This window comes from Pelophylax lessonae (genome assembly GCF_965119305.1).
Source record: "Pelophylax lessonae genome assembly, chromosome: 1".
Lineage (NCBI taxonomy): Eukaryota > Metazoa > Chordata > Amphibia > Anura > Ranidae > Pelophylax > Pelophylax lessonae.
This window is the reverse complement of record NC_138768.1, coordinates 522,346,719-522,490,897: the sequence shown is the minus strand read 5'-3', so window position 1 is coordinate 522,490,897 and position 144,179 is coordinate 522,346,719.

Sequence of the window (144,179 nt, the reverse complement as noted above, 5' to 3'; positions counted from 1 at the left end):
TCCCAAAATTCAATATCTCAGAAAATTATAATGTTACAGAAGAGCAATAAAAAAAAAAAAAAAAAAAAGGGATTTTTAATACAGAAATGTTGGTTTACTGAAAAGTATGTCCATGTACAGTATAGTATGAACTTAATATTTGCATGAATTACTGCATCAATTTGGTGTGGCATGGAGGCGATCAGCACTTAGGGTTACTACCTCATCCCTTTAAACCAGAACACATATTAATAACACAGGTTCTGCGGCCGCCTAAGGTGGTAATTTAACTCACTTAGTGCCCTTATGTGCATTATAATAGCCTGTGCAATTAATATGTGTCCTGGATTAAAGGTGAGGTGGCAACCCTAGTGGCACTGCTGAGGTGTTATGGAAGCTCAGGTTGCTTTGATAGCGGCCTTCAGCTCATCTGCATTGTTGGGTCTGGTGTCTCTCATCTTCCTCTTGACAACTCTCTACGGGGTTTAGGTCAGGTGAGTTTGCTGACCAATCATTCACAGTGATACCATGATCATTAAACCAGGTATTGGGACTTTTGGTAGCGCTAAGTCCTGCTGGAAAATGAAATCAGCATCTCCATAAAGCTGGTCAGCAGAGGGAAGCATGAATTTCCTGGTAGAGGGCTGCGCTGACTTTGGACTTGATAAAACACAGTGGACCAACACCAGCAGATGACATGGCTCCCCAAATCATCACTGACTGTGGAAACTTCACACGGGACCTCGTGCAACTTGGATTCTGGGCATCTCCACTCTTCCTCCAGACTCTGGGACCGTAATTTCCAAATGAAATGCAAAATTTACTTTCATCCCAAAAGAGGACTTTGGATCCCTGAGCAACAGTCCAGTCTTTTTTCTCCTTAGCCCTGATAAGACGCTTCTGACTTTGTCTCTGGTTCAGGAGTGGCTTTACACAAGGAATGCGACAGTTGTAGCCCATGTCCTGGATATGTCTGTGTATGGTGGCTCTTGAAGCACTGACACCAGCCGTAGTGCACTCCTTGTGAATCCCCCCCAAATTCTTGAATGTCCTTTGCTTCCCAATCCTCTCAAGGCTTTACTTCCACTTAACTTTCCATTAATATGCTTGGATACAGCACTCTGTGAACAGCCAGCCTCTTTAGTAATGACCTTTTGTGACTAAAGTGGGGTACACACTAGTAGAAAATCTGCCGAAAATTCCCGTCCGAGGTAAAATCGTACGATTTTCGGCTAGTGTGTACACAACTTTCAGCAACCGATGCCGACATTTTCAACGAAAAAAAAACGGAGGGACAAACACCAACATTTTTATCGTCTGTCCCCAGACGACCAATTTTCGTTTAATGTGTATGCAGTACGTCCGTGAAAAATCGGATACGAAAGACCGCACATGATCTGAAGTTGCTGACAACCCGGAAGTCTGGGAACAAATGTCCCAAAAAAAAAAAAATCGGATGAGAAATTTTGTGAACATTTATGCACTGTCAACTAAAAACAGTAATGAACGCTGAGCAAGAGAGAGAAAAATTGGAAGATATTTAATCCGATTTCCGTCAAGTGTGTACGGGCCTTTACCCTCCTTGTGGAGGGTGTCAATGACTGTCTTCTGGACAGCTTTCAAGGCAGCAGTCTTCCCCATGATTGTGTAACCTACTGAACCAGACTGAGACCATTTAAAGGTTTAGGAAACCTTTACAGGTGTTTTGAGTTAATTAGCTGATTAGAGTGTGACACCATGGGTATACAATATTGAACTTTTTCACAATAATCAAATTTTCGGAGATACTGAATGTTAGGTTTGCACTAGCTGTAAACCATAACCATCAAAATTAAACGTAAGAAATGCTTGAAATAGATCACTCTGTGTGTAATGAATCTATATATACTGTATATATATATATATATATATATATATATATATATATACACACGTATATAAATTTCACTTTTTAGATTGAATTACTGAAATGATTTAACTTTAACTGTAGATATGGATATATAGCCAATATGTCATAGGTATATTTATTTTAAAAATGTAATTTTTTTTGTTTACCATTTTGACTTAGTTTGTTTTTTTGTTTTGTTTTTTTTTTGTCAAATTTCCTTCAGGTGAGTCCCCGTTCACACTGGGGCGACCTGTGAGGCGACCTGGTCGCCTCACAGGTCGCCGTAGGTCGCCTTCCATAGGGAAGCTGCGGACCCGTTCTAATAGGAGCGACACAAGTCGCTCCGACTTAGAAAAAGGGTCCGGAGCTTCTATGGAGCGACCCGGAGCGACCGTCATAGACTTCAATGTTATGAAGTCCGTGCCCGCTTCTCCGAGGTCGCGGCGCGCTGCTCGCACCGCGACCTCGGAGGTCGCCCCTGGAAGTCGGATCGCCCCAGTGTGAACGGGGCCTTACACTGTTGGAGTCAATTTCCAAGCCTTTGAATAGATTGGTTCTCCATCCTCAGGGTAATATACATTCAATGGTACATCCTTTGAAGACTTCTGGGTTTTTAAACGAGCAAATATTGGTCAAACTAAAGTACTTTGGTGTGGGTATCATTTAAACAAGGACAATGCTTGATCCCCATTGTTTGTTTCTCTGCTGGATATTGTGTGTATTGGCAAATATTGATTTGTTCTGTTTCCTAGATACTCCACCTTGAAGTCTAGGTCAGCTAGGCTTTTCTTGTGGGATGTTATATTGGTGTAATTGTTCTAAAGTGTAACACCTACATTGTCAAATTTAAATTGCAGATCCTTAGTTGTCTTTTTAACTTCTGCAACATAGATATATAATCAGAAAAAAAAAAACATATTAGAAAATGCAGTAGACTTGATGGACCACATGGTATTTTTCTGCTATCACTCTTGTATGCTTTCAAATCTGCAGAGGAGCCCTTGATTTGGGCCTGCCATGGTCCAAATTGGTTTGTCCAGGGTTTACTTATAGTTAACAGCAAACCTCCCTTTATCCCAGCTTTATTTATTCTTTTTACCTTGGTTTTCTGGTAAGAAACAGCTTTGTTTATGCTTGTAAAATCTATGTAGGGGCAGCTGCTGGGAACTTGGCAAGCCCTCAGAACTACATGTTCCAAGAGCCCTTTCTCTACATAAGCTATGCGGGCAGGCTCTCAGAAGTCAAAGCAAAAGCATTGTTTTGCTGGAAGACAAATCAATGTATGAGTAGCGCTGGTAACGCAGATCTCCCTTTACATGTTCAGAGGCTGCCAGACCCAGATACCAGTTTCAGTGCACACCAACACAGGCTCAGTCTAGGAGTGCCTTTTTGAAGATTTATTGCAGTACATGAACACAGGCTGGTAGAGAGATGAGGGTGAAGTATATTCCAAAGCACATGCAGGCATTAAAGGAGAGATTCTCAGGCAAAGTCCTTCAGCATCAGCCTTATCCAGTTTGGCTCCAGAGAATTATTTTTTTTATTTGTCACATACATGTAAAAATCTTAATATTTGGCAATAAAATTACTTAACCCCCCGGAACATTATATATTGTCTGAAAGCAGAGCCCTGTAGAATAAAAAGGTAATAGTTGCACATTTTTTCACATGATATTTGCGCAACTGTTTATTGAATACAAATTTTCAGAAAAAATATAATAAAATGAATTTATGTGCAAAAACACATACAGTGTATATTTATATTATATTCAACCATATAATTTTGGTTGAAATATAAAAGATGAGGTGGCATTGAGTAAATAGATCCCAAACATGCCATGTCTTAAAATTGTGTGCGTCCGCGATGTTGCCAAAAACTATGGTGCCCAAAAATCACTATAGGTGAGACACTTTAAAAGCCTTTACAGCTCATCAGATTAGAGTTTACTAGGAGCCCTTGTGCTATAATTATTGTTCTCACTCTGACATTCGCTGCGATACGTTACACGTGTGGTGTGACCATGGTTTACATATACGTGCACACCCTGGGCTTGCCTTTGCATTCGCACAGGTGTGCGAGGCAATGGCAGTTACCGCAATTTTTTTTTTTAATATATTTTATAATAAAATATTTTACCTATGTAGCACCCTACAGGTAGGTGCTAGGTAAAGGTATAGTGGGCCTTGTCTGCCTAACAGCAGGGCTGTGATGTATTAGTCAGGGTGTCATGGTTTCCAGGTGTGCCTGCTAAAGGGGGAGTCGCCCCACTGGCTCCTGTGAGGGGCTTCTCATAGGGCAGTGGAGGAAACCCAATCAGGGGCACATCCAGGCTTGTAACTACCCCAGAAGGCAGATTGTGCTGCAAAGGATTCTGGGAGTGGGTATAAGTTTGGGGGTGGCACATGACACAAAGTGCCGAGAACCTGTGGAGACAGAGAGGGGTTCGTCTCAGGAAAGCCTACACAGGTTGTGAGTACTGCGGATTGCCCCTAGGGGTCTGCCAGAGTTAGAGGGGATCGCTCTGGAAGAGGTTCTGGGATCCAGTGCCAGCTAGCTGAAAGGGGGTACCTAGGCTGAGGACCCTGAATTTATAGAGGGGGTGCCTAGATAGTGAACCCCGAAGAGTTCAAGGCTAAAGGGGCCCCTACTATTGGACCCTGAATTGTACAGTGTGTGCCAGTTGGAATGTACAGTTTGACAGTATTCTACAATATACTACCTCAAGCCAAAGCAAGGCAGTAGGGAAGTATTCAGTGACTTGTTGCAGTATAACCGTTACGTTGGTTCTACAATTTCACAGTCCTGGATCTTCTGAACTACAAGTCGAGGATTCAGCACTTCTCTTAAGTTACAGAGTGTTCTCAGCGCTAGTGGTTGTTGGCTGGCGTCAAGGAAGCGCCAACAGGCATTTTTCAGAAACGAAGTCCCAAGTGTATATAGTTGAAGCCTAAAGGAGTATCCCACTCATTCCCTTCTCCCATCCCCTTTTATCTACAATAAAACAACAACACAAAGATGTCGGAGTGGTTCATGTCTCAGTCTTCACACCCAGGGCCACAGCACACATGGGCTGGAAAGGTAACCGGTAACAGTGGCAGACCCACATCAGGCCACCTGCTACAGCTATTTTTTTTTTTTTACTTGATTGCTATCACAAGGAGTTAATAAACTCCTATGTGATAGCATTGGGCAGGTGAGAGGTACTCTTTATGGAGACATTAAGGGTCTAATAGACCTTGGTTGGATGTGTCCCCTGGCTGTACTAGCCAGGAAATGGTGGACCTGAAACCAGAAGTGACGTCACTTCTGGTTTCATTTTTTTCATGTGAGATTAAGGCATGGATCTGCCTCCGTCTCGCAGCGATCTGTCTCCCCTAGCCAGTGGTTGTGTTCCTGGGCTTCGGGGGGTGGGGGGAGTTACCTAGCTGCCAGCTCTGTGAAATTGATCGGCAGCTATGGAGCTGCTGCATCACTTTCACTTTCAAGCCAGGAGCCAGCTACACAAAACCCACGCTACTGCAGCCATCAGCTTGTGATCAAAGGTTCATAGGCAGAGCACCGTTCTGTGCGTCTTCCCGATCGGTGGGTGTCAGCGGACATCCTTTGGCCAGCACCCGCTGATCGGCTTCTGCTGTGATAAATTTACAGCAAGGGCTGCACATGCGTGCCCCCCCTACCTGGAAGAGCAGAATCGCATGTAGCGGGGTTAAACATGCCTAAAGACACTGTTTGATATGTGGGAAGGAACTAGGCTCCCTCTAGTGGTAGCTGCATGGAATTTCCCGGGCTGTGACTTCCTTTTCACAAGATGAAGAAACTACATCTCCCAGGCTGCTTAGCAAGATCCAAGGTGCACGGCTGCACCGCACGGCACTATGGGGGAAGTTATTTAAAGGAAGAGAGAAGCGCGCGAAGGGCGCGCCTTTCTGCGCTGGACTCTGAGGAACCAGCGAGCGAGAGTGAAGGACTGACACTGGATATTGGGCCAGAGCCTCTTAGCCTGGAGGGACGACGTGGAACCGTCCCATCTTAAGCACGAGGCACATTCCTGGAGGTCATACTGCTGTTTGCAGAGACGGGAGGTCATCCGCCAGCAAGATGTGTTTGGTCGGACGGAGAACGCGGCTGAACTTCTCTACCAGTTGGACCACTGTTATCAAGAAGAGGGGGAGAAGTTGTCCGAATTCATTAAACGTCTGGATAGGATTATCCACCAGATTCTGTTAAAGAAAGGAATAGACCCCCGGAAAATAGATGAGACTCGTGCACGACAGGTTCTGAAAGGGGCTCAACCTTTAGATCCCATTGCCATACTGTTACGAACTCGTCGAGATGGCGGCATTCTAGAATACCCCGACCTGATTCGAATGGTCAGAGAGGAAGAGGTCATGTTGGACAACAAGAAGAAAAGTCGGCAGTTTGACTCAACTGCCCGGGTTGGAGTGATAAGTGTGGAAGAGGGTGACTCTCAAGTTGAACTCCTAAAGACCCAAGTGTCTCAGTTAATAGAAATGGTGTCCATCCTGACTGGTCAGGTATCCACTCTACCCAAGGGGAGTATATCGGAGAGGCCAGATGAACCTGTTAGTCTCAGCACAGATCCAGAGCCACGGCCTGCAAGATTGTTAACTTGTTTCAACTGCGGGGGAGTTGGGCATGTTAGAAGGGTATGTCCCAGCTCAGGAAAGGTTGCCACGAAAGCTCGCGAGCCAGCGGGAAACTTCAGAGGACACCGGTGAAGGAGTCAACCGGGTGTCCGCCAGTTTTAAGGGACTCCAGGAGTGGTGCAGGATCAGGGAAACCGAGTCAGGGGGTTAGACCCCAATATAACACCCCCAGTTCTAGACTCCGGGTTACTGAGGGAAGGAGAGTCAATGCACACCGGGTTCAGCGGGGGCCCAGATCAAGGAAGAAAAAGGAGAAGAGGGCCAGGGTACAGAGAACTGAATCAGACAACCAGGCTACATCAAGAGAATTCCCAACTAACTTGGTCGGGCCCTCCCCAGTGGTCTCGGTTCAGGTGGAAGGAATTTACACAAGAGCCCTCCTTGACACAGGGGCCCAGGTGACTCTTTTGTATAGAGACTTCTGTGATAAATATCTTACCCATCTACCTTTGCAGAAGTTGGAAGATCTGGAGATATGGGGTATTGGGACCCAAAGTTTTCCCTATGACGGGTATCTGCCAATCAAGTTGACCTTTGATCCATCAGTGGCTGGTGAAGCGGAAACCTTCGACACCTTAGCGGTGGTCTGTCCTCGTCCACCAGGGGCCAACAAAAGCTCTCTCATCGTAGGAACAAACACTGACCTGGTAAGGCGCCTTCTGATACAACTGGTCCAGGGACAAGATGCTCAGGCGCCAAGGATCCATCCCATGCTACGGCAGGCCTACCAACGATTAGTGTTGGAGCAAGAGACCCCCGCAGAAGGAGTTGGACGACTCTGGAAGCTGGATAGAGCAGAAAAGGTCTTACAGCCAGGAGAGGTGGCCTGTTTTAAGGCTTCTGTTAAACTCACATGGCAACAGCCGGGTCCCTTCATTATCTTTGAATCAGGTCAAAAGGAGAGACAGAGAGGGATAGAAGTGATCCCTGAGGTGATCCCTTTGAAGGTGTTACAGGAAAACCGTGGAAGGGTTTTAGTGAGTGTCAGAAACACCTCTATTACACCAGTGAAGGTACCGGCCAGAGTGCTCCTGGGCCAAGTCAACCCGGCTACCCCAGTTGCCCCCATTGATTTCAAAGAAAAGGAACAGGGTGAAGCGGTTATAGAGGAGCTCTGCTCTGGAAGCGCTGCCCTCCCGCCGGAATGGGTGAAGAGGGCCAAGGCACAACTTGCTCGATGGAGGGAAATATTCTCTAAGGACGAGTTTGACGTGGGATGTGCCAGGAGCGCCACTCATAAGATCCGCCTGAGTGAGGACAAGCCTTTCAGGGAGAGAGTCCGGCGAGTCCCCTTAGGTGACTTAGAAGATCTACGTCAACAGCTGGCAGAGCTCAAAAAGATCGGGATTATCCGAGAATCCAGGAGCCCGTATGCTTCCCCAATAGTGGTAGTCCGGAAGAAAAATGGATCTTTGAGGCTTTGTATCGACTACCGAACGCTGAACAGAAGAACCATCCCAGACCAGTATACCACTCCTCGAATCGAAGATGCCCTACAGAGTCTGTCAGGGGCGAAGTGGTTCAGTGTGATGGACTTAAAGAGTGGTTATTATCAGATCCCCATGCACCCTGAAGATCGGGAGAAAACAGCCTTCATCACCCCTGTGGGGTTCTTTGAGTTCAATCGCATGCCTCAGGGGTTGTCCGGGGCCCCTGCTACCTTCCAGAGGCTGATGGAAAGGACCGTTGGAGATATGAACTTGATAGAGGTACTGGTATACTTGGATGATGTTATCGTGTTTGGCAGAACTTTGGAAGAACACGAGGAGAGGTTGGAAAAGGTCTTGAAGAGGCTACATGAAGAAGGTCTGAAACTTTCTCCTGAGAAGTGCCAATTCTATCAGTCCTCGGTCCATTACCTGGGCCATATCGTGTCTGGAGAAGGGGTGGCCACTGACCCGGACAAGCTGGATGCTGTTGCTTCCTGGCCCAGACCCACAAATGTGACCGAACTCCGGTCATTTTTGGGCTTTTGCTCCTATTACAGGAGGTTTGTGGAGGGGTTCGCCCAGATTGCCCGACCCCTAAATGAGCTCCTGAAGAATGAAGAAGATGATGTCCCTGAGTTGGTAAAGCCGGTGAAGTCCACCATGGGCCCCCGGAAGGCTAAGGAATCCATCCAGGATCAGTGGACCCCGGAATGCGAAGGGGCCTTTGTCCAGCTGAAGGAAACCCTAACTACTGCCCCTGTGTTGGCCTATGCGGACCCCACAAAACCATACGAACTGCATGTTGATGCCAGCCGAGATGGGCTGGGGGGGGGTACTTTATCAGGAGCATGAGGGTCATCTGCGACCTGTTGCCTATGTGAGCAGAAGCCTACTGCCTGCTGAAAGGAATTATCCTACTCACAAACTTGAATTCTTGGCCTTGAAGTGGGCAGTGGTTGACAAATTGAAAGACTACCTGTACGGAGCTGAATTCATTGTCAAGACAGATAATAATCCCCTCACCTATCTGTTGACTACGGCCAAGCTGGATGCAACAGGACATCGATGGTTGGCTGCCCTCTCTAGCTTCAATTTTAGCCTGAAGTATCGGCCAGGAATCGGAAATGGGGATGCAGATGCCCTATCCAGAAGGTTGCATGTTCCACAGGAACCTGCGGAAGAATGGACTCATTTGGCTCCAGAAGGGGTGCGTGCCCTATATCAGGGAACTGAATTTCGATCCCGAGGAGGGTCAAGAGCAGAAGAGATTGGGGTTTCGGCTATCGGAGTACCCAAATGCTACTGCCAGGTGACCCAAGTTGAAGGGGAGGGTTTGCCCCGGCTGTCCAAAAGGGACTTGCGGAAGGAGCAGTTGGAAGACCCTTTGGGAAAACTTCTCTTGGAAGCCCTGGAGATCCAGAGCCCTGAGTTGCTTCTAACTGACTCCCCTCAGGGGGCCCGTCTGTTACATAGAGAGTGGACCCGGTTACAGATCAGAGAAGGAGTGGCCTACCGGAGAGGTCCATCTGAAGATCTGGAGGAGAAGTGGCAACTGTTCTTACCAGCTAAATACAGAGAGGGAGTTCTGGCCGCTCTTCATGATAATCATGGCCATCTGGGGCCCGAAAGAACCTTTCAGCTTGTCAGGGACAGGTTCTACTGGCCTTGTATGAGGGCCGAAGTTGAAGGATACTGTCATTCTTGTGTCCGGTGTATACGGAGGAAGACTCTGCCACGTCAAGCAGCCCCAATGGGCCATCTACAAAGTCAGGGACCCATGGAGCTGGTGTGCATTGATTTCCTTTGCTTAGAGCCTGATCTGAGTGGCCAGGGGAATGTCCTTGTGGTAACAGACCATTTTACCAGATATGCTCAAGCATTCCCAACAAGGGATCAGAAGGCCTCAACGGTAGCCAAAGTTCTTGTAGAGAAGTTCTTTGTACATTATGGGTTACCACAACGCCTCCATTCTGATCAGGGAAGGGACTTTGAAAGCAGACTGATCAAGAGACTGTTAGATATGTTAGGCATTCAAAAGACTAGAACCACTCCCTACCATCCACAGGGGGATGCCCAGCCTGAACGATTTAACAGGACTCTTTTGGATATGTTGGGGACTTTGAGCTCAGAGAAGAAACAGCATTGGGGCAAGCACGTAGCTGCCATTGTGCATGCCTACAACAGCACTGTCAGTGATGCTACTGGATATTCCCCTTATCGGCTGATGTTTGGAAGGGAGGCTCGGTTGCCAGTGGATTTGGCCTTTGGCATTTCGCCTGATCATACCTCTTCAGCATCGCATAGAGGATATGTGGACCGACTGCGGAAGAGTCTGAAAGCGGCCTATGACAAGGCTCAGGCCACATCTGATCAACGTGGACTGCGGAATAAAAAAAATTTCGACCTAAAAGTTCGGATCCATGACCTGCAACCAGGGGACAGGGTTTTGTTGAGAAACTTGGGTGTCCCGGGAAAACACAAGTTGGCAGACCGCTGGAAGTCCCAACCTTATGTTATCTGCAAGCAACTGCCAAACCTTCCTGTGTACCAAATTCGGCCTGAAGGAAGTGTGGGTCCATTGAAGGCTTGGCATCGGAACCATTTGCTGCCTCTCTCTGAAGCGGTTCGTATGCCCCCTGTGGAAGACTTGTCAGAGGCCCCTTCGACTTCTCGCCGGTCCAGACCAGTTACCAGATCTCAGACGACGCTCCCAGATGAGGGAGAGGGAAGTTCTCCATCTGAAGATTTGGAAGATGAAGAGGAGGTACCCGACTGGTTGTGGTCATCTCAGTTGCCAGAACCCACACCTGCCTCCCTGTCTTCATCTGACTTGGCTGATAGAGGAGCCCTTCGGGCAGAAGCCCCTGAATTCATACCCTTTTATATGGTTCCAGAAGAAGCAGCTGAGGATGAAGATCCTGAGGAGGAGGTTGCACCCTTCTCTGAAGAAGAACTGACCTCTCTTGAACCATCAGGTTCCTCTGTGTTGGAACATGAGGAGGTGGACATTGAAGAATCCTCAGAAGTGCCTGATCCTAGCACCTCTGAGAGCATGCCTCCACGGGAACAGAGGGAAAGGAGAGTCATTCACCCACCTAAGAGACTGACCTATGATCAATTGGGTGAATGTTCGGAAGAAGCTGTTTTTACCTCCAAAAGATCTCCTGACCAGCCTAGTTCCTCCACTGTAGATTTGGTGGGGGACAACCCTAGCTCACCCCCAGGCACAACTGTACAAGCCACCCAAGTTTTGGGGGGTCTGTGAGAGATCATGAGAACAAAGTATTGAAGTAGAAAACGTTTGCATTTAAGTTTGTACATAAGGATATTGGGTTTGGCCATTATAATAAGCACAGTTTTTGATGTTCACAATTTGGTTTACTTTGTGAGTTAATGTTTGCGCACATTTTGTTGCTCTGACCTCACTATGTTTTTTCTCTTTCTCACCTTTTGATGTTTTTTTTTCAACACAAACTTTAAGATGTAAGTGTTTAAGAAATTGCAAATGCACATGTGCTGTTTAAAGGAGCACTATATAAAAAAGCACTAGAAATCTGGAAAATTTATGCAAAACACCCCAAGATTCAAAGAATGCTGGCCATACACTAGTCGATTTTTAACATTAATATAAAAAATTCAGGTATACCCGATGACTTGAATGTCGTTCAAATGTACTTCGAAAATTTTGTTTGCTTTTAACATTTTTTGGAATGAATGGACTTTCATGAATAAAAACCACATTCACTTTAAAATTTTTTGTTATAATTTTTCTTAAACAAATACATTTGTAACGTAATTCTACTAGTGTATGACCAGCTAAAGAATACACATGCCCTTTGGTTTTAGACAATATTTGCTGATTCTGGAATTTAGCTTCTTGGCTTGTAGTTACAATCTGTTAACTTCGCCGATAAAAGGTGACACTTCAGCTCTACATCCTTTTATTGTTGGCTTTGTTACAACAAAGGCACTGAACCAACTTTGAAAAGCTCCTCAACTAAAAGGGCTTTAAATCTGCCATAAAACCTTTCTAGGTTGGAAAAGTATACTAAGACCAAACTCACACTGCGGTGTGAACTAGGAACTTTCCCTCACCCCAAACCTAAAAGGCAAAATCCAGGCAAGTGAATCTAGGAATGTCATTGTTGGGCACAAAAAACATCATAAAGAAGTTGGTGTGGAGTACAAAGACATTAACGTGGAATGCCACCCTAACATTAAAATCGCTACATCTACAGGCATCCCGATCTAAGACTAACCTATCTAGCCCTGTAAAAAATAAATCAGTATGCATACCTTTGCTGAGGCAACTCTGGTCCAGTCCCACGCTGAGCTATCAGTGGAGACGCTGTGGAGACGGGTGCAGAAGGAGACAGCTGACAACGGAAGCCCCATAGTAAGTCTATGGGTGACGCCACTCCCCATTAATTTTACAGCCGTTGTCGGTTGTGTCCACTGCAGAGCTACCACCGCTGGAGAACGGATCGGATAGGCTTTAAAAAAGGTATGTATACTGATTTCTTCTTTACAGGGCTAAGACTAGGTTAGTCTTAGATTGTGGATGCCTGTGGATGTAGCGATTTTAGTGTTAAGCCCCGTACACACGTACCGATGGTCGGCATACAAATGTTCGTCTTTTCTCCCCGGGATGTCGGTGTCTGTTGAAAAGTGCAAAGACAGCACAAGGACAGCACAAGAACAGCACAAGAATTTTGTCTGCAGACTTCAGCTGACTGCAGAAGTGATGTCATGTAATGGTTAACTTTCCCTGTGTTTTTAATTTTCTGAGCATGCCCAGTCTTGCAAATCTGCGGTCTGTCGGCCGAATTGTGTACTGACAGGCGAACAATCGTCCGTTCTGGTGTCGGCATACAAAAATTTTCATGTTTGCAAGAAAGACTTTTGTCCGCGGATTGTGCGCAGACATCTGTCGGAGGCACCATACTAACACGCATACAATCGGCAGATCCTTCGTCCACCGACGTTTGTATGCCGACGATCGGTACGTGTGTACGGGCCTTTAGGGTGGACTTCCCCTTTAATATTCAGGTCTGAGCAAATACATAGGTCCCCTTTGGGCTGAAAGTAAATACACCACATTTAGCTTGCAATGACTGTGGATCCATGGATTCATTTGTATTTACTTGCGTATATCAAGTAACCTATTTATAGGTTTTATCTCTCCAATTTCCTAGATAAAGAATCCGTTATCCATTATCATAACCTTTTCAAATATATTAAGGATTAGAAAGCGGGAATTGCTATTTCTAATCATGCTTTTTGTTGGTAAGAAACCCTTTTACCCAGTCATCAAGGTCAGAGGACAGTAAACCTTCCTTGGTTCTTCCTACTACCTAGAACACACATTTCTGTTAGTCATAGAAATACAGTCTGGTGCTTATGAAAGTCATGCTGAAACTTGGGATCCAAACCCAAGAAATCTCTTTAAAGTGCATCTGAGCACCACAAACCAAAAATGCTATTTAATTAATTTCTATTATTCAAAGCAATCTCCCCCATCCATCCATGTCTCCATGCTTTATTTTGCTGAGAAATCATTTTGAAAAACACCGCAAGCATTTCTAGTCATGGCCATCTTGAGTAAGGGCAGATGATTCATGTATCATTTACTTCCTGAAATCCATCTGCCCTTAGCTCAGGCATAGGTTGAGCTGAGAACCCTCCCTCCTCTCCTGAAGACTCCTGGGATGTATGACATAATTTGCCAAGGCATGGAAACAAGAAAGTAACTGAAGAAATGTAAAAAAAAAGTTTAAAGCAAGTAAATATGATATACTTTCCTATCGATTTACTAATGCTAGCAGGATAAGGATTAGAACTAGTCCGTGTTGATTGAGGGAATGAAGTTCAACATTAATGTGGATAAGGTAGGCCACGGTGGAATATTGTTCAGGTGCTGAAGTGGAGTGAAATTAAATATAATCTAGCTGTATGTGGCAACTGATTATATTTTGTATGAAAAAATAAAGACTGCATTGATTATATATATATATATATATATATATATATATATATATATATATATATATACACAGTATATTTATTTTTTTTTTTTGCATAATCAAGTTTTATTGTTAAACATACACAACATTACAAACAAGGCATCAAGGTGTCAAGGCTTCACACTGATTTTTTACTGATGAAAATACATGAATTGTAAAACTTCAGAATTGCTTAATTTTTAAACGGTAAGCACATTGGATAGTGAAAGGACAGCAGCTCACTGATGAGGTTATCTCTTCACCCTTTCTGTTAGTCTGCAAGCTACTGTAAATTTGTCAGATTCACACTCTGATTAGCCTTCTGTGCTGCCAATTTCTTATCCCAGTCATAATACTGATGTAAAAGGGATTCCAGGTTGAATTTAAGAACAGACTGTCACCTTGTTCATGCCTGGTAAAGTAACAGTTGCAGTTCCTGGTACTTCTGGAAATGGAGGCACACCTGAGCGCCACCCCTGTCTAGTAGTCAACCTCCTCCTCCTCCGCCTCCTCTCAGAGCAGGGACTGAAAGCATTACATTTCGTAGAGCTCACTGAGAGGAGGCGGGACGGAGCGCGGACTGAATGCAATACATCCCTGAGAACAGCTGGTGCCGGTCTGGCAATAACGCGAGATTTCGTCACTAGGCGATTCGCAAGGTTGCTGGGATACATGACGCCGCTATCCCAGGAGCCCTTGCGAATCGCCGAGTGACGTAATCACCTATAGGCAGCAGGACCTGGAAGTGCGGATGAATAAAGAAGAAAAACGGTATTTCCTTACAAAAAAGAAAAAAAATAGTTTGCATTGGTAAAAACATATTTAAAGGGGATTACATACATCTCAATTTATTAAAATGGGTGGAACTCCGCTTTAAGGTGTACTTTTATGAACGGGTGAATTTTTTTCTCTGTTGGCTTCTCTGCAGTTCTCTGGGGAAAATGATCACCTCTGGCGCCCTTTTTATGAAGCGGAGAACTTCAGTTCTCCCAGGGTGATCAGAGGAGAACGGTTTTCTCGGAGATCTGCGTAGAAGTGAATGGGCGCCTGTAATCTTGTGAGACAAAGAGAGATTACAGTAGTATGAAAATCCCTGGCGCGCTTTAACAAGCAGTGATAAATTATCACTGCTGAGTACACGATCCCCAAATAATAGTCCCCTTACATAAATATATATATACACACTGAATAGACACATGCATACATTATATATATATATATATACACATTAAATATATATCTACATGTATGTGTGTATATATATACACATGTATATATATATATACATAAATATGGCAGGGGGACATGATTACTGTGTTGGGGGGTCTGAACGAGGAGGAAGGAAGCTCCAGGCTGGTGAACCCGGGAGTGTGAATTCTGGCACAGATTGCCAGTGAAGTGCGGGGATCGCAGCTTCATAGCCTGGCTGTTTCTGTGTCAGTCAATGACAGATTCCCGTGTGAAGAGATGATCAGCGAAGAACATGTTCTCCGCTGATCATTTCTGTTTCATAAACTGAGAATGATCGGAAATGAGCTGTGATCAGCAGGATCACTGCTCATCTCCGTTTCATAAAAGGACACCAAAGTGTTGGTGAAAGAAGACAGGGAGACATTCACATTTATAGTGGTGTGGACTTCTCAAGAAGACTTTATTCACATCTGGTTGGAGACATCTGGTGGCTGTTTATAGGAATTACATCCATTTATGTTTTTTGTCAATTTGCTTTGGCTGGTTGATGGACACTTCACTGGTGTATGTTCCTTTGTTGATTTGTTTTGTATTTTACATTTGAGAGCACTGTTATTAATTACTTGCTTCACCATATATAGGCTAATTACCAGGCTCACAACCGGCTGCTCCGGTAATTAAAAAACATTCACAATAAAATTTACATTAATAAAAATAAATAAAAATACAAATGATTTAAATTTACAAATTATTCACAATTTTGTTTATAACATAAAAAAAAGGTTTGAGGCTTTTTTTTACCCATTTGGTCTTGGTGTATGTTCATTTATTGATAGGTTTGTATTTCACATTTGTGAGCAGGGTTATTAATTACTTGCTTCACAATACCAAAAATATACTCCGCTGGCAATAAAGGTATATATCTGCATTTAAAGTGTTTCTAAAAAAAATATAAAAAATATATTTTCTGTGCAGCATCCCCCCCAGCCCTCCCTAATACTTACCTGAGACCTATTGCAATCCAGCAATGTTCACAAGAGCCTCTGCACTCTGGGGACTCTCCCTCCATCACAGTCAGTGAGCCAATGAGAAGAGAAAGAGGTGGGGCCAAGCCACGGCTCTGTGTGTGAACGCAGAGCAGCGGCTGGGTAGCAAGCCTGTTTGGGTGCCCCCATTGCAAGCTGTGTCCTGTGGGGGGCACTTGGCAGGAGGGAGGGGCCAGGAGCGCCAGTGGGGGGACCGAGAATCGAGGCTGCTCTGTGCAAATCCATCAGAATTGGGAAGAAGGGGGATTTAAGTGACTTTAAACATGGTTGTTGTTGACAAATCTGCAGTAACAGTGTGATTCTATCATATCAATATGGACCAAAATCTCTGAGGAACGTTTCCAACATTCCAATTTGTTGAATCTATGACACGAAGAATTAAGGCAGTTCTGAAGGCAAAAGGGGGTCCAACCCGGTATCAGCAAGGTGTACCTAATAAAGTGGCCGGTGATTGTATATGAATTGGTGAAGCACTTGAAAGAGAAAAGGAAACTCTAAACATGTAACTCTGTTTACTACAATTTGGAATAAAACCACAGTACATTAAACTCACACTCCCATTGCTATGTGAATACGCACAAATTACTAGCGTGACCTCATAAGGATGCCAATTCAGACCCTCCCTGCACTGTGTAAACACATTGTGTAGTCAGTCTCAGCTTACAAAAGCATGTCTAACGTATGACGAGATCATTTTGCATATGACAGAATGGACTCCCTTGTTAGACCAGTTTGTACTAACTATAGAATCATTATTTGCGGGGTTGGAATAATGGTAGTGCATTACCTTGGAAGTATTAGAGCTAATCCTTGATTCCCAAAATACCAAGCAAGCGTGAAATCTGTTTCTAAGTTTACACTTAATAATCAATAAAATATTCTGCTGGTGTTATATACAGTATATATATATATATATATATATATATATATATATATATATATATATATTTATTTATACCAAATGCCAAACCAGTGTCTGGAACATTGATGACATTCCAAAATAGCAGCTGGGGGTTGTCACATGTTGCTACAAAGTAACCATGTTGTCAGAGTAAGGCCCTTTTCACACTTGTGCGACTTGTCATGCGATTTGGGACTGCAAAACCGCATGACAAGTCGTTCTCCATTATTTCCAATGAGTACCATTCATATCTGTGCGACTTGAAGTCCCTGCACTACTTTGGCACAATTTTGAAGCATTTTAAGGCCAAAGACATTCAAGCCCAGTCAAACTCGTGTCAAAATCGCGGCAACAAAGTCGCAAAAAAATTGCGGTAAAATTGCGTGACTTTGAAGTCGCACAAGTGTGAAAGGGGCCTTAAGTGTGTACATTATCCTGCATTCCACATATACTGTGATGAAGATCCCCCTTTTTAAACTTGTCTCTTCTTACATAAAGTGTAAATCCAACCAAACCATCTTTTTTTAGTTTTAGATAGAATGCAGAAGTAATAAAACCTTTCCCATATTAATACTTTTCTAGGGGCAACAGTCTCACCAGACAGGAAGGAAAGAAAAATCTCCAAAAGCAACATTACAAAGAAAAAATCAATGTATTAACAGTGTAGTGGAAGGCTAGAACCTAGAAACTTTATCTTGCTGCCTGTGACCCTGTTACAGATTTTCCTTTACTTTCTGTTGTCATCATTACAGGAAGTATGGGTAAATCTCCCGAATGGAGCCCCAGATGGCATTATGGGGTATATAAATGAAACAAACATACATACTCATCTTCAACATCTGTATGACAGATGTCCCACTCCGGCTCTAATGCAGGCCATACATGGGTCGCATTCTGAACAATTTCTTTTAGAAGATTAGAAATTTTGTGCATTTTGTGTCATTGATTTAGAAAACCAAGCCTTCAATTTCACCTCACTTTGTTACAGAACTTAATTTTAGTGGTCAGGAATCTCCTTTTCTTTCCAGATCACAGCTCATGCACAATATTTTTTTAAATTATATTTCTCGCAAGATTCTCCCAGCATTGAATAGGAATTAGTTTGTTCTTCCAAAAATTTCCAACATCTAAAATTCGATGGCCACAGGAAAATCAGCCGTTGCTGCAGCCCACTAATGGTGCAAAATTTGACATTTTCGTAAGAAAATGCTTTTGGAATTCGACCCATGTATGGCCTGCTTAAAGTGTTATTAAAACCAGGACCCTGCATTCACTATATCTGGTCTCCCACAGTACACAGAACATGGAAATGCAATTATTTAAGTAAATATAAATGGATAAATACCTTTTCTCATCAGCAGTATATAGCAGTCTTGTGACTTCTATCAGTTGCTAGTAAAACTTGTCGGCGGAGTTTTCCTACTGCACAGAGCTGTCCTATCAGCATCCAGGACCCCCGACCCTTTGTCTGGACAGTGCTGATTGGCCCTGTGCTGATCACATGCACTCTCCCAAGAAAGAAAAAAACCCTCTCTAACAATACACACCAAACTGAGCATATGCAGCCTGACTCCAAAGCATTTGTACTATCAGGAAATGTTCTGGAATCAGTGGAAGAGGAGGAGGATCTGTGCATATGGGATCAAACAGCCTTTTTACACAATGCAGAGGATTAACACCTTAGGTTCCACAGTGAATATACTAAACAGGCTTTCCTGCATATACAGACTGAATTTAGTGTTTTGGGTTTAGTAACAATTTTAAGGCCACAGACTGAACACATGACCCTTGATTAGTTATCTTTCGGTCTGTTGGCAGGTGCTGCACTCTGCTCTTCTCATCCAACTGGAGTGCTGGGCTAGAGAAAGGGCAGGCACAGCTGGCCCTGGTTCTGAACAGCATGCCAACAGGCGAAGCCAGCTGTTATTCAGACAGATGGGTGGATCCTGACAATATCATGAGGATCCTCTTGAACTAGACGCAGCTCTGCCCTCTGGCTGGCAATAGCCCGCTATCGGCTAACTCTGGGTCACAGGAGTACATTTAGTAAATGTACTCCTGTGACCCAAAAGGAGGGCTTTTTTTCCTCAGAGAATAGGTGCAGGAACTCCCCCTTTCTGAGTCACCTCTTTTCTCTTCCCCTACCAAACTACGAGCACCATTTGTTGGTTCCACCCCCTACCCACCTACCAGTACTTCCCTCTTAGAGATACAGAGCCAAGTATCATTTTGTGGTGCTTAGTACTTTGTATGGAATTTGGTGATAACAATAAAAGTAGAAAAATAGATCCATTGCAGCCAGTAACAATAGATCCCCCCACCAGCAACAATAGATCCCCAACAACAATGGACCACCCACAGACAATATTCTCTCCAGCAACAACAGATCTTCCCACAGTCAGCATCAACAGACTCTCCGGCAACCAGCAACAGGTGCCGAAACTGCCTTCCCACTGAAAAAAAGGGCTGGCCAAAAGAGAAGTATGGCAAAAGAAGGTTTGCCCATACCTCTTTTTAAAGCAGAGCTAATAATCTTTCCTTACTCTAAAATAACATTTTGTCTGAGCACACACTTTCAAGTTAGTAACATTTAAAGCCTTGTTAGGCCTCATTCACATGGGCACTGAGGCCCATACCCTGTGAATAGGCCATTTTTTTTTTAGGCTGGAACTGCCAGGTGCTGCAGGCAACCAATGTAAAGCCTAGTACACACGCAACGATTATCGGTCGACCGATCGTCCGTCTTTTGTCCAGAGTGGTGTTTTGTTGGTTGGAATGTGCCTAGACTGCACACGAATTTTCTCGCCCGACAAAATTCTACTTCAGAAGTGAGGTCATGTGTTGGTTTGCTTTCTTTGTGTTCTTTCTTCTCTGAGCATGCCCAGACTTGCTCATTAGATTTTTCCCTGTCGAAATCTGTACTGACTGCACGAAAATCGGCCGTGTCTTGACGGCGGACAAAAATTTTATAGCCTGCACACCAGATTTTTTTCGGCCGAAAAGTCGGAGTCGGTTGTCGGAAGCATCATACTAACAAGCCGAAAATCGTCAGATCGGTCATCGGACCAAAATTCCCGGCCAATTTTCGACACGTGTGTACGAGGCTTAAGCCTATTGGGATGCAGCAGCTGAACAGACACAGCCACTAGTCCTAAATTGGCAAGTGTATGGGTGTATGGGTGCGTTGTCTAAGGCATAGACAATGTTCTCATAGATCTACATGGGCTGCCTGCATGCAGTACCTGGCAGCTCCTTCCACATTAATAAAATGGCCCATTCATGGTGTGCAGGCCTCAGCATTGGTGTGAATGAGGCCTAATGCTGCCAGTACAAAAATATATTTTTATTTCTGTTTTTATTTTATGTTGGGGTGTTTTAAAAAAAAAAATTTACAGGTACACTTTTTCCTGTGCAAATGGGCAAAAAAACAAATGTTATCTGGCTACGTTCTGTGCTGGCCGTAAAATATAATAGAAATTTCCTATGATATGTTGTGCCTTCTAGTGGCCAAATGAAGTATTTTCCATTTTAAATAAATGAAAAACATTCAACCAGCACAGGCAATAGCCAAATATCATCCGTTTTTGCCCCATTCACGCAGAACAAATGTACATGCAATTTGGGTGAATACTATACAAATTTTTATATAAATAGACTTAGTGTTGCAGTAAAGGTTAAAATACCCACTGCTAACAGTGCACTCCTCCAATAAATGTGCCTTGGGGAGCATAAGTGCTGTTGACTGGAGAACTGTGAAGGGGGAGTTTTGAACCGCAGAAGACTTGGCCTGCTTTTTATATGAGAGAGAGAGTGTTTTTAACCTTGCTGTGAAAAAAAGAGAAAAGGGCATATTTATTACTGTAGATGCAGTCTGATACATTAAAGTTATAAATACCATGGCTTCAGTTGGGATTTAATAAATAGAGCTCTTCAGCACAGATGATATGTGTGGAATGCTGCATAATGTACACACTTTACTTTGACAGCATGGTTGCTTTGTAGCAACATATGACAACCATCAGCTGCCAATTTGGAATGTCATCATTGTCCCAGAGAATGGTTCAACAATTGGCATAACTATACAGTATATATACAGCGAGAAAAATAAGTAATGAATAGGGATGATCGAACTTTTCAAAAGTTCGGTTCGACCAGAACACCCGAACTTCTCGAAAGTTCGGCCCGGATTTCAGAACCCCATTGAAATCAATGGGACCCGAACTTCGGTAATCAAAAAACACCATTTTGAAGCCCTAAAACCCAATAAATGCCCCTAAAAAGTGCCTAGGGTTCTGGGTCATGCCCCAGGGACTATTAATCACACAAAAAAAGTCCTTAAAAATTTTTCATTTTTGATAGAGAGCCAATTATTGAAAAAATTATTGAAAAAAAAATGAGATTGCTTTGGATTTAGTGTATGGGGGGTCTAAAAAGTGTACCTGTGAAGTTTCAGCTCTGTAGCATGTCCAGAACCAGAGAAAAAAAGTTTGTTTGTATTAGAATTGCAATAGAACAGGATAGTGGCTCCGCTATTTTCACACCTTGCCAGTTTAGGAGCAGGCGTTTTTTTGGGCATTTTTTGGGGGTCTTTGGAGGCAGGCATAACATCAGAACTTCTGTGTAGGGGTATATATACACACACACACACACACACACACACACGTATGTATATATACACACATACACATATATAGGTGTGAAAGTAGCAGAAACCTATGCTTGCGCTAATGAAATAATTAACACCCATATGGCTTCTCTGCTATAACACCTATATATGTGTATGTGTATAAATACATATAAGTGTGTGTGTATATATACCCCTATACAGAAGTTCAGATGTTTTGCCTGCCTCCAAAGACCCCCAAAAAATGCCCAAAAAAAACGCGTGCTGCAAAAACACACCTGGGCGTTTTTGTAGCTGGCGTTTTTTTGGGCATTTTTTGGGTGTCTTTGGAGGCAGGCATAACATCTGTACTTCTGTGTAGGGGTATATATATATACACACACACACACACACATGTATGTATATATACACATACACATATATAGGTGTGAAAGTAGCAGAAACCTATGCTTGCGCTAATGAAATAATTAACAGGTACAGTAAAACCTTGGTTTGAGAGTAACTTGGTTTAAGAGCGCTTTGCAAGACAAGCAAAATTTTCAAATAAATTTTGACTTGATATACAAGCGATGTCTTGATATACAAGTAGCCTCAAGTCACAGCTGAGTATAAAAGAGAAGAGAGGCGCCTCTAAGTGTAGCAATATGGTTAAATTTAATGAAGGTACAACATTTAGCAATTCACATGGTTGATGATTGGAACAGGCACATCTAAGGATGCAGGCATCAGGGGTAAAGCTGTCCACATAGGACCATCCTCCGCACCGTCATCTACGTCATCCTTTCCATGCTGCCCCTCGCTTTCAGATCGCTTTACTGCAAGGTGGTCTTCCCGGTCAGGATTACAGACTAGCAGTCGGTGCTGCAGAAGATGATCTATGTGGACAGCTTTACCCCGGATGCCTGCATACTTAGATGTGCCTGTTTTATTCATCAACCATATGAGTTGCTAAATGTTATACCTTCATTAAATGGAACCATACTGCTACCCTGTAGCTCCTGCTGGATTTTGCTTCCAATCCCCTTGTGGAAGCGGCTATTTGTGGATGGACATTGTATGGTTACACAACCTATCGCAATGCTATAATCTTTTTATATGGACTATAAATTGAAGGATTTATAAATAAATGGTTGTGGAACGAATCATCTGAGTTTCCATTATTTCTTATGGGGAAATTCGCTTTGATATAAGAGTGCTTTGGATTACAAGCATGCTTCCGGAACGAATTATGCTCGCAATCCAAGGTTTTACTGTATATGTCTCTGCTCCTATAACACCTATATGTGTGTATCTGTATAAATACATATAAGTGTGTGTGTATATATACCCCTATACAGAATTTCAGATGTTTTGCCTGCCTCCAAAGACCCCCAAAAATGCCCAAAAAAACGCCTGCGCCAAAAAAAATGCCCAGGTGTGTTGTTGCAGGCGTTTTTTTGGGCATTTTTTGGGGGTCTTTGGAGGCAGGCCTAACATCTGAACTTCTGTATAGGGGTATGTATACACACACACACTTATATGTATTTATACACATACACATATATAGGTGTTATAGCAGAGAAGCCATATGGGTGTTAATTATTTAATTAGCGCAAGCATAGGTTTCTGCTACTTTCACACCTATATATGTGTATGTGTATATATACATACATGTGTGTGTGTATATATACCCCTACACAGAAGTACAGATGTTATGCCTGTCTCCAAAGACGCCCAAAAAATGCCCAAAAAAACACCAGCTACAAAAACGCCCAGGTGTGTTTTTGCAGCAGGCGTTTTTTTTGGGCATTTTTTGGGGGTCTTTGGAGGCAGGCAAAACATCTGAAATTCTGTATAGGGGTATATATACAAACACACTTATATGTATTTATACACATATATAGGTGTAATAGCAGAGAAGTCATATGGGTGTTAATTATTTCATTAGCGCAAGCATAGGTTTCTGCTACTTTCACACCTATATATGTGTATGTGTATATATACATACATACATGTGTGTGTGTATATATATACCCCTACACAGAAGTACAGATGTTATGCCTGCCTCCAAAGACGCCCAAAAAATGCCCAAAAAGACGCCAGCTACAAAAACGCCCAGGTGTGTTTTTGCAGCAGGCGTTTTTTTGGGGCATTTTTTGGCTGTCTTTGGAGGCAGGCAAAACATCTGAACTTCTGTATAGGGGTATATATACACACACACTTATATGTATTTATACACATACACATATATAGGTGCTATAGCAGAGAAGCCATATGGGTGTTAATTATTTCATTAGCGTAAGCATAGGTTTCTGCTACTTTCACACCTATATATGTGTATGTGTATATATACATACGTGTGTGTATGTATATATACCCCTACACAGAAGTTCAGATGTCATGCCTGACTCCAAACATGTCCTCAAAAAAGCCCTATAAACGCCTGCAACAAAAAGCAGGGTGACAGGGGAGAAGCCACTATCCGGTTCTATAAGTGTTCTAAGAGAAACAATCTTTTCTCTATAGCGGTCACCCTGACATGGAAGGGTTTTGTCACCCTGCCATAGCAGTCAGAGTCAGTTAACCCTACACTACACTACGGTCCCCTTACACTTAACACTTTCCCTACAGAAACTAGATTATTAAGTCTAACTATAGTGGAAAATAGTACCCTAACTACACTAGATAATTCTTTCCTCACACTAATAATTGCTAAATGACACTTTGAGAGCAGAAGTAACAAAACTGCTTCCACTCTCTTCCACAGCCCTGTATTAAAATGGTAGAGATTTGGCGGGGCTATCTTATATACTGGGGGGCGTATTCACTAATGATTGGCCTCTGGACATCCTAGTCACTCCAATCACATTCCTAGCATTCTCCTGCCCCCTCAATTGGCTTTTACTGATGGTTCTGGTCCAATCACGGGCTTTTAAAGCCCAGTTCCTGTCCCATTGCATTTTGGTCGGTTCTGGTTTGCCGAATTCCGAACTTTTTCAGCAAAAAGTTCGGAATTCGGCGGAACCTCAAACAGTCAATGTTCGGGTCGAACCGATGGTCGTCCCGAACCGTTCGATCATCCCTAGTAATGAACACATCATCATTTTTCTAGGTAAATATATTTCTAAAGGTTCTATTGACATAAAATTTTTTTACCACATGTCAGTAACAACACATTCAATCCATACATACAAAGAAAGCAAAACAAATAAGTTATGTGTAATAAAATGGAATTATACAGGGGAAAAGTATTGAACACGTTAAGAAGGGGAGGTGCAAAAAAGGCAGAGAAAGCCAAGACACCAGCTGAAATCTATCAGTAATTAGAAAGCAATCAGGCTTGCCAGTGCAAATTAATATCAGCTTGTTGAGTCTCAACTGATGGCCTATAAAAATGGGTCTCATTAGCAAGGTGTCATGCAAGAAACATCTCATGATGGATAAAAGCAATAAACTCTCTTAAGACCTTTGAAACCTTATTGTTGCAAAAGTTACTGATGGCATTGGTTACAGAAGGATTTCTAAACTTCTGAATGTTCCAGGAGCCATTATCCAGAAGTGGAAAGAACATAATTTCATCATAAACTGGCCAAGACCAGGTGCTCCTCGATTTTTGACAGAGGAGTGAAAATGATCAGAAGAGTTGCCCAAGAGCCAAGGACCACTCGTGGAGAGCTTCAGAAAGACCTGGAATTAGTAGGTACAATTGTTTCAACTGCCATGGCCTGTATGCACGCTCACCACGCAAGACTCCGTTGCTGAAGAAAAAGCATATTGAAGCTTGTTTAAAGTTTGCTGCACAACATTTAGATAAGCCTGTTAAATACTGGGAGAATATAGTCTGGTCAGATAAAATTGAACTCTTTGGATGCCATAATGCACACCATGTTTGGAGGTCAAATGGCACAGCACATCATCCCAAAAACACCATACCAACAGTCATGTTTGGAGGTGGGAACATTTTGGTGTGGGGCTGTTTTTCAGCATATTGTACTGGCAAACTTCATGTCATTGAAGGAAGGATTAATGGAAAAATGTACCAAGATATTCTTGATAAAAATCTGCTGCCATCTACCACGATGATGAACATGAAACGAGGGTGGACATTTCAGCAAGACAATGATCCAAAACACAAAACCAGGGAAATTCTCAATTGGTTTTAAGGAAAGATAAATGGAAAATTGTATACTCATCTTTCCGTAATTTTCCTTTCCTGGTGCATCTTCATGGTAGCATACACTTGGGTTGTGGCTCCGCCCCCCACAACCTGATAGGACTGGTTAACTATAAATTAAAGACAGACTTGGCTCGCAGCATTCTCTCTAACTCTCACCATTTGGATGGGAATCTGTATGCTGCCATGAAGATGCACCAGGAAAGGAAAATTACGGAAAGGTGAGTAAACAATTTTTCCGTTTTCCTGGCATATCATGGCAGCATACACTTAGGAACTAACTCGCCATACGGGAGGGTGCAAGAAAGATTTTGTAATTGTCAGGAGCGTAAGTATGCATTTTCCAAATGTTACTGTCGTGAGTCGGTTTCACCTAATAAAGTGTAATGAAGGTGTCCTAGGAGGACCATATTGCTCACTTGCAAATAGCCTCAGGAGACACTCAGCACTGCTCTGTCCACAGAGCTGGCACTGCCCTAGTTGAATGTGCTCCTAAGTCCTCCGGAACAGGAGGGTCCTGAGAAGAGTAGGCTCTTTTAATTATCTTAATCTAGGAGATGACTGTACGTGTTGATGCTGACTGACCCTGCCTCAAGCCATGCTGGAACCAAGAACCAGCTTTCCTGAATGAAAAGGTAGCTGCCAAGCAGGTCATCAGAGTTAGATCAACATCCAGGGGATGCGGTTCTCTCACTTAACCAAGAAAGATGGTAACTTGATTTCCTAGTTACAGTGGAAGAAGAAAGCTACCCCATGGATAAAAAGCAGTCTGGGGTTTTAGGACTGTTCGGTCCGGGTGGAACATTAGGTGAGGCTCCTTGAGTACACAGCCTAAAGCTCTGACACCCTTTTCACAGAGGTTGAAGCAACCAGAAATATGGTCTTCAGGGTTAAATCACAGAGTTTAGTCGATTCTGTAGGATAGAAATGAGGCCTTGATAGAGCTGAGGACCATAAGCAAGTCCCACATAGGGAACAATGGTTTACAGGCAGGTCTATAACTTCATGCAAGCATTTTAAGGATTGCATCACTAAGGGGTTAAGGAATCCTTAAACCCCTGTAAGTGCAGACAAGGCTGAACTTTTATCATATTTGAACTTCGGCCCCTGTTCAGTCCCAGTTGTAAGAACTCCAGAACCTTGGCTGGTTTAGGTGATAAAAGACTCCAGGTTTTTGCTTTGAGATCTGCATAATCTACCCAAATTCTCTGTTGAGTAGAATTCATGGAGATCTCTCTGGCTTGATACAAGGTAGCCACTACCTGCACTGAGTAACTTTGACTTGGTAGCCTCCGCCTCTCAACTTCCATGCCATCAAAAGTAGTCTCTTGAAGCTGGATGGCAAAACTGGCCATGAGAGAGCAGATCTGTCATAACTGGCAAAGGCAGTGGAGACTCAGTGCTAAACTGTAGGATAAGGACACTAGAGCCTAAGCCAAAATGGTATAATTGCAATTATTGATACAGGAAGTACCACTGACAGCCTAAGAATTCTACCATTCCACTGCTGTATAGGCACAGTACAACTCTTGTTTCTCTCTTAAAAGGAGTGACTGACAGAAGGACTTTGAACACTACGCTCAGTTCGAGAGCATACTTTGCCTCATAAGCTGAAAATCCCATGATCTTGAGCAGCCTGCTCTTTGAAATGCGTCCCCCAACCTTTCTGGCTGGGGTCTGACATGATAATGTTCCATTCGAAAAACTACAATTGGTTAGTTACAAAGAACCAAGGATACTCAGGCACTGTTCTGCTGGAAGAGACTTCGCTCCCAAATCACCTTTGACTTTCTCTATCAGAGGACAGATCTTTCCTTGTGAAAGTTCTACTGAATTTTTTTCCTGTCGCTATTGCAGACAGTAAGACCTTTGTAAGTGCCCTGGGAGAGGTGTACAAACCGAGGGGGAAGCATTGAAATTGGTAGAGGAATTTAGGATGGATTGGGACAAGTAGGTAGGTGTTTGATAAACCTACAGAGCATCCAGTCTCCCAGATTTAACAATAATAAAATGGATTGGAGGTTCTCTATGTTGCACGACTCCAACTTTCTGTGCTTGTTAGTTTTTTCAAGTTTAGCACTGGACACAGATTACCTGACTTGACATATTAGCTTGGCAGGCAATGACTCTCCACCACAAATGCAGCAACTATTATGGCTGGTAGCCTGTGACGTTTGTAAATAGGAAGCAATGGTAATGAGTGGCGAGATGATGACCTTGATCAACATTGCCTGGATGTCTGCTCTTAGATGGCGACTTGTCTTGACCTTTAGAGGGCTCCCTCCATCTTGAGGTCCTTACAGGGCTGTAGATATTGGCTCTTTTTTTTTCTTAATCTTCACTACTTACCTAATCCCCATACCTTAAAAGCAATGGGTGGTCTGACTGGGCAGCGTTCCCCATAGAAACAGAGCAAAGCAACAGACTGAAATGAAAAACAGCATGACACAGTGATTCCAGAGCAAGCATTGAGAAGGGGATAGGAAGAGCCAAGGTGAAATGCCATAAACAGCACAGTGATCCTAGAGCAACACTAAGAAGGAGAAAGCAGAAGCCAAGGTGAATGCCATAAAAAGCACAGTGATCCCAGAACAACACTGAGAAGGAGATAGGAAAAGCTCAGGTGAATGTCATAAAAAGGGAAAACATACCTGAAAACAATGACCACATAAGCATCCAGCATGCATGAGTAGAGAGCTCCACCATGTGTTGCCCAAAATTGCCATGAAACCATTTAAAACTATCACATTTTGCCATTAGTGATGATATCAGTGCTTGAACATGCTCAGATCGCCATCTTGGAAAAGGGCTAGCCAGGTAACAGGCCACAGGAGCTGCATCACTTCCTGTATTTCATACTCAGAGTATCCTTGCACTGCTGCAGCCATCTTTGAAATGCCAACGCCCACAAAAAAGAGAAAAGAGGTGAAAAGCATATGGAAAGCAAAGGGAAAATGCTGTCACTTACGTCACAGCTTGTTTAAAGGTTTCTTTGACAGGCCTGCTCCGCCAGAATGGGGCTCTAACCATATACTGTAGCTTGTGTAGAGGCTGTACAGAAAAGATTTCCACCCAGGAGAGTCTGAACTATCCCCTCCAGACCACCAGAATGAGGCTCCAACCATAGAGGCTGTACAGGAAGGATTTCCACCCAAGAGAGGCTGAACTATGCCCCCCCAGACCACCAGAATGGGGCTCCAACCATATAGCTCATTTAGAGACTGTACAGGAAGGACATCCACCCAGGAAAGGCTAAACCTGGCTGGGACAACAAATGGTAAGGGATACCTCGCAACTCCAGTCCTGATCAGGTGAGAATAAAAAGGAGAATGCTGCAAGCCAGGTCTGTCTTTGATTTATAGTTAACCGGTCCTATCAGGTTGTAGGGGTGGAGCCACAATCCAATTGTATGCTGCCATGATGGGCCAGGAAATAAAGCTGCTAGAATCGCCCAGCCAAATCACCTGACCTGAATCTAATAGAAAATCTATGGAAAGAACTAAACATCAGAGTTCATAGAAGAGGCCCACGGAACCTTAAAGAGTTGAAGACTGTGGATGAATGGGCCAAAGTCACACTGGAGCAATGCATTCGACTAGTTTCTCCATACAGGAGGCATCTTGAAACTTTCATTACCAATAAAGGTTTTTGTATGAAGTATTAACCACTTAAGCCCCGGAGGATTTGGCTGCTAAAAGACCAGGGGGTATTTTGCGATTCGGCACTGCGTGACTTTAACGGACAATTGCGCGGTCATGCGATGCTGTACCTAAACGAATTTGACGTCCTTTTTTTCCCCCAAACAGAGCTTTCTTTTGGTGGTATTTGATCACCTGTGCGATTTTTTGATCACGCGCTATAAACAAAAAAAGAACGTCAATTTTGCAAAAATAACAATATTTTTCACATTTTTTTTATATGAAATTCCCAAAAAAAAAAAAAAGTAAAAATCAAAACTTTTTAACATGTTCGGCCAATTTGTTTTATGCTACATATGTTTGGTAAAAAAAAAAAAAAAAAAAAATCGCAAAAAGCGTATTTTGATTGGATTACGCAAAAGTTATCGCGTTTACTAACAAAGGGAAAGATTTTTGTCATTTTTGTTGTTTTTTTTTTAACGTGTAATGGCGGCGATCTGCGATTTTTTTTGCGGTACTGCGACATTGCGGCGGACAGATCGGACCCTTGACTGACATTTTTGACACTTTTGGGGTTACCAGAGACATTTCTACAGTAATCAGTGCTATATATATGCACTGTTACTGTAAAATTACACTGGCAGGGAAGGGGTTAACTTTATTTGAGAGGGAGGGGCTGTGTGTGTCCCTAGGGGCGTGATTCTAACTGTGATTGGCTGTGGCTTGAGGTGTAGTTACACTGATCAACAGTTCTACATAGTAGAACAGTATGATCAGTGTCTCTACACAGGGAGAACTGACAGGCAGCTTGTTTACACAAGCTGCCTGCCTTTCTCCCTCTCCCCCGCCGATCACAGAGTGACCGGCGGACATCGGGTCCGCCGGTCACACGCGCGAGGGGGTGCGGGAGCGCGCCGCCGCCGGCGCGCTCTCGCTCCCCAGACCCTCCCAGGCTAGTGACGTACCGCTACGTCACTCTGCCTGTGAGGGGCTGACCGCCGCAGTATATGTACTTGCGGCGGTCAGCAAGCGGTTAAATAAATTTCAGTTAGTGTGTTCCATATTTTTTTCCCTGTGTCATTCCATTTTATTACACATAAATTAATTTTTGAACTTAGTTGTTTAGGTTAATTTGTAAGTTTGTTACCGACATGTGGTGAAAATTGCATGTCAATCGCACCTTTAAAAATATATTTACCTAGAAAAATAGTGACGTGTTCAATACTTATTTTACTCGCTGTATATATACGGTATATATATGGGACATGATAGAAACTGCAGATACACCAAAGTTACAGCCAAACTGCAGTGTGATAGTGTGAAACGGTTCTAAATGTGTGGGGATCTTCACAAAGTAAGTTTACAAACTTCTAGATTGTTCAGATTATTAGGAGATTATTAGGAGTAGGTAGAAATAATTGAAATACAATGTGGAAATGTACATACGTGCAGCACCATTTAGCTAGTGTGCTATTGTACATAGTTTAGTTGTTAGTGTAGGTAAATTGGTTTGGCTGACAGCCAGGCCTGGGTTGAATTGGGGTCAGGGATTATTGACTCTGGGAGGCTGGATGACTCATTCAGACAGCTCTTCTGTTGCTTCCCCCTGTTTTCTGGAACCTCGGAGAAGCTTCCAGATACAGTAGGCAGAGGCTAGGAGGGACTGTTTGGAATATTTACGAGGGCCCCAGCCAATCCCCAGCAGAAAGTGGATTGGAAAGGGGCAGTCCACTTCATAAATAGCCATGAGTCAGGCCAGAAGGGGCAGTCAGGTGGAAGATAGAGTGCTGACTAAGCTGTCGGTGGCCCTTGAGGGCACCCCTTAGTCTGGGGGGGGGGGGGGCTTTGGGCCTGGTGCTCAGGTGCTGGAGGGAGCCCTCTACAACACATGGAGAAATCCTTTCCTGGATGCACATGAGCAAGGAGAGGTCAACAGGAGCAGGTCAGCACAAGATCTCCTAAGAGTCAGCCGGGGGGGCTGGTGAGTTCCAGTCTGGAGGACTGCAGAGAGAGTGTCAGTCTGAAGGACTGTGGGAGAAGTTAATTTGGAGGGCTAGTGAAAGGGCTGCTTCAGCCAGGAGGGCTGGCAGAGCCTGAAGAGGTGGTGCTAGGAGCAGTGACCATAGAGTGGAAGTGCTGGGAAAATGAGAGTTGTGTCATCCTATCTGTTTTCCAGGTATTGGGGCTGTGAGTCCCTGCCTGTAATGGGCCTTTGATGTAAAAAACAGGGTGACAGCTCAGTTCTGCAGGCAAGAGTGTGCTGGAGGAAGAAGAGGAACTATATATAGAGACTGTATATAGAGTATCTCACAAAAGTGACTACACCCCTCACCTATTGTAAATATTTTATTATATCTTTTTATGTGACAACACTGAAGAAATTACACTTTGCTACAATGCAAAGTAATGAGTATACAGCTTGTATAACAGTGTAAATTGTCTGTCCACTCAAAATAACTCAACACAGCCATTAATGTCTGACTGTACACCCCTAAGTGAAAATGTCCAAATTGGGCCCAAAGTGTCAATATTTTATGTGGCCACCATTATTTTCCAGAACAGCCTTAACCCTCTTGGGCATGGGGTTCACCAGAGCTTCAGAGGTTGCCACTGAAGTCCTCTTTCACTCCTCCATGAGAACATCACAAAGCTGGTGGATTTTAGAGACCTAGAGCTCCTCCACCGTCCATCACCTTTACCCTCAGCTTCTTTAGCAAGGCAGTGGTTGTCGTGGAGGTGATTTTTGGTTATCATGTTGGAATACTGGCTTGCGGCCCAGTCATCGAAGGGAGGGGATCATGCTCTACTTCAGAATGTCACAGTACATGTTAGCATTTATGGTCCCCTCAATGAACTGTAGCTCCCTAGTGCCAGCAGCCCTCATGAAGCCCCAAACCATAACACTTCCACCACCATGCTTGATTGTAGGCAAGACACACTTTTTGTACTTCTCACCTGGTTGCCGCCACACACGCTTGACACCATCTGAACCAAATAAGTTTATCTTGGTCTCATCAGACCACAGGAAATGGTTCCAGTAATCCATGTCCTTAGTCTGCTTGTTTTCAGCAAACTGTTTGCGGGCTTTCTTGTGCATCATCTTTAGAAGAGGCTTCCTTCTGGGGTGACAGCCATGCAGACCAATTTGAGGCAGTGTGTGGCATATGGTCTGAGCACTGACATGCTGACCCCTCAACCCTTCAACCTCTGCAGCAATGATGGCAGCACTCATACGTCTATTTCCCAAAGACAACCTCTGGATATGATGCCTTTGGTCCACCATGGCGAGGCATGTTCTGAGTGGAACCTGCCGTGTTAAACCGCTGTATGGTCTTGGCCACCGTGCTGCAGCTCAGTTTCAAGGTCTTGGCAATCTTCTTATAGCCTAGGCCTTCTTTATGTAGAGCAAAAATTCTTTTTTTCAGATCCTTAGAGAGTTCTTTGCCATGAGGTGCCATGTTGAACTTCCAGTGATCAGTATGAGAGAGTGAGAGCGATAACACCAAATTGAACACACCTGCTCCCCATAACACCTGAGACCTTGTAACTCTAATGAGTCACATAACACAGGGGAGGAAAAATGGCTAATTGGGCCCAATTTTGGACATTTTCACTTAGAGGTGTACTCACTTTTCTTGCCAGCAGTTTACACAATAATGGCTGTGTGTTGAGTTATTTTGAGAGGACAGCAAATTTACACTGTTATACAAGCTGTACACTCACTGCTTTACATTGTAGCAAAATGTCATTTCTTCAGTGTTGTCACATGAAACTTTATAAGCCTGGGTTCACACTGGGGCGGCTTCGAAGTCGCCCGACTCTGAAGCCGCCCATGCAGCGCGACTTTAGCGGGGCTTGCATACGACTTCTCTAAAAGAAGTCAATGCAAGTCACCCCCAAAGTAGTGCAGGTTCTTTTTTTAAGTTGGAGCGACTTGAGTTGCTCCGATTAGAACAGTTCCATTGCACTGAATGGAGCGTGACTTGTCAGGCGGCTAAGTTGCCTGACAAGTTGCCCCAGTGTGAACCGGGACTAATAAAATAGTTACAAAAATGTGTACTCACTTTTGCGAGATACTGTAGGACTGTATATAGGAAGAGTTGTCCCTGAAGTTTGTCTGAAGGCAAGTGGGCATCCCATAAACTCCCATCCCTATCCAAGTTTATTACCCTCAATAAAACAAAAGAAACAAAGTCATGGACCATTCTCTGACTCAGGATTGACTGTGAAAATTTGGTGTGCCTGGCTGTGCAGTGTGGGTAATCCCAGTTACTTGTGGCTCCTTAGGGGGTGCGCTACATGGGATTTTACATTTGGACCATAGGTGCGCAATGTAATAAACTACCATTATTCCAGTGCTGAAAACTGTTCTCTCGTTCAATACTTTTATTGAGTTTTTTAAAACAGCCATAAAGCAAGTTACAAAACAAAAACAGAAGTAGAAATACTGTTATTGTTATTTATTATAAATGTTATACTGTATAGTGAAGTTTGCACAAAAGGAAGGAACAAAAGAAAAAGGTAGAATTATTAATATGATATTCTGAGATATTAAGATTTTGAGAAGGTATTCAGAACATGGCTGTGGGGGGGGGGGAAGGGAAAAGGAAGAAGTCAGCAGGGTGTGGGTAGGGTAAAGTGGGTAAAGGAGAGGGAATCGAGAATAGAACTTGTACCACAAAGGTTAATACAAAGTAAATAAAATATAAGTCTTAACTACCAAGCATTCAGAACCTGTTCCTAAAAACCCGGTGATAGGCCATGTTTAATCCAAGGGTCCCAAATGCTTATAAAATTACAAAATTTATCACAATCCATGGCTTCCATTTTTGCATGTAATAATGCATTATTCATCCTATGTTTAACTTCTACAAGATTCAAAGTTGTAGTCTTCCAAGCTTTGGCTATGGTTTGTTTAGCGGCATTAAGAAGCTGAAGGAATAATTTGAATTGTTTTTGTGTCAGGCATGCAGGTTTTAAATTTAAAATGGCAATCACCGGATCTGGAGTAATATCTATTTCAAACATTTTAGATGCTAGAGAGAATATTTCTTTCCAAAAAACTGTAGCAATTGAGCAATTCCACCATATATGAACATGTGTACCTATTTCCGTACAACCTCTAAAACAAAAGGCCGGATAGTTTGGTGTGAACTTGGCGATTCTAGCTGGCACCAAGTACCATCGTGAAAGAACCTTGTATGATGATTCAATTGCGATAATATTTGAAGAAGAAGATTTTGTTACAGACCAGATTTCAGACCATTCTGATTGGTCAAGTGTACGGCCAAGGTCTGTTTCCCACTTCCTGACATAGCTTGGTGTATCTACGTCTGGATTGTTAAGCAATTGAGAACATAGGCTAGAAATTAGACCTCTGGATTGTGGGTTGTTGATACAGATACGCTCAAATTGAGAGAGCTGATTCAGAATGGTACCATTTGCTATAAATGGGGTATAGAAATTTTTAATTTGGAGATATCGAAAAAGTTCTGAATGTGGTAAATGATGTGATTCACAAAGTTCAGGAAAACTTAAGATAGAAGAGCTAGAGACCAGATTAAATAGCCTTGACAGGCCTGACCTAGACCATGCCGAAATGAATTTGGGAATTCCCAAGCCGGATAAAAGGCTGGATTTCTCAGAAAAGATTGTAGTGGATTGTGTGTAGACTGTAAATTATAATTAGTCTTTAGTCTATCCCATAAAGAGAGAGAATGCTTGGTAATTGGATTAGTAATATGTTTTCGATCTTATGGTTGTAACCATAGGAGATTGGAAATTGAGATGGGGTCACATTCGATAGATTCTATCTTAACCCATAAGGGAATTTCAGTAGTGGCATGATACTTAGTTAATTGTGCCAATTGCGCAGCTTTGTAATATTTGGCAAAATTGGGGAGACCCAGTCCACCCCTTGTTTTGGGGAGAATCAATGTGGATTCGGGCAATCTAGGTTTGATTGAACCCCAGGTGAATTTAATTATTTTACGTTGTAAGATTCAAAGAAAATATGCAGGTATATGAATTGGCAGGACCCTAAATAAATATAAAAATTTGGGTAGAATAACCATTTTGATTGCATTTATCTTCCCAAACCACGACAATGGAAGTGATGCCCATTTAGTCAGTAGTTCAGTAACTTTTTTCAATAATGGAGTAAAGTTGGCTGCGCAAAGATCTGCTGAAAACTGTTCTATACTTAGTACAAGCTGGTCTGACACGGAGATCCATTTAGTCATGCACTGAATGATCACGTCACAAGCTGGTCTGACAAGGAGATCCATTTAGTCATGCACTGAATGACCACGTCATAAGCTAGACATTCCTTTGTGACCTGTCTGAGTCTGACTACACAACATGTTTACACAGTGCAGGGAGTGCTATCTATAGTATGTTGGCAAAACACAAATTCTGCACTGCAATTTGCAAACCTGTTGCATTGTGATACTGTGTTTAGTATATTGCATCAGCCACTGATGACAATCTAGTGCAACTGGCTGGAAAGAAGGGCGAAACACCCTTTGCTCTCCTTAGGTCATATAATGACTTACTTCACTAATTATTTAAATAAACCATAAAAGCAGTGTCTATTTTATTGTCATTTGGACTTAATGCTAGTTGAATCATACAGTTTGCGGTAAATACTAATTTATAAATAGCTTTTATCTGTTTTAGGAATGTCCCTAAATTTCTTTATAATTCATGTAAGGAATTTCCCAGCTATCAGTTCCATAGCTGGGAAATTACCTTGTTTCCTGCTAGATTTTGTTTATCCTATTTCCTGCTTTCAAATTTATAGAGTATTTTTAAATTGGGTAGGATTAGAATCTCAGATAGCTTTTTTTTGGGCTGTGTCCTGTTGGGGAGATTTTAATTCACTTCCTGCCCCAGGAACACAACAGGAAGTGAGAAAAAATCTCTCCAAACTGCAGCATTACACCCCCCTTCCCTTAGACAGCTTTTGCCATTTTAGGATTATCTATTACTTTTTGTCCTGATGACAGTGGTCACGAAGATACATAGACCAACCAAGACACAAACAGGAATAAAAATCTGACAGGAGTCAGGTGTGGCTATAAGTACAGTTTAACCATTTCAGCTCCAGGAAAGGTTTTACCCACTTAATGACCAGGCCATTTTTTGCAATATGGAACTGCGTTAATTTAACTGACAATTGCTCAATCGTGTGACGCTGTACCCAAATAAAATCAATGTCCTTTTTTTCCTATGCTTAGAGCTTTCTTTTGGTGGTATTTGATCACCTCTGCGTTTTTTATTTTTTGCGCTATAAACAAAAAAAGGGTGTCAATTTTGAAAAAAAAAAAAAAAACAATATTTTTTACTTCCTGCTATAACACATAACCAATAAAAAACAAAATTAAAAAATCGAATTTTTTCATAAATTTAGGCCAATATGTATTCTGCTACATATTAACAAAAAAATCCCAGTAAGCGTATATTGATTGGTTTGCGTAAAAGTTGTAGCGTCTACAAACTATGGGATATTTTTATGGAATTTTTTTTTTTTTTTTTTCTCCACTAGTAATGGCAGCGATCAGCGACTTAGTCCTGGTTCACACTGGTGCAATGCAGGAAATCCTGCGATTCAGTGCCCGTTCCCACATCGTGATCTACGAATTGCTGCGGTTGTCACTGTAAAGTTAATGACACCCCCAGATTGGTTCACAGATCGCAGTGCAAACTGTAAAATGGTGCAGGAATCTGATTGCATAGGTGAGAAAACCCATGCGATCCGATTCCAGTGCAAACAAAAAAAAGGGTCCTGCACCATTTTGGTGCGAATGCAATGCGATTTCAGCTATACAGTTTGTCACACAGACATTCATGTGATCTGCACAACAATGCGGTGCGACTCACATGTGATGTCTAGCATCGCACTTGTGTGAAACGGCACTTATAGAGGGACTGTGACATTGCGGCAGACAAATCGGACACCTAACTGACACTTTTTTTGGGACCAGTGACATTATTACAGTGATCAGTGCTAAACAATATGCACTGTCACTGTACTAATGACATTGGCAGGGAAGGGGTTAACATCAGGGGCAATCAAAGGGTTAAATGTGTTCCTTGGGAGTGCTTTCTAACTGTGTGGGTGGATTGCTTAGCAGGAACACAAAAGCTCTGTCTTCCTACCTGTCAGAATGGCGATCTGCCTTGTTTACATAGGCAGACCGCTATTCTGTGTCTCTCGGGAACAATCGCAAATGGCCAGTGGACAAAGGCGCCAGACCCGCTGATTGGCTCCCCCTGTAGCCAATCAGTGCACCATTGCGCCTCCAGGAGACCCTGCATTACTGCCGGTTCACACTACCGCGACTTGTCAGGCGACTTGGTCGCCTGACAAGTCGTTCTCCATTCTGTGCTATGGGAACCGTTCTAATAGGAGCGACTCAAGTCGCTCCGACTTAGAAAAAGGTACCTGCACTACTTTTGACCGAAGTCGGAGCGACTTGCATTGACTTATATGTGAATACTATATGTACTATATATTACTACATTAGATTTTTTGAAAATCCAATATAAGTATAAAAAAAAAAAGAAAAACACTTGTGTGGTTTAGCCAATCATTTTCTGCATATTAGATCTTTGTGGTCCATGTAACTGGAACTGTGGTAGGGACATGTCTTTTGCCTATATACTATGGAATAAAAGGTGTCCCTCTTGGGTGATATGCAGTATGGCCTGCAGCTGAATATGCACCCACTTCTGATTATCAGAAAATACGTCATCTCTCTCATCTCTGCTCTCTGCTATGGGGAGCTATTCGGGACTTTTGAACCAGACGGCTAGATGGACTCCCTACGAATATTCTGGACCACACAGAGACATACCTGAGGGTACAGTCAGAGCATGTTTGTATATTTCAGGAAATGTCCTGAGCATATATACAGTTAGAACAACAGAAAAATGTATTTCGCAAAAAGGGGCTTGGCTTCAGTATGACTCACGGTCACATGATACTTTTTGGCATACTACCCAAATTAGAGTGTTCCCATAACAGACTTATATTCTCATATGAAACTATTTCTGCAGAGTCAAACATATCTGAACAAACAAGATGTTACGACTATAAATCAAGGATAGCTACATGAGAAATAGAGAAGAATATACAGCATGAAAAAACACCATTAACCCTTCAGGAGCCAGGGGACTGTTCTGAAAGTACAAAATGTAGGCGGTTGTTTTTATGTACAGGTGTGTCTCCAGAGTGATATCTAGGTATGTTGTGTCCTTCAGTGTTTGGGGAACTAGGATATAAAAGATTTTGGTCACAGTAAGGTATGTAAAAGTGACTTAGGGGGTACAAACAAAAATCCCCATTGGTGGCGAGTGGGTAGATTGGCAGGCCCCAGCACAGCAGAGAAGTGTCTTGCAGGGTGAGTACATATCACTGGCAGCATTTGGTGTGTCCTGTGCACAACATATTAGGGTGCGAAAGCCATCCGATTGAATAAAGGTTAGAGTAAAAAAGTAGTCAGGCCGAAATCGTATTTTCTAAACCAAAAACTTCACCCCTTAAACTCTATTTAGGAATAATTTGAGATACAGTACCTCAAATCTAATCATTTTGCAATATACAGTATATGCTGTCCTCTCTTTTAATGTCAAGGAATCCAGTCTGGAATGTACATAGGGTAGACAAATGGCTGGAGGATAGCCAATTGCTGGAATGAGTACAGCGAGTGACCCCTAAAAGAGTCGGGGCCTATATGAAATTGAGCTAAAACAGAGTATGTTGAAATAAGAGATATCGCTATATACCTTGCAATCTGATTGTATAGTCTACATGCATTCATATTTACATTTGCCTACACTATTGCCCCATGCACACAGGGCATTTGCCCAGCTCTCCTAAACATATTTCCTCCTGGCAGCAGTATTTTTGGCAGAAAGAAATGCTTGATTCATGTAAAAGTACCTGCAAGTGCTTGGGCATGAACTAATTTCATTGGCTAAAATAGTCGTTTATTCTGGCCATTGAAATGAAATAACACTCAAGCACTTGACACGTCTTGCGTTTAGACATGTTTACCTGCGTCAAGCATTTTCAACAAAATGGTGGCTATCTTCACACAGACACCAACTTCCTGTTGTAGAAATATAATGAGATGGGTAAAAGATGGATTAAGCTACTGTTCTGCACCTGTGGAATACTCCTTGGACGCGTTTTCCCCTTTTCAGGGCTTAATTGTAACAGCTGCTCCTGGACACACTGGCAGTGGGGTTTTTATTTTCTGCCTCTAAACGTCCCTACCTCTAAAAGCCTATGTGTGCACAGACACATAGGCTAACATGTTAGGGCTCGTTTACACTTGCTTCAATACATGGCTTCGGACATGCTTTGTTAAAGCTCTCTGAACGCCAGTCAATGCTCCTGTCACAAAAATGGATTTTTGTAAGATCTTACCGTAAAATCCTTTTCTCTTAAGCTCATTGACAGACGTAGTCTTCTTGATTCTCAAGAGCTGGGTTATGTTGTCTCCGCAGGAGTAGGACTAGGCAGAAAGACAAAACGTTCTGGCTCCACCTTAGGGGCAGTCCCTGAGGGTATATCCTCCCTCTCTCTGCTACAGGGAATCAGTTCTGTTCTAAAGCAGTAACAGAGAATTTAACCCAACCCAACTCAATGATAGAGGGGCGGGTACTACGTCTGTCAATGAGCTTAAGAGAAAAGGATTTTACGGTAAGATCTTACAAAAATCCATTTTTCTCTATCGCTCATTGACAGACGTAGTCTTCTTGATTCTCAAGAGCTGGGACATCCAGAAGCAGTGCCACAAATGAGGGGTGGGATTGACAAAAATCAAATCCAATCTAGAAGGCCCAACCAGTGCCAAACTATAAGTTTTAAAGGCTCATTATAAACAAAGAATGAGACTAAAAAGAAAAATTTCCAACGGAAAAAACCCTCGAGGCAGACCACTGGTCTCCTCAAATGGCGGCCTGCAAAACCTTGCGGCCAAACACGGCATCAGATGATGCCATTACATCAACTTTATAATGTTTTGTAAAGGTATGCACCGACGACCAGGTAGCCGCCTTGCACACCTGGACCACTGACGCCTGATGGCGAAAGGCCCATGACGCACTAAGCGCCCGAGTGGAGTGCGCCTTAACAGGGAACGGGGGCTCCCGACCCTTAATAGAATAAGCCTGTACCACCGTTTGTCTGATCCATTTGGAAATGGTCGCGGCAGATGCAGGCAACCCCTTTTTGGGTCCATCCGGGATCACAAAAAGTGAATCCGTCTTGCGAAACGAGTCTGTCGTTTTTAAGTATACCCTGATCGCCCGGACCACATCCAAGGAGTGTAAAGCAAACTCCCGAGGATGACTGGGCTTAGGACACAGGGAAGGTAATACAATTTCTTCATTCAGATGAAATTCTGAAACCACTTTTGGTAGGAAGGATGGATTCGGACGAAGAACCACCTTATCTCTATGAACCACCAGATATGGTGAACGACAAGATAATGCGGCCAGTTCTGACACCCTGCGTGCAGAAGTAATAGCCACCAAGAAGGCCACCTTCTGGGACAACGTAGGTAGAGGAATCTCCCTAATATCTTCAAAGGGAGGTTTCTGAAGAACCGACAATACTAAATTAAGATCCCAGGGTGGTAACGGCGCGCGCACTGGCGGAGCCAGATGTGGCACCCCCTGGATGAAATTCCGCACCAAGGAATGAGTAGCCAAAGGCTTCTGAAAGAAGATAGCTAATGCTGAGACCTGACCCTTGATAGTACTCAAGGCCAGTTTCTGCTCAACCCCTTGTTGCAGAAAAGCTAATATTCGACTAATCGAATAAGACCGTGGACGGAACCCCAGAGGTTCACACCATGCAATGTAGGACTTCCATGTACAATGATAAATCTTTCTGGAAGTCGCTTTCCTTGCTTCAACTAGAGTAGGAATAACTGAAGCTGACAAACCTTTGTCCTTCAGCACCTGGGTCTCAATAGCCAGGCCGTTAAAGCCAGCGATCGTAAAGCAGGATGGAAGATCGGTCCCTGAGACAGTAGGTCCTCCCTGAGAGGAAGTCTCCACGGGACGTCCGCCACCAGTCTGACCACGTCGGCGTACCAAGCTCGACGAGGCCAGTCCGGAGCTACCAGAATTACTGGAATTCCTTCCTCCTCTATCCTGCGAAGAAGTCTTGGCAGTAACGCGAGAGGAGGGAAGGCATACATTAGCTGGTATTGCCCCCACGGGGCGATCAGTGCGTCTGCGGTCTCTGCTAGAGGATCGCGGGAGCGAGCCACGAATCTCTGTACTTTCCTGTTGAATCGTGATGCCAACAGATCCACATCCGGGGTGCCCCACCGTAGGCACAACTGGTGGAAAACGTCTGGATGGAGGGACCATTCCCCCTGATCCAGAGTCTGACGGCTGAGATAATCTGCCTGCCAATTCTCCACCCCCGGAATGAACACCGCAGAGATCGCTGGAACAAATCGTTCTGCCCAGCGAAGAATGCAAGCCACTTCTTTGGCCGCTCGGACACTCTTGGTGCCCCCCTGGTGATTGACATAAGCCACGGCCGTGGCATTGTCCGACTGGATCCGAACCGGGCTGCCCTGGAGCTGCTCGGTCCAGTGAATCAGACAAAGTCTGATCGCTCTCAGTTCCAATACATTTATCGGCAACCTGGATTCTTCCGGGGACCAAAGTCCCTGGACAGATAACTGACCGAGAATTCCTCCCCATCCGGATAGACTGGCATCCATGGTCACTATCATCCAATATATTGGCAGAAATGACTTTCCCTGGCTGAGCATCGGAGACCGAAGCCACCAGACCAGAGACTCTCTGGTCTGTTTGCTCAATCGGATCTGATTGTCCAGGGATTCCGGATTCCGATTCCATCTGAGAAGAATCTCTTGCTGAAGAATTCGGGTATGGGACTGGGCAAATGGGACTGCTTCGAAGGAAGCCACCATCAACCCCAGAACCCTCATGCAAGTCCGAAGGGAAGACCAGCTGTTGGATAGTAACAACTGGACTGCTGATTGAATCTTTCGGAGTTTCCCTACCGGAAGGAAAACTCTTGTCCTGACTGTGTCTAGAATTAGACCCAGATATTCGAGCCTCTGGGTGGGAACCAGAAATGACTTTTGCTGGTTCACCAGCCACCCGAATTCCTGTAAAGAAATCATAGTAATTTCTATGTTTTGTAGCAAGGTCTGAGGAGACTCTGCATGAAGCAGAAGATCGTCTAGGTAACCAAGAATCGATATGCCTCTTTGGCGCAGTAGTGCCAACATTGGGGCCAACACCTTCGTGAAGACCCGAGGAGCCGTGGCGAGACCGAAAGGTAACGCCACAAACTGATAGTGGTTCTCTTCTACGGAAAAGCGTAGAAACCGCTGATGTCCTGCGAAAATGGGAATGTGAAGATATGCGTCCTTGATGTCTATGGACGCTAGGACATCCCCTGGATGCAGGAAGGCTGCTACTGTGCGAATGGACTCCATTCTGAATTTTCTTATGTTGACAAAAGAATTGAGTGCCCCTAAGTCCAGAATTGGACGCACTTTGCCCTCTTTCCTGGGTATTGTAAATAGGTTTGAATAAAACCCCTGAAAACGTTCTGTCCGAGGAACGTGGACTACCACTCCTTGTTGTAGTAAATCCGTGACTGCTCTCCGCAGATCTTCTAAACGATCCGGGGATAGTCGAATATTGGAAGGGAAGAATCGCGCCGGTGGGAGAGATCGAAACTCGATCTTGTACCCTGACCTTATGACTTCGCAAACCCACTTGTCCGGGATTCTGGAAAGCCATGGATCCGGGAACCGGCGAAGACGTCCCCCCACCCCAGTTATGGGTGGGGGCGCACCTTCAGGCTTTGGACGATTTATCTTCAGGTCTGGAGGGGGCGGGCTTTTGCTTGCCCGACCAACGACCCCTGACGCCTCCTGAAGGAGCTTTGGAGGACTTAATTTTTTCACCCGCGGGACGAAAAAACCTCTTGTGAGCAGAAAAAGAAGGCCCTCGTCTTTGACGAGTTCCTTTACCTTTAAAATTTTGCGGTAAAAAGGTGCTCTTTCCACCCGTGAGATCCTTAATGATCTCATCTAAGTTGGCTCCAAATAGACGCTCTCCTAAAAAGGGGATATTAGCCAATGCTTTTTTGGAACCTTGGTCGGCTAACCAACCTTTTAGCCACAGTGTACGCCTGAGAACCACTGCTGAGACTGATGCTCGCGCCAATAATGGAGTGGCGTCTAACGCTGCATCACACACAAACTGTAATCCCTGTATCATTTGTTCCAACAAATCTGATACCGCCTGAGGGACCTCTTCTAAGTCCCGGCGTAACCACTTGGTCCATTCAGTTACAGCCTGCGAAACCAGACCAATAGCTATTATAGGTCTGAAAGCTGATCCAATCAAGGAAAACATGGTGCGAGACATAGCTTCTATCTTGCGATCCACTGGATCTTTAAAAGACGGAGCGTCTTAACTGATTCCCTGTAGCAGAGAGAGGGAGGATATACCCTCAGGGACTGCCCCTAAGGTGGAGCCAGAACGTTTTGTCTTTCTGCCTAGTCCTACTCCTGCGGAGACAACATAACCCAGCTCTTGAGAATCAAGAAGACTACGTCTGTCAATGAGCGATAGAGAAAATAAATTGGTTAGCTAACAGCCCTGTTTTTACATTGTGTTTGCTTTGCTTCAGCTTCGCTTTAAAAATTATTCCCTATGTTGCTTTAATGGTGTGTCAAAGCTTCTTCAAAGCCTCCTTAGAAGTCTATGGCAAAGCTCGCTTGGAGCACCTGCAAGCTTTTGAGAGGCTATAATTCAGCTTTAGCTTCCCTTTGTTTTGGAGAAATTGCAGGTATGAGATATTAACACACACCTACAGGGCACCTGCCATGCTTCAATAAAGCTTCAAAAAAGCACCACCAAAGCATCATCGAAGCATCACCAAAGTACCACAGAAGCATCAAAAACACATCAAAAAACATGTCGAAGTGGTAGGCGCTTTAATATGTGTTGACGTTGAAGCATGTGTAAATGAGCCCTTAAAGGCATAAGAAAGACCCCTTTCACATCTCTCTGCTGATCCGCTCTGAGCAGGTGGATGACAGGTCACAGGACACAGCCCGCTGTTCTCTATGGGGCGGTCGGATGGAAATTGATCGCCTGTCCATTTCCATCACACTGTCATCCAATTCACCAGACGGATGGGGAACAGATCTGCTGACATCCGCTGCTCCGTAGAGAAGAATGGAGGTTCCGATCAGGTCAACCTGAAAAACTGACATGCGAACCCAATCGGAAGGTCTGTGTGAAAGGGTCAAAAAACACCAGAAGCCCTTAAAAGCAGCGTTTTTAACACTCATGAGGCCTAAATACTTTGAGGCCTGTACTATTGTACAATCATAGTTGTTCATAGAACTAAAGGAGATTTGTTACAAAGGCACTATAACATGTACAGTATGTTGGATCTAGAGCAGCAGTAATTGACATATTAAAGAAATTAAACTCTCCTTTCTATAGTTGAACCAATATCATGTTTCAGGTAGATAGTAAGGAAGGGAAACATAGCCTGGAGTTCATTCACAGGTCACTTGCTAAAGCAGTGGCCTCCAAACTGCTTTCATTCACTGAAACCAACAATCGGCAATAATTCCCCCCCCCCCCGTCACACCCAACGAAGGAGCCAAATGTCCCCTAATGATACCAACAATGGGGCACAATTTCTCCCAATGACATACAACAATGGACCCCACAGACACCAAAGATGAGGCACAGTTCCTCCCACTGACACCAAAGATAGGGCAAAATTATTCCCACTGATACCATCGATGAGGCACAATTCTTCCCACTGACACCATCGATAGGGCACAATCCTTCCCACTGACACCAAGGATGGGGCACAATTCTTCCCACTGACACCAACGATGGGGCACAATTCTTCTCATTGACACAAACGATGGGGCATTGTTTTTTCCCACTGACATCTGGACCTTTTCTACTCCCAATAGTCAATGGCCCCCGTAAAGTCTGAAGGACAGCAAACTGGCCCTTTGTTTAGAAAATGTGGAAACCCCTGTGCTAGAGGAATAACTGTAGTCTTGGAAAAAAGTCGTCTCAGATGATATAGTAGCCATACTGCATTGTGGTACCTCAGAAAGCCAGGACTAACTGCACAGAAAAATAAAGAAAGAGCTAGGCATTACCTATGTGATTGCAGACCCCACAAGCACTCCCTAACCAAATAATAACAAAACCACCTGAAATAGAAAAGTTATTTAAATGAAACAACAAAAGACAACCATCTTGGAAAATGTAACCCTTTATTGGGATTAAGTGCCTGTTCACATATGTGCGGCTGCGGAGATCGCATGTAATTCGGAGCGCACTGCTCCTTCATTACATGCAATCTCCTGTGCGTATGTGAATTCAGCCATACACTTTGTAACTGAAAGGAAAACCATACAGATTTCACTTGAAGAGACATCCGTTTCACATCAGTTTACATCAGTTTTAATACACATTGACATCAGTTTTCATGCATGTCAGTTATGTGCCCTGTTCACACCAATGTTGATGTTATGTCAGTTTTCAAAAGGTCACAGGAAGTGACGAAACGCGTCAAGGTTGTGGAACGCACGTCAGCATGCTACGCACCACGTGGAACACAAGCCGGAACACACCGCTCGCTACTCTGCTAGGAGGTGTTTGTAAGCGGTTTCTTTGCCTGCAAACTTGGAGATTGAGTCTTTCTTCGCCCTGATTTTTATGAATATTTGATGAATAAACTTTTAAAACGATAATACACTATCTGGAGCCTTTCTTTTAACCCCATATCCTGAGGATCGAGATCGGGTAAGGAGGAACCTAACCTGTATCCCACCAGGATCATCCACAAAGGGGATCCTCAATTCGGCCTTAACGGCCTCCAAGCGTTGTAGATCCTAGTGCTATACAGCACATAGGACCCAATGATTCTGGTAAGTCCTTTATTTCTACCACAAGCCACAGGAAAAGAGGAATGCACGTCACGAAAGTCACAAACTTTTATTTATTGAGCACGAAGCACTTTGCACCTGATCACCACTTGAAAAGACTTTATTGAATTTTACATTTATTTTATTCACATATATTGACCACCACCGGAAAAGACTTATTTATCTATTTATCAATTTCTTGGAACTTTTTTCATATGTTCAATTGATTTGTATTTTCACTTATACTGTAAAGATACGTTTTCAACATTGTTCACATACATATAAGATAATTTTTTTTTGCGGCAAGCGCTGTATATAGCCTAGGCTATTTTTCTATCATCCATTTAAATCTACAGCTGCTGCCACACAATATAAATTTTTATATTTATATCTCACTAATTACACACATATTTTTATACTTTTATTTTATATTTAATCAAAACCTTTTCCGAGGCGTGGGGAGATACACTAGTATAGTGTTATCTTTTTTCTATGTCGGGTTCACCTAATAAAGTGTAATGAAGGTGTCCTAGGAGGACCATATTGCTGACTTGCAAATAGCCCCAGGAGACACTCGGCACTGCTCTGTCCACAGAGCTGGCACTGCCCTAGTGGAATGTGCTCTTAACCACTTAAGCCCCGGAGGATTTGGCTGCTAAACGACCAGAGGGTATTTTGCGATTCGGCACTGCGTGACTTTAACGGACAATTGCGCGGTCGCGCGACGCTGTACCTAAACGAATTTGGCATCCTTTTTTTCCCACAAACAGAGCTTTCTTTTGGCGGTATTTGATCACCTGTGCGATTTTTTGATCACGCGCTATAAACAAAAAAAGAGCGTAAATTTTGCAAAAATAGCAATATTTTTCCCTTTTTTTTATATGAAATTCCCCCCAAAAAAAATGTAAAAATCAAAATTTTTTTATATTTTCGGCCAATTTGTTTTATGCTACATATGTTTGGTAAAAAAAATCGCAAAAAGCGTATTTTGATTGGTTTGCACAAAAGTTATTGCGTTTACTAACAAAGGGAAAGATTTTTGTCATTTTTGTTGTTTTTTTTTTTTAACGCGTAATGGCGGCGATCTGCGTTTTTTTTTTGCGGTACTGCGACATTGCGGCGGACAGATCGGACCCTTGACTGACATTTGTGACACTTTTGGGGTTACCAGTGACATTTCTACAGTAATCAGTGCTATATATATGCACTGTTACTGTAAAAATACACTGGTAGTGAAGGGGTTAACTTTATTTGAGAGGGAGGGGCTGTGTGTGTCCCTAGGGGAGTGATTCTAACTGTGATTGGCTGTGGCTTCAACTGTATGCAGAGTGATCAATGGATCTACATAGTAGATCCATGTGATCATCTCTCATACAGAGAGGAGAATGACAGGCAGCTTGTTTACACAAGCTGCCTGACTTTCTCCCTCTCCCCCGCCGATCGCAGAGTGGCCGGCGGCGATCGGGTCCGCCGGTCACACGCGCGGGGGGGTCCGTGACCACGCGGGAGCCGGAGCGCGCCTCTGGCGGTGCGCGCTCGCTCCCTAAACCCTCACAGGCGAGCGACGTAGACCTACGTCACTTTGCCTGTGAGGGGCTGACCGCCGCCGTAGATAGTCGTGCGGCGGTCGGCAAGTGGTTAAGTAGTGTTGAGTGAACACGGACTGTATTATTCGTGTTCGTACCGAATAATTGGATTTTTTGTACCCGAACACGGACACGGACACTTTACTGTACGTTCGGGTAAAAATCCGTGTTCGGTCGTTTTATTTCCGGGTTTTGCATGCTTTGGCGCTCTTTTCATGGCGGGCTTTCAACAGCCAATCAACAATCGTTTAACTGGTGTGCCTTAAGCCATCCCAGCCATGCCTGCAAATGTCTCAGTAGCTGTGATTGGCCGTCTGAAGCATGTGACCAAGTCTTTATAAGTTCCAGGCAGCCGCAGCGTCTTCATTCTGCTGCTTAGATCAGGGACAGAGCACACATAAACGTGCTGGCTGCTGATTAGGGAAAGACAGGCAGGAAAAAACCATTAGTGTCCGGATAGAATTGAGGGACAGGTCGGAGTGTTTAGGCAGGGCGAGTTGTAGGCATTTTAGGGATAGAGTCTGCTGAATTATAGGGTCAGTGTCTTCTACAAACTACAATCGATATTGCTGTGTGGGGGGTGGGGTCTGCACTCAATCCTGATCTACGATCTCTTCTCAATCCTGTTAGGGAGAGGCTGCTGCTGAATTTTAGGGTCAGAGTGTTCTACAAACTACAATCGATATTGCTGTGTGGGGTCTGCACTTAGTCCCGATCTACGATCTCTTCTCAATCCTGTTAGGGAGAGGCTGCTGCTGAATTTTAGGGAAACTGTGTTCTACAAACTACAATCGATATTGCTGTGTGGTGTGGGATAGGAGATAGGCAGGTGTCAGTGATCCACATCCATTTTTCTGTGTGTGAGCTGCAGTGAACACAATCTTTTTGGGCTGCAGTGAACACAATCTATTTGGGGTGCAGTGAACAACGTCCTTTTTGGGGTGCAGTGAACAAAATCTTTTTGGGGTGCAGTGAACAAAATCCTTTTTGGGGTGCAGTGAACAAAATCCTTTTTGGGGTGCAGTGAACACAATCTTTTTGGGGTGCAGTGAACAAAATCCTTTGTGGGGTGCAGTGAACACAATCTTTGTGGGGTGCAGTGAACACAATCTTTTTGGGGTGCAGTGAACAACATCCTTTTTGGGGTGCAGTGAACACAATCTTTGTGGGGTGCAGTGAACACAATCTTTTTGGGGTGCAGTGAACAAAATCCTTTTTGGGGTGCAGTGAACACAATCTTTGGGGGGTACAGTGAACACAATCTTTTTGGGGTGCAGTGAACAAAATCCTTTTTGGGGTGCAGTGAACACAATCTTTTTGGGGTGGAGTGAACAAAATCCTTTTTGGGGTGCAGTGAACAACATCCTTTTTGGGGTGCAGTGAACAAAATCCTTTTTGGGGTGCAGTGAACACAATCTTTTTGGGGTGCAGTGAACAAAATCCTTTGTGGGGTGCAGTGAACACAATCTTTGTGGGGTGCAGTGAACAAAATCCTTTTTGGGGTGCAGTGAACAACATCCTTTTTGGGGTGCAGTGAACAAAATCCTTTTTGGGGTGCAGTGAACACAATCTTTTTGGGGTGCAGTGAACAAAATCCTTTGTGGGGTGCAGTGAACACAATCTTTGTGGGGTGCAGTGAACAGAATCTTTGTGGGGTGCAGTGAACACAATCTTTGGGGGGTACAGTGAACACAATCTTTTTGGGGTGCAGTGAACAAAATCCTTTGTGGGGTGCAGTGAACACAATCTTTGGGGGGTACAGTGAACACAATCTTTTTGGGGTGCAGTGAACAAAATCCTTTGTGGGGTGCAGTGAACACAATCTTTGTGGGGTGCAGTGAACAAAATCCTTTTTGGGGTGCAGTGAACATCCTTTTTGGGGTGCAGTGAACACAATCTTTTTGGGGTGCAGTGAACAAAATCCTTTGTGGGGTGCAGTGAACACAATCTTTGTGGGGTACAGTGAACAGAATCTTTGTGGGGTGCAGTGAACACAATCTTTGGGGGGTACAGTGAACACAATCTTTTTGGGGTGCAGTGAACAAAATCCTTTGTGGGGTGCAGTGAACACAATCTTTGGGGGGTACAGTGAACACAATCTTTTTGGGGTGCAGTGAACAAAATCCTTTGTGGGGTGCAGTGAACACAATCTTTGTGGGGTGCAGTGAACACAATCTTTTTGGGGTGCAGTGAACAAAATCCTTTTTGGGGTGCAGTGAACAACATCCTTTTTGGAGTGCAGTGAACACAATCTTTTTGGGGTGCAGTGAACAAAATCCTTTGTGGGGTGCAGTGAACACAATCTTTGTTGGGTACAGGGAACAGAATCTTTGTGGGGTGCAGTGAACACAATCTTTGGGGGGTACAGTGAACACAATCTGTTTGGGGTGCAGTGAACAAAATCCTTTTAGGGTGCAGTGAACACAATCTTTGTGGGGTGCAGTGAACAAAATCCTTTTTGAGGTGCAGTGAACACAATCTTTGTGGGGTGCAGTGAACACAATCTTTGTGGGGTACAGTGAACACAATCTCATACTTCTGAAGATTTGAGGGTGCTGCCTGTTCCATACTCCTCCTCCTACTGCTCAACCATCCTTTTAGGGGTACAAACAATAGTAATTGGGGCCTAGTGTGGTGGTGTACGTGTGAGATACATACACTTTCTTTTTGATCATATTTTCTATTCCGCTATTCAATTAAAACCTTTGGGGATCAATTAAATTGCGTGATAGTCTGTGTCGGTACGTGTGAGATCCACCTTTCCAAGTTTTTGGGGTTCATCTCATACTTCTGAAGATTTGAGGGTGCTGCCTGTTCCATACTCCTCCTCCTACTGCTCAACCATCCTTTTAGGGGTACAAACAATAGTAATTGGGGCCTAGTGTGGTGGTGTACGTGTGAGATACATACACTTTCTTTTTGATCATATTTTCTATTCCGCTATTCAATTAAAACCTTTGGGGATCAATTAAATTGCGTGATAGTCTGTGTCGGTACGTGTGAGATCCACCTTTCCAAGTTTTTGGGGTTCATCTCATACTTCTGAAGATTTGAGGGTGCTGCCTGTTCCATACTCCTCCTCCTACTGCTCAACCATCCTTTTAGGGGTACAAACAATAGTAATTGGGGCCTAGTGTGGTGGTGTACGTGCGAGATACATACACTTTTTTTGATCATATTTCCTATTCCGCTATTCAATAAAAACCTTTGAGGATCAATTGAATTGCGGGATAGTCTGTGTCGGTATGTGTGAGATCCACCTTTCCAAGTTTTTGAGGTTCATCTCATACTTCTGAAGATTTGAGGGTGCTGTCTGTTCCATACTCCTCCTACTCCTCATCCATCCTTTTAGGGGTAGAAACAATAGTAATTGGGGCCTAGTGTGGTTTTGTACGTGCGAGATACATACACTTTTTTGGATCATATTTCCTATTCCGCTATTCAATAAAAACCTTTCTAGGGCAAGATCTTAAATTACAGAAATATGAGGAGACCGTCAAATAAGGGCCGTGGCCTGGGTCGTGGTGCTGCTGGTAGAGCTCCTGTTGCAAGGAGAGGACGTGGTCGATCTGTGCCAGCTACACGCACAAGTGAAACACCTTCCTCAAGTGTGAGTAGGCGACAGAACCTGCATCAGTATTTGGTAGGGCATCATACGCCCCTAGAAGTGATGAGGCCAGAACAAGTGGAGGCGATAGTAGATTGGTTTGCTGCTGACAGTGCCTCCAGTTCCTTCACATTGTCTCCCACCCAGTCTACTGCAGAAAGGTCACAGTTGGCACCTGCAGCCGATGTCCAACCGTCTTTCACCTCACCCCCTTGCAAATCAGGCAAGCAGTCTGAGCCCCAAGCCATACAGCAGTCTCTTCTTCTTTTTGATGACTCTGTCAGCAGGGTTTCCCAGGGCCATCCACCTAGCCCTGCCCCAGAAGTGGAAGAGATTGAGTGCAGCGATGCCCAACCACTTATTTCTCAAGATGAGTACATGCAAGGATCATCGCAGCACGTCTCCGATGATGACAAAACGCAGGTGCCAACTGCTGCGGCGTTCAGCATTGTGGAGACCGACAAGGAGGGCAGGGGTGAAGACTGGGTGGAAGAGGAGGTGGAGGACGATGAGGTCCTCGACCCCACATGGAATGAACGTCATGCAGGTGACCTGAGTAGTTTGGAGGAAGAGGCGGTGGTCGCACAGAGCCACCAGCACAGCAGAAGAGGGAGCAGGGTGCAGAAGCGGAGCGGCCGTGCCCTAGACACTACGCCCGCTACTGCCCAACGCAGCAAGGGAACGAGCGCACCAAAGTCAGCTCAAAGGAGTTCTCTAGCGTGGAAGTTCTTTAGAAAATGTGCTGATGACAGGACACGAGTGGTTTGCACCCTGTGCAATCAGAGCTTGAAGCGAGGCATAAACCTTCTCAACCTGAGCACAACCTGCATGATCAGGCATCTAAGTGCAAAGCACGAGCTGCAGTGGAGTACACACCTTCAAAACCAAGAAACGTCTCTGGCTCATCCTGCTTCCTCTTCTGCTGCAGTCTCGGCCGCTCCAGCCACATCTGTAGTGATACCGGCACCTGCCACCCCGCAAACAGACGATCTGTCAGCAACACCACCACCTGGGTCACCAACAACCATCTCCACAATGTCCCGTGGAAGCGTTCAGCTTTCCATCTCCCAAACACTTGAGAGGAAGAGGAAGTACCCCCCTACCCACCCGCGATCCCTGGCCCTGAATGCCAGCATTTCAAAATTATTGGCCTTTGAAATGCTGTCATTCCGTCTGGTGGAGACGCACAGTTATAAAAACCTTATGTCGGTGGCTTTCCCACAGTACGTCGTGCCCAGCCGCCACTACTTTTCCAGGCAAGCCATCCCTTCCCTGCACAACCAAGTGGGGGAAAAAATCAGGTGTGCACTGCGCAACGCCATCTGTGCCAAGGTCCACCTAACTACCGATACGTGGACCAGTAAGCACGGTCAGGGGCGTTATATCTCCCTAACGGCACACTGGGTAAATGCAGTGGCGGATGGGCCTGAGGCGGATAGCAATTTGGCGCATGTCCTTCCACCACCGAGGATTGCAGGGCGCTTCAGTTTGCCTCCTGTTCCTAACTCCTCCTACTCCGCTTCCTCATCCTCTACTGCCTCCTCATCCAGACAGCGTAACACCTTCACCACCAACTTCAGCACGGCCAGGGGTAAACGACAGCAGGCAGTTTTACAACTTGCCTGTTTGGGGGACAAACCACACACCGCGCAGGAGTTGTGGAGGATCATGGAACAGCAGACAAATGAGTGGTTGCTGCCAGCGAGCCTCAAGCCCGGCCTGGTGGTGTGCGATAACGGGAGAAATCTCATAGCAGCTCTGGGCCTAGCCGGTTTGACGCACATCCCTTGCCTGGCGCATGTGCTGAATTTGGTGGTGCAGAGGTTCCTTAAAAACTACCCCGATATGTCAGAGCTGCTGCAGAAAGTGCTGGCCGTTTGTGCGCACTTTCGGCGTTCTCACCCTGCTGCTGCTCGCCTGGCAGCGCTGCAGCGTAACTTCGGCCTTCCCGCTCACCGCCTCATATGTGACGTGCCCACAAGGTGGAACTCCACCTTGCACATGCTGGAAAGACTGTGCGAGCAGCAGCAGGCCATAGTGGAGTTTCAGCTGCAGAACGCACGCGTGAGTCGCTCTGCGGAACAGCACCACTTCACCACCAATAACTGGGCCTCCATGCGAAACCTGTGTGCCTTGTTGCGCTGTTTTGAGTACTCCACCAACATGGCCAGTGGCAATGACGCCGTTCTCAGCTTAACTATCCCACTTCTATGCCTCCTTGAAAAAACAATTCGGGCGATGATGGAAGAGGATGTGGCACAGGATGAGGAGGAGGAGGAGGATGAAGAGGTAACATTTCCAAGGCTTTCAGGGCAGTCATTCGCAAGGGGCTCCGAGGGTGGGTTCCTGCACACACAAACGCCAGGGACACAATTGTCCAGCAGGGGCACAGTTCTGGAGGATGAGGAGGATGAGGAGGAGGAGGAGCTGGAGGAGGAGATGGAACCATGTTCACAGCAGGGTGGCACCCAGGCCAGCTCATGGCCATCACTGGTGCGTGGCTGGGGGGATACAGAGGACACGGACGATACACCTCCCACAGAGGACAGCCTTTCGTTGCCTCTGGGCAGCCTGGCACACATGAGCGATTACATGCTGCAGTGTCTCCACAACGACCGCCGAGTTGCCCACATTCTAACTTGTGCTGATTACTGGGTGGCCACGCTGCTGGATCCCCGTTACAAGGACAACGTACCGTCCTTAATTCACTCACTGGAGCGCGATCGCAAGATGTGCGAGTACAAGCGCACGCTGGTAGACGCCATGCTGCTGGCATTCCCATCTGACAGCGGGGCCGCAGTGGAAGCACAAGGCAGAGGAGGAGGAGGAGGTCGCCAACGCAACCAGGGCACCGCCAGCACCTCAGAAGGCAGGGTTAGCATGGCCGAAATGTGGAAAAGCTTTGTCAGCACGCCACAACAAACAGCAGCACCAGCAGCTCAGATGGAACGTCTTAGCAGGAGGCAGCATTTTACCAACATGGTGGAGCAGTATGTGTGCACACGCCTACATGTAGTGAATGAGGGGTCTGCCCCCTTCAACTTCTGGGTCTCCAAATTGGGCACATGGCCTGAGCTTGCCCTTTACGCCTTGGAGGTGCTGGCGTGCCCTGCAGCCAGTGTATTATCTGAACGGGTATTTAGCACGGCTGGGGGCGTTATAACAGACAAGCGCAGCCGCCTGTCCAGAGACAATGTGGACAAGCTCACGTTCATTAAAATGAACCAGGCATGGATCCCACGGGACTTTTCCGTACCTTGTGCAGAATAGCAATGGATACCGACCTTACCCACCCATTGTTCCATTTTTGCTCTTTCTCACTCTTTTGGGGTGTACCCTCATTTAAAATTTGTGAAAAGAAGCAGTGTTGGCTACCTCGTCCTCCTCCTCAGGGCCAGATTAACGTAGGGGCTATTGGAGCTGCAGCTCCAGGCCCCTACCTTTTATATAGGCCCCGGGTTGGCCATATTCACTGTTACCGCTCTTCTGTCACTTGTAAACACAGAAGTCTGGCTTCTATGCTCGCTTCCCCAGGCAGCACCCTCAGAACCTCCCCACACAGCGCGAAGGCCGGACAAGGAGGGACAGTTGCCGATGCATGGATGTGTTTATGGGCTTCAGAGACAGCATCCCATGTTGAATTAGGCATGCATGGCTGCACCCTTCCTCCTCTGGGTGCATGGCAAGGCACGACCCTTAAGGCCCTTCAAAATCCTCAGCACCAAGCCCATGATGCTCTTAATCCGGCCCTGGTCCTCCTCCACCGCCGCTTCCACCTACACCACCCATAGGTGTGCGCAGCCTATTGCATTAAGGTGTGCACCCCAAAGTTGAAATACACATGCATGTGTTTGCCAGCAGGGAGAGTAATGTATCGGGGCCATGTACCTGTAGGCAAAGAGAAATAGAGCAGAGCAGGTCCGAGGGAGATCTTTCCCATCTCCTCACTGGCAATGCTATGTGCCCTAGGTGATTAGGGTGTGCCCAGGCACACCCGGCACACCCTGTGCGCATGCCTATGTCACCGCCACATCCACCACCACCTCAACCTCCCTCCTACTCCATATGGGCCTCGTCCTTCAGAGATGAAGAAGAACATTGTTTTATTTTTCTGTTTTTTTTTGTTGTTTTAAGTTATTTCCCTATCCACATTTGTTTGCAGAGCACTTGCCATGCTCTTAATTACGTTTTGCTGCCATTTGCAGCACTCTAGCCCTTTCCTTTGGTGTTTTAGAGCCATTTTAGTGCCTTAAAGTTCGGGTCCCCATTGACTTCAATGGGGTTCGGTGTCCGGGAAAAGTTCGGTAAAAGTCCGGGACACGGACCCGGACTTTTTTTTAAAGTTCGGCCGAACCCGTCGAACACGGACATCTAGGTGTCCGCTCAACCCTACTCTTAAGTCCTCTGGAACAGGATGGTCCTTTAAAGAGTAGGCTCTTTTATTTGTCTTAACAATCTAGGAGTTGACTGTACATGTTGATGCTGGGTGACTGTGCTTTAAGCTCCACTTCAAGCTGCTTGAAATGCGTCCCCCCAACCTTTCTGGCTGGAGTCTGATGTGATAATGTTCCACTCAAAAACAATTGGTCAGTTACATAGAACCAAGGATACTCAGGCACTGTTGTGCTAGAAGAGACTGCAACTGACACTATGATCAAATAATTCAGGTGACTCCTCCATGCATGATGGTGAGGCTACGGAAGGAGTAGCTGTAGACAAGGAGCCTGTGGAACGGCCCACTTTGGCAGCTGCGGTGGAACGCAAACTAGTATGAGCCTGTGTGACAGAGGAGGAGGAGGATGAGGACGGCTTAGTTATCCACTCCACCAACTCTTCTGCATGTTGTGGTTCAATAACACGGCCAGCACCGGAAAAAAAGGACAAGCATTCCCGCCTGCAGAGGATGCACCATGTCCGTGGCCACCACTTTTCACTGTGGACACAGAGGCTGCTTGCCCTCACATAGTGTCCTGTGAGCGTCTGCCTCTCCTTGTTGGCCCTTCGGACATGATAGGGATTTTGGGGTGTTTTTTTTAACTGATTATTATAGAATGTGTGATGGATATATGATGCTTGGGTGCAATCATTTTGTGCTTGGTGCACTATAAATTGTTTTATTATTGTTTTTTTTTTTGGGGGGGGGGGATTTTTATAACTTTTTAGTATAGAGTGTGGAAAGGGAATATGGTGCTTGGGTGCAATAATTTTGTGCTTGGTGCACTATAAACCATTTTATATATTTTTTGTTAATAAGAAAAAATTAATAAAGCCAAAAAAAAGAAAACCCCTGCTGAGGCATAAGGAATAGCGCCTGAGATGCACAAGGGGGTACAGCAATTATGGTCCTAATATTATTGGTGTTGGTTCACCACCAACCAAAAAACACCCATGTCTGGAGCAGAAGGAAGAGCGCCTGAGATGCCCAAGGGGGTACAGCAATTATGCCCCTAATAATATTGGTGCTGGTTCACCACCAACCAAAAAACATCCACGTCTGGAGCAGTAGAACGAGCGCCTGAGATGCACAAGGGGGTACAGCAATTATGCCCCTAATATTATTAGTGCTGGTTCACCACCAAAAAAAAACACCCACTTCTGGAGCTGAAGGAATTAGTGTCTGAGATGCACAATGGGAGCAGCAATTATGCCCTTAATATTATTAGTGCTGCTGAGCAAAAAAAAAAATACAAAATCGCTGCTAACGCAGAAGGACGCACTAGCGCCTGCGACAAAGGAGGGGGAGTGTTAATCAAATAAATATGAGTATAAATTGTATGATGATAGTCCAATAAATATATAAATATGAAAAAAGTGATAAAGATATATATAAAAGTGTTATCAGCAAGTGTCCGCATATATCCAAAAAGTGCTCAAGTGCCAGAAGAGAAGTGCAGAATCATGCCATCAATCCAGTGCTGTGGAATGTGCCAATCCTCCCCCTTTAGATGTTCACTTACCGGACTTAAATGACCCTTAGGCTGTACAGCTGAAAGGGTCAAATAGACTTGTGTCCCAGTAAGGAACCTGATTGGGAATCCTTGGAGATCAGATGTCTAATTCTCAATACCCGGTATGCATATGTGGAGGAAGAAGCTCACAATAGTGTAACTCCTTTTATTGAGATAGATAAAAAATAACACTCACATTTTATGCAGAAAAAAACAGGCTGTTTGTATATAAGAAGCTGTGCTGGTGTCTTTTCCTGGTTACAGTGTGCGCTCGGGAAGTCTCCTTGGTCCCAGCGTGCGTTCCACCATAGCGGAAGTGACGTATGCTTCAATTTGTCCTTCCGGGTCCACCGGACACAACCCATGACTGACCACTGTAACGGCCTGCTTCCGGTACAATGTGACTGCTGTAACCAATCACAGCAGGTCACATGACAGTTGTAAACAATGGTTGGCTTCCTTTCACACTGATCACCGCCACACCCCTTATATGATGACATTGTACTACACTGGTGACAATATGTAATTTAAAAAAAAAAATAATTAATTTCTTAATTTTCCAAAAAATGATGACAAAAAAATGACAAAACTCTTACTAAATACCTTGGACTGTCAACATTCCAAAAAAGTAAGAGTAATTTGGGTGATATCTGTACTGACATTTTTGTGCCTCATAAAAATGAGATGTCAGTACATCAGGACTGATCAATTTTCAGATATGTGGATTTGTGGACTGTATAATATGCATACAGTCTACAAAATATACACTGATTTGGGTTATTTTCACCAAAGAAATGTAGCAGAATACATTTTGACCTAAACTAATGAAGAAAGTTTAAAAAAACAACGAAAAAGGTATTTTGTTTATTTAGCAAAAAATAAAAAACCCAGTGGTGATTAAATACCACCAAAAGAAAGTTCTATGTGTGTGAACAAAATGATATAAATGTAGTTTGGGTACAGTGTTGCATGACCGCGCAATTGTCATTCAAAATGCCACAGTGCTGAAAGTTGGCCTGGGCAGGAAGGGGGTGAATGTGCCCGGTATGGAATTTATTAAAATGTCCCTTATCAGATCATGATTCTGGCTATGGTTGCCACAGGCCAGCTGGGAATTGTGGGAACAGTGCCTACTTGGCAAGGTATAGGGAATGAGTCATGCCTCAGACTGCTGCCAGCTCAATGAGAGGATTTGCTTGGTTTAAGCATGGGCAGCGATTACAATATTCTCTCTATCTGTTAATGCGTATGAGCTTTTCCTCACTGAATATTCCAGACGCCCAAACAGACCTAGATAGCTGGTCCCTTTCTGAATGGTTATGCAAGGGAGAAGTCACAAAGAGAACAGAATGTCTGTCAGGTAAATTAGAACAGAAGGGAAGAGCTGAAATGAAGGACAATGTCTGTGAGAGGAACTATGAATTCCTGTACACAATTGCCCTCCCATTGTGCAGAGAACAGACTGCTGGACTGTTTCAGTTAAATCTGATCCACGCCACTAAAACATCCCGTTATGAATGCTTTCTGGCACATTGTTGTCATTTTCAAGGATAAACAGGATTACAATAAGACCCTGTTTGTCAGGGCACTTAAATGTATTTAACGCTCATCTCGTGTAATACCAGCCCTCAAAAGCGCTGGTTTGTGTCGTTTAGCCTGTTTCGTCACTGGAACTAAACTTTTGCTTCCTTATTGATAAAACAGCTCCAGTCAGACAGGTACATAGACAGTGGAAATATATTGCTGACTTCCTTCTAAGAAAACTACTTCCCTATCTATTAGGGCTTGTTTACACTTCTGATGGCCCTCTGAAGAGCAATCTGTGGTGGTTCACTATTCAGGGGGTATTTGACCGATCGTGACCTCTTTACCCCTTGCTGTAATCCCTAAAAGGCAGCACAAACACGCTACAACTTAGCTGCCTTGCATGAGGTTGCAGGGTGTTTGTGGCGTGGCCTCATTCACTTCAATTAATCGCATTTAAGGGTACTGCCTGTAACAGAACTGCAACCCACACTGTGTTTGTGGGCTTCCGTCAGAATACCGCTTCATCCAGTCTGAACATAGATATCAGATATTACAGCCGCCCTACATACAAAGCTAGCCGGCAACTTAGCTTGTATAAGTTCTAGAACATTTATTGAACAAATTCACATTGGATATATACCTCATCAGGTAAGGTCAGCCTGATTACATTATCATATGCAGATTAAATTGTATACAGAAACATATATAACCTGAACGAATTACCTAGCCATCTGGACAGAAACAATATGTAAATGGGAATGCAGACCCAGACAATGTTAGCATTAACATGTTAATTAAGTCAGCACTGCAACAAGGCTAAAACAAAATACATTACACGTTATCCTAAGTATAAACACAGAACCCACAGTAGATAATAAGTGAGTAAATCAGCATAGTCAATGTGTGGAAGACAGGTGGTTGAGCTGATGATATTAGCATCTACTATGAGTCTGACTGTCTTGGGAAGACATTAACTTGAATCCAAAGTAACTTTACTCCAAGGGCCCCACATATAGTTTCTGTCTTCCATCCCCAGTGACGGTGACCACCATCAAACTGCCTGCTGAAGACATCAGGAGGATAGCTTTTGCTGCGCCACAATGCAAATCATCACAGTATGTATATACCTACGTATGGCTGCCTTTGCGGCTAGAGGGGAAGACTGAGGGCCTGGAATAATGAAGTTCAACTGCCTGGTTTTACCGCCTCCCCAACCGCAAGCATAAACCAGCAATAGCACCTTCCATGTTTCCCTTATGAAAGGTTTCTTTTAAAGCAGATTTCGCAACAATTTTATTTTTCATGTAACACTTAGTTGACTGGCACTCAAGTGCCACATTTGGGACTTGAGCTGAAGACAAGTGAATGTTTGGCCTTTTGGCCTAGTGTACGTTTGGGGTAAACTAGCTCCCTTCCCTCCACCCTCCTTCTCTAGACTAGGGGTCCTTTCTAAACAAAGGGCTAGTTTACTGTCCTTCAGACATTACGGGGGACTGTGGCCATTGGGGCTAGAAATTGTACTGGCTTCAGTGGGAGTAAACAGTGCATCTTTGGCATTAGGGGGAGGAATACTGCACCATCGATGGTGTCAGTAGGAGGAATAATGCCCCATTGTTGGTGTCAGTGGGAGGAATAGTGCCCCATCATTGGTCCTGATGGGAGAAATAGTGCCCCGTTGTTGATGTCAGTAACAGGAACTATGCCAATTTGTTGGTGTCAGTGGGAGAAATAGTGTATTGCATCAATAGCAGGGAAAGTGCCCCAAGGGCCGGATAAAAGAAAGCAAAGGGCCTCATCTGGCCCCCGGCCCACAGTTTGGAGACCACTGCTCCAGACAAAACCAGTGTTGCCATGACCATTCCTGTACAGACAATCTCCAAGAGACTCCAATGATGGGACTTCCCAAGTACCTCTTGGATCGTTTTTTACTCCATTAGGCTGTGGGTCAGGTCATTCCACAACTTAGTGGAGTAAAAATGGAGCACAAGTTTGGAGTTTGGGTGGAGGTGAGTTTGGGGGATGCTCATCTCTAGTCTTCTTTTTTTTAACACCTTTCCACCAAGCCTATAGCAAAATGATGACCGGGTGATGGTTTAATTGTTCTGACTGGACTCCATATGACATCCTTCAAAACAAGCTGCTCATGCACACCCCTGGGGGCATGGTGTGTCGCTCAGACACACTGCATCTATGATCACGGAAAAGAGCCTATGACGTAGGCTCTTTACCATGTGATCAGCTGTGTCCAATCACAGCTGATCACAGTGTAAATAGGAACTGCCGGTGATTGGCATTTCTCTACTCACGCTGACAGCACATGAGTAGAGGAGAGCCAATGAGCTGCTTTCCTGACGGGGAGATCTCCACTAATAATCAGTGAATTTAATATTAGTGCAGTCATATCAGTGATGCCTGCCAGTGCCGACCAGTGATGCCCACATGTGCCCAACAGTGATGCCCACCAGTGCCCATCAGTGATACCAATCAGTGCTCATCAGTGCTGCCGTTCAGTGCCCATCAGTGATGCCTGTCAGTGCCTCCTCATCAGTGCTACTGATTAGTGCACATCAGTGCCGCCTATAAGTACCCATCAGTGCCAATAAAGGCTGCCCATCAGTGCCTCCTCATCAGTGTCCATCAGTGACACCTCATCAGTGCTGCCTTAACAGTGCCAATCAGTGCGGCCTATCAGTGTCCATCAGTGCAACCTCATCAGCGCACATCAGTGAAAGAGATAAATAAAAATTACTTTATTACAAAATTTTGTAACAAAAACAAAGAAAAACCTATTTTTTTTTTTCAAAATTTCCGGTCTTTTTTTTATTTGTTTAACAAACAATAAAAAACTCAGTGGTGAATAAATACCATGAAAGAAATATCTATCTGTCTCAAAATTATATTTGGGTACAGCATTGTATGACCGCGCAATTGTCATTCAAAGTGCAACAGCACTGAAAGTTGAAAATTGGGCAGGAAGGGGGTGAAAGTGCCCAGTATTGCAGTGGTTAATTTGTCTGTTTCATTTCTAGTATCTAAGAAACCTGACTAGACATCACATTAATCTTGCTATGCAAGTGTCACGTAACTCAGTATTGTGGTATTTGTAATAGTGAAGAGAAGTATTTTGCATTGAATACAGACATTACCATGCATCATACTTTAATAAAGTGATTCAGAAAAGGTGCAGCCTGGATGATGTCATCAACATACAGTATGTTTTCCTATTATACATAGACACATATACTAGTAAATATTTAGGGTGTGTTTCACAAAATTAAAAATACACATCATAATACGGTCAGATTCAGGAAAATTTTAGTTACCCATTACAGACCCTTACACATGGGTGCCACCTAGTTCCTTCAGCATGGGATCTGTGAACAGATCCTGTGATAAATCAGAGCAAAACAGGATGGATGTTACTTTTGGGATATCTGTGTCCATTCAGTAGGTCCACTTAAAACAGAGCTTTCTGGACCCAACAGTGGTTGGTTGTAGATGGACAAGTATCCTTTTACAGTGAAAGTGTCCTTTCACTGCCTTTGATCCATATGGAAAATTATATTTTTTCTTTTTTTTTTCTATACCTAGACAGACTTGGGGATAAGCGGATTTAAACAGATGCATACCCATTTACTTTAAGCACATCTGCCTGCCCATAGACCTACATCTTTCCATCAGATCCACCTAAAAAACCAACAGGCAGACCTGATGGGGCAAAAAAAGAAATGCGCTGCAGCATACAATTGTAGGTTCATCTGCACTTACTTTTTTCTGTTAGCTTCCCCATGCAAAGTCTCACAAATACATGTTAATCCTGTCAGTAAAGTCCACCTAATTAAGCTTCCTAATATGAGGTGACAACAGGGCTTCCCTGCTCTTGAATTTAGAGCAGTGTTGTCACCCAAATGTAGGCTGTGTTTGCTGGCACTACAGTGAGATGAGAAGACAAAGCAGGGTGTGTGGCTATAAAGATACAATACATAGAGTATTACAGATAGATACATGACGCCCCTGACTACGTCAAACGTATGACGAAACGTGTTGGGTGGGACCAGACGTGACGTCACTTATATGTTAGCGCTGCACGTATTGCTATATTATAAAGATACATTGTCACTGCTGATTTACAATCTGTGGCTTGTCTGTATGGCAGATAGCCACCACTAATCCTGCCCACTACTTTCTGGATGGACAGCTCTGTCTCTGTGAGCTGCAGTGTCTTTGAAGGGGAGCATGTAAGGTATAAATTAAAGCGGAGTCCAACCCATGTTTTAAACTTTATACAAATCGCTGGCATTCCTCAACTGAAAACAGCATCAGGGACTTTTTTTCCTTTATCTGCTTATCTTGTTGCTAGGGGGTAAGCATTTTTTTCTTCCTTCTGTGCCGCGGCAAGGTACGTCACTTCCTGCGGCGCACGGGCTCCTGGTGGATAAGTGTCATCATTCCCAGGTGTCCGCGGGCATCACCGACCTTCCAACGACGCTGGCGTTGAGATGGCAACCAGAGACTCAATCATGCGCAGCGCTGTTTGTCCTATGCGCATGTGTGAGATCAAGAGGTGCATGCTGGGTAACTGGCAGCACCTATTACTGGAAGAAGGCACTGGTGGGCTTCACATGCCTGAAATTAAGAGGGGAGCCCGCTGCTGAAGAAATATATAGGTTAGTTCAATATAAAAATAATCTATAATACAGCAACCAAAAATATATTTAGGTAATATAACATGAATTTAAAAATAACATCTTTGGGGTTAAAAAAAAAAAAATACGGCTGAAACTCCACTTTAAGGAGGATTGGGCTCTCTTAGGGGAGGTATTCATAGCCAAAACTTGCTTTTCTAAGGCCCCCCATCCTCAGCAAACAGCATGGATGGAGTCACCAATACCACCCATTGTATTCAGATGGCACCCGCAGCTGCCTGCATGCAGTGGTGCTTCCAAACAGTGAATACATGACAGGATGCAGTCGCTGTTAAGCCGATAATTTTCCACCAAGCTCAGTTGATTTTTTAATCCACTTTTGCAGAGTTGGGCAGTGCTTGTAAGGATGGTTCAGCAGGAATCGCACCAAAATTCGAGCCATCTTTGATGGGCCTTTAAGGTCCGTACACACGATCTGAAAATCGGATGAAAAATACTGCTTTTGAAGGATTGTACGATAATCACATCCTTAGTACAGAGCTTTCGAGAGCCGATCATGACAGTTCATACAATATTATCGGATGGGACAAGCAATAAAAATATTTCTCGTATGGTACCAGATCGTTTAAAGGTTGTTTAATCAGTGCAGTGTGCGTTCAAAAATACAATACAAATACACTACAACACATGACATCACTTTCGAGTTCTTATTCTGTCGTACGAGAATTTTCGTAACTTTAGTAAATTCTTCATGTTCAATATGTGACTAGCATGCAAAAAAAAGCCAGGCGATCTGTCGTCCAATTTTCGGATCGTGTGCACGGGGCTTTCGTTTTGAAGCAGGGAAAGGTTAAATCCCCTGCCAGGTTTTTTCTCTTATCCAAAGCTAGTTAGAGAGATTTTCATTTACTTCCTGCTGATGATGTTTAACCATTTCGGAATCTCCGGAAGGTTTTTCCACCTTCATGACCAGGGCATTTTTTGCTATTCAGCACTGCGTTACTTTAACTGGCAATTGCTCGGTCATGCAACACTGTGCAAGTTTATATCATTTTTTTTCCACACAAATTTGGTGGTATTTTATCCCCACTGGGTTTTCTTTCTCTAAACGAAAAAGGACTGAACATTTTGGGGAAAAAAATGATGCTGCTTTTACTCACAGATCTGGCTGGGTTTCTCTCCTAGCTTTCAGTTCTGAACGGCAGGGAGAAATCCAGCCAGAGCCTGTGTTTACAAACACACAGATCTGTGCTGTGATTGGCCACAGCTGATCAGCAGGTATACAGCCAAAATGATTGGCTGTAACCTTCTGACAATATCATGCTGTGTCCAATCACAGCACAGGTCAGCAGGGGGCGCGCTCATGCACGCTTTTAACCACTTTACCGCTGAGTACCGTAGTACTACTGCGGCAAAGTGGCTCGTTATCGTCTGACGACGTAGACCTACGTCGCCAGACTCCTCCCCCTGTAGGCGGCGCTCGCTGTTTTCATTCACAGCGGGAGTCGGACCAGGGGAGGAGCGGCGGCGATCGCCGCTGCTCTGCCCCGGTCGTCGGGGAATCCAGTTTGGAGATCCGCCCGCCTGTGTAAACAGAGGGGGCGGATCTCCTAAGTGACAGGGAGTGACAGATCGTATCTGTCCCTGGCTCACTCAGTCACCTCCCCCCCATACATTAACCCCTCCCTCTCCAATAAAATTAACCCCTTCCCTGCCAGTGTCATTTTTACAGTAACAGTGCATATTTATAGCACTGATTACTGCAGTAATGTCACTGGTACCCCCTAAAGTGTCAAAAATGTCAGTCAAGGGTCCGATCTGTCCACCGCAATGTCGCAGTCCCGCAAAAAAAAAAAAAAAATCGCAGATCGCCGTCATTACGCGTTAAAAAAAAAAAAAAAACACCAAAAATGACAGAAATCTTTCCCATAGTTAGTAAACGCAATAACTTTTGCGCAAACCAATCAAAATACGCTTATTGCGATTTTTTTTACCAAACATGGGTAGCAGAAAACAAATTGGCCAAAAATTTAAAAAAAAATTGTTTTTTACATCTTTTTTGGGGGGAATTTCATATAAAAAAAAATGTTAAAAATATTGTTATTTTTTCAAAATAAACGCTCTTTTTTGTTTATAGTGCAAAAAGTAAAAATCGCACAGGTGATCAAATACCATCAAAAGAAAGCTCTGTTTGTGGGAAAAAAAAGGCGTAAATTTCGTTTGGGTACGGCGTTGCATGACGCGCAATTGTCAGTTAAAGTCGCACAGCGCCGAATCGCAAAAAGTGGCCCAGACGTAAGACAGCAAAATGCTCTAGTGGTAAAGTGGTTAAACCAGGAAGTACACTACGATGTACAGGTACATTGCGGTGCCTAGCTGTGCTGCCTACTAGCAGTAAATGTACTGTTAATGGGTGGCAGGCAGTTAAGAGACAGGAACCGAGGGGGATTTCAAACACAGACAAATCACATGTAAACAAATGCCGGCTATCGGCATTTCCTTTCCTCAGCGCTGTTAGTGTCTGAGGAAAAGAAAGCCGATAACCAGCTTTCCATTTACAGGGGACATTTACACTGATAATCAGGGCACTGATTATTAGTGCAGCCCATCAGTGCAGCCCATCAGTGTAGTCTTATCAGCGCACATTACTTATTTACAATATTTTATAACAGAAACTTTTTTTTTCAATCTTTTTTTCATTTATTTAGCAAAAAATAAAAAACCCAGTGGCAATAAAATACCACCAAAAGAAAGCTCTATCTGTCTCAAAAAAGGATACAATTTTTATTTGGGTACAGTGTTGCATGATTGTGCAATTGTTATTCAAAATATGACCACACCGAAAGCTGAAAATTGGCCAGGGCAGGAAGGGGGTGAAAGTGCACTGTATTGAAGTGGTTAACAGAGCCTTGAATAGCGGTAAAACCTGTATGCTTGCATATTATGGGAACCTACGGTTCCATGTTAACCTCTTATGGACCTTGTAATGCATATGTGTGATGGCAGGAAAGGTGGGCCCACATGCTGCACAAATGCTTCCATGAGCTCACTGTGAGCTATATACAGCTGCGTCAGATTCTGTATGCTCCAGTTTTAGTAATTTCCCCCCTCCCCTACAGTTTTTGTTCATGCATTATGCAGACTGGGGAAGAAAAATTTATGATGTGGGTTTCCATGGTGTAGATGCATAATTAAAGCAGAGCTCCACCAAAAAAGTGGAAGCTGCGCTTGTTCGCACCCTCCCTCCACCTCCACTGCCACATTTGGCATTTTGTGGTGGGGAGTGGGTACCTGGTTTTGACAGGTACCCGCTCCCACTTACTGGTATGATCACTGCACAGCGATCTATGCAATTTCTGGCCACTCCTCCTTCTCCCCGCTGCCTTCTGGGACACACAGAGGTCCCAGAAGACAGTGAAACTATTCAGAAAGCAAGGCATGACTCGCACGTGCACAGTAGAAAACAGGCTGTGAAGCCGCAACCCGGAGCCGATTGATGAATCAGCTAGGGGTGCCAACATCGCAGTATCCCTGGACAGGTAAGTGTCCTTATATTCAAAGTCAGCAGCCACATTATTTGTTTATTTATTTATTTATTTTTTTACAGACTTGAACTGCTTTAACCTCCACGGCGGTAATCCCAAGTCTGGCTCGGGGTTAATTTTCAGTACTAAAACCCTGAGCCACACTTGGGTTACCCTGTAGCGAAACTTACCTTGTCCCACGATTCCCTGATGTCCTCCGTCTGTGTCCTCCGGCCAATGCCGGCATCCGTCTTTTGGGTTCCCTTCCCTGCGAGCGCCGCGATGCAGGGGGCGGAACCGGGCAGGAAATTCAAAAAAAGTAAAACAAAAATGACATGATACATTGTAATCTGTTGGGATTACATTACGGTGTCAAACCATTTCACCTCAGTTTTGTCCCTAGTGCTTTGTCCAGTGCCCTGCCTGCACTTTTACTGTTCTTTCTGCCTGGAAACTTGAGAACGTCCATGGCGTCCAAAAAGCGTTCCTTTAGGTCAAACACTGTTTTAGACCAGCTAGAAAACGGCGATTGTAAATTCAAATTAGTTGCAGAATTAAGGGATAGTGAATCGTGGGGGAAATTCGTCATCTGAGCTCAGTGATGTGCAAACTTGGTGCTCTATTGACTGCGGTACGGATCAGGCAGCGCCCCCAAGATTCCCATTTACTGGAGCACCTGGTATGAAAATAGAGGTTGGACATTACAACCCCTTGGCATACTTGCAAATATTTCTGACCGATGAGGTTATTGAAAAAATAGTTACTGAGACAAACCGATACAAAGAGCAACAATTAGCTACTCTGCATCGGAACTTTCCAAGAAGCAGAAAGTGGGAACCAGTGACCAAAGATGACATTTGGAAATTTAATTCTTCAGGGAGTGGTTGGGAAACCCCTGCAGAAGTGGTATTGGACAACCAATACATTACTTGCCACTCCAATCTTTTGCATGGTCATGTCAGAGTACAGATTTTCCCTGAACATTAAATAATTACACTTTGAAAACAACAAAGAATTTGATTAATCTACTCATCCTGCGCAAAAACTAAAGAAAATTTGGGAAGTATCTTAAATGATTCTAAAGAATTTCCAACGGAGCTACAGTATGTGCCAGAAAGAGATATCAGCATAGATGAAAGTCTAATGGCCTACAAGGGAAGGCTCAGCTGAGTACAATACATTGCATCAAAGAGCACAATTTGGCGTAAAATCCTACATGCTATGCGAATCGTCAACTGGCTACATTTGGAATTCAGTCATCTACACTGGAAAAAAAAAAATTCAATCCAAAATAAAGCCAATATGGAATGGCAATATCTTCCGTTCTTTCACCCATTGCTAAATCAGGGCTATTGCGTAAAAACGGACAACTTTTATACATCTCCTGAACTTTATGAGTTTCTTCTGCAAAACAAAACTAATGCCTATGGAACCTTTAGGGCTAACTGGTGCGACACGCCGCCAATGTTTGGCAATAAGAAGCTGAAGACTGGAGAAATGGTTGCCTGTCAGAAAGGCAAAATGATGGCACTGTGATTGCGTGACAAGAAAGATGTGTGCCTAATAAGTACAGTTCATAATACCTCCACTGTTATGGTATGCACAAAAGGTGGGAAAGAAATTGTAAAGCCACAAGTAGAGATAGACTACAACAACACCATGGGAGGTGTCGACAGAGCCGACCAAGCAATGACATTCTACCAAGCAATGAGGAAACAGCAAAAGAAGTACTATAAGAAGATCTTCAGACATCTTCTTGAGCAATGCTTGTGCAATGCCTACATTCTCCTCAAAAAAAAAAAAGTGTGACAAGCCTGTGATTCATTCTGACTTCATTTGGACAGTTGCCGAAAGTATCTTTGTGAACCACCAAACACCATCAATGGCTGTGAATAGAGCTGGACATTGTGCTGTTGGCGTTGTCAACCTGAAAAGCCTGACTGGTCGTCACTTCATGGACTACATCCCACCAACCAAGAAAAAGTCAGCACCTACAAGGATGTGCGTGGTTTTTTTGCACGAAGCGAGATGACAGTGGAAGGAAATCAGAAAGGAAACCAGGTTCCATTGTCCCAATTGTGACGTCAGACTGTGCAGTCCCATGTTTCAAAATGTTTCATACCCGGGATGTTTACTAAACCAATATGCAGTGTCTGGCATTAGTGACAATATTGAACCCTTGTTTGGACAAATTTCTGTGTTTTGGTTTGATTACATTATTGAATTAAATGTATTATTAATATTATTATATTATAATTTATGATTTTGTTTCAGACTTTATCATACCCGGGAAGTCTACTAGTTTGGACAGATTTAACCACTTGCCGACCGCTCACTGAGCTGGTACTGCGGCAAAGTGGCTCATTATCGTCCAGCGACGTAGACCTACGTCGCTGGACTCCTCCCCTTGTGGGCGGCGTGCGCCGGAGGCTCGCTCCCGCTGTATTCAGTCACAGCAGGAGTCGGGCCAGGGGAGGAGCAGCGGTGATCACCGCTGCTCTTCCCCGATCGTCGGGGATCGAGTGTGGAGATCCACCCGCTTGTGTAAACAAAGCGGGCGGATCTCCTAAGCAGGGCAGCCATCAGGGGGGGACAGCCCATACACATGTAGGGGGCCCAGGCATTCTGAGGGGCCCAGCTGCCCAGGCCCTAACCAACGAGACTGAGTTGTTCCTGCTGTAGTAACTAGCAATTGCTAAAGCTAATCGGCTGCAGAGTAAGCCGATGCAGCTGAAGGGATATCTCTTTGCTGGATTGCGCTGTCTCTTTGCTGAAAATATGAGACCTTCCCTTTGCTGGATTGGGATGTCTCTTTGCTAATTATATGGGGATGTTGCTTTTGCTGGATTGGATTCATTTTCATGTATTAAGTTGTAAGAGTGTTAAAATAGAAGTGGGTGCACTGAAGGACTTGGTGGATTGGCCAGTTGGCGGATTTGGTGGGATGGCCAGAGGGCGGGCCCTGCAGAATGTTGGTGGTCAGGCCCCGAGGAGGCCCAGGCCTAAAGTTGTTTAAGGGGCCCCAAAATTTCTGATGGCTGCCCTGCTCCTAAGTGACAGGTAGGGAGAGATTGCAGGATTCAGCATAGCTGAACCTGCGATCTGTGCTTGTGTCACACAGTCCCCTCCCCCCACACACGTCTGTAAGCACCAGGCATACATGAACCCCTTGATCACCAATAAAAGTTAACCCCTTCCCTGTCAGTGTCATTTTTACAGTAACAGTGCATATTTATAGCACTGATTACTGTAGTAATGTCACTGGTACCCCCAAATATGTCAAAAATGTCAGTCAAGGGTCCGATCTGTCTGCCACAATGTCGCAGTCCCGCAAAAAAAAAAAAAAAAAAAAAAAATCGCAGATTGCTGCCAGATCGCCGCCAATACTAGTTAAAAAAAAAAAAAAAAAACAATAAAAATGACATAAATTTCCCGTAGTTAGGAGCTGCGATAACTTTTGCGCAAACCAATCAAAATACGCTTTTTGCGATTTTTTTACCAAACATATGTAGCATCAAACAAATTGGCATAAAATGTTAAAAAATTTTGATTTTTACATTTTTTTGGGGGGAATTTCATATAAAAAAAATGTGAAAAATATTGTTATTTTTTCAAAATTGTCGCTCTTTTTTTTGTATATAGCGCAAAAAGTAAAAATCGCACAGGTGATCAAATACTACCAAAAGAAATCTCTATTTGTGGGGAAAAAAAAAAAAGGACATAAATTTGAGAACAGCATCGCACGGCCGCACAATTGTCCGTTAAAGTAACGCAGTGCCGAATCGCAAAATATGGCCTGGTCAGGAATGGGCTAAAATCTTTTCCGGTCTTAAAGCGGTTAAAAATACACTCATTGAGAATTTTTTTGTCAAAGACATGTAGCTAAATACATTTTGGCCTAAATATATGACAAAAATTGAATATATTGGATATTTTTTAACTGTCAAAGTAGAAAAATATTGTTATTTTTTCAAAATTGTCGCATTTTTTTATTAATATCACAAAGCGCAGAGGTGATCAAATACCACCAAAAGAAAGCTCTGTTTGGGGGAAAAAAAGGACGTAAATTTCGTTTGGGTATGGCGTTGCATGACCGTGCAATTGTCAGTTAAATTCGCACAGTGCCGAATCGCAAAAAGTGGCCTGGACGTAAAGCAGGAAAATCCTCCGGTGATAAAGTGGTTAAGTGAGTTATTCCTATGAATTACAGGCCTACAATATAAAACAACAGATTTCCATGCAAAACAAACTAGCGCTTTGACATTCAAAAATACTGATATAATCAGACCGCCAAGGAGGTAATATACATTATTTTTGTGTCTGTTTAATACGTGTAAACACACAAAGAAGCATTTGCGTGCAGTAAAGTGTGCAGATTTTACTGCAGGAAATAGACAAGTATGAATGAGAACTTAGCAGAGGATATCCTGTATTTACAAACGCTATGTTGTGTCTGTGTGGTGTATATTACCAATGGTGTCTACCCAAAGACCATCAAGTTGCTATCACTACTTCACAGTACCTTAAAATTCAAGCTATTTTTAGAGGATCCAAGTCTTACTATATGGAAACAGACATGGGCTATGTTTAGAAGTTTGTATCTGCTAACAGTCCTGTCCTTGAGTTGAAAGAACACACACTGCAAATGTCCCTGACACACATTCAAGTTTCAGCAGAAAGCTCCAGCTTCTTAGCAGCAGAGACCATAAAGTCATACAGTTCAGACTGATCTTTATCTGTGGGCAATGAAATTCTACACGACATTCAGGATCTCTTCTCAGTCACTGAGTTCATATTTGCATACACATATAATATGCAGTATGACCTAAAGTACACTCTTCTCACACTATAACATGCAGTGTTGGGGTAGTTACTCAAAAAATGTAACTAGTTACTTCTGTAAATTGTAATGAGATTACTTTACTAGTTACTTCTGTAAATTGTAACGAGATTACTTTACTATTTACTGCATTTGAAAAGTAACTTCACTACTTATTACTTTACTTTCCTCTTTCTTAATTGACCATGTAGAAGATACATGACACTCTTTCTGCATAGAGTTTATTGTATAAACACAGGCTTTGGGAAACCTGAGAAGAAAACCTGAAAAAACAGAATAAAACATAAAGGGCAACAAAAAAGTCATAAACTTCATCCCTCTCTATTCTTCGAAATAACGATTGTATCGCACGGCTTGGGTAACGCAGGAAAGCGCGTTCCTATAGCCTAGTAAAGTAGTGTAGTTACCTCCTATATCCTAGTAAAGTAGTGTAGTTACCTCCTATAGCCTAGTAAAGTAGTGTAGTTACCTCCTATAGCCTATTAAAGTAGTGTAGTTACCTCCTATAGCCTAGTAAAGTAGTGTAGTTACCTCCTATATCCTAGTAAAGTAGTGTAGTTACCTCCTATATCCTAGTAAAGTAGTGTAGTTACCTCCTATATCCTAGTAAAGTAGTGTAGTTACCTCCTATAGCCTAGTAAAGTAGTGTAGTTACCTCCTATAGCCTAGTAGAGTTGTGTAGTTACCTCCTATAGCCTAGTAAAGTAGTGTAGTTACCTCCTATAGCCTAGTAAAGTAGTGTAGTTACCTCCTATAGCCTAGTAAAGTAGTGTAGTTACCTCCTATAGCCTAGTAAAGTAGTGTAGTTACCTCCTATAGCCTAGTAAAGTAGTGTAGTTACCTCCTATAGCCTAGTAAAGTAGTGTAGTTACCTCCTATAGCCTAGTAAAGTAGTGTAGTTACCTCCTATAGCCTAGTAAAGTAGTGTAGTTACCTCCTATAGCCTAGTAAAGTAGTGTAGTTACCTCCTATAGCCTAGTAAAGTAGTGTAGTTACCTCCTATAGCCTAGTAAAGTAGTGTAGTTACCTCCTTTAGCCTAGTAAAGTAGTGTAGTTACCTCCTTTAGCCTAGTAAAGTAGTGTAGTTACCTCCTTTAGCCTAGTAAAGTAGTGTAGTTACCTCCTATAGCCTAGTAAAGTAGTGTAGTTACCAATATTAGTATTGTAACTAGTTACATTACTTCGTTACCAAAAAAAGTAATGTAGTTACTGTAATCAGTTACTTTGTAACTAGTTACCCCCAACACTGATAACATGTTGCTCTTGAGATTAGGAAACTTCGGATTGAGTTGGACAGGTCTGTCTCCGCTTACTTTGCAGAGACAGACCTGTCAGTTCCCCGCTCTCCTCTATGGGAGATCGGATGAAAACGGACTGCCTGTCCGTTTTCATCCGATCCTATCCAATCCGATCCTCCAGACGGATGGAAAATAGGGGTTTCCATCCATCTGGATTTCAAGGACAGGATCGGATAGCGGAGGGTGTCAGCGGAGATGTCTCAGCTGACATCTGTGGCTCCCTAGGGCTGCATGGAGCATCTGATCAGGTCCGCCTGAAAAACTGACAGACCGGATCGGAAAGCCCGCGTGAAAGGGGCCTAATGGGCCATACACACTATAAGATTTTCTGAAGACTTTTTCCTTTAGATTTACCAAAACCATATAATATGAGGTCAAACCTAAACACTTTCAATTTGTATGCAATCTGGCAGGCCCTTGCACTACATAGAAAAGGTAAATCTGAAGGAAAAAGTCTTCAGAAAATCTTATAGTGTGTATGGCCCTTTAGACTTTTTCCCCCTCTGATTTCACCTGGTCATCTGGCCAGTAACTCATCTCCTGTATTGGAGTGCCCCCACTCTGGATGAAGGAAGCAGCATGATCAGTCTGTGGGATAACAATCCCCATGTTAAAAGTGTTAGCAGATTTCAATACATTAACAAATTGAAGCCAAACTCCAGTTCACACTTTATAGGCATATACAGCAACATGTTTTTTTTTTTTTCTCTTTTGGGCTAAGGATTTTACATAAATAAAAAAAAGCCGATCATTGTAAGGATTTGCCCCCTTAATGACCAGGCCATTTTTTGCGATTAGGCACTGCGTTACTTTAACGGAAAATTGAGCGGTCGTGCGACGCTGTACCTAAATACAATTGATGTCCTTTTTTTCCCCACAGAGGTATTTCATAACCTCTGCATATTTTTAGATTTTGCGCTATAAACAAAAAAAAGAGTGACAATTTTGAAAAAAAATCAATTTTTTTACTTTCTGCTATAAAACATTCCCAATAAAAAATTGTTAAAAATTTTATTTTTTTATCAGTTTAGGCCAATTTGTATTCTGCTACATAGTTTTGGTTAAAAAAAATCCCAAAAAGCATATTTTATTTGGTTTGCACAAAAGTTATAGCGTTTACAAAGTACAGGATAGATTTTTGGACTTTATATTTATTTTTTTATTAGTAATGGCGGTGATCTGCGATTTTTAGCGGGACTGCGACTCTGTGGCAGACAGATCGGACCCCTAACTGACATTTTTGACACTTTTTGGTGACCAGTGACACTAATACAGTAATCAGTGCTAAATAATATGAAACTGTTGATCTCTCCCTGCCTGTCAGAGAAGATCCGCCTGCTTTGTTTACATAAGCAGGCAGGTCTTCTCTCGGTTTCCCGGACGATCGCGGGAGGGCAGCGGAAATTTCCGCTGCTCCTCCCGTAGCCCGCCTCTCGCTGAGTCTAAACCACATGCACTCCAGTCACGTAGTACTACGTGACAGTAAAAAGGCGGCGGGCGGTAGACAAGTGGTTAAGTGCTACTATACAGGATTTATATAGCGCCAACAATTTGCGCAGCACTTTACAACGTTAGGGCAGACAGTAATGTTATCATACAATTAAAAAAAAAATAATATTTTTCACATTTTGCTATACAGTAGAACATTCCCAAAAAAAAAAATTAAAAATCCAAATGTTTCATCCTTTTAGGCCAATTTGTATTCTGCTACATATTGTTGGTAAAAAAAAAAAAAATCTCAAAAAGCGTATTTTTATTGGTTTGCGCAAAAGCTATCACGTCTACAAACTAGAGGAAAAATGTATGTCATTTTTATTTTTTTTTTTTTTTACTAGTAATGGCGGCGATCTGCCATTTTTAGCGAGACTGACATTGTGGCGGACAGATCGGACCCCTAACTGACATTTTTTACACTTTTGGGGGGACCAGAGACATTACTACTGTAATCAGTGTTAAAAATATGCATTGTTACTGTAATAATGACACTGGCAGGGAAGGGGTTAACCCAGTGGTGATCAAAGGGTCAATTGTGAGCCTAGGGGAGTGTTTTCCAACTGTGGGGGAGAGGGACTTGTGAAATGATCATGAAGACCTGGGTTCCTATATAGAAGGATCACAGGCGCTCTGTGATTATTTTAGAGAGAACAACGGTCTGCTGTGTTTACAACAGCTGACCATTCTCTCAGTGGGGTGCGATCGCAGGTGCCCGGCGGCAATCGTTGCCACCAGTCCTGTGGATCGGCGTCCTCCTGCATAGTGGGGGCAGGAGCGTGCTGCCGGCACTCGCTCGCCCCCCAGCACCACTACCGCGAACCGACGTTCCCCTACATCGATTCGCGCAGCCAAGCCAGCCTGCCGAGGTAAAACTGCGGCGGATGGTCGGCAAGTGGTTAATAGGCATAAGCATGTTTACACTCGGAACTTCATATACCCATGTACCTCCATATCCTGTAATTAATTTGTACAGGCAGCCATATGCACCTGTGGCTCCCAAGCCCAAAATAAGGATGTATTTTACATTATACAGCTCAGTAGGACTGTGTGCATGAGCCAAGGCTAGAACCCTAGATACAAGATCATACGCTTTTCGTTTAATCAGTAAAGTTTTCATCCGAAAATGCAATACAACAATTCAATACATTAATGCCTCGTACACACGCGTTGAAAATTGGCAGGGAATTTTCGGCCAGCGTCCGATCTGCCGATTTTTGGCTTGTTAGTATGATGCTTCCGACAACCGACTCCGACTTTTCGGCCGAAAAAAATCTGGTGTGCAGGCTATAAAATTTTTGTTGGCCGTCAACACAACGGCCGATTTTCATGCAGTCAGTACAGATTTCAACAGGGAAAAATCTGATGAGCAAGTCTGGGCATGCTCAGAGAAGAAAAAACACACGGAAAGTAAACCATCACATGACATCACTTGTGAAGTAGATTTTTTTTGGCCGAGAAAATTCGTATGCAGTCTAGGCACATTCCAACCAACAAAACACAACTTGGACAAAAGTCGGACGATCGGTCGGCCGATAATCGTGTGTGTACGAGGCTTTAGTCACTTTCGAAAGTTGCATTCTGTGAGAATTTCCATAAGTTGAGTAACCTCTTAATTTTCGATATGAAACTAGCATGCAAAAAAAAAAAAAAAAATGGATGCTCATTCGTCTGATATTATCATTGTGTGTACAAGGCTTAAGAAAAAATATCTGTCTAACAGGGCCCGATCCAAAACTTAAAAAAAAAAAAAAACATTTTTGGTGGACATACACATACTCTTATATTTGTTTGGTGACTTCCTTCTATATTTTAGCTTGCATCATTTTATAGTGAAGGCAGAAGGAGTAGCAAGAACAGGTGAGAGAACACCTAAACCTCCAAAGTAAGCAGAAACAGAACCAGGAACTAGGAACTATGGGTGAGGATATCTCTCCACCAGTCACCAAGAAGTGACTCAGGTTAGAAAACTCCACCTATGACTGAAATAACATTTCTCGATTGACTAACCCTTGAAGCTGACAACTGATATTAGATGGCAGCTGGACATGGTCACTGACCTTCATATCATTTTTTTTTTTTTTACAATGTTTGTAATATCATGGATGCTTGTACTGCATGAATGTACCTAAATGCCCAATTCCAGTCAACCCTGGAAAGGGTTAGAAACTGTTTTAGGTTCTAAATACTCCAATAAATGTCCAAGTAGGACTTTTTGTCAGGCTTTAAAAGTTCTGTGTCCCTATAGAATAATTTCTCTTTTACACTTAGTTCTCCTTTCTACCTAGATCTACCTTTTTTAACTTAATCTGCCTGATTTTCTGACACGTGAGGGACAACTGCCCTCATACTGTAGGGGCACAGATAGCAATAACATCCTGAAAAGGGTTTTTTTTTTTTACTAAAAAATCCCAATTTGGGAGAATTTCCCCTCAGGTTTTGTTTTCTCTGACACCTGTCAAATAGTAAGTATGGTGAGATCCCCAAACAGGGTCACAGACAGCAAATAATATATGACCAATGTTCTAACCCTTCTACACTCTATAAGGCTTCGTTCACACCTGAGCATACCTAGGGTCTCCAGCGCCCTTGGCGAGGAGCTGCATCGGCGTCACCCCCCCCCCCCAGAGGTGGGTGTCCAATGTCTGGCGTGCTGTCTGTGTCATGCTGAGTGCCGGGTATTCACGTGACACCCGGTGCTCCCCCTGTGTACTGTGCAGGGCTGGTGCATGGATTTTTGACACCCTATGCCAAACCTCATTTTGCCACCCCCCCCCCCCTTCCCCCCAATTGGCCTTGCCCCTGACTCCACTACCTTTGCCCTGCCCATGTATACAGTGGAGACTACACAGACCCACCTGGTTCCCACTTTCACCTACCTAACCACTACACTGACCTACCTAACCACTACACTGACCACTACACTAACCTATCTAACCACTACACTAACCTATCTAACCACTACACTAACCTCCCTAACCACTACACTGACCTCCCTAACCACTACACTAACCTCCCTAACCACTACACTAACCTCCCTAACCACTACACTAACCTATCTAACCACTACACTAACCTACCTAACCACTACACTAACCTACCTAACCACTACACTAACCTACCTAACCACTACACTGACCTATCTAACCGCTACACTAACCTACCTAACCGCTACACTAACCTACCTAACCACTACACTGACCAATACACTGACCTATCTAACCGCTACACTAACCTATCTAAGCGCTACACTAACCTCCCTAACCACTACACTAACCTATCTAATCCGCCACTGCGAGTCCTTACCTGTCCATGGCTTCCAGGCTCCATCTTCGGGCTCCTCCAGCCACCCAGCCGCTCCACAGCCGCTGTATCTTCAGTGTACTCGCACCATGCACCGCCCCTCCCCTTCCCTTCCCTTCCGCCCTCTGCACTTGAGAGTTGCCGGGCAGTGGAAGGACCAATAGGCTGCTGCGGAGGGGCGGACCTTATAGGAGGGGGAGCCAATAGGACACTGCAGCACAGCACACTTGGGCCGCCGTGAACAGGCAGGGTAAGTGACGCTGGTACTGCTCTATCAAGGAACGGCAGGCTGCCTGGGGGCGCGGGCTGAGCGCGGGGCGGGAAGCAAAAACTGCCAACTGTTAACACATTGATTTTGCGCCCCCCCCCCCCCCCGGCCTGCGTCCCTGGCGGGCGCCGTTCTCGCCGACCCCATGGTACGCCCCCGCGTCTCAGGCTTTTTTTCATGCATTTTTTGCAGGTGTTTTGGAGGCAGGTATTGGCATCTAATCTGTCAAGAAAGAAGCTCATGTACTTTTTTGAGCTTTAGGCCTTTTACTCCAGGCGACAAAACACTCATGTGAACAGGGGCCATTGAAATGAATGGGATTTTGCTTGTTGGGCGTTTTGAGACTTCAGAGATGAGCATTTTACAAGCTGAAAAAAAGGCTCAGGTGTGAACAGGGCCTAAAGAACTTACAAAAATGTTTTGTCTAGAGTTAGATTTCAATACAGCAAGTGGATAACCTTAGTTTTGGGGAAAAGAGTCACCAGCTGAAAATTACTCTAATCCAGGCACGTCGTTGTTCCTCTTATTAAAAAGGGTGTCTGCTAGTACCCATTAAAAAAAGGAAATAATTCATGTTTATGCATATCTTTAGGCACCTTTCAGAGTTACTGTTTAACTCATTTATTAGTTCCAAACACCCTACAGATAGAATGTCAGTGGTAGAATTACGGTAAGCCCTCTGGGTATTCCCAATGTATATCCCAGCAAAGAAACCGAACCAGTTTAACTAGTAAGGTACAGCTCTGGCACTCCAAAACAAACTAATATCTACATGCAACTGTTACTGAAAAACAACAAAAAGTTTTGGAAAAAAAAAAAAAAAAACGAACAACAACAACAAAAAGTTTAAGTTGAACTTCACGGAAATAAAATCCTCCATTGTAGTGGGGCTCCCCCTACACTGCTAGGGTTAAATGCTCATTTATACCTAGGGTAATTTTACTTTCCTAATCCCTGACCCCCCTAGCAGCCAGTGTTCTCCTCTTCTCCCCGACGCTCTGGCTTGTAGGTGGCCCCTCATGGCCGTACACACGATCAGAAAATCAAACTAAAAATACCGCTTTCAAAGCGATCGTACGATAATCTGATCGTTAGTACACAGCTTTCCAGAGCTGATCACAGCAATTCATGCAAAATTATCCGATGGGACAAGCATGCTATTTCTCGAATGTTACCAGATCGTACGATTTTCACTTAATCAGTACAATTGTCGTCCAAAAATACAATACAATACTTGACATCACTTTCAAATTTTTATTCTGTCACATGAGAATTTTCGTAACCTCCTTATTTTCGATATGAGACTAGCATGCAAAAAAAAAAAAAAAACGGACGATCATTCGTCCAATAATCTCAGCCTGCGTACCAGGCATCAGACTCCTCACATACAAAGAAGGGTTATTGGCCCTGCATCGTATTTGATGACATCAGAGTGCCTGAGACCACCAGGGAGCTTCAGGGAAGAGGCTGTGGAGGCCAGTGACGTAACATGATTAGGTTAGGAGTAAGTAAAAGTTCCTTAAAACCCAGCTTTAACAGGTTGTAGCTTACCAGTCCTTAGACATAGTGGATGCATCCACTATGTCTAAGGACTGGTAAGCTACAGTTGAAAAAAAAAAAAAAAAAAAAAAATTGGCTATAGTTCTACTTTATGAAAAAATGAATAAGGGTGCGCTAACCTAAATAATATGCAGCTGCACTAGAAAAGGTGAAAATAACAGTGAAAAAATGAAATAGTGCGCTTACAATCTGGCATAGAGTGTATACAACCAACACAATAAATCATATAGTGATACTCAACCACACATTGGTGATAAAAAACATAAAAAGTAAATACATCAAAAGTCCATTTAAAAAAACAATCTCTCAAAAAAATGCATAAGCGTGATAACACACAAAGAGACTTTTAAAGTAAGAAGTGTCTTCCAATTAGACCACTGTGAGACGACAAATCTGTGACACAAACGTGAATAAGATGGCCCCTTACCGACCGGTAACAAGAGCCAGGTGTAATAAACTTTAACCTCTACTCGTGCACAAAACTTGTCTGGTGTCACCCAAGTGGTATGCGTGGCTTCTTACCAGAATTCTAAAGAGGGTAGGCCTGGAACCTCTGTTGGTATATGGGTAGTGTAGACAGAATCCAAAGTCAGCTCCCGACCATAAGGTATAGATGTCTATCCCTTCCCAGGGGCGTATCACTCTCCTTTAAGCAGGCCCGTCGTGTCAAGGCAGGCAAAACAAGCAATTGCTTGGGGCCCCCGAGCTGACCTGGGGCCCCAAGACCCAAGACACAGACTGATATTATCCCAAAAACCCAAAACACAAACGCAGCGCCTCACACACACAGGCCGGCCTCACAACACACAGGCGGCCTGTGACAGGCCGGAGGGCGGGCGCACAGCGGAGGAGCGGCATGATGTCACGGGTTTTCTAGGGGGAGAGTGCGTGGCGGCGGCGCGCATCTGCGCAGTGCGCACCTGGTATGTGGGGAATGCCTAGAGGGTGTATGCATGCATCGCGGCGACAGTGAGCAGCTGAGTGGCTGGTGTGTATGCAATTGCTGGTTTCTGGGGGACTTTGTAAGGTACAATGGTCCTGCTGACAGTATAGCTTATATTCAGTGTATGTACCTGTAAGTTCTGGCTGTGTCTTCGCCCCGCAAAAAGTACCTGTCCCGTCGGATGTCCTGTGCTTGTCTGCTTGCTGAGCTGCTGCTGTCTGCCGCTTTAGTAGGTGTTCTGAATGATGGCAGATGGAGAGAAGCACTGTCATTCACAAAAACACAAGCCTACAACATTACATACCATCAGCTACACTAGTCTCACACATACAAAAACCAAAATCAAGGAAAAAATAATGATTAAAAAGCACTAGTGTGGTGTAGCCCATCATTTTCTGCATATTGGATCTTTGTGGTCCATGTAACTGGGGCCATGGCAGAAGCATATCCTGTACCTACGTACTGTATGCTAAAAGGTATTCTCTTTATCATTTCTGAAAGTTGGTAGGTATGGGCTATATCCACTTTAGAATGTGCCAAAAAAGGCTTCTTAATTTCACATTTCATGGGTTTGGAACAGTCAGAAGGAACAACGCTGGTTACCATTATTTGTATCAAGTTGCTAGATTCTCTGTGCTGTATAAATAATCGTATCTTTTTGCTGTTGTTAGCATATACAGTCTATTACTGCATTATTGCAACATATGATAGTGCGATTGTGTCTAGTGCAAAGAGCATGTAGCTGTATAAACAGACTACCAAAAGCTGGCAGTGTTAACTGCTGATAGTGTTGTCTGCAAGTCTATTGCTGACCAAAAGCCTTTAACAGATGTTGGCATAGGTGTGCGCAGGGTGCGTGCCAGGTGTGCTTAGGCACACCCTAGTCACTTTGGGCCGTGCTGATTACCTGTGATGCACGAACCCCCCCCATTGTTGGCACCCCTGCCAAAAGTGTTGCTGGCTTCCTTCCTCTCCAGCCCCCCCCCCCAGCTATTGCAGAGGGTGTTTCAGGATGGAGAGCGGGGGAAGGGGCTTTTAAGTATGTCATTTACTGGCCCCTTTCTTTTCTAAATGGACACAGTGAAGACATTCGCTCACTGTGTCCCTTTTAGGAGAAGCAAAGTAAACTGTGTGCTTCAGTTTGTGTATGAACAGTAAGTGACTCAGCACAGAGCACTTCCTATTCATTCACTGTCCAGTGCAGCTGAGGCTGCAGAGAAAAGCATGCATGTTTGAGCTTTAGGGGGCACACCCTAATGCAGGGGTGAGGAACCTGCGGCCCGCATCATTGCGTTCGGCCCCCCGTGCCGCTGAGCCTGTGTATGCCAGCGGAGCTGTCAGAACGGAACAGATGTTTCCTTTATAGTTCCGGCTCTGTTCTGGCAGTCTGAGTCACAGGCGGAGTGATATCAAATGCGCTCTGCCTGTGAGGAGAGAGACTGACACAGGAAGACAGGAGACAGGAGACAGGAAGCTTTTTCTTCATCCATCGCGGCGCTACTTTCCTCTAGCCAGCACTTCCTGCCAGAAGCACACACAGCAGTACCCAAAGCAGTACCCACAGCATTACCACCCAGCAGTACCAGCCTGAGCCAGCAGTACCCAGAGCATTACCACCCAGCAGTACCAGCCTGAGCCAGCAGTACCCAGAGCATTACCACCCAGCAGTACCAACCTGAACCAGCAGTACCCAGAGCATTACCACCCAGCAGTACCAGCCTGAGCCAGCAGTACCCAGAGTATTACCACCCAGCAGTACCAGCCTGAGCCAGCAGTACCCACAACATTACCACCCAGCAGTACCAGCCTGAGCCAGCAGTACCATCCAACAGTACCAGCTTGAGCCAGCAGTACCCACAGGAGTACCCACAGCAGTTCCAGCCTGAGTCAGCAGTATGAACAAGGTATTCTGCTACCCACAGCAGTACCATCCAACAGTACCAGCTTGAGCCAGCAGTACCCACAGCAGTACCAGCCTGAGCCAGCAGTACCCACAACATTACCACCCAGCAGTACCAGCCTGAGGCACCAGTACCCACAGCAGTACCAGCCTGACCCAGCAGTACCATCCAACAGTACCAGCTTGAGCCAGCAGTACCCACAGGAGTACCCACAGCAGTTCCAGTCTGAGTCAGCAGTACCCATAGCAGTACCATGCAGAAGTACCAGCCTGAGAAAGCAGTACCCACAGCAGTACCAGCCTGAGCCAGCAGTACCCGCAGCATTACCACCCAGCAGTACCAGCCTGAGCCAGCAATACCCACAGCAGTACAATCCAGCAGTACCAGCCTGAGCCAGCAGTACCCACAGCAGTACAATCCAGCAGTACCAGCCTGAGCCAGCAGTACCAGCCAGCAGTACCCACAGCACAGTAAAAGCAAGCAGTACCAGCCTAAGCCAGCAGTACCCACAGCAGTACCCACAGCAGTACCAGCCAGCAGTGCCCACAGTAGTACCAGCCAGTAGTACCCACAGCACAGTACCAGCCCTAGCCAGCAGTACCCACAGCAGTACCAGCCAGCAGTGTACCAGCCTGAGTCAGCAGTACCAGCCAGCAGTAGCCATCGGCAGTACCAGCCAACTGCACCCACCAACAGAACCAGCAAGCAGTACCCACCAGCAGTACCCACCGGCAGTACCAGCCAGCAGTGCCCTTACAGCAGGTAAACTGCAGTGCATCTGTGTGAAAGCAGCATTAGGCCCCTTTCACACGATCGGTCTGATTATATTGTGGGGATTGGGGAATTGCAGATTGTGTTGTGTGGGCTGGGGGATTACAGATTGTGGATTGGGTGATCACAGATTGTGTTTTGGGGGATTGAGGGGGAATACAGATTGCAGATTTTTTAGGGGGAGATTACAGATTGTGTTTTGGGAGGTTGGGGGATTGTAGGTTGTTTTTTTTGAGGGGTGAGGGATTGCATTGTGTTTTTTGGGGGGAGAGGGACTGCAGATTGTGTTTTGGGGATTGAGGGATCGCAGATTGCATTGTGGGGATTGCAGATTGTGTTGAGGGCAGTTGCAGACTGTGTAATGAGCATATGTGCGCCAATGAGCTTGTCTGTAGTGAGCATGTGTGTGTCAGTGAGCTTGTGTTTTTGTATCTACCATGACACAAAAACGTACATGGCTGGCATGCATTTTTTTTTTTCAGGACTGGTTTGAATTCCCAGTCAGGACCAACTCAGAGGATAGTCTGTGCCAGGGAGGCGAAAGTTTTAACACACACTGGATAGTTAGTTATTAAAACTATAAAAAGTGGTATGACATCATATAAATGGCAACTGCAAATTTTTAAGTTGATCATTTTGTACAGCCCCCGAATGATGTTATAAATATCCAAATGGCCCTTGGCAGAAAAAAGGTTCCCCATCCCTGCCCTATCGCAATAGGCCGCGCTCACCTATGGATGTTGGACTAATGGGCAGAGATTGCAGTATTTAGGGCAAAGTCCAAAAAAAGTAACCCTCGTGCGTTCAGTTGCTGTGTTCAAAGCAAAAATAAAATATGTGTCTTAAGCTTTGTTGACAGTGAAAACTAGGCCTGGGAAGAATGTAGTCTTAACTGTGTAATGCTTTATAACACATTGCCATAGACAGGTGCAGAACGCCTTTACTGTTACTGTGGGCCTAATTCAGTATAAGTTTGGAGTAGAGCTGCTCACTTCTCCAGAAATAACTCCAGCCTAAACTCATTGCATCCTAATTAGGTAAGTGGCTGGAGTTAAACCATCAACTAGATGCTTTAATGAATTCGGAGTTGGAGTTAACTTAGACTGAATTCGGGTTTGGAGTTAACTTAGGCTGAATTTGAGTTTGGAGTTAGCCAAATTCCCTTTGTGTTTTTCATAAAAGGAAATTTGTCTATTCTGAATCACTATTACACAGCAATGTCATTTATTATGGTTTATTTTAATTTTAAGGTATAGTTATGTATCTTATGTGTTTTAACCTTTAGATTTTCTAATAGCAGACTACACAGCTGTCTAATTAGCAGTCTTCATTCTTTATTCATCTGAAACTTTCAGGCATATCTGATTGTATTCAGCACTTTGGTGTAGTGGGCTAAGCTCACAGCTAAAGATTGCTAGGTCATGAGTTCAAGGCCCAACCATGATAACACCCTGTGTGCCATAATTTTTTTTTGGCCACATAGTAATACATTGGTTACATCACCTAAAATTGCATGTCAATGGCCTTGTATATTCAAGAAACAAACATGCATATGTGCAGGGTGCAATTATGCATTTGCCAAGTTTCAGTATTTATTTATAGCTGTCTAAAATTTAGGAAGGTGATGGCACACTTGGGATTTGAACTCATGCTCTCAGTGTTTATAGCCAGGAACACTAACCACTGAACCATTGAGCTGAGCATGATTACCCCTGGAATATTTATTCCCATGTTTCAATAGTTAACCACTTCCTTACAGGGCAGTTACACCCCTTCCTGCCCAGGCCAATTTTCAGCTTTTTATACTGTTGCATTTTGAATGACAATTCCGCGGTCATGCAACCTTGTACCTAACACAAATGTATCACAGTATTTTCATTAAAAAAATAGTGCTTTCTTTTGGTGGTATTTGATCACTGCAAGGTTTTTTTTCTATTGGCAAAAAGAACACCTAAATGTTTGACCCCTAAAATAATGTGTTTTTGTTTATGTAATAAAATTTGGTAAATCAATATGTTTTTTGTTGCACTGACGAGCATTGAAGAGGCTGCGCTGGCAGGCACTGATGAGACACTAATAATATGCAGCACTGATAGACAGATAGGTGGCACTGATATGCAGCATTGATGGGCATTGATAGGTGGCACTGATGGGCAATGATTGGCACTGGTGGGCAGCACTGAAAGATGGTAATGATGGGCAGCACTGATGAGGAGGGCACTAACAGGTTCCCTGAGCACTGATTGGCATCAATGGTGGCATGGGTGGGCATCCCTGGTGGCTCTAGTGGCATCCCCCAAGGGTCTGCACTGGTAATCAATGCTCTGATTACAAGCACAGACCCCCCCCCCCCCCACACACACACACACACACACACACACACTTACTTTGCATATGAATGCCATTTCTTCACAGCTGAAAGTGGCCCTCACCATGATTAGCCAGTTGATTGTGACCACTTGCTGGAATGTGTGCAAGCCAATTTGGTGTCATTTCTGGTCCAGGGCGAACGCCAATGTGCCATTTGCAATTTATTGTAAAGAGATTTTGCTTTATTTTAAAAATGGCGCACACAGACAACTAAAATGTATTGGAAATGTTTTACCCAGGCCAGTGATGGTAACCCTTAACCCCCCCCCAAGATGTTTTTGCCCTACATTTCCCAAAATGCTCATGTACTCTGCAGTGTAGGTGAGCATCATGGGAAATGTTACAAAACACCTGTGTTGCCAAGGTTCATCATCACTGACCTAAGCCAACTAAAAAGGCGAGTGAGCGCTGTAGCAATCTTTTATTTAGTAATCATTTTTAGTGATTTTTTTATTAAATGTTTTGGTTACATTCATCCACAGAGGCTGAAGGGAAATTTGGTATTATTCCTTAATTTATATATTTTTAGCTAAATATATACATAAACACTTTAATTTTTTCTTAAAATTTAACCCACACACACACCCCCCACACACACACACCCCCCCCACACACACACACCCCCCACACACACACACACACACACCCCCCCCACACCCACACACACCCCCCCCACACCCACACACACCCCCCCCACACCCACACACACCCCCCCCACACACACACACACACACACCCCCCACACCCACACACACACCCCCCACACCCACACACACACCCCCCACACCCACACACACACCCCCCACACACACACACACACCCCACACACACACACACACCCCCCACACACCCCCCACACACCCCCCACACACCCCCCACACACCCCCCACACACCCCCCACACACCCCCCACACACCACACACACACACACACCCCCCACACACACACACACACACACACCCCCCACACACACACACACACACACACACCCCCCACACACCCCCCACACACACACCCCCCACACACCCCCCACACACACCCCCCCCACACACCACACACACACACACACCCCCCCCACACACACACACACACACACACACCCCCCACACACACACACACACACACACCCCCCACACACACACACACACACACACACACACCACACCCCACACACACACCACACCCCACACACACACACACACACACCCCACACACACACACCCCACACACACACACACACCCCACACACACACACACACCCCACACACACACACACACCCCACACACACACACACACCCCACACACACACACACACACCCCACACACACACACACACACACCCCACACACACACCCCACACACACACCCCACACACACACACACACCCCACACACACACACACACACCCCACACACACACACACACCCCACACACACACACACACCCCACACACACACACACACCCCACACACACACACACACACCCCACACACACACACACCCCACACACACACACACCCCACACACACACACACACACCCCACACACACCCCACACACACACACACCCCACACACACACACACACACACACACACACACCCCACACACACACCCCCCACACACACACACCCCCCCCACACACACACCCCACACACACACACCCCACACACCCCACACACACACACCCCACACACACACACCCCACACACACATACACACTTTGCTGGAGTAAAGGGAGAAACCCTACCCATGTTCATACTGCACTGCCATTGCACACACACACAAAAAATACAAGAAATTGATTACATTCAATAGACACAAAAGGTATCTGAATTACATCTAGACAAATAAGAAAAGAAAACAAAAAACCAGGAGCTGTGTACAAATGAATAAGCTTTATTGAACATGTATAAAACATCAGTAATCACTCAAGCAAGCATGTGAAATGTGAAATGTGAAATGCCCCCCAAATCAAGTAATTTTTATTCAAATTACAGTGCAAAAAGATACAACATATGATGGATAGATAGAGCTTACAATATCCAAAAGTCAAGCAAAATAAGTTGTAGACACCTTAGTATTAAGCATTAAACATACCCAACATACTTTTATGTTAATTGTTTGCATGAGCCTGTCTTTCCATTTAAATACCATCAAATCAGTAGAACATACAGCTACACAGAGGCATGAAAATAAAAAAAAAACATGTATAGAGTACATAAAGACACACTTTGCAAAAACAATACCAAACTGTTAGAGCATGAAAAGTATTCATCCAAAAGAATACACTTACTGCAATATGGATCATTAGGCATGCCAGCAAACCCCCCCACCCCCAAAAGCAAATTCGGACATAAAGACCTGTGGCCCTTCCACAGGCCAAATGATATGATCTCATACATCCCTTTATATAACCTTGGTTAAACTACACCCACCCAGTATAGGAAACGCCCAGCAAAGTAATTAATTGGGTCTGTTGGTTCCTAAACCAAAATCACCAGTTCATTAATGAATGAGTGTTTGGCTGGCCATCCATGATCCAAGTTTCTTACAAGTCAACACACATAAGAAATGCTTTCAATAATCTCAGCATGAGCACAAAGTGGCTTTTTCATTTAGACTAATGCCTCGTACACACGTACCGATCGTCGGCCGACCGATCGGCCGTCTTTTGTCCAGGGCTGTCCTGTCTGTTGAAAACTGCAAAAGACTGCACACAAATTTTGTCGGCCAACAACAGACGACTGCAGAAGTGATGTCATGTGATGGTTAACTTTCCGTGTGTTTTTTCTTTTCTGAGCATGCCCAGTCTTGCAAATCTGCTGATTGTCGGCCGAATTCTGTACTGACTGGCGAACAATCGGCCGTTCTGGTGTCGGCATACAAACATTTTAATGCTTGCACGACAGATTCTGTTCGGCCGAAAATGCGCTGTCGGCTGTCGGAAGCATCATACTAACAAGCCTACAATCGGCCGATCGGTCGTCGGCCTAATGTTTACGGCCGACAATCGGTATGTGTGTACGAGGCTTAAGGCTGGCCATACATGTTCCAATTTTCTTACAATTTTCTGTCCAATTTTCTTGAAATTTACCTTCAAGTATGTAGTACAAAGGCCTGCCTAATTGGATACAAGTGAATGTGTTTTTTAGCTTTGACCTCACATTATGTGGTTTGTGGTAGATTTACCAGAAAATTGTACAACAAAAGTTGAACATGTATGGCCAGCTTAATGGGCCATACACACTATAATGCCTCGTACACACATACCGATCTTTGGCCGTAAATATTCGCCCGACGACCGATCGGCCGATTGTAGGCGTGTTAGTATGATGCTTCCGACAGCCGACAGCGCATTTTCAGCCGAACAGAATCTGTCGTGCAGGCATTAAAATTTTTTTTGGCCAACACCAGAACGGCCGATTGTTCGCCAGTCAGTACAGAATTCGGCCGACAATCGGCTGATTTGCAAGACTGGGCATGCTCAGAAAAGAAAAAACACAGGGAAAGTTAACCATCACATGACATCACTTCTGCAGTCGTCTGTTGTTGGCCGACAAAATTAGTGTGCAGTCTTTTGCAGTTTTCAACAGACAGGACAGCCCTGGACAAAAGACAGCCGATCGTTCGGCCGACGATCAGTACGTGTGTACGGGGCTTAAGATTTTCTGAAGACTTTTTCCTTTAGATTTACCAAAACCATATAATATGAGGTCAAACCTAAACACTTTCAATTTGTATGCAATCTTGCAGGCCCTTGCACTACATAGAAAAGGTAAATCTGAAGGAAAAAGTCTTCGGAAAATCTTATAGTGTGTATGGCCATACATGTTCAATTTTTGTTGTACAATTTTCTGATAGATTAACCACAAACCACATAATGTGATGTCAAAGCTAAACAACACTTTCACTTGTATCCAATTAGGCAGGCCTTTGTACTACATACTTGAAGGTAAATTTCAAGAAAATTGGACAGAAAATTGTAAGAAAATTGGATCACGTATGGCCATACACACTATAAGGTTTTCTGAAGACTTTTTCCTTCAGATTTACCTTTTCTATGTAGTGCAAGGGCCTGCCAGATTGCATACAAATTGAAAGTGTTTAGGTTTGACCTCATATTATATGGTTTTGGTAAATCTAAAGGAAAAAATCTTCAGAAAATCTTATAGTGTGTATGGCCCATTAGTCTTAATAAAAAAAGCCACTTTGTGCTCATTCTGAGATTATTCAAAGCATTTCCTATGTGTGTTGACTTGATGTAGTAATTTTTTATATATATATCTTTTTTTTTTTTTTGGGTTGTTGAATTCTGAGTTCTGGGGTTGCACTGCATATGTTCAATCAATTTGCAAATTCTCAGATTTGCAAGCTGAAACACTGCTATTTTTCAGAGTGTAATGTGGCTCTATATAGGAAGCAACACATACAGGGCCGGACTGGGTATGAAAACCAGCCCCGGAAAAAAATTACATACCAGCCCCATAGCATTGTGTCGTCATACCAGCACAACGTTGAGTTCTTGTTCATAAAAAGGTAAAACCATGCATTTTAAAGCACATTTAATGAGAGCATTATTTATAGATAAGACCGATATAAAAGCACACAAAGGACTTGTATATAAAGAGCACAAAAAAGTTGTAAACGTGGCGCAATCATCAAGATTAGACCCTTTATTGTTATGGTGATTAGACTACATTTAAAGGCGTGCCACCCTTTCAATGCACAGTGACCAGCGTGCCCCCCTTTCAATGCAAAGTGACAAGGGTGCCCCCCTTTCAATGCACAGTGACCAGCGTGCCCCCCTTTCAGTGCACAGTGACCAGCGCTGCGTGCCCCCCTTTCAATGTAGAGTAACCAGCGTGCCCCCCTTACAATGCACAGTGACCAGCGTGTCCCCCTTTCAATGCACAGTGACCACAGCATTGCCCCCATTCATTGCAGAGTGCCCACAGCATTGCCCCCAATCATTGCAGAGTGCCACAGGCTTGCCCCCAATGATCATTGCAGAGCGCCACAGCATTGTCCCCATTCATTGCAGAGTGCCACAGCATTGCCCCCATTCATTGCAGAGCACCACAGCCTTGCCCCCATTCATTGCAGAGCGCCACAGCCTTGCCCCCATTCATTGCAGAGCGCCACAGCATTGCCCCCATTCATTGCAGAGCGCCACAGCATTGCCCCCATTCATTGCAGAGCGCCACAGCCTTGCCCCCATTCATTGCAGAGCGCCACACCATTGCCCCCATTCATTGGCAGCACTTACCACCAGGCACGACGACTGGATGGGACACACACACAGCACACACACTCGACAGTGTGCCAGCCAAACCGCCAAACCGGACTGGAGCTGACCTGACCTCTGACCTGCTGCGATCACGTGCGGCGTGAGTGCAGTGTGGGAGACTGGGAGGAGGGGGGAGGGATCGTCGGCGCCAGACTCAAGTTGAAAAGATGCACCAGCCTCCAGCCAGAGCCAGCACCGCCGTCCACTGCGCAGGCGCAGCCGGCCAGCCACCATGCCCCGCCATGACGTCATGCCGCTCACAGCGGGAGCGCAGAGGGGGCCGGGGCAGTGCACGCAGCCTGGCTGCATAGCGTCAGCGGCCGCCGGCCAATCGGCAGAGAGCGCGAGCGGCCAATCAGCGGCGAGCGGCCCCATCAATGGAATCCTTAAAGCGGCACTGCAGGCGGCCGTCAAAATTAAAGCGGCGCTCTGCGGGCGGCCTATCAAAGCGGCCCCAGGGCCGGCGGCCCACCGGGATATATCCCGGTATCCCGATACGCCAGTCCGGCCCTGAACACATATGGCTCCCCACTCAACAAATATATTAATTTCACACATATACAATGTTTTATTTTTGGGGTGTTGCTTGTCATATATAACAACAGACAGTTGTAGGTAGTTCAGGGATTTGAACACCCAAATACATTGTTGCAAGGCAGCTGTGCTAACCACTTGGATATTTTGGTCAGTTTATTTAATCAAGCTCAAGCTCAATACATATTTGCAACATTTTTGCAAAACACAATTTACACAAACATAATCACTTTGTTACATTTATTTCATAATATATGCCACTGATAGTTTCTTAGCCTATCAATTTAAGTTTAAAATACAAATTTTTCACAGAAATAAATGTTTTAAACACCTATATATAATTTCCAGCATGCAGGATTATTTTTAAAAATTTGTTGATTTTATACAGTTTCACTAAACTAGGTTAATTATTTGGGAATTGTGGTCTCTGAGGTTTTTTTTTTTTTTAGTTTCTTGTTATCTTTATACCAAGCATACATGCACTGGCACCTTAAGAGCCCATTCACATTGAGGCGACACGACTTCGGGGGGTGACCTGTGAAGTCGCGTGCACCGCTGTGCACTGCGACTTGCAGAGACTTCACATACTGGAAGTCTATGCAAGTCGCTCCGAGGTCGCCCCAAAGTGGTACAGGACCCTTTTTCTAAGTCGGAGTGACTTGTGTCGCTCCTATTAGAACGGGTCCTGTACTACTCAATGGACCCCGACATACCGCGACTTGTCAGGCTGACAAGTTGCCTGACAAGTCGCGCTAATGTGAATGGGCTCTAAAAATTAATATAGTTTGATTCAATTAGTCCATCAAAAAATTTTAATAAATAAAAATTATTTGAGCTTGAATTGGGTCTAAATAGAATATATATATATATATATATATAATTTTTTTTTTTTAAAGTACAAATCACACATGCTTTGAAAAAAATGTCATTAGCTTTAGGTAGTTAAGTGGTTAGCACCGCTGCCTTGCAACAGTGTATTTGGGTGTTCGAATCCCTGAACTACCTACAACTGTATGTTGTTATATATGACAAGCAACACTAATACGGCTTCTCCCCAAAAATGAAACATTGTATATGTGTGAAATTAATATATTTTTGGGGTTGGTTAGATATAGGAAGTAACAATAATATATAGTTTTTTGCATATATATATATATATATATATATATATATATATATATATATACACACATATGCAAAAAGACATATATTATTGTTACATTCTATATCTAACCAATCCAAAAATATATTAATTTCACACATATACAATGTTTAATTTTCGGGGAGGAGCCGTGTTAGTGTTCCTTTTCATATATATATATATATATATATACACATAGGCAAATCAATAAATAAAACATATATATATATATATATATACATATAATTATTTTTGGGTATCTATCTATCTATCTATCTATCTATCTATCTATCTATCTATCTATCTATCTATCTATCTATCTATCTATCTATCTATATATATATATATATATATGTGTGTGTGTTTATATATATATATATATATATATATATATATATACACACACACACACATATATATATATATTTATGTATAGATATATATTTTTTTGTGATTCATATATATATATATATATATATATATATATATATATATATATATATATATATATATATATATATATAGACATACATAGATATGTGCAAAAAAAAATTAAAAAAAAAAAAAAAAAATTTATTAGCGCCGGAATAGCGCCGTTTTACCGCGAATTTGCGGCGGTATTTGCCGCAAATTCAATAAAACTCCCACTAACGTTTTCAAAAACGTTATTTTCAGCCTAGTTTTTGGTTTGGAGCATGCTCACATGAGCTATCTGCCAGAAATTGACTCTGGAGCTATTTTTGCATTTTACACTTTTATTAATATCTTTTTTTCTACTTAACATTTTCACACAGTTTAAAAGCAGTTTAGCTCAAAATCATATAACACATATTTCCCACACATTTTTTATTTTTTTCCTGCCATATTTTGTGATTTTGAAAAAATTAGTCCACCTTTTAGCTGGACTGTTTTTAAGTCCAGTCCTGACATTAGTTGATCTTAATGAATCTCACAGTTGGCGTTATTTTCCGCCCGCCGTTCTTTGAATACCAATTTCAGACTTAAAAATTCTCCGGTTCACAAAATCCCGCCGAAAAGCCATTTCTCCGTACTATGAATCAGGCCCTATGTGTCTAAAGAACACTGCAGTCACAGGGCGTCCCTGATGCACACACCAGGGGTCGTGTGGGGGTGCGCACGTGGGAGGATGTCCATGGATGTCCTCCAAGAACTGGACAGCTGCACTGTAGCCGTCTTTCAGCTATAGCGCAGTAGGGAAATAGTTAGAAATCAATTAAGAGCATTGCTAGGTGAATGGGAGCAGCAAAAATGCTTACAAACTGCCTGTTTTTGACACCTGTGTAAACAAGGCCTAACAGTTTTGAAAAATATTGTACCTTTTATCATTAAAAAGCAGTCGTTTACGCTCCAGGCATATGACTTTTCCTAGTTTGAGATAATGTCTGCTGCAGGCAAGTTGAAACATTTCCTCAGTCTCCTCTTTACCAGTGATGAGAATGCAAAAAGGCACAAGGTAGGAGGCCAGTGACCAGGCCAGTACCAGCACCAGTGACCAGCACCAGCACCAGTAACCAGTACCAGTACCAGTGACCAGGCCAGTACCAGTGACCAGGCCAGTACCAGCAGCAGTGACCAGGCCAGCACCAGTGACCAGCACCAGTGACCAGGCCATTACCAGTGACCAGGCCAGTGACTGGCACCAGTGACCAGGCCAGTGACTAGCACCAGTGACCAGGCCAGTGACCAGCACCAGTGACCAGGCCAGTACCAGCACCAGTGACCAGCACCAGTGACCAGGCCAATACCAGCACCAGTGACCAGGCCAGTACCAGAGACCAGTACGAGCACCAGTGACCAGGCCAGTACCAGCACCAGTGACCAGTACCAGCATCAATGTCCAGTACCAGCATCAATGTCCAGCACCAGTGACCAGTACCCACACCAGTTACCAGACCAGTACCAGCATCAGTGACCAGTACCAGCATCAGTGACCAGCACCAGCATCAGTGACCAGCACCAGCATCAGTGACCAGGTATACTGATAAAACTTCATTTCATTATACTCTGGTAGTGTTAAATTGGAAAGGGGGGGTGCGGCGGCGTGTGTGGGGGGGGGGGGCTCACCTCCCTGAAATGACTTTGCCACCTCCCTGAAATGAGTTTTTGCAGATTGGGATGTCTGTGTATTGAAACGGTGAAACACAATCAAGAACTGCACAAGCACGATGATTGATATTATTTTGTCATCTCTGAGTCAGAATCTCAGTCCAGGAATTAGTTGTTGATCTCAAGTAGTGCCAAAAACTGGCTCTATGCCTTAAGAAAGAAAAGTAAATGAAGGCATAGTGGAGCATATAAATACTTATATGTGTTACAGTTACACATTACTTAGCATGCATGCACTTGAAATGAAAAAATATATCCGCCTAAAGGTTATTCCATCGTTTTATCCTACTGTTTACAACAAGTAATGGCCTGCACTATTTGAGCTTTCTCAAGCTGAATAATTAAGTCTTTGCTTATGCACAAGAACTTGAAAGAATAAGGAAGACCATCGTCATGGATGGAGACATAGAGATAGCCATAAGCAGAAGAAAAAATAGCAGAGCATCCTGCCTTCTATGGCTGATTATCTAAGACAATTTTGAGGTAGACCCTAGTAGGAATGCTTAAGCCTTTTGCTTAGTACTGTATAGGGTTGGGACCACTGAAGCGTAATATGATGAAAGTAATAACAGTTACTGGCGCAACTGGTAGTAAAAATTGGTAAAGGGAGGTGAGACATGACATAAAACAGAGGCATCTGCAGGCACATAAGATAGCCTCACAAGGCACAATGATTAGGGAGAAACAATGATGAACGTAGGTGGTCCAAACGGTTTCAATCACTAGGGTAATTTGCCCTTAGGTCAGAGTTTACCAGTTTGTAGTTTCCAGTTCCGCATACAGCTCTATGACAGGTTAGCAGGTTGGTGCAAATGATATTGTGTCATGATCCAGCCAAAAAAGAGTAGACCTGAATCATAGTCATAAACCTATTTTAAAATCCCAGTACAAGTCTGCTATTATTTTTGCGACACAGAGTCAAATAAAAACGAAATGTTTAATCTGTATCCTGATCCTCCTCTTCTGGGGTCTCTCCGCCGGCACTTCTGTCTCCTCCTCTTAGGCTAGTGCCCCCATAGTAAGCCACATGGGGGCATTGGTGCGGGCTTGACCCTGACCCCCGCTGCCTGTATCCATAGACATACAGAGCATGGCTCGGCCCTGCCCCTGCTCCCTCATCGCAGGATTTGATTGACAGCAGCAGGAACCAATGGCTGCCGCTGCTGCCCCTCTGTCTAGTAAGTATAAGGGGGAACTGGGGGGGCGGGATCCTAATAACAGAAGGTTTTTTACCCTAATGCAGAGAGTGCATTAAGGTAAGAAAAAACTTTTACCGTTAGAACCACTTATACTATGTGAACAATCATTCTGCACAATAAAGAAATGGTGGAAAACCACTATTAAAATGAAGCAATTAAAGTGGAAGTAAACCCATCCATTTAACAGTTTCAAAAAACAGTTACATTTCCGGCACGTGTCAGAAATGTAACACTCCTATTGGTTGTGCTCTCAACCAAACTGTCAAACCATCCAATGACTGGTGTCATAACTGATCACATGTGCAGCATCATGGCAGTTGAAGATTACACAGAGGCCAAGATGGCAGCTTCCTTGGCTGAACACAATAGGAGGGTTTACTTCCACTTTAAAAGAAGAAATCAAGAATGGATATTTTTTACATAGTTACATTAGTTCAGCTTGGACCAATGTAACTATGTACAGTATATACCCTACCTGGCCGATATACCAGTAAGCTGGAAATCATTCATGTAGGCACCACTACTCCAGTAATCAAGACTTGTTTGAGGGCCCCATGCTGAGCAGTTTCCCTGCTGCATTCTGAAAACAGGAGGTTGTCCCCTCAGCACAGGTGCCATTCAGAGAATGCTTTGCATTTTCTGAATGAATGCAAAGCATACTGTGACTGGACAAGGTGGTGAAGCGGTGATGTCAATGCAGCAGGGCAGCCACTCAGCACAGGACCCAGAAGCAAGAAAGTATCACTGGAGTAGCAGGGCATCTGCCACCTATGGCATATAAATACAGTATTTTAGTAACATTGGTCCAAGCTGGAAGAATGTAACTATGTATAAAATAGCCTTTCTTTAATTATTCTTTAAACTACCCCTGAGTTCCAGCACTGAAAAGCCACTGAACAGTGGAATGCACAGATGAAAGAACTGAAGCAGACTGCCAGTGTTTACCACCTGCCTGCAGACTCAGCTGGCTCCCCACACATTCACCCCTCTCCAGCAGTAGAGATACTCTGCTTCTGGGTTCTGCAGCCAGCTTTGAAGATCAGTATTTACAATGCACTGAGCACTGTGTAGCAGTGGTGGTCAACGTGAAAATCATAGAGCTCCTCTAGTATGGCTCCCGACATTTCCAAATGGCCACACAATAGCAGGGAAAAATAAATGGCCTAAAGCACGCCTCAATGGCCAAAAATGTTGGCCCTACTGCATTTTATTCAGTGTATCACAATGAAGAATTTGAAGTACAGTAACCCCCAGCATTGGTGTCAGTAACAGTAATAATAACCCACAGCATTGGTGACAGTAGATACAATAATAACCCCCAACATTGGTGTCAGTGGACGCAATTTTAATCCCCAACATATGTGTCAGTGGAGGCAATATTAACCCCCAACACTGGTGTTTATGAGTGCAATAATAACCCCCAGGTTGGAGTTAGTGGACGCAATAATAACCTAGGCACTAAAAGATCTCACAAAACACCACATCATGCTGCGATCTAAAGAAATTCAAGAACAGATGAGAAACAAATGAATTGACATGTATCAGTCTGGAAAGGGTTACAAAGCCATTTATAAGGCTTCGGGACTACAACAAACTATAGTGAGAGCCATTATCCACAAATGGAGAAAACTTGGATTAGAGGTGAACCTCCCCAGGAGTGGCTGGCTTACCAAAATTACTTCAAGAGAACAATGACAACTCATCCAGGAGGCCATAGACCCAGAACAACATCTAAAGGACTGCAGGCCTCACTTGCCTCAGTTAAAGTCAGTGTTCATGATTCAACAATAAGAAAGAAATTAGGCAAAAATGGCATCCATGGGAGAGTTCCAAGGGGTATGCCACTGCTGACCAAAAAGAATACAAAGGCTTGTCTCACATTTGCCAAAAACCAAAACCTTTGGGCAAATATTCTGTGGAATGTGGAGACAAAAGTTGGACTTTTTGGAAGGTGTGTGTCCCATTACATCTGGCATAAAACGAACACAGCATTTCATAAAAAGATACCAACAGTCAAACATGGTGGTGGTAGTGTGATGGTCTAGGGGTGCTTTATAGCTTCAGGACCCGGACAACTTGTCATAATTGATGGAACCATAAATTCTTTGCTTTACCAGGCTTGAGGTAATTGTAGCCGTATTAGTGCACTTGCGACAGAGACAATTGAGTACTGTCCGTGATACTTTTTTTATTTGCACTAACATACAATATTTCAGGACTAGCTTTCGGGGTATGTCCCCTTCATCAAGATCCAAGCAGTACTGCTTGGATCTTGATGAAGGGGACATACCCCGAAAGCTTGTCCTGAAATATTGTATGTTAGTGCAAATAAAAAAAAAGTATCACGGACAGTACTCAATTGTCTCTGTTGCTTTACCAGAAAATTCTGAAGAAGAATGTCTGATCATCAGTTCGTAACCTTAAGCTGAAATGCACTTCGGCTATGCAGCAGGACAATTATCCAAAACACACCAGCAAGTCCACCTCTGAATAACTAAAAAAAAAATTTTGGAGTGGCTTAGTCAAAGTCAGGTCCCAGATCTGATTGAGAAACTGTGGCATGACCTTAAACAGGCCTTTCATGCTCGAAAACCCTTCAGTGTGGCTGAATTAAAACAATTCTGCAGAGTGGGCCAAAATTTTTCCACAGCGATGTGAAAGATCCATTGCCAGTTATTGCAAACGCTTGATTGACTTGACTGGCACAAAAAAGTTATTAGGTTTAAGGGGCAATTACTTTTTCACACAGGGCAAGCAGGTTTGGACTGTTTTTTTCCCCTAATAAATGAAATCATTTTTAAAAACTGCATTTTGTATTTACTCGGGTTACCTTTGTGTAAGATAAAAAATTGGTTGATGATCTGAATCATTTAAGTGTGACAAATATGCAAAAAATTAAAAATCAGGAAGGAGGCAAATTTTTTACAGCACTGTATCTGGTAATATTTGTTTGGTTACATCCATTAGAACACCAGAAAACGAGGCCTACTTCATAAACCGTGTCCTACTTTAAAAAGTATTGTAAATCCAACCACTTAAGCCCCGGAAGATTTTACCCCCTTCCTGACCAGGGCATATTTTGCGATTCGGCACTGCGTTACTTTAACGGACAATTGCGTGGTCGTGCGATGCTGTACCCAAACGAATTTGACGGCATTTTTTCCCCCACAAACAGAGCTTTCTTTTGGTTGTATTTGATCACCTGTGCGATTTTTTGATCATGCGCTATAAACAAAAAAAGAGCATCAATTTTGCAAAAATAACAATATTTTTCACATTTTTTTTATATGAAATTCCCCAAAAAAGAAAATGTAAAAATCAAAATTTTTTAACATTTTAGGCCAATTTGTTTTATGCTACATATGTTTGGTAAAAAAAAAAAAAAAAAAAAAAAAAAAAAAAAAATCGCAAAAAGCGTATTTTGATTGGTTTGCGCAAAAGTTATTGCGTTTACTAACTAAGGGAAAGATTTTTGTTGGGTTTTTTTTTTTAACGAGTAATGGCGGCGACCTGCGATTTTTTTCCGGGACTGCGACATTGGGGCGGACAGATTGGACCCTTGACTGACATTTTTGACACTTTTGGGGTTGCCAGTGACATTACTACAGTAATCAGTGCTATACATATGCACTGTTACTGTAAAAATTACACTGGCAGGGAAGGAGTTAACTTTATTTGAGAAGGAGGGGTTAAGTGTGTCCCTAGGGGCGTGCTTCTAACTGTGATTGGATGTGGCTTGAGGTGTAAGAACAGAGATCAACGGTCCTACATAGCAGAACCGTATGATCTCCATTATTACACAGGGGAGAATGACAGGCAGCTGTGTTTACATTAGCCGCCTGCCTTTCTCCTGCTGTAACGGACAATTGTGAGTGCCCAGCGGACATCGGGACATCCGCCAGGCACACGCGCGGGGGGGGGGTCCATGAGCGAGCGGGAGCGTGCCCTCGGCGGCGTGCGCTCGCTCCCTAGAGCCTCACAGGCTAGAGACGTAGACCTACGTCGCTTTGCCTGTGAGGGGCTGACCGCCGCAGTAGATAGTCATGCGGAGGTCGGCAAGTGGTTAAAAAATAATGTTTAGCCATTTTATTTTTAAACTTAGCTAGGGCTCAGTTTTAATCCATTCCTTAACACTCTAGCAATTGTTCCCTTATCAGTATCCATATTGTACATGTTTTGAAATCAGGGTTAATGTTTAGTGATTCTCTTTGTTTGTCTTTTTATGATTACTATGTCCTCTGTGACATTTGCAGCTGTCTATTATCCCAGACAGAGATCAACAAGTCTCTTGTTTAAAGGAAAACTATTATGAAAAAAACATTGTATTCTGTTAACAGTATGTAGTTAATACATGTCATGATAGTATTCCATATATTGATTCTTATTTTTATTTTTCTACACTTGCGAGATCCATGCACACTGGGCATTTAGCCCTGGTGTATAGGGCTCAGGCATTAACACATGGGCAGAGAGCACAGGTGCGCCGTATAGCCCCTCTGCCGGTAGCCTGTCAAATGGCACTTTTCCACTGCAAGTACCGGCTCGGCTCTACTTGGCCCTGCTTGGCCCTGTTTGGTTTTCCACTGCATGGTACCGCATGGTACAGTGTTGGAACGGTTCGGTACGGTTTGGTATGGTTTGCTTTTCCATTAACCACTTGCCGACTGCGCACAGTATATTTACTGCGGCAGTCGGCCCCGGCCAGGCAGAGTGACGTAGGTCTACGTCGCTCGCCTGTCACTCCTTCTAGAGCCAATAGCGGGCGGGCGCGCGCTCGCCTCGGCTCGTTCACGGAGGAGTGCGGGAGTGTGACTAGCGGACCCGATGTCCGCCGGTCACACTACGATCGCCGGTACAGCGGGAGAAAGACAGAGCGGCTTATGTAAACAAGCCGCCTGTCAGTTCTCCCTGTGTAAAAGTGAAGATCAGACAGTTCTACTATGTAGAACTGTTGACCTTTGTTTTTACACTAGTAGACCTGTCCCTGCACAGTTAACCCCTTCCCTGCCAGTGTCATTTTTGCAGTAACAGTGCATATATATAGCACTGATTACTGCAGTAATGTCACTGGTACCCCCAAAAGTGTCAAAAATGTCAGTCAAGGGTCCGATCTGTCCGCCGCAATGTCGCAGTACCGCAAAAAAAAATCGCAGATCGCCGCCATTACTCGTTAAAAAAAAAAAAAACACCAAAAATGACAAAAATCTTTCCCTTTGTTAGTAAACGCGATAACTTTTGCGCAAACCAATCAAAATACGCTTTTTGCGATTTTATTTACCAAACATAGGTAGCGTAAAACAAATTGGCCGAAAATGTTAAAAAATTTTGATTTTTACATTTTTTTTGGGGGGAATTTCATATAAAAAAGTGAAAAATATTGTTGTTTTTGCAAAAATTACGCTCTTTTTTTGTTTATAGCGCGTGATCAAAAAATCGCACAGGTGATCAAATACCACCAAAAGAAAGCTCTATTTGTGGGAAAAAAAGGACGTGAAATTCGTTTAGGTACAGCGTCGCACGACCGCGCAATTGTCCGTTAAAGTCAAGCAGTAAAAAAAAAAAATCGCAAAAAACCCCCTGATCTTTTAGCAGGAAAATCCTCCGGTGGTAAAGTGGTTAAAGTAGTACTAAAGTAAGTGGGTGGGTAACAATGATTCTCTGACCAATCAGTGGCTAGTAGTGACAAACAATCAAGGCTGCGTGCAAAGGATTGTGGGATATGGTACCGTTTGGTTCCATGTAGTGGAAAAGCGCTGCCGTACCGTACCGTACCATACCGAACCGTTCCTACACCGTACTATGCAGTACCATGCAGTGGAAAAGCAGAAAAGCGAGCCGAACCGTTTGGGTCCATGCAATGGAAAAGCGCCATAACTCTATGAGATATATAAATATACCTAAAATTAGGTATATCCCTCGCCCCACTAGAAAATGTCACTAAGACCAATAAAAGCTGAAAAGTGATCTCCTATATAAATATTTATATGTATGTGCAGTAGCTGAAGTCAAAAAGGGTGTATGAAAAAATATTTTTAGCCTCTACGTTGAACGGCTACCTTCAGCGCTTGCCTAAATAAATATTGAACATGTGTACTCAATGTGATAACATAGAATATAAATTGCATATAAAGTGCATAAATAAATAAAACAACCGTGACAATACTTATTCCTGTGATTCATGGTTGAGAAAGAAATATTAGGTGAGAAAAATACATGTATAATATATATATATATATATACACAGTGGGTACGGAAAGTATTCAGACCCCCTTAAATTTTTCACTCTTTGTTATATTGCAGCCATTTGCTAAAATCATTTAAGTTCATTCTTCTTCCTCATGAATGTACACATAGCACCCCATACTGACAGAAAAACACAGAATTGTTGACATTGTTGCCGATTTATTAAAAAAGAAAAAATATCACATGGTCCTAAGTATTCAGACCCTTTGCTGTGACACTCATATATTTAATTCAGGTGCTTTCCATTTCTTCTGATCATCCTTGAGATGGTTCTACACCTTCATTTGAGTCCAGCTGTGTTTGATTATACTGATTGGACTTGATTAGGAAAGCCACACACCTGTCTATATAAGACCTTCCAGATCACAATGCATGTCAGAGCAAATGAGAATCATGAGGTCAAAGGAACTGCTTAAAGAGCTCAGAGACAGAATTGTGGCAAGGCACAGATCTGGCCAAGGTTACAAAAAGATTTCTGCTGCACTTAAGGTTCCTAAGAGCACAGTGGCCTCCATAATCCTCAAATGGAAGACGTTTGGGACGACCAGAACCCTTCCTAGAGCTGGCCGTCCGGCCAAACTGAGCTATCGGGGAAGAAGAGCCTTGGTGAGAGAGGTAAAGAAGAACCAAAAGATCACTGTGGCTGAGCTCCAGAGATGCAGTCAGGAGATGGGAGAAAGTTGTAGAAAGTCAACCATCACTGCAGCCCTCCACCAGTCGGGGCTTTATGGCAGCGTGGCCCGACGGAAGCCTCTCCTCAGTGTAAGACACATGAAAGCCCGCATGGAGTTTGCTAAAAAACACCTGAAGGACTCCAAGATGGTGAGAAATAAGATTCTCTGGTCTGATGAGACCAAAATAGAACTTTTTGGCCTTAATTCTAATGGTATGTGTGGAGAAAACCAGGCACTGCTCATGACCTGTCCAATACAGTCCCAACAGTGAAGCATGGTGGTGGCAGCATCATGCTGTGGGGGTGTTTTTCAGCTGCAGGGACAGGACGACTGGTTGCAATCGAGGGAAAGATGAATGCGGCCAAGTACAGGGATATCCTGGACAAAAACCTTCTCCAGAGTGCTCTGGACCTCAGACTGGGCCGAAGGTTTACCTTCCAACAAGACAATGACCCTAAGCACACAGCTAAAATAACAAAGGAGTGGCTTCACAACAACTCCGTGACTGTTCTTGAATGGCCCAGCCAGAGCCCTGACTTAAACCCAATTGAGCATCTCTGGAGAGACCTAAAAATGGCTGTCCACCAACGTTTACCATCCAACCTGACAGAACTGGAGAGGATCTGCAAGGAGGAATGGCAGAGGATCCCCAAATCCAGGTGTGAAAGACTTGCAGGTGCAGTATAGAGGCAATACAGATGATTCTTCAAGTAAATCAGGGGTGTTTTATTTACACTTCAGAACACAAAAGTAACAGTCTTTTTTGGTGTTAACTCACACCCAACAAAAAGGAAAACGACAGTCTTTGTCTCTTTGGTGCTGTTCACACACAGCAACGGATCAGTTCACCTGCTTGTAACTTTTCCAGCCTCAGCACTCACTTCCACAGCCTTCTGGTGCATGGAGATAATTCTCTATCACCTGTTAGGCTGTCTGCCTTATAAACCCCAGGCAAGACCTGACCTGGAGCGTGGGGAGCAGCCACCCACCCACACATTGACTGCTCCCAATAAGAGCCGGCCGGGATTCGGCTTTGCAGCCACACTAAAATAGAAAAATGTCAAACAGCACTAGCTGCTGCTGACACAGAATTACCGGCTCTTATCTCACCGAGGCCAGGAACCTCGGTGACACGTATCTTCCGTCGACCACGGATCCATGTGCCCTGCCACAATATATATATTATTAAATGATGCTGATGCAAATATATAGGTAAAGGAAGTGAGTAAGAGTCTGCAAAAAATGAGTCCAGTGCAAAATAGAAAAAGTTCAGTGCAAACATAAAGTGCAGGGGCTACAGATGGTCTTCCCCGCTAGCCATGCAATGACTAGGTGTCACGTACCTGATAGAAGAGCCTGATACGGTGAGGAAAGCCTCTCTTACACCTCTGACTCGGGGCCCCTGATAGAGCAGACAGGTAGCACAGGAGTGCAGAGTGGCACGAGTGCCTATTGGTCTTGATAGTAGCTTAGCCGTACGAACTGTCAGGATTAAGCAGGGGAAGACTGTCGGTGGACCGCAGCGGAGCAGGAGTGCCGTATGGACACCACTGAACAGGAGACAGGAGCAGGCTGGGTCTGTCAGTAGGTTGCAGCAGAGCAGGAATGCCGGATGGACACCACCGAGCAGGAGACAGGAGAAGGCCAAGTCCATCAGCGGGTTGCAGCGGAGCAGGAATGCCGGATGGACACCAGTGAAAAGTAGGCAGAGACTAGCAGCAGGCAGTCCAGCAGGATAGTAGGCAGGAACAGGGTCAGGCAAACCGGGTCATACATTGGCAGACGGATCAGGTGCAGATGTACAAGCAGAAGCGTGGTCAAAGACAAGCTGGCGTCAATGCAGGCAGAGTTCAGGAGAAGTCAAGGCAAGCCGGGTCGATAACAGTAATCAGATGCGGGTTTACAGGTAGCAGGTTTACACAGAAACGCTGTAGACAAGACAGCACTGAAGCACAGCACAGGCTCAGTTTAAATAGCCCCCTTGATGACCATACAAGCAACAGGTGCACGCACTTGTGCAATGGGCATAGCCTATGCACAGCAAGCTGTCTAGAAGAGCCATTCTGTATATGGGAATGCCCTTCCTGACATTGCCCCCTCACAATGGGCAGCCTCCGGATGCCCAACTAGAATATCTTTTCTGGGTGGGCACGATGAAATGCTTGAATAAGTCTCCTGGCATGGATATTATTTTCAGGCTCCCATGAGTTATCTTCAGGGCCATACCCCTTCCATTTAATCAGGTACTGAATTTGATTCCTTCTTTTCCTACAGTCCAGAATTGATTCAACTTCATATTCCTCTTCCCCATCAACTACTACTGGCTCAGGTGGACCCGTATTTCGGATAGGAAAAGGATCTGAAATAGCAGGCTTTAATAATGTTACATGAAAAACGGGGTGAACCTTGAAGGAATCTGGCAAAGTTAGCTCATAAGTAACATCATTGATTCTCCTTTTCACAGGAAATGGCCCCACATATTTAGGTCCAAGTTTCCTTGAAGGGCAGGCCAACTTTAAGTTTGTAGTAGATAGCCATACCTCATCACCAGGTTTCAAGATTAACTCTCCCCGTCTCTTTTTACCAAAGTTTCTTTTATTATCTTCCTGTGCTTTGCCCATTGCTTCCTGCAACAATTTATTATTAGAACTGAAGAAAGCCACTGTATCTTGAACAGCAGGAACTGGGCACTCAGGGATTGCGTTAAGCACAAAGGACGGATGAAATCCAAAGTTGGCAAAAAATGGAGATTGCTTAGTAGCAGAATGATTTGAGTTGTTATAAGCAAATTCAGCTAATGGCAATAATGACACCCAATCATCTTGAGAGAAGGAAGAAAAACAACGTAAATACTGCTCCAAGGTCTGATTGGTTCTTTCAGTCTGACCATTAGTTTGTGGGTGATAAGCCGAGGAAAAAGACAACTCAATCTTCAAGGATGAACACAGCGCCCTCCAAAATCTGGAGGTGAATTGGACCCCGCGATCGGACACAATATTACCAGGAATCCCATGGAGTCTTACTATTTCTTTAATAAATATTTGTGCTGTCTCCGGGGCTGACGGTGTACCTTTCATGGGTACAAAGTGTGCCATTTTTGTCAACCGATCTACAACCACAAAGATGGCAGTATAACCCTCTGTTGGAGGGAGCTCCACAATGAAGTCCATTGATATCTTCTCCCAGGGTCTGTCAGGAACCGGCAGTGGTTTAAGCAGGCCCCATGCTTTGGTCTTGTTACTTTTATTCCGAATACAGGTGGAGCAGGCCTCAACATACCTCCTACAGTCCTTTTCCAGAGTAGGCCACCAGAAGGTACGTTGTGTCAGCTCAGTCGTTTTGCAGATACCAAAATGTCCCGCTAGCGCATGGTCATGACACAGATCCAGGACAGCAACACGCACATTCTCTGGTACAAAGATTTTGTTTTTGAACCATAAAAGTCCATCTTTCACTTGTAAAGTTATTCCAGGAGGTGATAAAACTCCAGTAGAAGCCTGCTTGATTTGAGACAGCAGATCCCCCTGTAGGAGCAGAAAGTTTCCAGAAGACAGAATAGTGTCAGGAGAAGAAGGTTCTACAGAATCGCCAAACATGCGGGAAAGCGCATCTGGTTTGATATTTTTTGACCCATGCCTGTAAGTAATGTGAAAGGCGAACCTCGAGAAGAACAGTGCCCACCTGGCCTGGCGTGGTTTCAAGCGTTTTGCAGTTTTCAGATATTCCAGGTTCTTGTGGTCAGTGAAAATTAATATTGGGTGGGCTGCCCCTTCCAGAAGATACCTCCATTCCTCAAGTGCAGCTTTAATCGCTAAAAGTTCACGGTCTGCCACATCATAATTATTTTCTGCCGACGAAAGTTTACGGGAAAAGAAGGCAACCAGATGCAATAAAGCTTTGGCTCCTTGCCTTTGTGACAATATTGCTCCTACGGCTGTTTCTGAGGCATCTACTTCCAGGACATATGGCAGGGCTGGGTCAGGGTGTCTTAATATAGGTGCAGAAGTAAATAGTCTTTTCAGGCTTTGGAAGGCAGACTGTGCCTCAGGTGTCCAGCAGAACCGGTTGTTGTGCCTGGTCAGTTGTGTGATGGGGGAGATGATGGATGAAAATCCTTTGATAAATTTCTGATAAAAATTTGCGAACCCTACAAAGCGCTGGATCCCTTTCTTGTCTGTGGGAGCTGGCCAATCTAAGATGGCGGAGACCTTCTGGGGATCCATCCTTATACCCTCCGTGGAGATTATTAAGCCCAGGAATTGGATACTTTGACATTCAAACTCGCATTTCTCAGGTTTGGCATACAGACCATGCTGTCTGAGTCGGGAAAGTACACTCTTGACGTGACCCCGATGAATCTCTAGAGAGGCAGAAAAGATCAGAATGTCATCTAAGTATACAATGACAAAAAGATCCAAATAGTCCCGAAAAATGTCATTGATAAAGTGTTGGAATGTAGCGGGAGCGTTGCACAGACCGAAGGGCATAACCAGGTATTCAAAATGCCCAAATCGGGTGCGGAAAGCAGTCTTCCACTCGTCACCTTCCGGTATGCGGACCAAGTTGTATGCCCCACGCAGATCCAATTTCGTGAAAATGGTTGCTGCTCTAAGTCTTTGAAAAAGTTCAGGAGCCAATGGTAAAGGATAACGGTTCTTGACCGTGATCTTATTAAGTTCACGGTAGTCAACACAGGGCCGAAGGGAATGATCCTTCTTCTCAACAAAAAAGATGCCCGCCCCGGCAGGAGATGTAGAGGGGCGGATGAAACCCTTCCTCAGACTGTCATCAATGTAGTCCTTTAGAGCCACAAGCTCAAGTTCAGTTAAGGGGAAAATACGCCCAAAGGGCACTTCAGCTCCAGGAAGTAGCTCAATCGGACAGTCATAAGGTCTATGGGAAGGAAGAGTCTCTGCTCCCTTTTTGCTGAAAACATCCAGGAAGTCTCGGTATGCTGCAGGTACAGATGAACATATGTCAGAATCAGAGTCCGTACATAAAAAAGACAGAGGGGGAGGTTCCTGCAGGCAGTGCTGTTGACAGTAGGCTGATTCAAACTTGATTTCTCCCGTGGCCCAGTTAATGCAAGGATTGTGTGCCTGTAGCCATGGCATACCCAGTATGATGGGAAACAAGGGCGAAGCAATAGCGTCCAAGCGCAACAGTTCCCTGTGGTTAGTGGTTGTAGTCGTGGGTAAGGGAACAGTCTCTTGGGTGACAAGCCCAGATTTGATGAAAGATCCATCAGCCAGGTGGACTGAAAGTCTCTGAGTCTTGGGCAGCAATGGTATCTGATGCTGAGCTGCAAATGACAAATCAATAAAGCAACTGCAGGCCCCCGAATCAATTATGGCCGATACCTGGATAGCTCTTCCTGGAAGCTGTAATGAAATGGGAAGAGCTAGGTGAGTAAAGTCTCTTGACAGGAGTGGCTGGTTAATAGAAGAAATGGACAGACATTTACGGAGCTTGGCAGGACAGGACCTCACATAATGACCGGGTTTCCCACAGTAGAGGCATAAATTATTCTGGCGACGGTGCTGACGTTCTTTAGGTGAAAGTGAGGGTCGAATCAGACCAAATTGCATGGGTTCAGTAGCATCAGAGGTGGGTGCCATTGGGACTGGAGGAGCTGGGTCCGGTGTGCTGACTATTCGTGGTAACATCCATACAGGGCGAGACAGGATGGTAGATTTCTCAGACCTGCGCTCCCTCAGCCGGCGATCGATTTGGATGGCTAAGTTCATTAGAGCCTCCAGAGAGTTTGGAACTCCAACACGGGCCAACTCGTCTTTCAAGGGTTCTGAGAGCCCTAAACGGAACTGATAAAGGAGGGCAGCATCATTCCAGTTGGTATCAGCACTCCAGCGCCTAAAGTCCGTTACATAGTCCTCGGCCGCTCTGCGGCCTTGTTGGAGCACATGGAGGGCTGCCTCTGCAGTAGTGGTTCGCTGTGGATCCTCATAAAGCTGTGCCATAGCATCCAGGAATGTAGATAGGGTCGACAGCACAGAGTTATTTTGTTCCAGTAAGCGATGGGCCCATGACTGGGGTTCACCTAGCAGCAAGGAGATGACAAATCCCACCTTAGTGGATTCAAGTGAAAAGGTGCAAGGTTGTAGTGTGAAATAAAGTTCACAGGCATTACGGAAGGACCTGAATTTGCTGCGGTCTCCTGCAAATCTTTCAGGGGTAGGAACTCTTGGTTCAGATGGTAGCATCATAACAGCGGATGCTGCGGGTACCTCAGCGTGAGTGGTTGATGAAGAAGAAGTACCAGGAGAAGCAGACGGTGATGACAAAGTCTGGACACGTTCCTCAAGTCGTGTGTAACCCTCCTGCAGGCTTTTGACGGCTTGTGTGAGATCTGCCAGATGTTGGCACAGTTCGTCCATGGGAGAGGTTCCTCGTTCAGGCTCAGACATGGCTGTCTTGTACTGTCACGTACCTGATAGAAGAGCCTGATACGGTGAGGAAAGCCTCTCTTACACCTCTGACTCGGGGCCCCTGATAGAGCAGACAGGTAGCACAGGAGTGCAGATTGGCACGAGTGCCTATTGGTCTTGATAGTAGCTTAGCCGGACGAACTGTCAGGATCAAGCAGGGGAAGACTGTCGGTGGACCGCAGCGGAGCAGGAGTGCCGTATGGACACCACTGAACAGGAGACAGGAGCAGGCTGGGTCTGTCAGTAGGTTGCAGCAGAGCAGGAATGCCGGATGGACACCACCGAGCAGGAGACAGGAGAAGGCCAAGTCCGTCAGCGGGTTGCAGCGGAGCAGGAATGCCGGATGGACACCAGTGAAAAGTAGGCAGAGACTAGCAGCAGGCAGTCCAGCAGGATAGTAGGCAGGAACAGGGTCAGGCAAACCGGGTCATACACTGGCAGACGGATCAGGTGCAGATGTACAAGCAGAAGCGTGGTCAAAGACAAGCTGGCGTCAATGCAGGCAGAGTTCAGGAGAAGTCAAGGCAAGCCGGGTCGATAACAGTAATCAGATGCGGGTTTACAGGTAGCAGGTTTACACAGAAACGCTGTAGACAAGACAGCACTGAAGCACAGCACAGGCTCAGTTTAAATAGCCCCCTTGATGACCATACAAGCAACAGGTGCACGCACCTGTAGCCTATGCACAGCAAGCTGTCTAGAAGAGCCATTCTGTATATGGGAATGCCCTTCCTGACACTAGGCTTCACCGACACATAATAAATCCAAAGGTGGTTATGAATGGGCCACTTACAAGATGTTGGTCTTGACTGCTGTATATCATCAAGACCAGAATAAAATAGAGATTATTGCGCTAACTTAAAAAATGTAAGCAGCTGACATCAATCACTGAACTAAGGAGAGTGATAAATCAATACAAATACAAAAATATGTGCAGCGCTAGAAGAAAAAAAATTCCCAACAAAATAAATTGTCCAATCGCAGGAAGCATTCCACAAGTAACATAAACAATGGATGGTGAGAAAAAGTCCAATATATAATGGTGCAAATCATATATAAGTGCAGCAAATCCCGTCACCAGTGAAGGTAGAAATATATTGCGCTCACCAGATGGATGGGACCCCAAAACACCTTATAGTGTAGGAGTCAAACAGGCTTAAGAATGATGGAGTGTCCCCACAGATTTTTCACCGATTCCAACGGCAACCATGCAAATCTCCGGTAGATGAAATAATTCAGAGATTCCCCAGATGGATGGGACCCCAAAACACCTTATAGTGTAGGAGTCAAACAGGCTTAAGAATGATGGAGTGTCCCCACAGATTTTTCACCGATTCCAACGGCAACCATGCAAATCTCCGGTAGATGAAATAATTCAGAGATTCCCCTTCCACATGGTGGGTGGTAAAACCGAAAAAAATGGAGGGACATATAGCGTAATATTGCTAAAATCAATTTAATATCAATAAAGCTGATACACTTACAGACATCCGTGAAAGACAGGCATATAAGATGTAAAACAGCTGGGCTGACCAAGTCCTCTTTACATGTTTCGGCATAAATGCCTTTTTCAAAAGATAAAGTCAGCAGGTAGCCAGTGTTCATATATATATAGAGGTAGAATTAATTGGGTACACCTGTAGGAAGTAGGCAGTGGACTGCATGGAAACCGGAAGTAAAACCGGCGTGCGTTCCAAGCCTCACTATGGTATAGCGCCAAAAATAAAGCCTATTAAATCATAAGGGGAAAATAAGTATTTAACAGGAAGTGATGAAATGCCTGGAGGGGATGGCATTAGCCATCGTACACTCCAAGTCTCTTTCTGGATTGTAAGACAGGATATGCTGACATCACATCCGGGACTGGGCGGAAGTGATGTCAGCGTCAAAACATCGAGGGGGGACGGCATTTAACCATCATCAACCCCAAGCCTCCATCTGAAATGTAAAACCGGATATGCCGACATCACATCCGGGATTGGGCGGAAGTGATGTCAGCAAGGCAAGGCGGACCGCTTTACCGGAAGTTAGGGCATATCAATGCACCAGGTCAACAAACCAGAAATGGAGACAACTCAGATTGGCCGATTCAGCAAATAGTGAATAACGCCAATAAGAGAACAAAAAAAGAGGAAAATAAAAATAAAATGATGACGTTATAGTTAAACAGCGCCAACAAAAGAGTAGAAAAGGAGGGGAAAAAATCGGTTTAGTTATCTAAAACCATAGTATATCATCATAGTGGGCTCATTTAAAAAATGAGAAACCAATATTTGGAAAAAACAAAAATGTCAATTGTCCACAGTTGAAGGGACATAATAACAAATTTTGTCTATATACAGTCCATAGTCTATCTCCATATTAGGTGACCCTTAATACAGGATATCTATAACAAAAAATAATATTTTTATTTATTTGTTAACGTGCCCCTGTAAAAAGCAGTACGTGGGACGCACTATAAGGTCCTTTAATGTGCGTGTTAATGAACATATTACGAGCATTCTCACAGGCAAGGATAAGCATACTGTAGGTAAACATTACCTTCTTTATCACCATTAAGATCCCACTGGCACTTTATTTCAGGTCATAGACCAGTATGTACCTCCCTGGAGGGGTGGCTCAAAAATTCGTGGTGTCTCTAGGAGAGAGACATACTGGATCTATACTTTGAAGTCCTACCATCCTTTTGGGTTGAATATAGAGTGGGATATAAACGCCTTTATAAACACAGCTTAGCGTATTAAATATCCCACTCCCACCTGCCTTTCTGGCTATCATTTGCCTTTTACGTTCCCTTTATCCTTATTCGTTCTTTTATGTGATTTTATCATTTTTATTCACGATATTTTTTTAAAATATTTTTATTACATTTGTCTTTTGGCTGTATACATCATGTAGTTATTTAATAAAAATATTATTTTTTGTTATAGATATCCTGTATTAAGGGTCACCTAATATGGAGATAGACTATGGACTGTATATAGACAAAATTTGTTATTATGTCCCTTCAACTGTAGACAATTGACATTTTTGTTTTTTCCAAATATTGGTTTCTCATTTTTTAAATGAGCCCACTATGATGATATACTATGGTTTTAGATAACTAAACCGATTTTTTCCCCTCCTTTTCTACTCTTTTGTTGGCGCTGTTTAACTATAACGTCATCATTTTATTTTTATTTTCCTCTTTTTTTGTTCTCTTATTGGCGTTATTCACTATTTGCTGAATCGGCCAATCTGAGTTGTCTCCATTTCTGGTTTGTTGACCTGGTGCATTGATATGCCCTAACTTCCGGTAAAGCGGTCCGCCTTGCCTTGCTGACATCACTTCCGCCCAATCCCGGATGTGATGTCGGCATATCCGGTTTTACATTTCAGATGGAGGCTTGGGGTTGATGATGGTTAAATGCCGTCCCCCCTCGATGTTTTGACGCTGACATCACTTCCGCCCAGTCCCGGATGTGATGTCAGCATATCCTGTCTTACAATCCAGAAAGAGACTTGGAGTGTACGATGGCTAATGCCATCCCCTCCAGGCATTTCATCACTTCCTGTTAAATACTTATTTTCCCCTTATGATTTAATAGGCTTTATTTTTGGCGCTATACCATAGTGAGGCTTGGAACGCACGCCGGTTTTACTTCCGGTTTCCATGCAGTCCACTGCCTACTTCCTACAGGTGTACCCAATTAATTCTACCTCTATATATATATGAACACTGGCTACCTGCTGACTTTATCTTTTGAAAAAGGCATTTATGCCGAAACATGTAAAGAGGACTTGGTCAGCCCAGCTGTTTTACATCTTATATGCCTGTCTTTCACGGATGTCTGTAAGTGTATCAGCTTTATTGATATTAAATTGATTTTAGCAATATTACGCTATATGTCCCTCCATTTTTTTCGGTTTTACCACCCACCATGTGGAAGGGGAATCTCTGAATTATTTCATCTACCGGAGATTTGCATGGTTGCCGTTGGAATCGGTGAAAAATCTGTGGGGACACTCCATCATTCTTAAGCCTGTTTGACTCCTACACTATAAGGTGTTTTGGGGTCCCATCCATCTGGGGAATCTCTGAATTATTTCATCTACCGGAGATTTGCATGGTTGCCGTTGGAATCGGTGAAAAATCTGTGGGGACACTCCATCATTCTTAAGCCTGTTTGACTCCTACACTATAAGGTGTTTTGGGGTCCCATCCATCTGGTGAGCGCAATATATTTCTACCTTCACTGGTGACGGGATTTGCTGCACTTATATATGATTTGCACCATTATATATTGGACTTTTTCTCACCATCCATTGTTTATGTTACTTGTGGAATGCTTCCTGCGATTGGACAATTTATTTTGTTGGGAATTTTTTTTCTTCTAGCGCTGCACATATTTTTGTATTTGTATTGATTTATCACTCTCCTTAGTTCAGTGATTGATGTCAGCTGCTTACATTTTTTAAGTTAGCGCAATAATCTCTATTTTATTCTGTTTGTACACATTTTTGACCTCTGTTATTGCTGCTTTCTTTCACATATGTGTTAATTCACTTATGTACACATAGTTTTTTCTTTGTGTCACTTACATATAGTTTTTTATCGCTCTTGATTTGAACATGCCAGCAATGGATGTCTTTGAATACAGAGCTAATAGAACTGTAATTACTGATGGAGTTTTTATCTCCACCAAATCCGATACTGAGGTTGGCGGTTTGTTTTTAAGACTTAAAAATCTTATGGTGTCAGAATTACATTCTGAATGGGACATTGCGTTTTTAGAATATTATATCTCTAAATCAATGGTTCCGAGAAGCCTGAGATGGGAGGTATCCCCCCAATCAGACGATACAGCCTTAGAGGCTTGGTCCGATTATTTCAATAATGCTGGTTTACAGTTATTGCGGCATCTTGTTGATATTAAACGTACCAAATTAACCTCCCTAGATAAGGAGATTAAAGAGTTAAAAGAAAAGGTTACCCCTTTTAACACCACAGCTGAGTACAAAACTCTCTCTGAAAATCTTCAAAAGTATTTAGAGAAAGAGGAAAGGGAACAAAAAACTAAGAAACAAAAAAAGTTTATGAGAGACATGTCCGATTATGATAACCGTACTGTCTTTCAATGGCAAAGGAATCTACTGAATAGTGATCCTAATGATGGCAATCAGACGGACCATGCGATTTCTAATGCTCCTGGGGCTACCTTTGTTCAAACTTCTCTTCCACCCAAAACACAAAAGAAGTCAAAAAACAAGGGTCCCCCCCATAAAAAAGGAAAAAATCCAAAAAATCAGAATTGGAAGGGTAACCATCCACCACAAACACCACATGGAAGAGGCCCTGTTAAGAATAACTGGTACCCTCCTCATCCAGTGGATTCCCCTAGGGGACAGTGGTCTCACAATGAGAATTATCAAAGACATTTCTCTCCCCCTCCATTTAGACCTTACCCTCAACAAACATATGCTAAACCATATAACGTGAACACACATAATAGGTTTTCTCCTTTGAGGCAACAACCTCGACATGATGATCAGTCTCGTTCATACGATGAGGAGTATGACCATCAAAATAGTTCACCCTTTAATTATAACCAGCCACGCCCAGGACCCAGTCATGAATGGGATTTTCCCCGGCAACACAACAAGGGAAAAAGGGGTGCGGATCCAAGCGAGGTACCAGAGGGGGGTGGCGGATCCAAAGAAAAAAGAATAAAAACTTGATTGGATCCGGTATCTTCAACCTTAGCAAGGTGGAACTCAGTCCTGATGAGCTATACACCTTGGATAGAGGTTTGAAGTTCGCTCCACCCAAACCCATTAACAAATTTAGTACATTTATCGATGTCCACAAATATGTGCGCAAAATAAATGTACAAAGGTACATTCTGTCAAAACCCAGAACTGAAGTACCACGTGAATATACCTCTTCTATTAAACATTCCGGATTATCAAATCCATCTTTATTTAACCCCCCTGGTCCGGTTGCTCCATCAGTGGCGGTGTTTAAAGATTTGGTGTTTAAAGATCTGGCTGAGTTAGCTGTTAAGAAACCCTATATACAGCCTCAACTGAAAAAGGGTCTAAAATCTCTGTGTGAACAGAAAGACCTCATAGTGCGCCCTGCAGACAAGGGCGGCGGTATCGTCGTCCTTGATAAACAGGACTACTATGATGAAATGGGTAGAATCCTAGGCGATCAGGACACCTATATCAAAATACAAAATAACCCTACTACTTCTTTCAAGAAGGAATTGGTGAGACTGGTGGAGAAAGGCTATGAAAGGAACTTAATAAACAAGAAAGAAAGATCTTTTTTGGTTCCTACAGCCCCTCGCATCCCAGTCATGTACTATTTACCGAAAGTACATAAAAACCCGGTAAATCCTCCTGGTCGCCCTATTATTAGCGGCATTAATTCTATTACATCACGTATTGGAAAATACATCGATTTCTATCTACAACCGCTGGTTATTGAAACTCCTTCCTTCATTAAGGATACCTGTGATGTTATCAACAGGCTGAAAAATATCAAGTTAGAAGGTGAACATCTGATGGTGACAGCAGATGTCACCTCGCTCTATACTTGTATCCCTCATGATCAGGGTTTAAACGCTGTTGACCACTTCTTAAAGACAGATAAATCTATCTCTCCTTCACATCGAGATTTCATTCTAGATCTGTTGATATTTGCTACCGGGAGGAATTATTTTTGGTTTAACCACCAATACTTTTTACAACAAAGGGGTGTGGCCATGGGGGCGAAGTTCGCCCCTAGTTTGGCCAACCTCTTTATGGCCAAATGGGAGGAGGATGTCGTCTTTCCTTATGACGCACCCGAGCTGGTTCTCTGGGTGCGTTATATAGACGACATCCTCCTCCTGTGGAAGGGGGACACCTCATCTCTCGAGACATTCATGTCATTCTTGAATGATAATACGAGAGGTATCCATTTATCTTTTGAATATAGTTCCACTAATATTCATTTCTTAGACCTCAATATTTCCATAGTGGACAATCAGTTTGTCACCAGTACTTTTTTCAAGGACACAGACCGTAACTCGTACCTGCCTGTTGACAGCTGTCATCACAAGGCTTGGTTGGGTGGAATACCTAAGAGTCAATTCATCAGACTTAGGAGGAATTGTACTCATGAACATGAATTCCTCCAACAAGCCCAGCTGCTAAAGGATAGGTTCTTAGTTAAGGGTTATAATTCTGATGTTCTTGAGTCCACTATAATGGAAGTAACCCAGATTGATAGAACACAATTACTTTCTGGGTCTAAAAATAAAAATAAAACAAAAAACCAGTCTGACTTTGCTAAATGGTCCTTTTTTACCAATTTTTCTATTCAACATAATTCCATCAAGAGAATTATTTCTAAACATTGGGATGTACTTAGAAATGATCCCATTTTGGGTACCGTCTTACCTGTACGACCCTCGGTCACTTTCAGAGGTGCCCCTGCATTAAGAGGACAATTAGCTCCCAATGTACCGGATGAACCAATTAAACCAAAAAAATTTTTTGCTGATCTTATTGGTTTTTATCCCTGCCGGAAGTGCAGAGTGTGCGAATATAATTGTGATAAAAGAAGGAAATTCACATCTTTTCAATCTTCTGTCACAGGGAGTCTTTACCATATCAAGTTTTTCGCCACTTGCATAACTACTCATATTGTTTATTTGTTAACGTGCCCCTGTAAAAAGCAGTACGTGGGACGCACTATAAGGTCCTTTAATGTGCGTGTTAATGAACATATTACGAGCATTCTCACAGGCAAGGATAAGCATACTGTAGGTAAACATTACCTTCTTTATCACCATAAAGATCCCACTGGCACTTTATTTCAGGTCATAGACCAGTATGTACCTCCCTGGAGGGGTGGCTCAAAAATTCGTGGTGTCTCTAGGAGAGAGACATACTGGATCTATACTTTGAAGTCCTACCATCCTTTTGGGTTGAATATAGAGTGGGATATAAACGCCTTTATAAACACAGCTTAGCGTATTAAATATCCCACTCCCACCTGCCTTTCTGGCTATCATTTGCCTTTTACGTTCCCTTTATCCTTATTCGTTCTTTTATGTGATTTTATCATTTTTATTCACGATATTTTTTTAAAATATTTTTATTACATTTGTCTTTTGGCTGTATACATCATGTAGTTATTTAATAAAAATATTATTTTTTGTTATAGATATCCTGTATTAAGGGTCACCTAATATGGAGATAGACTATGGACTGTATATAGACAAAATTTGTTATTATGTCCCTTCAACTGTGGACAATTGACATTTTTGTTTTTTCCAAATATTGGTTTCTCATTTTTTAAATGAGCCCACTATGATGATATACTATGGTTTTAGATAACTAAACCGATTTTTTCCCCTCCTTTTCTACTCTTTTGTTGGCGCTGTTTAACTATAACGTCATCATTTTATTTTTATTTTCCTCTTTTTTTGTTCTCTTATTGGCGTTATTCACTATTTGCTGAATCGGCCAATCTGAGTTGTCTCCATTTCTGGTTTGTTGACCTGGTGCATTGATATGCCCTAACTTCCGGTAAAGCGGTCCGCCTTGCCTTGCTGACATCACTTCCGCCCAATCCCGGATGTGATGTCGGCATATCCGGTTTTACATTTCAGATGGAGGCTTGGGGTTGATGATGGTTAAATGCCGTCCCCCCTCGATGTTTTGACGCTGACATCACTTCCGCCCAGTCCCGGATGTGATGTCAGCATATCCTGTCTTACAATCCAGAAAGAGACTTGGAGTGTACGATGGCTAATGCCATCCCCTCCAGGCATTTCATCACTTCCTGTTAAATACTTATTTTCCCCTTATGATTTAATAGGCTTTATTTTTGGCGCTATACCATAGTGAGGCTTGGAACGCACGCCGGTTTTACTTCCGGTTTCCATGCAGTCCACTGCCTACTTCCTACAGGTGTACCCAATTAATTCTACCTCTATATATATATGAACACTGGCTACCTGCTGACTTTATCTTTTGAAAAAGGCATTTATGCCGAAACATGTAAAGAGGACTTGGTCAGCCCAGCTGTTTTACATCTTATATGCCTGTCTTTCACGGATGTCTGTAAGTGTATCAGCTTTATTGATATTAAATTGATTTTAGCAATATTACGCTATATGTCCCTCCATTTTTTTCGGTTTTACCACCCACCATGTGGAAGGGGAATCTCTGAATTATTTCATCTACCGGAGATTTGCATGGTTGCCGTTGGAATCGGTGAAAAATCTGTGGGGACACTCCATCATTCTTAAGCCTGTTTGACTCCTACACTATAAGGTGTTTTGGGGTCCCATCCATCTGGGGAATCTCTGAATTATTTCATCTACCGGAGATTTGCATGGTTGCCGTTGGAATCGGTGAAAAATCTGTGGGGACACTCCATCATTCTTAAGCCTGTTTGACTCCTACACTATAAGGTGTTTTGGGGTCCCATCCATCTGGTGAGCGCAATATATTTCTACCTTCACTGGTGACGGGATTTTCTGCACTTATATATGATTTGCACCATTATATATTGGACTTTTTCTCACCATCCATTGTTTATGTTACTTGTGGAATGCTTCCTGCGATTGGACAATTTATTTTGTTGGGAATTTTTTTTCTTCTAGCGCTGCACATATTTTTGTATTTGTATCATCAAGACCATGCAGCGCTTTGGTGGTCACTCTGACCAGAAATGGTATCTGTTGTATCCAATGTGGTCACTTCAACTTGGGACAATAGTTGGTGTGCAGCCTCTCCAATCCAGTTAACAACAAACACACACACACATCATAGGTTGAACTGGATGGACTGGTGTCTTTTTTTGACCTCACAAACGATGTAATCCTCATTTAGCTGTATACAGCAGGTTTCTGTGTCTGTGATGTCACTCCTCCTCCCACGTGAATTTCTAAGTTCTCTGACATCCTGTTTCCTTGCTTTGACAGAGAACTGGAAAAAATAATAGGTTCAGCAGTCTTTGTGACACCCTTTTCCACTAGCCTGCACACTGAGGCATTGAAGTGGCCTTAAAGTTCTCAGATAAAGTTCCTCCCAATACAGGTATTGGTGCCTGCACTGTGTCCCAAGCAAACAATACTGAGAGCTGCTGCATCATTGGCTATGTGTGAACTGCTGCTGTCAGGGCAGTCATCAGGGGGGTACAGCCCATACAGATGTAGGGGGCCCAGGTGTCCCAAGGAGCCCAGCCTGAAGAGATGCCCCTGGCTTCACGTTGGCACCTCCTCTTTTGTTCCTTTCCTTCCCTACACTGACAACTAGTCCAGACTCCCGCTGGACTTGCTCCGGACTCCCATCCTGCTGCTGGCCACCGCTGTCAAAATTATTGGTTGCTAGGACTGCCTGGCGTCCTAGCAGCCAATCATATGCATTCACAGGCTCCGCAGAGGAGAAGGATGTAACCTGGTGGTCATGCCCAGGGGGGGGGGGCAGGCCTAAAGCTGTGTAAGGGGCCCCAAAATTTCTGATGGCTGCCCTGGCTGCTGTATGTGTGACATTACAGTAACAGCCTAGTCCTTGCAGCTGTAGGGAGTAGACTGGGAGCTACACACTCTACTGGACACAAGTCTTTGGTCCCCAAAGAAGTACCAGGGAACCATGAAATACACAAATGGGAGTTTAATATACAGTTGTACAATGCTCTGATATCAGATTAACAGGCCTGTTGGAAAATAAACGTATACTACGTATGACACATTTTCAACAAAACATTTCAGCCAAAGGCACCTCCCACCAAGGTGTGTCAGGAGATGGGCCGAAGTGGTTATCATCCAAAGCCATAGTGGAAAATACTGGTATCATCTGGGACCTTTGGGCTGAGGATACATTCACTTACAAACTTTGGCCTAGGGAATCATAGGTCTGTCTATTTTGAGGATGCATTGACTTTGTCGCTCTTTGCTCTTTCAGCTCTGATAGTCCTTTTTCTGAGGACTCTTCTTCAGGTTCAGGGGATAGGTGAAGGACCTCTGTTTCCTCTTTAACTAATAGAATTAAAGGCTCCTCTTGCATTTTTCCTCATGGGCCTGAGGTACAAATTAATGGGCATTGGGCCTACGGTTCCCCAAATAAGTCCCAGTAGATGAATTTAATGGACTGGCATCTATGGACACAGATGGCCACAACCATTCCATGCAACATTTTCTTCACTGTCTTTCTACTCTTCCATGGCTGGTGGAGGAGACTGATTGTGTTACTAGTCTCTGCCTTGAAGAGGTTGCTTGGGTAGAGAATTTATCAGTCTGTCGAGGCATTTGAAAAGCTTCTCCTAGTGGATGAAGATGATTATGGTGCCAGACTTTCAGTGACCCTGTTTTTCCCCTTTGGGTGGATCTAGTACACCAGAAGCCCAAACAGTTGCTTGAAGATTATGTAGGGTTGGGATTTCCACTGTTCAGCTAGTTTGTGCTTACCAATATTTCTTATAAGCACTCAATCACCTAGCTGAACTCTAACTCTCAAGTCAAAGGTCCTCTTATTGTGTTGACCTTGGATGTCTAATGCAGCTTGGCCATACTCTTGAGCCATCTTTAGGCTCTTTCTTTGATAGAGTAGGCAGGTCTCCACTTCTCACCTGAGTGAGGTCACAGTACAGCTTGGGAACACCTGTAGTAATGAGTCCAATGGCTTCAGCTCTGGTAGTTACCTTGACCTAATTCTCAACCCTTTGACATAAGGTTTGGACCCCTTCTGACACTTCAGTGAAAACAAGAGCTTGGCTATGGTGAGAATATACTTAAAGGGTAACTCCACTTTCATGGGAAGAAATATAGCAAATAAAAAAAAATAATAATATAGCGTATACAATTGTGACACAAGTCATATTGTGATTAAAAATTACCTTTCCTTTTCAATCTGCAGCCACTGTAATTTTCAGTAAATGCAATGCAATATGGCTACCTGGAGGTATTCTGTACACAGAATGTGTACAGAATGCCCTCCAGAAACATCATTTCCTGCATGTGTGATTGACTCAGCGATTTTCCCAGAAGTCTGCACTAGGATACAACAAAAATGTCATTTTTGGTGAGATACTCCCTATTAGGAACACGTCTAAAGGGATGCAGGCCCAGCAGTTTTCCTCATTAGAGCTCTACAGCTGCAGCAGATGGTTGATATTTATGAAACCACTCAAATTAGACTCACTTAGCGCGGATCAGTGCCAACCCATCAGTGTCAGCCCATCAGTGCCCTCCCATCAGCTCATCAGTGCCTGTCAGTGTGGCCTCATCAGTGCTCATCAGTGCAGGAAAAAACGTATCTATTTACAAAATTTTATAACATAAACTAAAAACTTTTTTTTTTTTTTCAAACTTTCGGTCTTTTTTATTTGTTTAGCAAAAAAGGAATTGGTGATCAAATACCACCAGAAGAAAGCTCTATTTGTGGGAAAAAATGACATAAATTTGGTTTAGGTACAGTGTTGCATGACTGCGCAATTGTCATTCAAAATGCAAGAGTGTAAAAGCTATAAATTGGCCTGGGCGGGAGGGGGGAAAAGTGCCCGGTATTGAAGTGGTTAAAGCAAGAAATCCCAGCTTGTGTGTGTGATAGTTCTTTTCAGCAGCGGTAAGGCTCTGGTTTGGTTCACATAGGCAATAGGTCATAGATGTCCATCATGTTCCTGGTAGAAACACCCCACCTATCCCATCATGGCTGGCGCGAATAAGTAACTTGTAGGGTTGATTTGGATCAGCATAGGCCAGAACAGGGGCATTGGTCAAATTTCTCTGTAGCTGGGAAAGGCCTATTTACACTAATAGGTCTATTCAACTTCTATCTATTTTTGAGGCTTCCTGCGCCCTTTAGCTTGACAGGTCTGAGGAATTCTGAACCATCTTCTTTATTCTCACTCCCTAGCAAATCATTGAGGGGTCAGGCTATCTTGGCAAATCCACCAGTCATTGGAAGGTCACTTGACAGCTCTTAAATAAACTTAAATAAATAGTGCTATAAGTGCCTAAACCACTGAAGGTGAAGGCTCAAATGAAATTACTTATCATAAAAATTCACTGCAAAAACAAAAATAACACACAGAAAATCAATCAAACGTATATAAAATTAACATGCAGAATGCGCATGCGCGAGAGCTCCGGGACGGATGCCTAGCCCGTGAGCTCCGCATCGCTTCGGCCGTTCGTGAGCCCCAGCACTGGCGCCGTCGGGAGCTTCCGTCTCCCCGCTCGCAACTCGCCTCCAGCACACCCGGGGGTCAGTTCCTGTATCTCGGCGGGACATAAAAAGGACGTTTCCCGCCGACTCAACTTCGATCTTCCTCAGCAGGACTCTCCCAAGATGGTGGCCGCCAGCTCACAGCATAACACTGCAAGAGACAGCTCTGAGATAGGGGGACCTACAGACATTATTGCGGACATTCCACCAGCATCCCCGGGGTCCTGGTCATCCCAAGGGACCCCGGCTTTTGCCCTGCACCCCCCAGAAGTCTCCTCTGCCTCATCAGAATCCCTCCTTCACCGCTCCATGGGACAGTTAATGGGGACACCAGACCAGCATAGCCCAGCCTCTCAGGCCTGTTCACATCATCTGGGCCTCAGTCCCCTGGGATCTGGCCCTGAGGTTGCCCAGCTCATGGCACAGTTTTCTGACATGCTGGCCACAGGTTTAGCCCATACTGCCTCCCAGATTACAGAATCCATCAAGGCTGAGTTACAGAATATTGGCACAAGAATGGACGCAATAGAATCCACTGTCAACCAAACTGTGGCTAGGGCCAATCAAAATTCTGCCTGCATTAAAAAGCTCCAAGACCAATTAGACACTGCTCTCTCTAAACTGGATGATCTTGAGAATAGGAGCAGGCGTCTGAACTTCAGGATCCGGGGGGGTCCCTGAAACGGTTACTGACATCCCCTCTGCAGGCAAAACCTTCATAAAGGACCTTATTCCTGACATCCCGGACCCCCAGCTTGAATTGGACAGGGTGCACAGAGCCCTTCAACTCCCCCCCAAAGATGGCCTCCCACGGGACATCATCGTCAAGCCGCATTTTTTCAGGGTAAAAGAGGAAGTCGTGAAGAAAAGCAGGGGCAAGGAGGACCTTTCATTGCTAGGTCATAAAATCCAACTCTTTGCCGATCTCTCGCCTATGACGATACAGCTCCGCAGTCCCTAAAACCGCCACTTACTGCCCTATCCAATAAGTCTCTGAAGTACTGGTGGTCCTTCCATTTCAGGCTTAATTTCCAACACCACAACAAGACTTATGGCTTTTCCAGCTTCCAAGAGGGGGAAGGCGTCCTCCTACAAATGGGAATCATCACCAGGGACCTGCAGACCCCTGCTCCACACGGCAGACCGACATCCTCCAAGCGCCCTCCATCGATTAGCCCAATCTTATCAGTCTGGAACAACCACCAATTAAAACGCCACCGAGATGTCAAGCCCCCTTGAAAACTCTTTTTGGTCCCGAGGGGTTTTCTTTTTATTTTCCTAACCACTTTGTGCCTGCAGGAGATCTCTCCCTGTTGGGGTGGTATGACGCCACCAAGGACCTTGAGTTTGTTTTTCCCCTTTTTTGGATTCTGTTTTCTTGAAGGCTATATTTTTTTTAGAATGGGAAAAAATGGAAATGGACTTTCTAGGCACAATAGAATTAGAGTAAAAAACTTTATTGTTGATTGACATAAAATCAGGGAAGGGAACCCCCTAAACAGGGAGATGATGGTTGGGCAAAATACATTAAAAAACACAACAAAATACACCTTACCAATAAGGCATGAACATACAAAGTGGTTTACAATAATTGCATGATATGAACAAAGTGGTAAAGGAGGATGCTATAGGTTACATCTTACATGACTCGAGGACGATGTCAAGGATAACGCAGAGCGTCCTCTAGTGTGGTTGGTACAGCTTTGCACATAAGGGAAGGTTCATGTAGCCAGATGCCCTACATGTTTCGCTTAAAAATTCAAGCTTCTTCCGGAGCTACTGGTATACAAGTTCCCTGTAAAGGCAGATGTGTGCTCACAGTAGCCAGAGTTTAAACAAAGGAGAGGTAGACAAAATATCAAGAGTATACGGGGCATGATCTGCTGAGGTGAATCTGATAAATGATATTACTGTAGACAGGTTAGACAAGGTATTTGTCTTAGTAAGAACAGGGGCCGGACGGCGGTAACCAAATAAGGAACGAAGTCACAAATATATGGCTTGATCCAGGATAGAACTAATCCCTCTGATAGAGAAAAGCTTGCAATATATCATCAGTAAACAGCCTCACAAAGCAGCAGATCGGATCCCCGGATGGGAATAAACCACCAATATTTTTTTTAGACCTTCCCCTTTTGTTTTTTGTTTTTTCTAAATGCATTTTTTCCTGTTCCACAGTGTCCACCTGTGACATGGGATTCTGACTTCTTTTATTGTACATTTGCTGTGTACTGTTTAACATTGTCTTTTCTTCACCAGCCTGAGCCCTCACACGGGTTACCTTTATTGACACTCTTTTTGTTGGATTCCTAGGGGTCTAATTTAGAGTGGAAGCTTCCCTTCAGTTTACATGCTTAGCTTGTCTCTCCCCACTTCCCCCCCCCCTATCCTCCCCACTTACCTATTGCTTTCCTAGCCCTACCCCCTTGAATTCTCCTGTTAAACGGAGAAAGGCTTTTCAGCAATACCACTCCCAATGACTAGGGGTCCTGCTTCAAGAAACTCACTTTCCTGCATCTTATCAACCAAAATATGTCCACCATAAATACCCCAAATTCTTTCTAGCCAACGCCCCCTCCTTCTTGCATCTGCACACTATTAGGGAGGGACCCCCAAGGTAGATATATCTTGGTCAAAGGCCACCTACATGGTACATTGTATACCTTTGTCTCATATTATGCACCTAACAAGGGACAGGCGAAGTTTCTTTCAGAGATGCTTCTCCTCCTTTCCCCCACCTTGAGGGGCGTATCGTCATGGGGGGGGGGGACTCCAACCTGGCCTTCGACTGCTCTCTTGACAAATCTGGGTCCTCTTGCAGCAGACCCCGGAGCCCCTCTAAACAGATCCTTCGAGTGGCCCGATCACTGCATGCATTAGGTCTAATAGATATATGGCCCACTGCTGACATTCCCTCTGCCCTGCGATCCAAAATTAGGGATACCCCTTGGCCAGACCACTCTATGGTACTTCTCTGGCTCTCCTGCTCCTCTCCGCACAGGGGTCCCACCCCTTGGAGAATGAATGATTCCCTCTTGAGTGACCCTACTAGGTGCTCCATGATTACATCCGCGCTCAGCGACTATTTTGCTCTTAACGATCTCCCTGATACCTCACCCTCCACCCTTTGGGAGGCCCATAAAGCGGTCCTAAGGGGCTACCTCATTCAACTAAGTGCGAGGCTTAAACGGGAAAGGCAAATGGACATTGATCGATTGGAGGTGGAGTTCAAACGCCTTACTAGAGCGCACAAACACTCCCCTACTTCTACCTCCCTAGCAGAGTTGGACTCAATTAAACTTTCGCTTAATCTAGCCCTCACCTCTAGAGTGGAAAAAAGTTTACGCTGGCAGGGGGCTCGTGCTTACGCATTACAGGATAAACTGGGTACAAAATTGGCTGCGAAACTCTCCCCGAAGTTTAGGGTGGTCTCCCTGCCCAAAATCAAATCTCCAACAGTCGATCTTACCGGCAATCCCAATTCCATCATGGACAGTTTCCACTCATTCTATTCACGGCTTTACGCTGCCCCAAAGTCCCATAAGGGGGACACACCTGACGCTTTCCTGGACGGCGTACCGCTCCCCAAACTCAAATCTTCACACAGATCCCTCCTCAAAGCCCCTTTTAATGAACAAGAAGTGCTAGAAGTCATCAAATCTCTTCGCCCTAACTCTACCCCAGGCCTGACGGTTTCTCCAATACTTACTACAGGACATTTGCATCCACCCTCTCTCCTTACCTGGTCGGGTTCTTCAATGCCCTTAGGGACGGGACCCATCTAGACAAAGCATCTAACAAAGTGTACATTTCTCTTATTCCCAAACCGGGAAAGGATCCTTCTGATGTAGGGAACTACAGACCAATCTCTCTCATCAATAACGATCTCAAGATAAGGACAAAAGTTTTGGCTAACCGTCTGTCTAGCTTTATTGATAAATACATTCACAAAGACCAGGTGGGATTTATTCCAGGCAGGCAGGGACCCGACCAGGTGAGGAGGGTGGTGGATGCCATCTCTCTGTTCAAAGCGGGTTGGGATGGCGGTTCGTCTCAAGAAGGCTTTCTCCTATCTTTAGATTTACAAAAGGCCTTCGACTCTCTATCTTGGCCATTTTTATTCCGAACTCTCGAAAGATGGGGATTTGGTCCCTCTTTTATCACCACTCTCACCGCACTTTACTCCTCCCCAATGGCGCAAGTTAGAATGCAAGGCTATTACTCCGCGGACATCCCGATTCGTAGGGGCACGAGGCAGGGGTGCCCTCTATCCCCACTTATTTTTGCTATAGCCCTAGAGTCCCTGGCAACAGCCATTCGTCTTCACCCTGATATCCACGGCCTACGGTGCGGGGACAGTACCCACAAATGCGCTCTGTTCGCTGATGACATTATGCTTTTCGTCACTTCACCCTTGATTTCCCTCCCCAATATAGTCTCCCTTCTCGAGGCCTTTGGCACAGCTTCGGGTCTGCGAGTCAATATGAATAAATCGCTAGCACTCAATATCACTCTCCCCATGCCGCTGGTTGATCGCCTTAAGGATCATTTCCCCTTCTCTTGGCACTCTGACTCCATTCCCTACTTGGGGGTCTCCCTAACCTCCACAATCGACAAACTTTACTCGGCCAATTACCCGCCCATGATTCAAAAATTTAAAAATGACCTTTCTGACTGGTCACGCTGTCATATCTCCTGGCTAGGTAGAATCAATGCGGTCAAGATGACTCTTCTGCCGCGTATCCTATATATCTTCCGCTCACTCCCTATCCCAGTACTTAAATCGCACATCCAGAAACTTCAAACTCATGTCTTTAAATTCATCTGGGGAAAGAAGGGTTATAGGATTAACAAACACACACTCCTTCGCTCTTGGAAACAAGGTGGTCTTGGAGTTCCAGACCTCTGGATGTATTATCAAGCGGCACAATTGACTCAATTTTCAATTATCTACTCCAGAGGTGTTAAGCCTGACTGGTATTATATGGAACGTCAAGCAATTCCCCTACATACCATCGATTACCTGGTCTGGCGGCCCACTCACTCCCGCCCCCCAGTGTTGGCCCCTCCCTCTCTCACTCTTTTTCCATCTGCGATACTATTCACAAGTCATTGAAAGTCACTTCCCATTGGGCACCCCTCACTCATATCTTCCATAACCCAGCCTTCCCTCCTGGTTTAGACATTGGGGCATTTAAATGGTGGACAGACAAGGGCCTCTATAGGATTGGCCATTTTTTAAATAGTTCGGGTCCTCTAACATTTTCTCACTGTACCTCTACGTTGAAGATGCCACCTGTAGAAAGATTCCGTTTAACTCAACTTACTCATTTCCTACATTCTCTTAGGTCCAAATCCCCTGAACCCTTACGGGGGACCCCTTATGAGCAGTGGTGTGCTCAAATATCTGATGTCAGGGGCGGAATCTCTCTTATCTACGCCCTGCTGAACGACTCACAAACCAAACCCGCCTACATGCTCAATTGGGAACGAGATCTGAACCTAGACTGGGGCCTCTCGGACTGGCACGCAAATGTTGGGCGCTCCTTTCGGGGAGTTCACAGCATAGGTCTCATGGAAGCCAACCTCAAGGTTCTCATGAGATGGTACATGGTGCCCGCTGGATTGGCCACCATTTTCCCCGCTACTTCCCCGATCTGTTTCCGGGGTTGTCACCTGACTGGCACTCTACTTCACGTTTTTTGGGAATGCCCCAAACTTAGGAGGTTTTGGCAACGTATTTTTAAAATGGTACGTCAGATTACCGGCCTCACCATTCACCCTTCTCCGGCCCACGCCTGTAACGCTCCTGCGTTTCTTATATGGTGTGGATTTTCAGCTGCAGAAATAGTTCCACGTCAGTTGTCATGTAAGAGATATGCTGAGATACCATTCCCAACCTCAATGACTCATCATGTGTGGAAGGTCTTATTTCAGCCAGTAAATACACACAATTAGCAAGCTGGTTCCTAGAGTGACTTTATATATGTGGTATCACAATGATGAAGGTTTGAGGGATAGGTTTAGTGGAGGTGGTAGGTGATAGACACTTGAAGGTGAGACAGTAGCAGATGGATGCAGGAAGGTTTAACAATGTTGTATGATAGCAGATGATAGAATAGCAGGTGGACATACAAAAGAGATCAACCCAGTGCAGAAAAGTAGCAGTAGTCTCAAGAGCTAGCAATCTAGTTTATGCAGATGTGATAAACAGTCTCTACTATGCAGAGCTAGATAGTGTAAGCTTAGTATAAGTTTATAGAGAATTCCCCTGCGGGGTACTTAGCACTATTAGCGATACAGCCGAAGGGTGGTTCAGGAGAGGCGGATGATCCAGTAGCGGGATACAGGGATCAGCGCAGCGAGGTTCCGTCAGCGAAGTAAGCTTGCAAGCATGGAAGCTTCAAGCAAGGTTAGTATCCAGATAAGGGTGTTTGAACGAACACATGTGAGTGAGAGCCGACGCCTTAAATAGCCATCTAGTCCGGCGCTGAGTGATGACAGCTCCAGTCTTAAAGGTGTATGCGCACCTTTCCAAAAGTAAATGGTAGGGCGCATACACTTGTGGAAAGTGTAATTTAGGGTACCAAAGGTACCGGAACATTACAATACCCCCCCTTTAAGGCCTGCTCCTGAAGGCCTCTGGAGCTGGTTTGTCTGGGTATCTCGCATGAAAATGCGGATTAATCTAGGGGCATGTATGTCAGAGGTGTTTAGCCAGGTGTCGTCTTGGGGCCCATAGTTCTTCCATCTAACCAAGTACTGAAGTCTTCTTCTGTAGATACGAGAATCCAGAATCTCTTTTATCCCGTATTCTTCTCCACCTTCAACTTGTACAGGAGGGGGAGGTGGAATATTAGGCCTTATTCCTTGGTCCGGAACATGGGGTTTTAGTAGCGACACATGGAAAACGGGATGGATTTTTAGGTCCATTGGCAATGTAAGCTGCACTGCAGCTTTTCCAATGAGTTTCTTGATTGGGAAAGGTCCCAAGAACAGAGGTCCAAGCTTTTTGCTAGGGATCTTCAGTCTCAAGTTTTTTGTTGAGAGCCAAACGAGGTCCCCGATAGTTTACTGTGGAGAAGGTCTTCTACGAAGATCATAGTACTTCTTTTGTTGACTGTGAGCGTGTGCAATGGTAGTATTTAGTAAACCCAGAGAATCCTTTATTTGGGAAAGATAGTCTGAGGCTACTGGGTTATTTGAAGGAAGGATGCGTGGAGGGAGAATAGAGGGATGGAACCCATAGTTCAAGTAGAACGGACTCTGCTTGGTTGTACTGTGAGTTGCGTTGTTGTAGGCAAATTCTGCCAGGGGGAGAAGATCCAACCAATCATCCTGTTGGTAAGAAGTGTAACAACGTAAATACTGCTCGATGCATTGGTTGACTCTTTCAGTCTGTCCGTTGGTCTGCGGATGGTAAGGAGAAGTGAGCTTCCGCTCAATCCGTAGTATGTGACATAGTTCTTGCCAGAATTTAGAAATAAATTGGGATCCACAGTCAGACAAAAGAGTTTTTGGGATACCATGTAACCTGAAGACATGTTTCATCAGGAGTTCTGCCGTTTGTTTGGACGAAGGTAGTCTGCGAATAGCAATGAAATGTGCCATCTTTGTCAGATGGTCCACTGACACCAAGATGGTATTAAATCCTTTGGAAGGAGGCAATTCTACGATGAAGTCCAATGACAGAACCTCCCATGGAGTTTGGGGTATTGGTAGACTGCATAGTAGGCCGGATGGTCTCGTAGTGTCAATTTTGGACCTGGCACAGACATTGCATGAAGAGACGAATTTTTGTATAGATGTTTTCATGTCAGGCCACCAGAATTGCCGAGAAATCAAATTGAAAGTCTTTGTCATACCCATATGTCCTGCCATAGGCACATCATGCGATAATTCCAAGATCTTGGTGCGTAGGGTAGGTGGTATGTAAAGTTTGTCGTTGTAGTAGAGGAAGCCTTCTGCATCGGTATTTAGTTGTGGTGGGGGTGAATCCAACCTTATACCATGCAGAACCTCTTCCTTCAAGGAACGGACAACTCCAATAATGCGTTTGTGAGGTATTATAGGAACGGAAGGGATTTCAAAGTAATTTTCTTCAGTTAGTCGTGATAGTGCATCCGCCTAATGTCACGGAACCATGAACCAGACGTACAACAACAGATAAGTGAAAATAAGAAAGCTTTATTGAAAAACAAGCTATAAAGCAAAAGTCCAAACGGATGGCGAAACCGATGCAGAGTCTTGCGAAGCCAGGGGTCAGGAACCAGCAGGGTAGTCAGACGAAGCCAGGATCAGGAACCAGCAGGGTAGTCAGACGAAGCCAGGATCAGGAACCAGCAGGGTAGTCAGACGAAGCCAGGAACAGGAACCAGAAGTAGCAGCAGTCTTAGTAGCATGTGAACACAGGAGGACCAAGCAGGGAACTGAAGCCACAGACCTCCTATATATATGAGCTGGGTATCCAGCTCCTCCCAGTGGGAAGGAGGAGCCGCAGGGTGGGAGGCTACAAGAAACCCAGAAACCAAGATGGCCGCCAGCACATGTCAAACGAAGGAGAACAGCAAGAAGGTAAGACCATGACAGTACCTCCCCCTCAAGGGCCCCTCCTCCGCGGAGTAAAGAACGGTTTCTGAGGGAAGCGTGCGTGGAAGGCTCGGAGCAAGGCAGGAGCATGGACATCTGCGGAGGGAACCCAGGAACGCTCCTCTGGACCATAACCACGCCAATGAACCAAAAACTGTACCCGACCGCGGACCAGGCGTGAGTCCAGGATATTGCTCACCTCATACTCCTCACGATTGCCCACTCGGACCGGACGAGGCCGAGGAACCGAGGAAGTGAAACGATTACACACCAGAGGCTTCAACAGGGAGACATGAAACACGTTGGAGATCCGCATGCCAGGAGGAAGCGCAAGGGCATAGGCTACCGGGTTTACCCTGCGAAGCACTCGGAAGGGACCAACAAAGCGAGGCGCCAGCTTGGGAGTGGGCACTCGAAGGTTGAGGTTGCGGGTGGACAACCATACACGGTCTCCGGCCTGGTAGGAAGGAGCAGGCGCTCGTCTGCGATCAGCCTGGAGTCTCTGGCGCTGCGCAGAGACCTCAAGGGACTTCTGGATCTGTACCCAAGAAGCACGTAGGACGGAAAGGTGATCCTCCACAGCCGGAATATCCTGGGGAGCGAATACCTCCGGTAACACGGCAGGTTGGAACCCATAGTTGGCCATGAAGGGAGACGTCCCAGAGGAAGAGTTCACCGCCGTGTTCCTGGCAAACTCAGCCCAAGGCAGGAGGTCAACCCAATTGTCTTGGTGATCGGAGACATAGCAACGAAGGAATTGCTCCAAGGCCTGATTGGAACGTTCTGCGGCCCCATTGGACTGAGGGTGGTAGGCCGAGGAGAAGGAGAGATGAATCCCCAACTGGGAGCAAAAGGCGCGCCAGAACCTGGACACAAACTGACTCCCCCGATCCGACACAATCTCCTTGGGCAAACCGTGCAACCGGAAGACCTCCCTGGCAAAAATCGTGGCCAACTCCTGTGCAGAGGGTAACTTCTTGAGAGGAACACAGTGACACATTTTGGAAAACCGATCCACAATCATGAGAATGACCGTATGGCCTCGGGATGCAGGGAGGTCCACAATGAAATCCATCCCCAGGTGTGACCATGGGCGCTCCCCGGTGGCTAAGGGTTGCAGAAGACCCAACGGAAGGTGCCGAGGGGACTTACTCTGGGCACAAACGGAGCATGCCGCTACATATGCGGCGATGTCGGAACGTAGGGAAGGCCACCAGAACAGACGTGAAACAGCCCAGGACAGCTGATTCTTTCCAGGATGCCCCGCGGTCTTGGAGTTATGGTAGGTTCGCAACAACCGAGTGCGCAACTCCTCAGGCACAAAACATCTGCCGTTGGGTCTCCCAGAGGGAGCACCAGATTGAGCCGCCAAAATCTGCTCACCCAGGGGAGAGGTCAGGCTGGTGCGAATGGCAGCCAGGATCTGATTCGGAGGTATGACCGAAGTCGGAATCGACTCCTCCCTGGACAGGTCGGAGTACTGCCGTGATAAGGCATCAGCCCTGATGTTCTTGGAACCGGGTAGGTAGGAGACCACGTAATTAAAACGTGACAAGAACAGAGCCCATCTGGCCTGACGTGGTGTCAATCTCTTGGCCTCAGAGAGGTAGGTCAGATTCTTGTGGTCCGTCAGGATGAGGACCGGAACCACCGAACCCTCGAGCAAGTGCCTCCATTCTTTAAGAGCCTGCACGATGGCCAATAACTCCCTGTCACCAATCTGGTAGTTGCACTCCGCGGAAGACAGTTTCCGGGAGTAAAACCCACAAGGAAGCAGAGGACCCTCTGGTGTTCTACGCTGAGACAGAAGGGCGCCTACTCCCGTCTCAGACGCGTCCACCTCGAGGACAAAGGGCAACCCAGGGTTGGGATGCGACAGAATCGGAGCCGACACAAAGGCGGACTTTAGAGCCTCAAAAGCTCGGATGGCCTCGGGCGGCCAGACCTGGGAATTACTGCCCTTCCTGGTCAGATCCGTGAGAGGCTTGGCTAGCATGGAAAAGTCCCTGATGAACTTCCGATAATAATTGGCGAAGCCCAAAAAGCGCTGCAGGGAGCGAAGACCACTGGGCTGGGGCCACTGTAAGACAGCCGAAACCTTCTCAGGATCCATGGAGAACCCCTCAGCGGAAATGATGTAACCTAAGAAGGTTACCTGGGATCGGTGAAATTCGCATTTCTCAAGCTTACCGAACAGCTTGTTCTCTCGTAACCGTTGCAACACTCGTTTGACATCCAGAATGTGGGTCTCCATGGACTCAGAATATACCAAGATGTCATCCAGGTAGACCACCACACACTGCTGCAACAGGTCACGGAAAACATCGTTGATGAATTCCTGAAAGACTGCGGGCGCATTGCACAGCCCAAAGGGCATAACCAAGGATTCATAATGACCGGTCCTGGTGTTAAACGCGGTCTTCCACTCATCGCCCGCCTTGATCCTTACGAGGTTATATGCCGCCCTCAGGTCGAGTTTGGTAAAGACCGTGGCCCCTTTAAGGCGATCGAACAGCTCGGAAATCAAGGGTATCGGGTAAGCGTTCTTGATCGTGATGCGATTGAGACCCCTGTAATCGATGCAAGGCCTCAACTCACCGCCCTTCTTTTTCACAAAGAAAAATCCAGCCCCTGCCGGGGACGAGGATTTGCGAATGTGTCCACGTGAAAGCGCCTCCCTCACGTACTCCTCCATGGCCTCATTCTCCGCTACCGACAGTGGATAGACTTTGCCACGAGGAGGAACGGCACCAGATTGTAACTCGATGGCACAATCGTATGAGCGGTGCGGAGGTAGGGCAACCGCGCGCACCTTATCGAATACATCCCGGTACTCCTCGTATTCAGGGGGCAACAGAGAGTCCGAGGAAGTACACAGCAACTTGACAGGCCCATGGATGCAACTAGCCCCACACTGCGGTGACCACGAGAGGATCTCGGCCGATCTCCAATCGAAAATCGGATTATGCTTCTGGAGCCAGGGGTACCCCAAGACCACCGAGTAGTGTGGAGACGAAATAACCTGGAAGCAGACCGACTCTATGTGGACGGCACCAATGGCTAACCCCACTGGAAGGGTCTCATGAGTCACGTGTGGCGGCAGAAGGGGTCTGCCGTCTATCGCCTCAAGAGCCAGAGGAGAACCTCGAGCCTGCAGAGGAATGGAATTGGCGGCAGCGAACACACTATCAATGAACAAACCACCAGCACCAGAGTCCACCAACGCCTGGGTCGTCACCGAGCCCCCGACCCAGGAAAGGACAACAGTGATCAGTGGTTTGTCAACACGGGAAACCGGGGACGAGGAGACTCCACCCAAGATCTGCCCCCGACAGGATCTCAGGTGCGAGCGTTTCCCTGGACGGTTCGGACATGCCAACCGAAAATGCCCACCGAGACCACAGTACATGCATCGGCCCTCGCGTCTACGGAGTACCCTCTCCCCCTCGGACAGGCGAGCAAACCCCAGCTGCATGGGTTCACCCCCAGACAAGTCATCCCCAGGAGGCGTGGGAGGAGAGGGAGGCACGGGTGGGACAACAAAGGTAGGCGCCAATCTGTTAGGAGGCCTCCGCAGACTCTCCTTAAAGGAAGGTCTCTCCCTGAGTCTGGTGTCAATCAAAATCAGGAAAGAAATAAGAGACTCGAGCTCCACTGGTAGGTCCTTAGCTGCAACCTCATCCTTCAAGGCATCCGAGAGACCATGAGAGAAAGCAGCGACCAGAGCCTCATTATTCCAGCCCACCTCTGCTGCCAGGGTACGAAACTCAATGGCGTATTCAGCTACGGATCGTGAACCCTGTCTGATGGACATAAGGAGCTTCGCAGCAGAGGCAGCACGAGCCGGCACATCGAATACCTTCCGAAGAGAAGCAACAAAACCGGAAAACTCGGCAACCACCGGATTGTTGTTCTCCCATAAAGGGCTGGCCCAGGCCAAGGCCTTGTCCGAGAGCAGCGAGATTAAGAAGCCCACCTTTGATCTCTCAGTAGGAAAGGCATGTGGCAGCAACTCGAAATAAATGCCCACCTGGTTAAGGAAACCTCGGCACTGAGTTGGCTCTCCCCCAAAGCGCTGTGGAAGGGGGGCAGAACCGGACATACCCCGAAACACCGCAGGCGCAACAACAGGTGTCGGGGTAGACTCTGGCGCAACAACCGGAGCGGCAGTAGGAGCGGACCCAGGAGCGACAACCGACCCATCGGCAACGGGAGCGAAATGAACCGTGCGTTCAAGCAGGGTTTGCAACGCCACGGCGAACTGACCCAACAGGTGATCCTGCTGATCAAGTCTGGCAACCAGCGTGGGTAGTGAGGATGGCCCTGCACCGTCAGAATTCGTGGCCTGGGGTACCGTGCGTTCAAGCAGGGTTTGCAACACCACGGCGAACCGACCCAACAGGTGATCCTGCTGATCAAGTCTGGCAACCAGCGTGGGTAGCGAGGATGGCCCTGTACCGTCAGAATTCATGGCTTGGTCCTAATGTCACGGAACCATGAACCAGACGTACAACAACAGATAAGTGAAAATAAGAAAGCTTTATTGAAAAACAAGCTATAAAGCAAAAGTCCAAACGGATGGCGAAACCGATGCAGAGTCTTGCGAAGCCAGGGGTCAGGAACCAGCAGGGTAGTCAGACGAAGCCAGGATCAGGAACCAGCAGGGTAGTCAGACGAAGCCAGGATCAGGAACCAGCAGGGTAGTCAGACGAAGCCAGGAACAGGAACCAGAAGTAGCAGCAGTCTTAGTAGCATGTGAACACAGGAGGACCAAGCAGGGAACTGAAGCCACAGACCTCCTATATATATGAGCTGGGTATCCAGCTCCTCCCAGTGGGAAGGAGGAGCCGCAGGGTGGGAGGCTACAAGAAACCCAGAAACCAAGATGGCCGCCAGCACATGTCAAACGAAGGAGAACAGCAAGAAGGTAAGACCATGACACCTTTTTGTTCTTATCTGCAGGTGTGTAGGTCACTAGGAAGTTAAACCTTAGAAAGAATAGTGACCATCGTACCTGTCGATGCGAGAGAGTTTTGCTAGTCTGAAGATATTGGAGGTTTTTATGGTCCGTGTATATAATTATTGGTAATTGGGTGCCTTCGAGTAAATGTCGCCAATTCTCCAGAGCCAATTTTATAGCAAGCAGTTCCTTCTCACCCACGGGGTAATTTATCTCGGGACTGCTCAGGGATTTAGAAAAAAAGGCGACTGGATGAAGTGGTGAAGTGGGGGTAGGTCGTTGGGAGAGTATTGCTCCTACTGCCAGGTTTGACGCATCTACCTCCAGAATGTATTGGAGGGATGGGTCTGGATGGCGTAATATGGGAGCGGAAGTAAACCTTGTCTTTAACAAGTGGAAAGCCTTATTTGTTTCTTCTGACCATTTAAATGGTATTTTTATGCTAGTGAGCTGTGTGAGGGGTCTCACAATAGCAGAAAAGTTTTTTATGAACTTCCTGTAGAAATTTGAAAATCCCAGGAATCGCTGTAGCGCCTTGCGTGTAGTTGGTGTAGGCCAATCCTGAATGCAGGATATTTTACTCATGTCCATCTCGATTCCTGTTTTGGATATGATGTAGCCTAGAAAGAATACCTCATCTTTATGGAACAAGCAATTCTTCAGCTTCACATAAAGATTATGTGCAAGCAATCTCGATAATACAAGTCTTACATGTCTTATGTGTTCAGACAGGGTCCGTGAATATATAAGTATATCGTCCAGATATACCACAACACAGACATCTAGTAAGTCTTTAAAAATATCGTTTATAAATCGTTGGAAAACTGCAGGGGCATTGCATAGGCCGAATGGCATCACAAGATACTCGAACAATCCGTATCTAGTTCTGAACGCAGTCTTCCACTCGTGTCCATCACGGATTCTAATGAGATTGTATGCTCCTTTCAGGTCTAATTTTGAAAAATAGGTAGCTCCACGCACCTGCTCAATGAGCTCAGGGATAAGCGGTAGAGGATAGCGATCTTTTATTGTGATAGCATTCAATTTCCTGTAGTCGATGATAGGTCTGAGACTTGAATCTTTATTGCGAACAAAAAAGAGTCCTGCTGCTGTGGAAGAAGTGGAAGGTCTAATAAAACCTTTTTCCAAGTTCTCATCCAAATAGGTTTTGAGATGGGCAAGTTCATCCTGTGAAAGAGGATAAACATGACCGAACGGCAATTTGCTATTTGGGAGTAGATCAATGCTACAATCATAGTCTCGATGAGGAGGTAATGCTTGAGCATTTTTCTCAAGAAAAACCTCAGAAAGATCCTGATAACATAGTGGTGCAATCTCATCTGTCACCACAGACAGAATCTTCCTGGAAAACGGGAGGTTACACGTTTCTTCGCAATAACAAGAAGGGAAGGTCAAGGACCGTTTCTTCCAATCTATGGTTGGTTGGTGTGTGTGTAACCAGGGAAGTCCCAACACAATGGGAAAGTGGGGTGATGGTATTAAATCGAAGGTAGAAGTCTCCCTATGAGACTCGTTAATAGTGACTAGAAGTGCTTGTGTCTGATCGGTGATCGGACCAGAGGATAACGGAACACCGGTAATAAGACTTACTGAGACAGGTTTGAGTTTAGAAATAATAGGAATTTTATTTAGGGCAGCAAAACATATATCCATATAATTTCCACAAGATCCTGTGTCAATCATGGCCTTAGTAGTAATCCTGTTCTGGTCCCACTGTAATGTCAAAAAAACAGAAATGTAGGGGTTAGTGAATGAAGTTGTCAATCCTCCTAGAGAGACATGTGAACACTCACCCTTCTTTTTGTTGACTAGGGGACAGACGTTTATCTTGTGATCCGGGGATGCACAGTACAAGCAGAGATTTTCATTTCGTCTTTTGGCTTTTTCCATAGTTGATAGCGGTGGGCGTATGGTTCCTATCTCCATAGGAACGGGGTCAACGGCCAGACTCCGAGAGGAAACGGATAATGGCATTCCCATCTTTTCAGCCTTTCTTTCTCGTAGTCTTCTATCTATGGTAATACTGAGTTGTATTAATGCATCCAGGGTTTTTGGCAGATCCGCTCGGGCGAGCTCGTCCTTAACGGCTTCTGATAGGCCAAGCCTAAATTGGGTTTTCAGAGATGCATCATTCCATTCTGAATCAAGGGTCCATCTCTTGAACTCTGCGACAAAGTCTTCCACAGGCCTCCTTCCTTGTTTCAAGGATCTTAACTGAAGATCAGCAGTACTCTGCCTATTGGGGTCATCATATAGGCTAGTGAGCTCTGCCAGGAACAAGGCATAGGAGTTGAGAAGCTGGTCGTTTTTCTCAAAAAGAGAATCTGCCCAGGCTCGAGGATCGCTTGATAGGTAAGAGGTGCTCTGTGTGAGCTCCACGCTGCTGCCTCCCTGAGTACACCTGTGTGGCCGGATCCGGTCATGCTTGCCGGTCGGTAACCTCCGAGGGATGCCTGCAAGAGCTCGGGGAAGCTGCCGCCAATCACGGGTGCAAACCCGTAGCCAGGAAAGGTCCACAGCGGGGGAGATAGGGCGCTATTTCCCCGGCGTCGGCAAGGTGATAACCGGAGTGTCAGGCGGCGCTAAGAGCGGTGTCACGGAGCTGCAGATCCCGGAGTTGCTGGGGAGTGTCAGCGTCGCTGAAGGAGAGGAGATAAACGAAGCGGTACAACAGCTGGTGGAAGGGGAGACTACCGGTACTAGGAACACTCCCAGCGTGGAACAGAGGATCCAGGAAACCAAGGATACCCGAGAGAAGGAGAGGGAGGTAGCCCAGGGGGTAGAAAAGGAATATAAGGTGCTGGGAATGCAATTACCCACAGAGTCCACAATGGAGGAGTCCACAATGCGGAGTCCAGGGGAGACGCAACGGAGTGACACCCCAACATCCCTACAGGAGGATAAGGGGCTTGCAGACCCAAAATCAGATATTTTGATATTGCTTAAAGCACTCCCAACGAAATTGGATATTGAAAATATGATGGCAAAGATGGAGGAGACTCACCGGCGGGAGATGAAGGAACTACGTAAGGATATTGGTGATATCTCAGACAAGGTGGATAAAGGTGCAGAGACAGTAATATCCCTAACAGGCAGAGTAGAGGAGATTGAAAAAAAATACAAGGGCCAGGGGGATATGCTGGCTTCTATGCAATTAAGAATGGAGGATATGGAAGACCGGAGCCGCCGGAATAACTTGAGGGTAAGAGGACTGCCTGAACAGGTAAAAAGGGACCAACTTCAAGAGGCGGTAAGAGATATACTCCTTAAAGTAATAGACTCTAGTCGTGATGATAGCATAATATTGGACAGGGTCCATAGAACCCCGGGGCCCAAAGCAGGAGACTCTGATAGAGTAAGGGACGTAATATGTCGGGTCCACTATTTTTCCCAGAGGGAAGAAATATTGAGGAAGGTATGGCTCAAGGGTCCTATTGATTATATGGGAGCTAAGATAAAGATATTACCTGACTTGTCTGGAGCCACACTGACCCGTAGAGCTATGCTGAGACCGATACTGGAGAAAGCTAAGGAGTTGGGTTTTACATACCATTGGGGATATCCGCTAATGGTAACATTTCATAGAGAGTCCACGTATTTCACCTTGAGATCCAAGATGGACCTGCAGGGGTTATTTGAATACTTGGGCATTAAGGAATTATATGTTTCGGATTGGAGAGCTGTTTTGCCCCAGTATTTGGACAGGAATATTAACAGAAGGAGAGAGACCGGAAAACACAGAGTCTGAAGAGGAATCACCAAGATTCTGAGAGAATATAACTCCTGGATGGACACGATTTGACTTATTTTTATATTATTATATTTTTTTTTTTTTTTTTTGGGCCCCCTTTTTTGCCCCCCCCCCTTTTTTTAATGAAATTTTGGGTTGCTTAAGTACCCCTCGCTCCCCCTTTTTCTTTTTTTTTTTTTTTTTTTTTGTTGAGCAAGCAAGGAGGGGAGGAGGTCTGACAGGGGAATAAGGGGGGTGGAGAGGTGGGTTCGGGGGAAAGGTAATTATGGCTCCCCTTTTCCCTTTTTTTTTTTTTTTTTTTTTTTTTTTTTTTGTTGTGGGTTTGTTACCTCCTTTGGAGAGAAGATTTCTCCATGCTTTTTTTTTTTTTTTTTTTTCTTTTTTCTCTCTTTTCTTCCTTATTCTCTCTCCCTTTAGGGGAAGATATGAGAGAATTTTGGGGTGCTCTCTAGACATAATTAGAGCCAGATAGACCCTGTATTAATTATCAATTAATTATTACCCCCCTCAGACATCCTCCCCCCTACCTGGGTATAGTTGAGAGATTGGTTAAGTAGAAGGAGAGAGGAGATGTATAATACCCAGTACATTTAATATACACGTAGTTGGAATATTTTTAGGCCATATGGCCCTGTTTTTTATATATATATATTTTTTTTTTTTTTTTCTTCCTTCCCCGTTCTCTTATTTTATTTTAAGAGATATGAGGAACGTATCACTTAAGCACTTAAAAATTGTTAGGGATGTTTATCTTGCTCCCCTGGGGGCAGGAAACAACATCCCCCTGGCACCCTCCCATATGTGGGGGTTGATATATTTTTATTTTTATTTTTTTATTTATTTTATTTTTTTTTTTTTATTATTCCTATTCACTAATTTATTCACTTTTTGTCTTGGTGTTATTTGCTCTTTTTGATAGAGGTCACAATATTTTTTTTTTTTTTTTTTTTTCTGGCACTAACAATGGATGGTTTGGTTGAGATTTTCAACAGTAGGCACTTGGGTAATAGGGGGTGTGTGATAACCCCCCCCCCCTTTTTTTTTTTTTTTTCCTTTTTTGCTCTCCTCTCCTTTCTACTTATCTACATGTCGTTGAATGTTCTAGGTGGACCTAAGGAGTTGAAGATAATTAATTGTTGTAGGGTGAGGGGGATGGAGAGTGGGACGGAGAGTGGGAGGGAGAGAGAAATACGTCACAGAGAATATCTGAGATAGGAAGATGTTCATTAATGTGGAGGTAACACCATATCATTAAAGGAGACCAATTAATAGGAGTTGTGTGATAAGGGTAGTGAATGAATAAATAACAATGGAGTACTGGATCCGACCAGACAAGGGGGGCAGTGAGCTGATTCTCGCTCCGTGCATTGCCTCACCACGGACCTTTTTGTAGGTGAACGCAAGACACGCTAAGGGGCGTGAGGGGCGTTTGATATAACAAGGTGTTATTAGTAGGGTGGGAAGGGAGGGTGGTGGGGTGGGGGATTTTGGTTTTGTGGGTTTTTTTTTTTTTTTTTTTTTTCTCTCTTTTCTCCTCCTCTTAACTCTGGATATAAAATATAAATCTAAATGGCGACTATAAAATGTATAACACTAAACGCAAGAGGTCTGAACATACCTGAGAAAAGACACATGTTACTAAATGATTTAAAAGGGTCCCAAATAGATATAGCATTAGTACAGGAGACACATTTTAAAGAAACCAAAGTACCCATACTTAGAAATAAAAACTTTCCATGGGTGTACCATTCGACAAATAAAGAGGTAAAATCAAAAGGGGTATCTATCCTCTTAGCCAAGAGAATGCCATGGTCTTTACAAGATATACAGACAGATACTGAGGGGAGGTACATCTTTATTAAGGGAACAATAGGAGAGGTGAAGGTAACGTTGGCAAATATATACGCCCCTAACCAGAAACAGGTGAGCTTTCTTACGAAGGTCTTAAATAAACTGGCAGACTTTACAGAGGGACAACTGATTCTGGGAGGAGACATAAATATCCCTTTAAACCCCCTGATAGACACTTCATCAGGATGCTCCTCAGTCCCTTTGAGTAGTAGTAAGCAAATAAGTCAAGAACTATATAAACACCAACTTGTGGACGTATGGCGCCTTACCCACTCCGGGGAAAAAGATTATACATATTTTTCATCAGTACATAAACTATACACAAGAATAGATTATTTCTTTATCCCTCATAGACAACTACAAGCAATTAAAAAAGTTGAGATTGGGAACATCACATGGTCAGACCACGCACCAGTCACTTTAGAGTATTCACTTTCGGAATCCCTGGCCCTTGGGGGAAGGTTCTGGAGATTGAATGAGAGCCTCTTACAGACACCTGAGATCCTCAGGGACGTAACAGAGGAACTAAAATTTTACTTTCAAACAAATGAAAATCCAGGGGGAGATATAGGGGTCCTATGGGAGGCACATAAAGTTGTGATTAGGGGAGTACTAATTAAACATGGGTCGAGAGTAAAAAAGGAGAGGATGGAAAGATTAGAAACGTTATTCAAAACTTTACACGAGAAGGAGGGTGCCCATAAAAAAGATATAACATTAAAAAACGAGAAAGAAGTGGGGGGCATAAGAAAAGAGATTAATGATCTGTTAGGTTATAAAGCAAAAGCCTCACTACAAAGAAGCCGAAAAATAGGATATGAATCAGGAGATAAGTGTGGGAAATTGTTAGCCAAAGCGGTTAAGGAGATGAAACAGACTACATATATCCCCCAAATATTGTCTCCTAAGGGCAATAAGATAGCGATACCTAGACAGATCGCCCAGGTATTTGGAGATTATTATTCGAGCTTATATAACTTGACAGATAACTTAACAACTTTATCAAAAATGGAAGAATACGTAGCCTCTGCCCAGATGCCAAAACTATCGGAGGAAGCAGGCAAGGAACTGGACCTACCTATAGAATTGACGGAGATATTACAAGCCTTAAATATGATGAAGATTGGGAGGGCGTCGGGACCGGACGGCTTTACCCTCCAGTATTATAAGGTATTTTTCCCGATAGTTGGCCCGTATCTATTAAAATTATTCAACGGGGTGGGGCAAGGATCAAGTTTTTGTAGAGATACTCAACGAGCACACATTACAGTTCTCCCTAAAGAAGATAAAGATTTAATGCTATGTGGGAGTTATAGGCCAATATCTCTCCTTAATACGGACTTAAAAATTTTTACGAAGATATTAGCAACCCGTCTGAATCATTATATACAATCATTGATACACTTGGATCAGGTGGGCTTTATAAATAATAGAGAAGGGAGAGATAATACCACCAAAGTATTGGATTTGTTACTGGAAATTGATAAATCTCAAAAACCATGTGTCTTCCTAGGTACCGACGCAGAAAAAGCGTTCGATCGCGTGAACTGGAAATTTATGACAGCGACATTGAAACATATCGGGCTGGGAGAGATTATGATACAGAGAATCCTTTCTATATACGCTGACCCAACAGCCCAAGTGAAAGTAAATGGGATTCTATCGGACCCTTTTAAGATTAAAAACGGTACGAGACAGGGATGCCCCCTATCCCCTATCCTTTTTGTACTGTCCCTAGAACCATTCTTATGTAAAGTAAGACAAAATTTGAATATTAAAGGGGTACAAATGGGAAAGGAACAGTACAAAATTTCGGCGTATGCAGACGATTTGATATTTACATTAACAAACCCGACAATATCCCTACCTAATTTAATTAAGGAATTTGAACAATACGAGTCCATGTCAAATTTAAAAATAAATTTTAATAAGTCAGAAGCAATGGGGATAAGATTGCCTAGAAGTGCACTACAAGTATTGAAACAAAATTTTAAATTTAAATGGGCAGATAAGGCAATAAAATACTTGGGAACGTATATACCGGCCAACCCTGA